At 36.2% G+C, this 144,179-nt stretch overlaps 1 long non-coding RNA gene across 2 annotated transcripts; it reads right to left on the minus strand.

Moving 5' to 3' along the window:
* Nucleotides 1-25,502: 25,502 nt before the first annotated feature.
* Nucleotides 25,503-110,990, minus strand: LOC123572990 (uncharacterized). Of its 2 annotated transcripts, XR_010586091.1 has the most exons (5): nt 110,627-110,990; nt 70,179-70,248; nt 63,006-63,132; nt 47,000-47,136; nt 25,503-27,576 (listed from the first exon to the last, which is right to left on the minus strand). It is a non-coding gene; the product is annotated as an uncharacterized lncRNA (long non-coding RNA). The 2 variants fall into 2 exon arrangements; XR_010586090.1 differs by lacking the exon at nt 25,503-27,576 and having other exon boundaries at nt 46,872-47,136.
* Nucleotides 110,991-144,179: the final 33,189 nt, after the last annotated feature.

Here is a 144,179-nt window from a genome sequence, read left to right on the forward strand (position 1 = left end):
TAATAAAAATAAAAAAGATTAAAAAATTGAAAAAGGAAATAACAAATATTATTTTAAAAAGAGCAGAATTTCATGAACTAGAAAGTCAACAAATGAGAAAACATAATTTACAAGTCCAATTTTTCTTTTTTTAAAAAATTAACATTCACAATCCCATAAAACTGGACTAAAAATAGGTATTAAAAGGGCACAAATATTAACAATGAAAAGGATAAAAACATTACATCAACAAAAATGAAAAGAAAATGAGTATGGTAGATTGACTGCAAAAATGGCTTCTATGCTTTTCCCCTCTATCTTTTCTTTCACAATGTGACTTTGCAGGTACTCCTATAGAAAGGTTGATTCTACTTCCACATCCTTTGAAGTTGGTCTTGTAGTTTTCTTGACTGACAAAATGTGGTGTAAAATGCTGATGTGTGAGTTCTAAGCAAAGGTCTCAAAAGGCCTTCCAGGCTTCTACTCTCTCTCCCTCTTTCTGTTAGGCCCCTACTTTCTCCTTATGAACAAGCTCAAGTTGGTCCACATGGATGAGAAACCATGTGAAGCAGAGCCATTCAAGCAATAAAGGCATAGCAGAGGCTCCAGAAATGTAAGAGGGCACAGCCAAGAAAAGCAGTGCTGCTCAGCTTAACACAATGACTGCTGCTGCATAAATGATCCCTCCAAGTCCAGCTCAGACTACAAGAACTGTGCCATGTTGCCAAGCAGAAAACACAAATTCGAGAAAAATAAATTAAATAAATAAATAAGTAAACGTAATAGTGAAAAGGGAGAAAGAAAATTTTCACTATTTTCACATAAATTGATGTCTTCACAGAGAAAATCCAAACAAATCTACATTTAAACTAAAATTAATGAATTTATGTAGTTCATCAGATCAAAAAACAAAAACGAAAACAAAAAAACACCCATCCACACAAAGCAGTATATATTGTTTTAAGCCGGTAAATCTTAAGGTAGTTTGTTTCACAGGGTGACTGTGGGAATACATAATCAAAAAAATCAGAATATTATAAACAAATTTATGCCAATAAATAGAAAAAATTAAATAAAATTCTAAGAAAAAGCACAGATTTCCAAAACTGATAGAAGAAATAAAAAACCCAATTAGAATGAAATTTCGAAACCTATTAGAATTGAATCTAATTAAAACAATTATCTGAATAAAATTCCATATCCAGAAGAAACTCCATATGAAAACCTTTAAACAAATAATAAATTATACCAGTCCTAAATAGCCACTTTTATAAACTGAGAATATACCACATTATTTTTATGAGTCCAGCATAACCTTGATACCAACATCCTAAAAATATAATATCTTTCATGACTAGGTACAATGATAAACAAAATATTATCAAGAAAAATTTATCAATTAATAAAAATACACTGTGTAATTTTAAAAAAATGAATCGATTCCAGGACTTCAGGGGTGACTTAAAATTTTTAGATCAATTAATACAATTTTCTAAATTAACAAAAAAGGAGAATTATCATAATCATCTCAAAACCCATTTGTAATATTAAATAACAGAAAACTAGAAATAAAATAGAATTTTCTTAGTCTGAAACAAGGCATTTATTTTCAAAATGAAAAGAAATATCAGATTTAATGGTGAAATAAAGGAAGATATATTCTAGTCTGAAACAAGGCATTTATTTTAAAAATGAAAAGAAATATCAGATTTAATGGTGAAATAAGGGAAGATATATGACTTCTGTAATGACATAAGGATATCTCCTATGACCCGTTAATAATTATCTGGCAAAGCCTGGCCTGTACAATAAGCCAAATGATTATATTGCAGAAATAAAAATCAACTTATGTGCAGACATGATTTTTTTTCATAGAAAATTAAAAAAATTACTTCAAATTATTGGGATTAGTTAATTGAGCTGATCACTCTACTGGACATGAAGCTAGTATAAAAATAAATTGTAGTTACATATATACTAGCAACAAATAATTAGAAAGTTTTTTTTTTTTTTTTTTTTTAATGATACCATTTATAATGGCGTGGATCTAATGAAGGCTAAGTCGAAACTTCAAGTGGAAAATAAACCATTGTTAAGAGATACTAGAACAGATAAAATAAATTGGGATGTACTATATTTATAAATTAGAAGACAATTCTCTCATATATATAGATGCAACATAATCCCAATAAAAATGGTAGTGTTTTTTATAGGGGATGGGAAATGACAAGCTGATTCTAAAAGTTATGTAGAAACACAAAGCAGGAAATTATAAAGTCAATCTCGAATAATTACAAATCAGAGATTTTATACTACGAGCTAAAAATCATCTTATAACACTTTACTAAGTAAACAGTGTGGATTGAAACAAGGGTTGATAAATAGACCAGTGGAACAGAATACAGGGTTTACAAACAAACCCACAAAAATGGATAAACCTAATCTATGACAAAGGAGAAACTGTAGAGCCATAGAGGAAGCTTCATCTTCTCAATAAATAATGCCACCTAAACTGGATATATATATATATATAAATAATGTTGGCACCTGTCAGACCATATGCAAGATTTCATTTTAGATGGCTTGAATTTCTAGATATAAATAAAAAGTTAAAATGCTTTTGGAAGACTTTGAAGAAAAATTTTTCCAAGATTGCAGTAAATTCTCAAAAAAAAAAAAAAAAGTCAAATTTTTTTTTGTAGATTCAGGAGGTACCTGTACAGGCTTGTTACATGGGTATGTTGCATGATGTTGAGGTTTGCAGTCCAAATGATCCTGTGTCCCAGACAGTGAGGATACTACTCATCAGTATTTCAATCCTGTTAGCCCTCGTAATCTATTGTTCCATCTTTATGTCCATGAGTACACAATGTTTAGCTCCCACTTTTAAATGAGACCATGTGTTGTTTGGTTTACTGTTCTTCTGTTAATACACTTAGGATAATGGCTTCCAGCTGCATCCATGCTGTTGCCTCAAAGTACATGATTTTGTTCTCTTTCATGGCAGCATAGGATTCCATGGTCTATATCTACCACATTTTTTTTAATCCATTCCCCTTTTGATAATCACCTTGGTTGATTCCATGTCTTCACTATGGTGAACAGTGCTGTCATAAACATACAAGTACATGTGTCCTTTTGATAAGAATTTATTTTCTTTTGTATATATAACCAGTAATGGGATTGCTGGGTAGAATGGTATTTGTCTTTTATGTTCTTTGAGAAATCTCCAAACTGCTTTTAACAGGTGCTAAACTAAACTACATTCCCATTAACAGTGTATAAGCATTCCCTTTCCTCTGTAGCCTCACAAGCCTCTGTTGTTTTTTCTTTTTAATAATAATCATTCTCAGTGGTGTGAGATGTTTTCTCACTTTGGCTTTTATTTGCATTTATCTGATGATCAGTGATGTTGAGCATTTTTTTCATATGTTTAGAAACTTAAACAATTCAACAAGCAAAAAACCAATAACCTCACTAAAAAGTGGGCAAAAGACATGAACAGACACTCCTCAAAAGATCACAGCAAATTTTGATGGTATTCCATTTGTATCCCCCAGCCCTCATCTGAATACACCTACTTGTATTATGGACTGGTCCTGTACGTGCAGATAACTTTTCACATCAAGCATTGAGCTTGTCTTCTCTGTGTCAGGATTTTCTCTGGCAATATTGCTTGAGGTAACGATTCTACTCCTGCTATTTTGGTTCTTCTTGGCTAGGAACAGTAATATTTGGATCAGCACACCGTCTATGTTTTACTGATATTATTTTCCAATTTTTCCAGTCAGTATAAGCTAATTAGCTTCATAAAGGTTTGTATTGTAGCGGAACACACTATACTTCTTAGGAAATATACTATTTATTGAATTCTGCAGAAAACAGTTATTGTTAACTTTCCCCCTGTTGGTGATGATAAATTTGATTACTTCACTAAGGCAGTGACCACCAAATGTTCTCCATTATTTTTTAAAATATTTTTCAAATTGCAAATAATCTGGAAGTGACATTTAGTGATCACGTGAATCCTCTTCTCCAAAATAATTCCTCTTCAATTTTAGGTGAATGATAATTTTTGCCTGAGTCAATCATTTCATTAACAGTTGAAAAATGTCTTTTTAAAAAGAATTTATTAGCTAATGTTGTTCTGTAAAAACATTTTCCTCACCACTTGGGATTCACTGTGTCTTCTCATTACACAAAGTAAATGTCTGGTTTCCATTTAATTATCAATTTTTAGAGTAAGAAATTGGTGTTGTAACCACTTCTGAAGATGAATATTTGTTTTATATTAATTTGCTTTTATTATTATTGTTTTTTTTTTAAGAAAATCATGGCTTTCTTTTTCTTATTCTTTGGGGGACAGGGTCTCACTCTATTGCACAGGCTAGAGTGCCGATCACAGCTCACTGCAGCACTGAACGCCCAAACTTAAGCAGTCCTTCCACCTGAGGGTCCTGAAGAGCTTGTGACTTTTTATTTCTTCAACCTTTCCTTCTCTGTCTCTCCCTCCATTCTGTCCTTCTTTCATTCACTTGATTCTTTTTTTTTTAACTTTTAAGTTCAGGAGTACATGTGCAGGTTTGTTACATAGGTAAACTTGTCATGGGGGTGAGTTGTAGAGATTATTTTATCACCCAGGTATTAAGCCTAGTAACCATTAGTGATTTTTCCTGATCTCCCTCCTCTCACCCTCCACCCTCTTATAGGCCCCAGTGTGTGTTGTTACCTTCTATGTGTCCATGTGTTCTCATCATTTAGCTACCACTTATAAGTGAAGACATGCAGTATTTGGTTTTCTGTTCGTATGTTTGTTGCTAGGGAGAACAGAATCCAGCTTCATCCATGTCCCTGCAAAAGACATTATCTCATTCTTTTTATGGTTGCATAGTGTTTCTTGGTGTATATGTTCCATATTTTCTTTATTCAATCTGTCATTGATGGACATTTAGATTGATTCCATGTATTTGCTTTTGTGAATATTGCTGCCATGAACATACATGTGCATGTATCTTTATAGTATAATAGAATTATTTATATTCCTTTAGGTATATACCCAGTAATAGAATTGTTGAGTCAAATAGTATTTCTGCATTTAGGTCTTTGGGAAATCACCACACTGTCTTCCACAATGGTTGAACTAATTTACACTCCCACTAGCATTGTATAAGTGTTTATTTTTCTCCACAACCTTGCCAGCATCTGTTTATTTTTTCTTTTTGCTTCTTAATAGTAGCCATTCTGACTGTTGTGAAATGGTATCAAATTGTGGCTCTGGTTTGCCTTACTCTAATAAGCAATGATATTGAGCATTTTTTCATATGAGTTAGCTATACGTATATCTTCTTTTGAAAAGTGTCTGTTCATGTCCATTGCTCACATTTTTTTTTTCTTGTAAATTTGAGTTCCTTGTAGATGCTGAATATTAGACCTTTGTCAAATGCATAGTTTGCAAGAATTTTCTCCAATTTTATAGGCTGTTTACTAAGTTGATGTTTTCTTTTGTTTTGCAGAAGCTCTTTAGTTTGATTAGATCACATTTGTCAATTTTTGCTTTTGTTGCAATTGCTTTTGGCATTTTCCTCATGAATTCTTTGCTTGTGCCTATGTCCTTAAAGGTATTGCTTTCCAGAGTTTTCATAGTTTGTGGTTTTACATTTAAGTCTTCAACCCATCTTGAGTTAATTTTTGTATATGGTATAAGGAAGGGATCCAGTTTCAATCTTCTGCATATGACTAGCCGGTTATCTCAGCACCACTTATTGAATAGGGAATTCTTTCCCCATTGTTTGTTCTTATCAGGTTTTTTGAAGATCAGATAGTTGTAGGGGTACGGTCTTATTTCTGGGTTCTCAATTCTGTTTCATCGGTCTATGTGTCTGTTTCTGTACCAGTACTATGTTGTTTTGGTTACTGTAGTCCTCTAGTATAGTTTGAAGTTAAGTATTGTGATGCCTCCAGCATTGTTCTTTTTGCTTAGGATTGCTTTAGCTATTCATGCGCTTTTGTTTTTATCCTGTCTGAATTTTAAAATAGTTTTTTCTAGTTCTGTGAAGAATGTCAATGGTAGCGTAATAGAAATAACATTGAATCTATAAATTGCTTCTGGCAGTATAGCCATTTGAATGATTTTGATTCTGTGTCTAACTAAAATCTTGTATCCTTTGACCAATATCTTTCATCTCAATCTTCCACCTTCCCCCGATCCCTGGTAACCACCATGACACTTTCTGTTTCTATAAGTTCAAAGTTTTTACATTCCATGTATAAGTGACATCATACATTACTATCCTAGCTTATTTCACTTAGCATAATGTTCTTCGTGTTTATCCATTCTGTTGCAAATTGCAGGATTTTCTTTTCTAAGCTAAATAATGTGCCATTTTTGTGTTCATGTGTATACATATACAAATGTATACAATATTTTCTTTTTACATTCATTGATTGATGTTAATTCCATATCTTCGCTGTTGGTAAACAATTTCATAATTAACATGGAAGTGCAGTTATCTCTTTGACATATTTTATAAATATTATGAGTTAATATGAAAGTATCCAAATTAAATTAGTTATTACAGGTTGTTAGTTAATTTTCTTGAACTTATATTTGTATCTCTTTTCAATTACATTTAAACTTTAATTCCTAACAATATTAATATAATTACTTGTTTGCTTTATCCTATAATATTTATAAAATGATTTGAAATTGTATTATCAACATAAATATGAACAGTAACCTAATAAGTAAAGTGTAAGATTATTTTGCAGATTATTAAATGTACTATGTTACTAATATCAGAATTTATTTGATAAAAATCTGCTTCATGCAAGTGAGCACAGAAAAACAATCTGCAGAGAGAACAAATAAAAAGACACTATAGAAAGAGAAGTGAAGGCGTGAGACCATGTATCCCTAGATATCACAGAGAATATCCTTGGTTCATTTTTGATTGATGTCTTTATGAGTCTTTGTTTCTAGATACCATGAAGCCTGTTGCTTGATTCATCTTTGGTTATTATGACATATATTTTAATATATTAAATATTTTAAGAATAAATATTTAATAATAAAAATGTTAATATTCTACCATGACCATACTTTGCTTTTTTTTTTTTCTTCACATGCTGTTTGTTTGTTTTTTTCTTGGAAGTAATAAATTCCTTGATAAATAAACAAATTCATTTAAAAGTTGATAAATCTAATAATTAGGGCTATGATAAAACTAGCACAAAGCTCGCAAGTAGGATAAATGAGTATTAGGTTTATTTAACACTATACCAATATTGTTCTTTAAAATATTAGACATTTCCTATTTTCCCACAAGATCCAAGAACTTATTTTCAAGGCTTACCTTGGCTCTTCGGTTTGAAGTAAGTTAATTACCAGAATTTTCTTCCTGCAAAAGATTTGGCCATTGAGGATATATCTTATGAGCAGAGGAGAATATTTTGGAAACTACACAATTGTGAAAAACTGTAGCTCAAATGCATTTGGCCTCTTATAGTTAATCCAAATAATTAAGAAATAAATATGCAAGAATCACTACAGGCATGAGCATCAAAATAGGTCTGTTTCTAATGATACCAACTTAGCAGCAGGAGTCATTGGAAAATGACCAGAAATTTTTTGCTCTTTACCGTTTTCAGAAGAATAGAACTCTCTCAGCATTAAGTTTTTCATGCCAGCCAAAGTGAAAAGAAGAAGCAAAGGTTTCCTATATTTGCTTTATTCTATACTTATCTCATATGAGAATTTTAGCAAAGTTTTCTCTCTGGATTATAAAAACAGAAATCTGGTTGTGGTAGATAAGTGAGAATCTATATAAGAATATGTATAGTTATAGCAAAAATTAGTTGGTGATTTATAAACTTTACATACAGTTTGTCTAGAACTTTTATAGTAATCAGTACATTAATATTTTAGGAGTCAAAAAACCCACATAAAACAAATCTATTTTCAATAACTTTTAGTACCTCACATGTTAACTTCTAATTGTTAATTTTACCTCAGTGTCCTACTAGGACTATTTCCTCATTTGTATGTAGTTTTATAAAGTTATTGGAATATTTTAGACTTGTATTTGAAGAAGTATTCTTTAGGATATTTTAAAATATGCATTGCTGAAAAGCAATTTAAAAGTACATGATAAGTGATATCTTTAAAATAAGTTTCAAGTTTTGATAGAAGCAAGTAGTTAGTGGCAAAAAAAAAGGACTTTCTTTCCATGACAATTCCAAAATTATATGTAAAGCCATGGACAATAATATTAGCTGTTACCTGCACAAAATATGCCTTATTTCCCAAGTCCATCATTTATCTTTTATGGATCAATTTGTAACTTCATTCATTAAATTTTTTCCTTACTTTCAAACTGCTTACCTTACATTACCTTGTGATAATACTGTTCAATCTTAAGGCAGATAGATTTAGAGTTAGAGTATCCTCATAATGTAATATTTCACTATTAAATTTTATATTAGCACCATATATATCAACTTTTTAAATAATGTAAAAAAGAACATTTTAATATATTATAACTATACAAAGTATATAAAATATAATCATATGATTGATATGAGATTGATTATTTTTAAAGGAAATAACTATTTCATTGATAGAAAGAAGCAAATTATATAGAGTCATTTTAGGATTAAGCACCTGCAATATATTCTGATATCCAAGAACAGAACTAGGCTGAAGCTAAAATGAAGCCTTGTGTGATCATTTTCAGCATTATAATTTTCTGCAAAATTTGAGTGATTTGCAAAACTGTGATAGATTTCCCTGAATAGGATGGTGGCAAAGGCTTTGTAGATTCAAAAATAGTTTTGCTGAGGCAATGAGAAGTAATATACTATCATATGAGAAGTTGGTTTACCAAGCTAAAAAAAAAAAAAAAAAAGCTGAGAAAAATTTTGCCTCTAAACATTGCAAAGTTCTAATTCCCTTATTTTATTATTATTTTTCATTTTGCTTTTAATATCTCTCTACTGAGGAAAAATATAATAAGTGTTGTCATTAAACAATAATAATTTTATGAATGTAGTTATAAAAAATTGTGAGTTTGTATTTCTGGAATGATTTGACAATGTTTCTAAACTGAAATATAAAAATGTAGTCATCATTTAGCTTCCGCTTATACGTGAGAATACGCAGTATTTGGTTTTCTGTTCTTGTGTCACTGTGTTAAGGATAATGGCCTCCGTTATCCTTATTAAGGATATCTGGATGATGAAAAATTATGTACAACAAACCACCATTACACAAGTTCACCTATGTAACAAACCTGTACATATGTCCCTGAACTTAAAATAAAAGTTAAAAAAAAAAAAAACTAAATTAAGAAAAATATTTTTAGATGCTAGGCTTTTGAATATTTAACATAGGACAATATCTCATAAGCATGTTTTCACCTTCTCTGAAGTAATATTACCCTCTGTTTTTGCTAACCTTGAAAAAGTTACTTCATGTAAAATTTTAATATTTGTAGTTGTTTTTTATAGGATGATAAGACTCTTATCATAAGAATATCAGCTACTTCATCATGGCCAGAACCAGAAGTCCCAAGTACAGGTAAATCATAACTTTCTTCAAAAGTTTATAGCTTAAACTATTTCTAACTTTTTTTATAATAATCGTCATATCTCATTTGAAAACTTTGAGTTCTGATATATTTTTTTTTCCTACAATTCTTAGAAATTGTAGAAGGGAGCACAAGCTTCCCAACTGAACTAGAATTTCCATAAATAGCAAAGACTCTGAGCAAAACTTATGCCTTAATGCATTTAACTGTAGACCCAGCTGAAGCTTTCAGTCAATTACGGTTTTAATTTAAAGTAATAAAAATAACATCTTTCTAAAAATTAAATTGAGGCAACTAAATATTTTATGTCAGTTCTAGAATGATCATGAGATGTCATAATACTTGATCACTGACAATAGACACTGAATTTACATGTAAAACTTAGAGGCAAAAGCTTTCATATCCCATGATATGTTCCCTCAGCCATGAAACTGAGACTTTTTAGAAACTGCAGTATAGAGATTTTGTGCTTATTAAGGAAGGCCAAAGTGTGATGATCTAATGAAATGTGACCAGTTTAGAGGGGAAACAGTCACTCTTTACAAATGGTAAAGGATTTAATAATTTATTTAAAATTTAGGAATATAAGGAATGTTAATAAGAATCCTACAATACATATTCATCAGGCTAAACTGCTTATGGTTGGGTGCCAGTAAGCAGATTCTTTTTTATGTGGCAGGAATTTGTTGTTGTAAACTATGTGCTGGAGAAAGAAGAGGTCACAAATGTACAATTAATATTTTTTTCCAGTTTAGGCCATAGGTTTTCTTGCTTGAATCCTTGAATGATTCAAGGATTCAGCAGTTTGGCTGTGGTTTGGGCTCTTAATTTCCTGCCAAACTTCTTGTTGTTCAGAACAGGCAAAAATACATCTATTTTGACTGTAATTATGCCAAGCATCTTTAACAGTCTATACACAAGACATAAAGAAAAAGTGAAAGGAAGATGCTTACTTAATTCAGCTGAAGACTTAATTAGGAACTCAATTCTATCATTTAATATTGTATTTTATTCTCATGTTTTTTTTTCTAATAGAAAATAATGGCATGCCAATTGTATATGATTATGGATAGCTATTTGTGGAACCGGTTCTTGCGTCTACACTTAATTACATTTTGTTTGGAGGTTAACATTATATTACAACTGTAGCTTTTATTTCTATCTATTCTTACAGTTTTTCTTTCTCATTAGGACTTAGATTGCTGGTTTGTAGGATCTCTTGTTTATGATTTTTTCTATTTTTGTTTTCTATTTCTAGGCCTGTTCCCTAGTGCATTATTCTCGATGACTTTAAAGTCATTTAGAGGTAGAAGAAAAGAAATAATTCATTTTTGCCATATGCTGAAGTCTTGATAAACAATGTATTCATATGTTAAATAAAAATATACTGTATATTTTGTGATTCCTAATGAATACATTTGATTTTTGTTTAGCTTGTCTTCTGTCTTTACCCTGGTATCTACCTATCCTGCTACAGGATCATAATTCCTAAAGCCTACCCATCTCAAGTCACACAAATATGCATTGAAATAATCATGGATATTCACCATAAACATGGAATTGTTCACTATGTTTCATGGCTTCATGTTGCTTCCTAATCTGCAACATAATTTAGAATCCTTCCTTTATTTACAAATATCATAGAACTAATGCATTTTATGTAACCAATAATAAGTCTCAAGAAAGATGAGACTAGATTCATGTTTCCATTAACACCCGTACTTGACAGCAGCATGGTTTCTGTAACGTCTAACACTATACCTGACCTAATCATTTTCATTATTTAGTGATCCCTTGCTAAGTATTTTACAAAGTTACTCTAAATTATATTGGATGAGTCTATTTAAATGAATAAATCACATAGTTACATTTTATTGTCATTTTATATTACCTAGGAATGAAGTCAATATTATACTTTATAAATTGAAAGCATGTCTTGCTAACATGTTACGATATGCCAACCAACAAATAGGTTCTTATTTTTATTCATGGGATTCTGTAACCAATAACTGGCTGGTAAAGAATGTGTCGAAATCAATCAAGTCGTAGATACACACTCAATGGATGGATAAGGAGAGGCACTAGGTCTGCTCATAAAATTGCACTTTACACCTAACAATAGAAGCTATTTTTTCATTAGAGTTCCAAATATCTCAGTGTTTGGGGAAGTCTCCAGGTAATATATGCAGTGAAGAACATTACTAGGCAGTGGGAAACAATAGGCTTCCGTCAATCAACATATATTTGAATATGAACAGCTTTTAGGGAAGCTTTGGGTATTTTTTCTTTCACTGACATTGATGTTAATTAAGTATCATAATTTAATGAACCCCCAAGAAGATTGACATTTGTACAATTAATCTTCACCTGGCACACAAACCTGATCCTCTGAATCAGAATTTCAGACAACGGTACTGCCGCTGTGCACATACAATTCTGACACCGACTTGGCTTCTAAGTCTCCCATTATATTCCTAAGCATGGCAGCATAAAATAAATGAAGCTAGACAAGGCTTCAGACACAATTCTTGCTTTAGTCACTTGAGATGAGTATATAGAATGAGTAGGGACACCATCAACTCTGCTAAGGTTTACTAAAGATCCAGGGCAGCCATGGTGGGATAACAAAATAATAATTTTATAAAGTGTCTTCCATTATATTTGCATATGTTTTTACATGCATTCTCATTTATTCTAGATTCCGGTTGAGGTATTTGCTTTTATCTACTCAAATTCACCAAGTAATTATCCACTGGAGGACTCATTACTTCTGAATTTTTATTCCGCCTTTGTTTTGGGGGGCAAAATTCCCAGCTTTCTTAAAATAGTCACTGGCCAGATAATAGAATCACAATGAATGGCTTACTCCAGTGTTTTTCAGCTTCTAGGGTGATGCACTGATGGGTTTTTTATAACAATTTGTTGAAGTGTAACTAGCATTCGTTTACTTATAGGATGGAATGGAGTAGACTAAAGTAGACCAGAATAGAATAGAACAGAATAGAGTGAATTGCACGTAGTAAAGCTAAGTGTTTTTCAGTTATATGCATATGTGTGTGTGTGTGTGTGTGTATCTGCATTAGAGTGTAATGCAACATGTATTTTTGCATGTTTTTATCATCATGGGTTGCCAAGTTAAAAATGTTTGAAAGTCCCTTGCTTTTTCTAATCAGGACTCACTCCAGGAGACAAGGTATTATAGCCAAACTGAATGACGGATATGTAAGTGAGAGAAGTGAAATGGATAATAAGAAGACAACTCCAATGCCTACAATGATGAAATTGTAACATGGTCCCAATTTTTAACCTCTCCCCTTAAATTGCAGATAAGATCTATGGATATTATGAGATTACTCCTGAGATTAGGTCACTTTATAATGCAAAGACGAATGGATTTTGCAGATATAATTAAGGTTTCCATTGAGTTGTATTTGTGTTAATCAAAAGAAAGATTATCCTAGGTGGGTCTGACATAATGACATGAGCCCTCTAAAAAAGAATCTAGAGGTAAAAGAGAAGAAGCAGTAGTAGATTTGCTTTCCTTGGCCTTTGAATATCAAATTGCCATGTTGTGGAGAGGGTCATGTGGCAGGGAATAGTGGATGAGTTCTAGAAATCAAGACCTTCTATCCTACTACTACAAGGAAATGAATTGTGGCAACAACCAAGGAGCTGAAAGGGGACTTTTAACTTCAGATAAGATTGCAGTCTCTCAGCTGACACGTTGATGTCAGCCTCATCAGACACAGACCAGAGGAACCAGTTAAGGTGTGGTCAAACTTCAGGGAAAAACAGAAACAAAAACAAAATAAAACCCTGAGGTAATACATGAGTACTAAGTTATTACATTTATGAAAATTTGCTATACAGCAATAGAAAACAAATATAGTTGTCTATCTAGATTCTAGGAGTATGGCATCCTTTTTCTTTCTCACAAAGCCCTAATTGATCACTACTGGGAGAGACAACGTTTGTTTTTAACTATCCAATTGAGTTTCTGTAGCCAGATCTATCATTAGTACAGTTCTCTTCACACTAGTGCATGTCAAATGAGTGTCTTTCCCCTCCTGGCTTTTCATTATATGCCCTAATCCTTCTGAAAAGCACAGAGAAAAATACACCTGGGTAAGAAGGAGCTTTTGGAATATAATCCTCACATATTTGTAAAGTAGATAATATTAACCTGCTTTGCAGTGAGAAAGCTAGAATTCAGAGGGATTCAGGGTTTTTTTTTTTTTTTTTTTTTGAACACTCAGCTACTATAGCTAAGTCTTATTTTCTCATTCAATTTCTCTCTCTCTCTCTCTCTCTCTCTTTTTTTTTTTTTTTTTTTTTTTTTGACAGTGTCTTACTCTGTCGACAGCCCAAGCTGGATTGCAGTAGATCGATCTCGATTCACTTCAACCTCCGCCTTTCGAATTCAAGCAATTCTCAGCCTCAGCCTCCCGAGTAACTGGGATTACAAGCATGCACCATCATGCCCGGCTAATTTTTGTATTTTTAGTAGAGACGGCATTTCACCATGTTGTTCATGCTGGTCTCAAACTCCTGACCTCGTGATCCGCCTGCCTCAGCCTCTCAAAGTGCTGGGATTAAAGACGTGAGCCACCGCACTCAGTTCAATTTCTCAAAGCAATAAGAAATTTAATTTGTTCACTGTAAAGCAGAGTTCAAAGTAAGATTAGTTGTGTGATTTTAGCAAAGTTACCTAACCTAGCTGAACCTCTGTCTTCACATTTCCATATTTGGCACGCATGTGCATGTGTGTGTGTCTGTGTGTGTGTGTGTGTGTGGCTAAGATGGGGGGGGAGAGAGAGAGAGAGAGAGAAAGAGAGAGAGAGAGAGAGAGACAGAGAGAGAGAGAGGACAGTGGTGGTATTTAGCCACAGTTTAGAATTGGAAATTAATGAGATGACTACTGAATACATATTTTTAAATTACTTTAATCACTGTCCAAATTCTGTAAGCTCTCTTTATTATGTAACAAAACAGTTTATAATTTAATTTCAAAGTTAAAATGGACTAATATCCCCCAGCAATTCAGTAAAACCTTTGCAATGAAATTTTTCTCTAATTGAAAATTTAGGATGATTTAAATAGAATGAGATCTGAAATTAAAGAGGGAAAAAAGAATAAGCTATGCATACTAATAGAGAAAAGAAGATATCTAGAAGAAATTTAATATATTTAAAAACATATTTTATTTTAATAATATATTATTTACTATAAATTATCCTTAGGTAGGTTAAAAGACCTATACATAGTAAATTTTGATTAAATATTGTTATAAATATTTGTGTACGTATTTATTACCTTGCATTAAGAGTAACTCTTTATGTTATTTGAATTTGTCTTATTGAATTTCCTTCCTATAATTTATTTGTCACTTTAACGAGATTTTTTTGTCCAAAGCTTAAAAGTTGTAAATGAAAATTATCCAAATGTGTTAAAACATCAGAATGTCTAAGAAATTTTTGTAAAAATAAAATCTAAGTCTAATTTCTAAATGATTTTTACCACTTCCCCCCAAAAGAATCAGTTCTCATGGCTTAAAATTGTATACAAAAAGCATCATTTGACAAACAGTGTTTAAAACTGGAAACAATCCATGATTATGGATCTCAGTAGAAGTTAATTGTGCACTCACGGCACACATCTGAACTAGATAGAAGCTAACCCTTTCATTAGTAGAATAGAATAAGAAGATGTCTGCTTTTGCAAATCCAAATTAATGACATTCTGGTGTCTCTGTATATGTACATTTATGGTTTGCATGTCTTCACTTATCAGGGATCATGGTGACAATGACTAATATTCCCTTTTACATTTATCAGAGCCTTTTTTGCCAAAATTTATTATAGTACCTGATATATGGGAAAAGATTTCTCTTCAGATTTATAGAACCTGTTTTTAAACACTGAATGGCAGGGATTTTGTTGATTTTTTAATATAATTTGTTATACCTAATTTTGATATTTACATTTAATTATCACAGCATCTACTTCCAAAGGTTCTTCCAAATTCTTCTACCGTATTTTGGATATGAAGAAAGAAAATATTTTTGTACAGCTGTGCAAGGTGTTTTGGTTTTAAACTAAGTGTTATTATCAGAGTCAAAAAGTTAAGTTTATAAAGAAAGGAAGTTACAGTATGCTAAGATTAATATATAATTGAAGAAAGAAATTTCTTTATAAATTTAGTGTAGCCAAAGTTTGCAATATTTCTGAAGTTTGCAAAGTGTACATTAATGTCCTGGGCCTTCGCATTCACTTACCACTCACTCATTCAATGATTCACCGAGAGCAACTTCCAGGCCTGTAAGCTTTAAGTTCCCTACACAAGTGTAATATTTTAAAAGTCTTTAATACTGTTTTCTTACTATAACTTTTTAATATCTGTAGGTAATTGCACATAATTGTACACAATTTCTTACCATTGTGTTAAATTAGCCGTAAAATTCAGTACAGTAACATGCTGTACAGTTTTATAGCCTAGGAACAATAGGCTACACCATATAGCCTGGGTGTGTATTAGGCTGTACCATCTAGTTTGTGTAAGTACATGCTATGATGTTCCGCAATGACTAAATCATATAATGACACAGTTCTCAGAACATATTCCTGTCATTAAATGACATAAACTTATTTTACTTCTTGTCTGGCAATTTTGGCTATTCTTTTCAGAGTGAAATCTCTGAGTTATAATTACTAAATAAACAGGTGATAACACATTGTTTTTCCAGATGAAGAGCAGCTTGGCAGAAGAGTATATTAATTAATACTTGCCATAAAACCTCGATCACTTTTACAGTAATAATCCTCAAATGTTTTGGTCATAGAACCACTTTTTCCCTTAAAAACTAGATCCCAAAGAGCTTTTATTTCTGTAGGAGATATATATATATACACACACACACACACACACATATACACACACACACACACACATACATACACATACACACATACACACACACACATATTCCTTATTAGAAAACATATTGAATTCAGTTTTAAAATATTCTTATAAATAACATAAATTCATTACCTGTTAAAATCAATATAATGTGTTTTATTAAAATAACTGTATTGCTTAGAAAATGATAAGAGTAGCATAATTTTTCAGTTTTGTAAATCTCTGCATTGCCTCACTTATTAGAAAATAGCTAGATTTTCATACCTGCTTCTACATTCGGTCTGTTGCAATATGTTATTTGGTTGAACTATATGAAGAAAATCTGCCCTCACACAGACATGGATTGGGACAAAGGAGGACCTTACAGACCCCCGAAGAGTCTCAGAGACATCTAACTCTATTCCTTTCATTGCTTTCATTTTTACTTTTCTTTTTTAACCACTTTACATTGATTACCCTTGGTCTTTCTTTTCTTTTTTCCTTTGATGCCTCACATATTTTATTTCTTTTCCTTTCCTTTTGTATTATTCTTTACCTTATTATCTTTTTAATTACTCGTTTCCTTACTGACCTCTGGCTCCCTTCTCCACTTTTCCTTCCTCCCCTTGAAACCCTCTCTACCCTGTTCTCTTCAAGTGATATACAAAACTGAAGTGTCTTTCTGAAAATGGAATTATCTTGGGAGATATTGGAAAGATATGGTATTTTTTGTATCTCCTTAATTTTTTTTTTCTGTAAAGAGCATTATCCAGTAATACAGGCCAAACCAAAAACACAACAAAACAAAACAAAAAGGTGGTGAAGGGGGTCATGTTTCATTATCCACTTTCCATTAAACTGGGGCTGGACGCAGAAAAGAAGAGTTGAAAGAAAAGAGATTTAGAATGTATTCTGAAAGGAGACGTAAATCTAAACATCTCATCTCATGACTCTTCTTCCAAAATACATCCTAAATCTTTTTTTTTTTCAATCAACTCCTCTTTTCTACATCTAATGCCAGTTTAATGAATGATTTCCCCTTTTCTGTGGTATTACAACAGTCTACTAATTGGTTGTCCTACTCTCCACTTGCCCAATCACACTACCACCATCACAATTAATTCTCCATTCAATGGCCAATGTGATTGTCATAGACGCTTTTGCTGATCCACTTTGATGTCCTTTTCCACTCATTGCCCAGCTGTTGTGTCAGCTGATAATAACTCACAGCTGACCGTGGTCTTCTCTGGAGTGTTGACTTACAGCAAATGCGAGTTCCAATGAAACTTGTCGATAAATTCCAACCTCTTCATTATTACCTACAAAATACTGCTTTAACAGGTTCCTGCCCACCAGCTCACTTTGTTTCCTATTGGCAAGCTAGGAAAGGTCCTTACCTGGGGTATTTGCTCTTCAGTCCAGAATGCTCTTCCCTGAATATTTGCAGACTTAATTGGCAATGTTCAGATTTCAACTCTAATATTAACTTCTAGTAGTGGGGATTTTTCACCACTCTGTCCAAATGTACCTTCTGTTTTCCCTTTGTCAGTAATTCTGTTAAGTTACTACAGGTGTTTTATATTTTTCAGATAATTAATTACCATAAAAATTATCTTATATATGTATTTGTTTCTTTTTATTACATCTCCTTGCCCATATTAGGCTTTATATTAGTACAAATAAACTTTTATCGGCTTAATCTTTTGAGACTTTATTTTTTACATCTGCAGGCATGTATTATCTAGACTAAAAATAGAACATCAATAGTATGTATCCTTTTCTTCATAAAGTTCATAATCTAGTAAAAGAGAAAGTAAAGATATACAAGTGTATTAGCTGTCTTTTGCTGTCAAAGCCAATTACCCCAAACTCAATAACATAAAACAGTAAACATTTATTATCTCACAGTGTCCGAGGGTCAGGAATCTAGGTGTCTTAGCTGGGTGGTTCTGTCTTGAGATTACTCACAAAGTTTCAGCCACATATTGACTGGAGCGATAGTTATCTCAAGGTTCAATGGGGAGGAGTGAATATGAATATCATTCATTTCCAAGATAACTGATATTGGTGGGTTTCAGTTCCTCACGATGTGGGCCTCTCCAAAGGTTGCCTGAGTAGCCACAATATTGGTTTCCCCAGAATGAGTAATTCAGGAAATAGAGGAAGAAAAAGAGAGTGAGAAGAGCAAGAAAGAAATAAAATTCTGGAAGGAAACCACAGATTTTTATAACATAATCTTGCAAGTGAAATCTTATTACTTCTGCCATATGCTATTCACTAGAAAAGAATAACTAAGTCTAGTCCTCACTCAAAAGGAAATGAATTAAGCTGTGTATTTTGCAATGAGGAGTATCAAAGAATTTAGAGATATGTCTTTTAAATGACTACAATAAGTTGGCAAGGTTATATGTGAAAAATTCCAATAATATAGGTAAAGCATTCTAAGAATTTATAAATATATAAGAACAAGTTAAATTAAAGTGATAAGTAAAGGTTTAAATGAAAAAAAATGGTTACTGATGCCTTTTGATAAATGAACATTTGATAAAAATCATTTTAGAGAGAAGAAAAAAGAAACTGTAGAATTTGATTGAGGAATAGAAAAGAGTTTGACCAGGGCAAAATTTTATGTGAGAGAGGAGTATTTGGATTGGTGATCTGTTGCTGAAGGAAGAAAGCCACCTATTTCTGTTCTTCTATGATTTACAGATGGCCAGAAAATAATAAAAGAAAATTAAAAAAAAGTCTTTGCAAATGCTTATGGCTTAATCAGCATAGCCCTGCTCTTAGAGAAAGTGAAGCAGCAGCTGTGTAAGATGTGATTCAGGATTCCATCCAGTTGCCAGCTTCCCAGCATCCTTACAACTTGCATAGTGCTAGACGTACATGTATCCTTCCCTCCAGCAAGAAAATGTGTCAATTTTTCAATAGGAGCTTGCACTCCATCTGAGATTGCACCCTATTAAATTTCAATGAATAACTCATTTTATTGACTAATACATCTCAGAAGCATTATAAATATTTTTATGGCCCCTTTTATTGTGCAAGTGCTTTATCAATGTGCATATTCGGATTTGCTTTTTCAACTGAGAGTATGCTAATACATAAAACCAGGCAAATACGTTACTCAGATAGACAGCTAAATCCTGGGGTGGGGTAAAAGTAAAGTAAAGGAACTAGCTAATAATTTTCCAACTGATCGATTAAGTCAAAAGCTCAAACTATCCACCAGATTACAGCTTTGTTTAAACCCTATTAATTACAAACTTGGAGGACAAAAGAAGACTGACCACAAAAGCTTAGAATTCTCAAAGTGGGCTTAAATTCTTTCATTTATCTTGGGAGGGAGCAAAGATATTACTTTTATCAAAGTTTATACAGGAGTAACCCTAATGGTGAAGTTAAGCTCCTGAGACGTTTTATAGTACATAAATCTCCAATATGTGACATGTTTTCTGATGCCTCACCAAAGGCAAACATATTATAAGATGCAACTGACACACTACTTCCAAACAGAAGCCAGGGAACTGCCAACACTTGTAATGGCCAAACACAAACACAATGAGGTCATCATATCAGATTGTTTACCTGTTTCTGTAATACAGATGGAAAATATGTTCTGACAGTTTCAAAAACAATACAAGTTTTTGAGAATTGAGGATGGCATAACCTTTTTATTATTTTACAAATGCTATAAAATATAGGATCTATCTAGAGGGTAATTTCACCTTGATTTTCAATTAACTTAACCAAACAAGGTAAATACCATTAGTCACAATCACTTTTACAACCTCAGTCATTATCCATCAAACTATTTTGCGGATCATTTCTGTTTTTATAGTTGGAATAAATAAACATGGCATAAAACACATCAAGTCTTTTCATCCTGCAGTAGCTAAACTTGTCTATCTCCTATGCACATTTCAAGCTATGAAGAGTTTTTTTGTATATTCTACATCCTTTAAAAAAAATGGTGGGCAAATGTTTAACACAGTAAACTATACAGTGTGGAAGTGGAGAAAATGTATACTTTTAATAAAAAATAAGGGAAGTATTCATTTAGAAAATATATGCTTTTAGACTCTGTCTCTCTCTCTATATATATATTTACATATATATATTTACATACTTTTAGTATTAATCAAGAATGTGCTGTGTCACACTATCAATTTCTTTCTTTTTTATTATTATTATTATTTTTAGACAAAGTTTCACTCTTGTCACATAGGCTGGAGTGCAATGGCATGATCTCCACTCACTGCAACCTCTGCCTCCTGGGTTCAAGTGATTCTCCTACCTCAGCCTACCAAGTAGTTGGGATTACAGGTATGTGCCACCACACCCAGCTATTTTTTTTTTTTTTTTTAGTAGAGATGGGGTTTCACCATGTTGGCGAGGCTGGTCTCGAACCCCTGATGTCACGTGATTGCCTGCTTCAGCCTCCCAAAGTGCTAGAATTACAGGCGTGAGCCACCACAACCAGCCCACACTATCAATTTCTTTTTCTTTTTGTTTCTTTAAGACAGAGTTTCACTCTGTCACCCATGCTGGAGTGCAATGGCATGATCTCGGCTCACTGCAACCTCCGTCTCCCAGGTTCCAGCAACTCTCTTGCCTCAGCCTCCCAGGTAGCTGGGATTACAGGAGCCCACCACAACACCCAGCTAATTTTTGTAGTTTTTAGTAGAGACGAGGTTTCACCATGTTGGACAGGCTGATCTCCAGCTCCTAACAGCAGGTAATCCTTCCGCCTCAGCCTACCAAAGTGCTGGGATTACAGGTGTGAGTCACCCCACCTGACCCACATTATCAAATTCTAATGCTAATTGGGCAGTTTCTAAAGGTTACCTATCAATCCTTAATAAGAAATATACACATTACACATTCTAAGGAGACAGTATTTTCTCACACTTGTAAGATAAATTACTGTTAGGTTTATTTGTGTTCCCTGTCCTCACTCACTCACACGTTTGAGCCAGTAGCTCTCATCTTAACTTCCGGGAAGGAGTAATTAACCCAATGCTTTAACGCCATCACAGGGGTCTCAATATTCTGTATTTCTCTTCCAGTCTCACCCTGTGTTTTCTCTCCCGCATGTTTTGTTTTCCTTCTTTAACAAATTACTCATCATTTTTAATAGCACTGCTTCTGAAATCAATCAACTCTACTTAAATGGTTCAAACAATTGGATGCAAAAGTACAGTTTAAAATTTCACAGGTATTATTTTAAAGAGGAAAAGCAAACTTCCTCAGGAAGAACAATATCCAATAAGGAGTGTGGGAAGGTTCATAAGACAGTCAGTGGTGAAAGGCTTAAAATATAGTTCCCTAAACATCTTTCATATAGACTAGCTCTTCTTTCCTCAAAATTGCTCATTTCTCAAATACTCCATCTTTCTCATAACTCCTTTAAAATGTAGTGTGTGTGTTTATATATATGTATTGTATATACATATATACAGTGTCGGTATCTGAAATGAAGAAATTACATTGTGATATCTTACCTTTAATTTTCTATTATTGTTTCGACACATAGAGTATATATCTTACCTCATTTAGAAATACACACAACCCTATGAAAGATCTTCAGTAGCCCTATCTTATTCCTGAGGAAGGTATAGTTACAGACATTTTTTAAGCCATCTCAAGAGTTTTAGGCATTCAGTCCCACAATGGAACTCAGCCCCCTGTCTCTTTATCTTAAGTTCAGCATTCCTAAGATGATACCTGCTGGAATCCAAGTGTTTCTCTATAATCTGAAAAGCAAATTTTTTCTGCTCATCTCAAATATTTTTTTTTGTGACTGGTGCTATGGACTGATTTCAGTCTCCCCAAGACTCAACTCATATGTTGAAGTCCTAAAGCACAATGTGATGGTATTTGGAGATGGAGACAATGGGAGGTAATTAGGGCTACATGTGGTTATGAGGGACCCTCATGATGGAGTTATTGGTGTTATAAGAAGAAGAAAAGCAAAAATTGATCTGTCTCCGTCATGTTATGACACAGGATGAAGATGAAGATGGCTGTCTACAAGCCAGAAAGAAGAATTTTACCAGAAATTGTATTTAGTGGCACCTTGAATTTAGACTTTCCAGTTTCCAAATTTGAGAAACAAATGTCTGCTCTAAAGTCACCACGTCTATGATTTTTTTAATAGCAGCCCAAGCTAATGCAAACAGTTATACAATTCTCATGTTCATAAATTCATTAACTTAGAAATATGATCTTTTGGGCCCTATATTTTTCTGTTGCTTAAATTTTTAAATAATTATATTAGACTAATTAATACTAAAGATATTTATCCATCTCTCACTTTGATTTCCTTTTATTGATGGAATATTCACTTTTTCTTGTCTTAGTGGCTTCTCAGAAGGGCTTCATAATGACTGATTTAATCAGAATGTTTGCAGAAGCAAGTGAATTATGTTGCATCACTAGGTAGTCAGTTTAAATGAAAATCATAGATAACAGAAGAATCACAAAAAATAAAATTAGTTAATATACTAATTTAGTTAGGAAAGTTATTCCAGTTCCAGAAACTTCAGTAGAAGTCACCATCCAGAAAGCTCACTATCCTTTGCAGGAGTTCAAATAAATGGTGTTTTAGTTATAAAGCAAAGGAAGGTTCAGAACTTTAGATAAGTTTCAAATAAAAACTAAATACATCATGTTATATTCTAATTTATCACTATTGTTATTAATATTCAATCATTGTCTTATAATCTGTTTGAAGTATTGTCTCTTTTTAAGGAGAACATGCTCATATTCATAAAACAATGGGCACCTGTCACAGGTTGGGTTCCTGAAGCAAACACTGAGGTGATATTTGGGATTCATGATAGGATTAAATATATCAGATGAAATGTTTAGGATATTTTAATGCTAAAATATTCAAAGGATCACTTAAACTGAATAAAGCCATTGGAAAAATACAAAATATTTGTTTTTCCTTCTTTCCTTTTAATAGACTGAAATCTTTAATCTGAAACTCTTCTTTGAGAGGAGATTAATTAGTAAAACTCTAGTCCCCTCTCTTTGCTCATTCTGTCCATGAAAGGTGGAGTGATTTAAGACATTTATAAATTTGGGAAATAATAACTGGACATACCTGGCTTCACTCCGGCCTTCTTTTTCTCTGGGAAGCTGATCAAAGAGAATATAAGCTCTGCTCTGCTCTTCCCGGGCAGAGCTTATATTCTATATGTTTCTGTTTCAGCCTTCTATATGTTTCTGTTTGTGGACACAGGGTAAACACCAGTGTAATTTTAGTGCTTGCTGCATATAAAAGCATAAAAGCCACATACTAAACTGGCCTCTGTTCAAAATAAAAGAGATATTTGATATTCACCTTTGTTCTTGGTGTAATTTCTCACTATTTCAGTATCTAAACATGAAAGTGCGTGTTCTGAGAGTTTTCCTCAGGAACTCCCAATAGCTATAAAAAATACACAAAACAAAAACCTTAATTTGGCTCATAACAGTGAGTTCAAGTTACTTTTCATATGAGTAAAAGAGAAAGGAAAATTAACAAGTAAATTAGAAGAGAATAATTCTGCTTTCACTTCAAGGTAATCAAAATTCTTATAAACAGTATCACAATCTGATAGTAATACAACACAATAAATAATGTAAAAAACTGAAGTTTTTATCTACTATGCCAAATATGATTCCTCTGTCTTCTTTTTGTTTGTTTAAGAAAGTATTTTAAAAAGTTAAATTGACCAAATGGGCCACTTATCCTGGCATTGTATAATCAGAGTCAGAAATGTTGAATAAACAAATCAATAAAATGGAGCTGTATATTAAAAACAACAAGCAGGGTTTGTCCTAAATATTTGCCCCATAGCCAGGTTTACTTTGAGCCAGCATGTAAAAGATTTTGTGATTAGGCCCCAAAGCACAAAAATACCAATTAATTATGATGATTAGATATGTCTTCATTAGTAGTCTATAAATAAATCATGCAAAGCATTATGCAGTCAGCTATCCTGGAAAAATATTCTTCTAAAGGGCTGTGAAAACAGCTTAATTAATTATAAATGCTTTGAAACTTACCACATTATATTTTGAAATGTTAAAGCATACATACATACACATGTTATATATGTTTGGAGGTATTTGTCAACCTGTTTCAGTGTTTCAGTGTTTCTTAATGCTACCGAGCACTAAAATGCTTCCCAGAATCAAGATAAAAGTGTGTTAAAAATCTGTATTTATTGTTAAAAGTAAAAATGTTATTTAGAACACTTATATTTCCAATTCCTCTCATGTTTTCAGATGACAGAGTGTTTTTCTTTGATATTTAACTTCTATGCTTCCAGAAATGCTTTGTAAATGTTCTCTTCTCTTCCCATCACGTTCCCTCCCTGCCCTCAGAATATTTTCCTCATTTATTCAAAAAGATTTCTTCCTGAAAATGTTCCATTATTAAAAATATTTCATTTATGCTTATAATTAACCCATTTTTTGAAGCTGTGTTCCATTCACCCCTTCAGATCTTCTGCCCTCCACCTCTCCCCAGCAGACCCACAGGACAATGATCTCTATGAACGGCATTAAGTGTTTCCCTTGCCCTGCAGTTTCTAGTTGAGCTTGGCTAATGGATATCCCTGGCAGGAGATCAGAGGTAGGTAGGAAAATTTATTTTCCTTGCTCCTTTTCTGCAGGTTGATTGTATACCTCTGCCAAAGGTCACAGCTCTTGACGGGTGATTCTTGCTGCACAAATCGCTCTATGGGTTTTAGTCCTTTCAGATATAAGGGTGATAACAGGTCTCTCCATTACAACTGGCCCTGGGGTATTGAAATCTCTTTTGATTTCTCTATACCCTGCTCTAGCTTTTGTAGATCATCATTTTATTAATTTCATCTCAAAGTATCTCAAATTATCCAATTTGAGTACATAACCTGTTCTATGCAACACCCTGACATGATTATTTTTGTAAATAAGCAATTCAAAAATAGAGTAAAACATGAACATCCTCATTACATCTTTTCATTTTGAATACTGAAAATACAATTCAAATTGGCCTAAGCACCTGGATTTTTCTAGTTTTCTGAGTCAATATATCACATGCAGAAGGATGCACTTTTCATGGTTACTTATGGTTAAAATGGGCCAGAACAGTTCAGGGTACCATCAAGCATGCTTTTGCATATACTACCCTAGAATGAGTGTGTATCAGTCAGGGTCCATTCATAAGACAAAGTCAAGTCAGTTATTTTAACAGAAATGGTTTTATATAAATAAGTGTTAACTAGGTACTAAAGACTTAAAATGGCAAAAAGAAAAATAATTGCATTGTTATGGAAGGAGTTTCTATAGACTGCAGTTACCCTACTAGGACTGGGTATGCAAATGTACAATCTCGGAGGAGGGTCTGCAGAGCTGAAACTCAGATCTCGGATAAAGCGTGCTGCTTCACCCATGCTTGTGTCTCTTTGCTTGAGGGAAATATCTTATGGGACGAGGACCCAGGCCTCTGAAGAGGAATGCTGATTGACAGCATCAGGGGCTGCTGCTTTTGCAGGAGCACATTGAGACTGATTCTGCAAATGCTGAAGAACTGCAAAGTCAATTAAACATTCTACAGAGACAAACTGCTGCTACCAGCAGGAAGAGGTGAGATGAGGCTGAGGTGATGCTCAATGACAGGAAGCAAACGGGAAGCCAGCACCAAACAAACAAGATGGAGCAAGTCTCTTTCCCTCTTCCATCCTTACAGCTCCCTCTAGTGCTTTCTACTAGCCAAGACTAAGAGGAAGGCAGCTGGCAAAGCAGACATGAAGCTTGCAGATTTCTAGTCCAGCTTCACAGAGCAGAGTGTAGAAGAAAGAGTCTGAGCTGAGAGGCAATAACTTAATACCCATGTAAGGTAACAGCCAGAGGTCAACTATACTGATTGATTAGAAACACAGTTGTAGAATTCCTACTTTACCAAATCTTATATGAGGCCAGATTGTTTTAACCACAGGAAAGTTTTAGTCCTTTCAACTTTCTACTTGGGAAATTAACATGACAAAGAAAACAATTATAACAAAACATGAGAAGTGCCATGACAGAAGCTATAATCTGAAGTTTTTTGAATGGCATTTCAATTACCAATGTAGAGTCCAGGGAGAGCATTTGATTGGAGGTAATGTTGAAGTTGGATTTGAATCCTGAAAAGATTCAATAGACAGGAGCCTACTGAGTAGATACTAGAATTCACTCAAAAGCTTGATAACTGTATTTGGGAAAATAGGAAGGTCAAACATCAGAAAATACAGGTAATTTCCACTAGAGGAATTTCCTGGTTACAACACAGGAATCACTCACTGTTGTTCCTGAATACCACTGAACTAGACCCACTGTCACCGGGCACAGCTGCCATGAACACAGTGATAGTCAATAATTTTTCATAGGCCTTTTTAAAATTTTGTATCACTTCCTGAAAATTCAAAGTGGGCCATCCAGTAGGTTGAACCTAGGTCAGTTGCCCTGCTCTGGGTGCCAGGGGAAACAAAGAAGAATATACGACCTTGTTAGTCTGACCTTAAATTCTGGCTTCCTCCAAGATTTACATAGCAAGGATTTTTTTTTTTTTTTTTTTTTGACAGAGTCTTGCTCTATCACCCAGACTGGAGTGGAATGAAGTTGCTGGGACTACAGACACATGCTACCATGCCCAGCTAACTTTTGTATTTTTAGTAGAGACAGGATTTCATCACGTTGGTCAGGATCTTCTCAATCTCCTGACCTCATGTTCCATCTGCCTCAGCCTCCCAAAGTATTGGAATTACAAGTGTGAGCCACCGCGCCCAGCCCATAGTACGGATTTTCATCCCAAATAAGGTAAACATGTGTATGATAGGTTCACAACATTCCCACTAGCAATAATCTCTTTAGCAACCTGGAATTCATATAAAATCTTTTGCCCATTCTAATCAAAAAAACTTCCTGTCTTATACCATGAAACTTCCTCTCATAGCAAAAGTCCAGTTTACCAATGTCCCAAAAGGAGACAATTTTAACCCTCTTCAGTTACAGCATATAGCTCCAACACTAGCATCCTTGGATAATCTCCATATTGAACCGAGATCTCCTAGATCCAGTCTTGATCTTGCCACAGTAGCAACTGAAAGAAAGGAGAAGTAGATTTATGAAAATCCTTCATTCCTAGGGGTTCTGAACTCTTACTAGTTTTATCTGTATAGTTCAATCTTTTACAAATAAATATGGTCACATAAAAATTACCCATGGAACCAACTGGAGACCCACCCTTCCTGATGTATCATAAATTATCTTTCCTCTTGACTTTCAATATCAATTACCCTATACAACACACTAACCCATTTTATTGTTTGCTGACTCAGGTCATGAGATTCTGAATTTACCAGTTGGCAATGTTTACTCCATGCAACCATCACTGAATACCCTGGTGTAACATTTCTGCCTTGAACATTACTAGTTTCTAAACCAGTAGTTCCCATTATTTCAGAGATAGGAATAAATATATTGTGAATAATTAATTAGGTTTAATTTGGAGAAGTACTAATTTCAATTCTATTGTATACTGACTGTGAAATAAATAGAAATGTGTACGTTTCAAATGTTTCAAATCATAGGTAATATCCTATGACATGATACCTAACTTATTCTTCAAAAAAGTATATAAGACTAAACAAACCTAAGGGCATTATCCCATTTCCTGCTTTGTTCATAGGAAATAGAGTTCCTTGTTTGGAAGAAACTATGAGAAATACAGTGACATTGAATAAAGCATTCAGTTGTGTAAGGTATAATGATGCTGACTTGAGGCATTACATGAATTCTGCATGACAAAAGCAGTAAAACAATCATCAACTGATTCCAAGCAAACAGTTGTCCAAACAATTATCCTATAGTATTATAGGTTTGCATTTACTACTTTTGGTAAAACATCTTGGTACACAGGTAAAGGGAATCCTGTGTTGTTGTGCTTGAGTAGCTGCTATCTTTTCAACTATGGTCACTTTGTTCATTAAATTCTAAAGCTTCTACAGAAGGAAGACAACCTACATTGAGAGATTAGGTTAACTCGTCCATCTAAATATTATGAGCTGTTTGGCTAGAAATGTCCTTTGGATTAACATGTAGCATGAATATTCTTTATGTTCTGAGCCTATTTTAAGAAATTCTTCCATGCTTCTCTTCCCCCCAATCTCCCCCCGCAAAAAAAAAAAATAAAATAAATAAATAAATAAAATAAAAAAAAAAAAATCTGCCACTAGTCCCCCAGTTCAGTTCCTTTGAGATCCCTTATCTAGTTTCTAGGCAAACTGGCAGCTATTTGCCATAAATACTGGTAAGTTGACATTTAAGGCAATTTGAAACTATTATCAAAGCACAAGAGAAAACTGGACTTCTTGGGGCGTTATTTTGCCCATGAGCTCCACAAGTCATCCAGTAGGTTTGAGAGAGAAAATCCTCCCAATGGGCAAAATAGATTAATGTGTTTAATGCTGTGTCTAAGAATCTCGAAAAGATCTTAGCATTTCCATTTTCCCAGTGCATTCTTCCCCTGGTAAGTCGCGATGGGTGCCTTTAAGAAGAGGTACAAGGAATTTTCATAGTGTATTCTTCAGTGTCAATGGGCTAACAATGGGAGCTAGTGTTCAGGGTGCCAAAATACTCTTTCCCTACCAATTCTCTAATTTTTACATAAGAGACGAGGAAAAGCTCTGAATTCAACTGATAGTCTAATTTTACTATCTCTAATACCACATTTTGTTTTTTGCCAGCTCAGTCCCTGCAGCAACAAAAGATAAGAGATCCTTTTATCTTGATCCTAGAAACTCCCTGGATTTCAGTCAGTGCTGTGAGCCTAGAATTCAAGGATTTTAACTTGTCATTCTGTTTCTTTAAGCTGTCCATTGATGTTCAAAACAGCTACCCTTTCTCTAAGTCCATAAATTCTTCATGTACACCCCACTATTCTGTGGTGGGGGCAACTCAATTCTGTGGTGGGGGCACCTCAATTCCCAAAAGCCATCACTGCAATGAGCACCTGATGCCAGGTGACTACAGACAACAATTTGATTAGCTTTTTCACTATTACTGAATTCCTGCATTGGCATTTAAGCAAGATTTTGACTGGTTTCTGCCCCAGCTATGCCAGATGAACAATTTAACAGTTTCCACATTTCCTTGAAAGTATCTGATGCACCCCATCCCCAGGTAACAACTTCTCTCTCAGTTAAAAATCTTGGATGTGAGCAGAAAAAGCAGTTCTAGTTAACAAAAGGAGAATATAAATTTGTTGAAAGAATGTTGGGTAGCTCACAGAATTAGCTGGCATGATGGGGTACCTGCTAAGGAAATGGGCAGAAAACAACAGAAGCTTTGTAGAGGGAACCACAGCCAAGATTGTGATGAAGAAATACTCTTGTTTGGATGCCCCATAGGTACTACCAGTGCTATCAAGAAGATTTGCTGCTGGATACTACCACTGCTACATATAGCAGAAAATAATATATGGTGGATCCAAAAGACACAAATCCAAACACAGATCATTATTATGCACGAGAAAAAATGAAAAACAAACCGGAGAGAAACAGAAGTTCATCTTTTGGTGATATGCAGCAATATAATAGAGGAAATAATTATCTGAGATTTAAATAGGGAGGGGTTTTGAGAGGCATTTGGCTAATGTGCCATCATCACCCGATACCTTCCATTACAGCCAATAATCAGCTGGATGGCTTTGAAAATATTACTTTTTCTTTTTCTTTACTATAACTGGTTCAATGTTTCTACAATAAAGACAATAATGTCTCTACCAAATGATATATACCTCGAGGAAAAATTGGTGTGTGTGTGTGTGTGTGTGTGTGTGTGTGTGTATATATACATATATATATATCTCTCTCTCTCACATGGAATAGTGCCCAGCATGTAGTATGTACTTTATAGGTGTTAGTTAACTATTTATGGTACTATTGAAGTAATAGCAACATTAAAGTCACCTCAATTTTGAAGAAAAAGTAATTTAAAAAGGTATGAGTACAAAGAGAAGGAAGCATTTGCGCAACTGTTACTGTAATCAATTTTTAAACTGTCACTGTAACAACTTGGTCAATTAAGTATCTCCCACTTTTTATCTTATCCTAAACAAATTAAGCAATAATCATTACAAAATTGTTTTTCTCAAAGCTGAAACACTTGTCTTTGGATTAAAGTTTCTTTAATAAAAATACTTAATATCCTAAGAATAGAAACAAATTTACCTAAGCATATCTAATAAGAACCAAAACACAATATGTGTGCTGATAAAATATTAATGGAGAGTCCATTAAAATGAGAAACAAGACAAGGATGCCACTGTGGCTACTGCTTCTGCTTCTAGTTAATTTGATTATACAAACTAATACATATAGGACATGTGAGAATGATAGGAAAATATTACTCTTGCAGAAAACATGATTATCTATCTCAAAAGAAAACAAAGGAGTTAAGAAAACACAAATTTTTTAAAGTAAGCCTAATAAAACACTTCCAAAAAAAATGATTGAGAGCAAGATGGACAGTTAGAAGCCCCCAGCACTCATCTCCCCTACAAAGACAGCAGAAACAATGAGTACATTCTGATGAAAATAACGGAAGGAAAGCACTGGAGTACACGAAAGAAAGAGCAGAAACTTTGTAGATCAAAGAAACCCAGGATAGCCACACAAAGAACAGAAGGAAACATCTCACTTCTGTCACTCCATCACCCAGATGGAATCAGCTTGGAACCAAGGGAAAATTCTTCCTATAGGGAAAAGGTAAGCAAGAGGACCCCATCATCCCCCATCACCACCTTGAGTACCTACAATCCTCACAGTAGGGACTACTGCAATTCTCACAAGCACTAAGCCCAGCTGAGGGAGCTGCCTGGGATGCACACAGCTGCACCCCACCCCCCGACCCAGAGAAGGCATCAACAGTGTGTCCATCCCACTCCTACCACCCAGCATGGCCGAAGCCACTATCATACTACACCATCTTGGAGCCATAAACATTGCTCTGGGACAAATAATCAAGATACCCTTCCATCAGTTAGGCTTTGTCACCTCTGAACCACTCTCACCTTGTGGCTCATCACTCGTGGGCCAAGCTTATACTACATGCTAACATATGGGGACAAGTTGCCATGAAGCCATTCAATCTGCTTTTCTCAGCTACTGCTGTGCGGTGACCCTCATGGACTGAGCTGAAGCAGTGTGCTGCCTCACAGGGAAACAATACTTAGCTGCCCAGAGCATTCACACCCTTCCTGTGCTTGAGCTGAAATGGAACCCTGACTCATGGGGAATTGGTGCTTTGGCCAAGTCAAGCATTCTGTGCATCCCAGAACTTACCTGACATGGTACCCCACATCCCAGGGAAACAGAGTATTGACTGAGCTGAGACACACTCCCATACAGCCAAACTGCTGTAATACCCTGCTGCTCTGGAATTAGAATAACACCCTAGAGTCTGAGCTGCTCACACAACCTCCTACCCAGGGAATGGAATAATCACTGAGCTGTCCCCTGTACCCAAGGGCTCAAGTCAAAGCTTTCTCTGCCATTCTGAGTTTATTGCTGCCACTGAACCTGAAAATACTGCTGTATCCCACCGTCTTAGATCCAGAGTCATCATTATGTGATGCTGCATCTTCTGGTGACTGAGTAGCCATGGCGACCTGTTGGATCTCATTCTCAAATTCCAGCTGTACCCTGCTGCTTGTGCTCAAATCTTCAGAGAATCCTCTTTTCCCTGGAGCCAGGGCAGTGCTATACCCTGCCCTTCAGGGACAGAATTAGAGCTAAAACTTGTCCCCCAGAGCCTGAGCTGCTGGGGGTGCTCAGAGTCACAGACCCTAGCTTTGTAGGCAATCTGCATCCCACACTGACTTAGAAACTGAACCTGTGCCCTGAGACCCAGGTGGCACAATAGGTTCTTTGGACCCTGAGACCAGAAACTCAGCACTACAACTACTCTGAGCACTTTCAGCCTAGAACTCATAACTTCTGCAGCTGATTGTGGGCTGTATCATAATCAACATGAAGAGGGATCTCCTTTGTGGTATTGAAGAGGGACCCCCCTTGGATCCCAAAAAGGAAACAAAACTGTCTCTTGTAAGGAAAAATGAGAAGAGGGGAATCCCAAAAGTCTTTGCCACCAGGGTTCTTAACAACCTACATTTCCATATCCATTTCCATAGACTCCTACAGCCTACGCCACTGAGGCATCCAAAGTCATCTCTGATTTTGAGTGCAACTGAAGGAGCTGCATGGATGCCATACTATCTCATCCACTCAGAAACAGTCAACATACCCTCTCCATCTGGCATCTTTCATCTGAAGGTGAAAATCTTTTTCTGTGAAAGCCACTCTAAAATTTGGAGAGGTGATGTAATTTTTGTACTGGATATGCAGACATCAACATAGGGGCACAAACCACATTAAAAAGCAAAGAAGTATACACCCCTAAAGGAACACAATAATTCTCCAGTAGCTGAACTTTAAAGAAAATTTACAAACTCCCCCCCCAAAAAAACTCAAAATAATACTCTTAAGAAAACCCAACAAGATAAAAGAGAATACAAAAAGGCAATTAAAAAAAAAAAATAAGAAAAACAGTTCATGTTTTAAATGAGAAATTTAACAAAGAGATAAATATCATGGAAAAGAACCAAACAGAAATCTTGAAGCTGACAAATTCAATGACTATAACGTAAAATATCATCAAGAACTTCATCAATAGACTAGATCTAGCAGAAGAAAGTACCTATGAACTTAAAGAAAGGTCTTTTGAAATTACTCAGTGACAGGAGAAAAGAAAGAAGAATAAAAAATAATAAAAATAGCATATGAAACTCCTGGGACACAATTAAGTAAATAAATATTCACATCATGGGAGTTCTAGAAAGAAGAGAGACAAAGATAAGGTCAAAAAGCTTATTTAGTGAAATAATTGCTGAAAAAAACCCAAGTCTTGGAAGAAATATAAACATCCAGATCCATGGAATTCAAATATCTCAAACAGATTCAACCCAAAAAGGTCCTCTCTGAGGCACATTATTATTAAACTATCAAAAGTCAAAGACAAAGAGAATTTGACAAGTGGCAAGATAAAAGTGTCATGTGACATAGCAGAAAACCATTTATACTATCAGAACATTTCTCAGCAGAAACCTTGCAGGCCAGGAGACAATGAGATGTTTTATTCAAAGTGCTGAGAAAACAAAACAGAACAAAAACTGTCAACCAAGAATACTATACCCATTTTATCTGTCCTTCAGAAATGAAGAAAAAATGAAAAAAAAAAAAAATAGTTTCTCAAATGAACGTCCTAATATTATGCCTCAAGGAACTAGGAAAAAAAATAAACTAAATCAAAAGTTAGCAAAATGAATAAAATAGTAAATAACAGAAAATAAATAAATAAGGAATAGAAAACCTATAATACAAAAATAGCAATGAAACTAATGGTTATTTTTAAAAATACACAAAATTAACAAAATCTTAGCTAAATTACATAAGAAACAAAGAGAGAAGATTCAAATATGCAAAATCAGAAGTAAAATTGGATGTATCACAACAGATTTCTTAGAATCAAAAAAGATCTTAAACTATTAGAAAAATTATATGCCAATAAGTTTGATAGCCTCAAAAAATGGATACATTCCTAGAAAATTACAACCTAATAGGATTGAATCAAAAAGAAATATAAAGCCTGAAGAGACCTATAACAAAAGAATCAATTAAAGCTGTAATTAAAAGACTCCCCAGCTTCCCCCAAAAAATGCCCAGGACCAGATGGCTTTACATTTGGATTCTACAAAGCTTTCAAAGAAGAATTAATACCAATACTTTTAAAATTCTTCCAAACAGTAGAATACTTCCTAACACATTTTACAAGGCCCACATGACTATCATATGTGAGCCAAAGATACCACTAGAAAATAAAACTACAGGCAAATATCTCTAATGCACATTAATGCAAAATTCCTCAATAACATATTAGCAAATCAAATTCTACAGCACATAAGATAAATTATGCATTATGATCAAGTGGAATTTATTCCTGGTATGCAAAGCTGGTTTACCAAATGCAAATCAATGAATGTGATACATCATATTAATAGAATAAAAGGCAAAAACCACATAATCATATCAATTGATTCAGCAAAAGCATTCAACAAATTTCAACGTCATTTCTTAATAAAAACTTCTAAGAATTTGGGTATACAAAGAAAGTTCCTTAACATAATAAAAGCCATTTATGAAAAAACCATAGCTAACATCATAGTTGATGGAGAGAAACAGACTTTTTCTTTAAGATCTGGCACAAGGCAAGCATGCTCACTCTAGTTCCTATTGGAGGTACTGTCAAGAACAATTAGACAAATAAAAATAAACGAAAGGTATCCAAATCAGAAAATAAGAAGTAAAATTATCTCTATTTGCAGAATACATAATCCTATATGTAGAAAATGCCAAAGATTCCATTGAAAAACTGTTAGCTTTAATTAATGAGTTCAGTAAAGTTGCAGAATATAAAATCGATATAAAAATCCATGGCATTTTTATACACACAGCGTTGCCTACCCAAAAAAATAAATCAAGTAAAGAATTCCATTTATGATAATATTAAATAATAAAATAAAATACTTAGGAATACATTTAACCAAGAGGTGAAAGATTGTCCACTGAAAACTGTAAAACATTGGTGAAAGGAATTGTATTAGTTCATTCTCATGCTGCTAATAAAGACATACCCGAGACAAATAACTGAGTACAATTTCAACAACAACAACAAAAATATATGTCTTTACTAGTCAGATGCACCAGCTATCATGACTAGAAAATCTAATGGATATACAGAGTGAAAATGTAGTGAAAAACTTTAAAAAATCATTTACAGTGATAGCAAAATCTCTAAATTTCCTTTAGATTATTCTGAGAAGAATGTGTAAAATCTAACTGGAGGGAAAAATACAACTTTGTGTAAATATAAAACAAGAATGCTTTTTTCGTGGATAAGCATCAATCTTAATTCTTAGTTATCTGTAATTGTTTATTCTCCTCAAAATCAGCTAATAAATTTAAAGATTTCTTAATCAAATTCAAATTTTTAAACTGTACTTGATAAACTGATTCTAAACTAGGTTTTATTTGATTTATTTCTTGCTGCTTTTTTCCTTGAAACCAATTTCTCACATAATTATTATTGTTATTATTATTTGAGATGGAGTCTTGCTCTGTCACCCAGACTGGAGTGCGATGGTACAATCTTGGCTCACTGCAATCTCAGCCTCCCGGGTGCAAGAGATTCTTCTGCCTCAGCCCCCTGAGTAGCTGGGATTACAGGCGCCCACCACCACACTTGGCTATTTTTTTTTTTTTTTGGTATTTTTAGTAATTTAGTAGAAATTTTTTTTTTATTTGATATTTCACTATGTTGGCCAGGCTGGTCTCAAACCCCTGACCTCAGGTGATCTGCCTTCCTCCGCCTCCCAAAGTGCTGTGATTACAGCCCTGAACCACCATGCCTGGCCCAGAAGTATTATTGACACTTTGGTAAAGGTAATTATTTGTTGGGTTGCACTTTCTTTTTTCATTTATTGGAATATGTTAACATATCTGGCCCTCACTTATCAAAGCTAATGATATACCCTCAGTCATTGTGATGCTGTAAAACACTTCACACCTTCCAAAAATTCCCTAGTGATATGAACTGACATAAGATTGAGAATTAGTGGTCTGGAAAATATCACATCGTAATAAAAAGCCAGGCAAGTAAAACATTGTAGCACACACACAGTAATGAACAGATAGGTCAGTAAAAGAGAATAAAGAGTGTATTAGTCCATTTTCATACTGGTGATAAAGTCATACCCAAGACTGGGAAATTTACAAAGAAACAGGTTTAATTGACTTACAGTTCCACGTGGCTGGGGAGGCATCAAAATCATGGTGGAAGGTGAAAGGCACATCTCACATGGCAGCAGAAAAGAGAAGAGAGAGAGCTTGTGCAGGGAAGCCCCCATTTTTCAAACCATCAAATCTTGTGAAACTTACTCACTATCATGAAGAAAGACCTGTCCCCATGATTCAATTACCTCCCACTAGGTCTGTCCCACAACACAAGGAAATTTAAGATGAGAGTTGAATGGGGACAAGCCAAGCCATATCATTCCACTCAAGCCCCTCCCACATCTCATATCCCCACATTTCAAAACCATTCATCTCGTTTTAACATTCCCTGAAGTCTTAACTCATTTCAGCATTAAGTCAAAAGTTCTTAGTCCAAAGTATCTTCTGAGACAAGGCAACTCCCTTCTGCCTATGAGCATGTAAAATCAAAAGCAAATTAGTTATTTCCTAGATCCAATGGGGATACAGGCATTGGAGAAATACAGCATTTCCAAATGGAAGAAACTGGCCAAAATGAAAGGGGCTACAGACCCCATGCAAGGGTGCAATCAGCAGGGCAGTCAAATCTTAAAGCTCCAAAATTATCTCATTTGACTCCATGTCTCACATCCAGCTCATGCTGATGCAAGAGGTGGGTTCTCATGGTCAGGGCAGCTGCCTGTGGCTTTTCATGTACAGCCTCCATCCTGGCTGCTTTACCAGACTGGAATTGAGTGTCTGAGGCTTTTTTAGGTGCATGGTGAAGGTTGTCAGTGGATCTACCATTTTAAGGTCTGGAGGACGGTGGCCCTCTTCTCACAGCTCCACTAGGCAGTGCCCCAGTAGGGATTCTGTGTAGGGGTTCTGACCCCACATTTCCCTTCTGCACTGCCCTAACAGAGGTTCTCCATGAGGGCCCCACCTCTGCAGCAAACCTGTGCAGCAAACCTCTGCCTGGACATCCAGGTGTTTCCATACATCCACTGCAATCTAGGCAGAGGTTTTCAAACCTCAATTCTTGACTTCTATGCACTCCCAGGCTCAATATCATGTGGAAACTGCTAAGGTTTGAGGCTTGCACCCTCTGAAGCCATGGCCCAACCTCTACATTGGCCCCTTTCAGTCATAGCTGGAGCAGCTGGGTTGCAAGGTATCAAGTCCCTAGGCTACACACAGCAAAAGACCCTAAGCCTGGCCCATGAAACCACTTTTTCCTCCTAGGCTCCAGGCCTATGACGTGAAGGGCTGCTGTGAAGACCTCTGACATGACCTAGAGACATTTTCCCCTTTCTCTTGGGAATTAATATTCATTTCCTCATTACTTATGTAAATTTCTGCAGCCAGCTTGAATTTCTCCTTATAAAATGAGATTTTCTTTTCTATTACATTGCCAGGCTGCAAATTTTCTGAACTTTTATGCTCTGTTTCCCTTGTAAAACTGAATGCCTTTAACAGCACCCATGTCACATCGTGAATGCTTTCCTGGTTAGAAATTTCTCCTGCTAGATACCCTAAATTGTCTCTCTCAAGTTCAAAGTTCCACAAATCTCTAGTGCAGGGGCAAAATGCTTCCAGTCTCTTTGCTAAAACATAACAAGAGTCACCTTTGCTCCAGTTCCCAACAAGTTCTTTATTTCCATCTGAGACTACCTCATCTGGGACTTTGTTGTCCATAACGCTACCAGCATTTTGGGCAAAGCCATTCAACAAGTCTAGGAAGTTCCAAACTTTCCCACATTTTCCTGTCTTCTTCTGAGCCCTTCAGACTGTTCCATCCTCTGCCTGTTATCCTGTTCCAAAGTCACTTCCACATTTTGGGGTATCTTTTCAGCAGTACCCCACGCTACTTGCATCAACTTACTGTATTAGTCCATTTTCACGCAGCTGATAAAGACATACCCAAGAATGGGTAATTTACAAAGAACGACATTTAGTGGATTTACAGTTCCACGTGACTGGGGAGGCCTCACAATCATGGCAAAGGTGAAAGGCACATCTCACGTGGCAGCAGACAAGAGTAGAGAGTTTGTGCAGGAAACTCCATTTTTAAAACCATCAAATCACGTGCAACTTATCCATTATCACAAGAACAGCACTGAAAAGACTTGCCCCCATGATTCAGTTACCTCCCATCAGGTCTCTCCCACAACACATGGGAATTTAAGATGAGATTTGGGTGGAGACACAGCCAAACCATATCAGAGAGTGTGAAATAATCTATTATATATACAAATTTTGCTACCAGTAAGCATGATTTTTCTAAACATTGAGAAAGATTCATTCTGTATAAAATGGAGTCAAAGACAAAAATCACGTTAGAGATTTATCTCACCCAGTATATACACACACACATGCACATACATACAAGTTATGCAGATTGATTAAAACATTAAATATAAATACACACATAAATATCTGGAATAAACTATAGGAGAGTGCTTACAGAAACTTTACATAAGCAATATCTTCTGGAGGAAGAAAAAAATAAAAAACAATGATAAATTTGTCCACAAAAATATTTAAGATCTTATGCTTGTATACATCATTAAAATGTCAAAAGCAAAGTGGCCTGAAGAGAAGCAAGAAAAACATTAGTGAATGATTAATATCCATAATATAAACTGTTCCTAGAAAAGATAAGAAATAAAAATCAATTAAAAAAATAGTAACAAATAAGCCAAAGAAGAAAACATAAAATCAGTTTGACAATTTATTCTTTACTTTTAACTTTTATTTTAGAATCAGGGAGTTACATGTGCAGATTTATTACAAATGTATACTATGTGATGCTGAGGTTTGGAGTACAAATGGTTTCATCACCTAGGTAGTGAGCATAGTACCCAAAAGTTAGTTTATTTCCACTCTTAATCCCCTCCCAACTCTTGTATTCCTCAGCGTCTATTGTTACCATTCTTATGACCATTTATAAGTGACGACATGTGGTATTTGGTTTTCTGTTTCTGTGTTTGTTCACTTAGGATAATGTTTTCCAGCTGCATCCATGTTGCTGCAAATAACATGATTTCATCATTTTTAATGGCTGCATAGTATTCCATAGTGTATATGTACCACTTTTTTTTTTTTTTTTAATTCTAATCTGCCATTGGTGGGCACCTGGGTTGATTCCATGCCTTTTCTATTGTAAATAGTGACAAACATATGGGTACATGTATCTTTCTGGTAGAATGACTTACTTGCCTTTGGATATACGCCTGGTAACAAGATTGCTGGATCAAATGGTAATTCAACTCTCAATTCTTTGAGAGATCATCAAACTGCCAGTGAAAAAATGCTAATCACCACTAATCATCAGAGAAATGCAAATCAAAACTGCACTGAGATAGCATTTCACACCAGTCAGAATGACTTTTGTTAAAAAGTCAAAAAATAACAAATGTTGGTGAGGCTGCTGAGAAAAGGGAACACTTATACACCGTTGGTGGGAATGTAAATTAGTTTGACAATTTTTGAAACACACACACAGACGGACACACACACATATCCTGTAGGAATATTGCTTGAGAGCAGATGCAAATAAATTAATTTGTTAATTTGTAATGACATCATTACAGTATTGAGACCTCCAACACAGCATATCATTTCACTGAAAAAAAAAAAAAATGTTTTCTGGACATTAAAATCTCTAGCTTTCTTCAATCGAAGACTGATTTTGATTATTCAAAATGTCCCTTCAATAACATAACAGAAAAGCATAAAACAAAAAGACAGAAGGAGAGAGAGTAAAAAGTAGAGAACAGAAGGAAGGGAAGGGAAGGGAAGGCAAAGGCAAAGGCAAAGGTAGAGGGAGGAAGTGGGAGGAAAGGAAAGAGGGAGGGAGGGAAGGAAGAAAGGAAATAAGAAAAAGAAAAAAGAAAGTGAGAAAGAAGGAAGGGGGAAGGAAGGAAGGAAGGAAGGAAGGAAGGAAGGGAGAAGAAAAGAAGGAAGGAGTGAAGGAAGGAAGGAGGAAGGAGGGAGGCAAGGAAGGGAGAAAGGAAGGAAGAAGTAAGTAAGGAAGGAAGGAAGGGAAGGATGGAAAGATGGGAGAGAACAAAAGCAAGTAAACCTAGTTATATTTTGAGGAAATATATGAGTTTCAAGGCCTAGTACAAAACCTAATGTTGGGAGAAGAGGAATAATTGTTCAAGAAAATTATCAGAAAGGAATAAAAATTGAATTTCTATCCTCTAGAGCATTAATTTATAGAAGAAACAATTTACACCTAAATGTTTGTAGAGCATTCTTGGAATTAGAAAGCCTGTAACCACTTTGTTTTTCTAATATGAAAAAAAGAGAGGAAAAATACCTTTTGGAGATGCAAAACTCTGAATGTATACTATCTCCATATTTCTCCCTCTTTACTCTCCCATGTGAATTCAAAAGTATAGCTTAGACGACCAGAAGAAAAATCAAAATGATTTAAGAGTTTAATAGTACTGTTTTGAGCATTAAAAAGCAGGCTAATCAGATAACTAAGTCAAAATAATTGTAAATATATACTAGTTATACATTTTTAATTCTAAATTTAAAACTATAATGTAAACAATAACTAACTATAATAAACTGGGTTTATAAACTAAATATATTGAGTGATGGTTGGGTAGAAAGTTGAAACTTACCAATTAATTCTTTTAAATAGAAGACCTCAATAGATATAATTTGATTTATCAGGTAGAGGCCTGGGAAACATCTAAATGTAGTGCATAGCAGAGAAGAGTAACTCGGTAAAGGAAACTGAGAAGGGGCAGGCAGACAGGAGGAGAGGATGACATCCTGCAATCCAAGAGACGGGTGAGGTTTCCAACAAGGGTTTGGCAGTGCCTAAAAGGTGAAAGACCAAATAAGAAAACGAAGTGAAAATTATACACTTGTTAATTATTATTAGTGACTTTACCAAAATAGAAGCAGATTAATAGATTGCAGTATCTGGGGAGAAAAAGAAAATAGATAGCACTTCCAAAAACTTGAATTTTAAAGAGGAAGAGAAAGAGTGTGCTAAATAAAAGGAACCAGAGTTTGAGAGCTGTTGTTTGCCTCTTTGTTTTCATGAAGCAGAATTTTCTACCCTTGTGTAAAACAATACCAAGACCAGACTGTACCTAAGTAAAACAATATTGATGACAAGGAATAATAAACTCAGCCACTTCCTCCTGTGAGAGATGACTCTGAATCATCTAAAATAATTTATCTATTAAGACTAATACCTTGCCCAAAACTTGCTTTAATATTTGACTTGCATTGCTCACCAATCCAGTCATAAACTTTGCCCAGTTCCAACCAGTTTTCTACTTTTGAAATCCACTGCAAAAACATTCAGCCTAGGCCCTAAAACTCTATGAATACATACCTTACCTATCCTCATTCAGACACCGTGAAGATTCTGTCAAGGTAGTATTCTTTCTTGCTGTGAGCACTTACTGCCTAATAAGCTCAGCTTGACCTAAACAACTTTTTGGAGGTTGTAAGGAAGTAGTAGACAACAATTTGTTAAAGCTAAGAGTTGTTTGAATATGTTTAAATCTTCATAGGAAAATTTGGTAGATTCAAAATCATGGTAGACACAATCAGAAGAGTAACCCACACAGGTGGGAAGGAATAGGAGCGGCATGCAGAGGTAATGTTGTGGATTTAACCACAGTTAGGAGAAGAGGCTTCTATACCACTGTAGCAAGAGAGGAGGGGCAAACAAAGGCAAGTGTAAGCAATCAGATATGCCTGGCTGAGATAGGTAAAGGGAGAGTCAAGGAGCTAGCAGGTGTTCTGGTTTCTAGGTCACATAACTGCCCCTGTGATCCAAAGTCAGGACAATGCAGCCACCACACCCATGAAACTAATGACCCAACAGTGGAAGAGCTCCTGCCAACACTCACTCCTACCAGAGGCTGTTTTTCTATCAACACTGCCCCAATCAGATGGCATTGACTTTCCTTGTTTTTTCCTTCTATATTAGCATAAATCAAATTCACATCCAGAATGTTAATTACAAGGGAATCTTGAGAGTGTGTTGTTTGCTTTCCAAATTGTCCAAATAGAAGGAAAGTGAAATAAAATGGGGGAAAAGGTCCAAACCAAGTATTAAGCACAGTTGATTCCTTAATGCAAACTCATCCTTGCCTCTATGATATGAATCCTCATTAGTAATGCACTAAAATTTATTCAGGCATTTGTATCAGTAACCATACATGAGACTGATCTATAATTATCTTTTATTATTCTCTGTTAGATTTGCGTATCAGTGTTATGATGCTTTCAACATAATATGAAAGTATCCAATTTTCTTCTGTGCTCTGGAATATATTAGATAACATTAGCTTATCCATTTATTAAGGTGTAATAGAATTCATCCACAGATTCAATTGGGCCTAGTGCTATTTTAGAAGGTAGTGTTTTACAATTTCATGAGTTTGTTTTAATGGCAATGGTCAGTAAAACTTTGTAGCACTCTGAGCTCAAACATAGTAAATTATACTTTTAAAATCAATTTTATTCAGTTTTACAATATATTTTACTAGATTTGAACAGCTGTATTATTTCCTCAACGAGGGTTTAAATATTCTATGTTCTATTTTCTACAATAATCACCATATTTGTTTTATTCCCAGTCATTTGTGGTTGGTTTCAATGCTATGCCACCAGCCCCTTTGCCTTAGTTTCTCTATTTGTTTCTTATTTGGATGGACTACATCTACCAATAGTTTCTTCAACAATGGTTTATAGAAACAATATTGTATGAATACTTGCATGTTCAAAACTGTTTGTTTTCCTTATATTGAAGGGCAGTTTAGCTGGGTATAGAGCTCTTTAGGCATATTTTCTTTTCCAAAGTCATCTCAGGCATTGATCCACAGATTTCAGGCATTAATAATGACTAATAAGAGGCTTGGGAGCCAATCTGATATTTTTTTCTGCATAAGCGCCATGAGAACATGGTCTTTTATCTGTTCTGTTCACCATTCTTTCCACAACAACTGGAATAATGTTTAACACAGAGTAAGCAGTCAACAAATATTTGCTGACTGATAGAGTAAGGGAATTGACATTTTTGCTTGAATATCTGAAGGACTTTATTTTTGTAGTCCGGTAAGTTCACTAGACTATATCTCTAGTTGAGTTTTTCCAAAGACATGGTGCTTCTTTTACTGCAGGGAGGGGTATTTACTATTACTGTGGCTCTCCTTTTTCTTCCTTTCCTAGTGATGATATCCTTGACAATCTTTTGAACTCATTCCCTTCCACTTTATTTTACTTTCTATCAAACATGTCCTCCAGGTGCCTTACTTTGCTTTTATCAATGGTCTTTCTCCTTCTTTGCCTTCTTCAAATGAGGCCTTACTTCTTTAACAGTTTTATTTTTCTCCTTTTTTTCCCAAGCTTAACAGATCATATGTCATCTACTTGCATTAACTTGTAAGGTATGTCTGACACCTTATTATGTTTGTATTATAAGAAAAAAAGCAAATGGGTAAGTGGAGGCAGGTGGTTAGTTTGGGGTTATCTGTAGCCATCTGAATTTATTAGTTTGGGACATTAATTCTGAAAACACTACAAAAGCCCAAGTATAAATCTTTAAAATACAAATTCTGTTTAACTAGGCATTCTGTGTTACTAAAATATTCACTACTGTCTTATTGGTTCTGTTTCTACTTTTTTAAAAAAACAATGGGAAATCTTCAGAGAATAATTTGGGACTATGCAGTGTTTGGAAAATGGTTATCTTTAGTAGCATGTTATACTTTTATAAATGTATTAGCATTTCATTTTCATGTGCACTATATATAGTTAATATTTATAGGTGTGATAAAAATACATATCTAAATGAGGCATGTTATATCAGTATATTCTCAAGCCTACACAACTCAAAAAAATAAGGAAAAAAAAATCCTTTGAGTGTACTTACACTTCGGTGTGCATGGCATTGGCTCTAAAATGTTTTTCACTTTTATATAAAGAGACTTCTTTATGTTAATTTTCCCCAACATATTCATATTTTCCTGCTTTCTGTAATGAGTTTTAAACCAAGTGATAAGTATTAACAAGTATTTTTTTTTTTTTTTTACTTTTCTAGGATGACTTTCCTGGATATAATAGGATTTCACATAGCACCAAGTTAATTTTTACTTTATTTTTTATAGGAGGTTCGTCCATGTTAGTCAGTATTCCAGAACTCATTTTAGAGATCTACATCAATGTATGCAACAGCTTAGTCAATATCTTCACTTAAATGTTTCAAAGGCAGGTCCACTGCACTTTAGAGATTCAATCAAACAATGCAAAAGCCAATTCAAATGCAATTTAAAAACCAAACTTATAGTTTCTCTTCCTTAAGCTTTGTCATTTTTCAGATATTTTTTAATATCAATAAATGGTACCACTGCACAGCCAGTTGCACAATCTAGTAACTTAAATGTTGTCCTTAGCAATTTCTCCTTGCCATATAACTCACACTCATTTCAGTTTATCCTTCTTCCCCTCATGACTGATCTCTGTGCTGTGACTGTTTAACCTCTCATATTTCACTATCTTCATTTGCACTAGAAACAACCCTATTTGAGCCACAATCATCTACCATATTACTACTGATGCTCTCTATTGGGACATTGCAATGTCCTAGTTCTGATCTCCCTTCTTACCCATCCCTCCTACATTTCATTCTGCACGTGGCAACAAGAGAGAACCAAAATTTAACATAAATTGGATTACATCAATCTCTGGTTAATGACATGCACTGACTTTCTTTTGCTCTCAATTTAAAGAATAAAGGCTTTTTATTTTCTTTATAAACTATGTATGATCCATCATTACCCACCTCTCTGTTTGCATCCTATCTCATTTGCCCTACTACGTTATAAGCTTTCAAGTTGTCAACATGGGACATATGAAGTTTCTTATTTGTCAGGATATAGTGATTCTTCTGTCTGGCTCCTTCTAGACTGTAGATTCCCTAATGGAATGTCTGTCTTCTGCATATCATTATGTACTTAACACCTAGCACAAGGCCAGGGTGCAGTTCATACCAAATTAAGACAGGTTGAGTGAATAATGAATATGAGTGCATCTTCTCAACCAATAAAGTAGTGATTAATTTGGTCCATCGAAATTTTAATCAAAGCCCATTTTATTTTCATAGGAATTTAATTGAGATATTGGAAAACAATTAAATAATGTAATTGTTCAGCTTTTACCTGCATTTGTGATACAAATCATTTAAACATTTTATTGAGTAAACTGTTTTTCAAAGATTAAAAAACTGTTATTTCTGATCAACACGTATTGAAACCCAAGTATTCTCACTCCTGACTGCTCTGTACTCAATGATATCCCTAAACATAGACTTCATATTTAACACTAAAAGTTTAAAGTATTTCTTTAATTTGCAAAATTATTATTTCTTTAAACAAGCTATTGTTGAGACACAAAGCTATAAAGTTGGGATATTGTTACCACTGGGATTATAATACTGAAGTGTGAGATTTTGACAAAGGTGATATTTCATGCTGAACCACAAACTATGTTACTAGGTCCCACTTGAAGGCAGCATCTTGTATAATATTTGCAGGTCAGCTTTCTGGGTTTGGTTTGCACACTGACTCAGGCTTATGGATAAAAATGACTTCCCAATGTGGGAGAGCATAACAGAAAACATTTTTTATTAATATGCTCTAACAAATTGAATTAACTGAATCTCATGCCTCATCTCTCTTTTTCTAATCAATTTTAGATTTATTTCTTGCAGAATATTAGAATGTGTTTTCTCAAGGTCATGCATAGATCTTGATGAAGAACTTGGACTTCAGGGTCAGAGAGAACTTGATCTAAATCCTGATAATATCATTTAACAGGTTTATGAGTTCAGGAAGGTCACATAACCTTCTAAATCTACATTTCTTCATCTATGTAATAAAGATGATTGATAATAGTACCATTGTAGAAATAAACTGAATAAATATTAGCCATTATATTACTATTTATTTGACAATGCAACTTTCATAAGTAGTTTCCCTATAGATGTTGCAAATAAAATCAAACAACTCACGCTCCTAGAATTCAGTCAATGGATTCTGCTATATGCTCATGTCTACTCATGTCTACACAAAACTACTGAAAACGAATTTGATTCCAAAGTTGCAATTCGAAACAGAAAACCCACTTTGCTATTTACATGACAATGCAAGGTATGTCTTTTCACAAACTCACCTTCCAGATGTGCTTAGCTTTTATAATACAGATCCAAATTACTGTAGATTGTGTTCCAAGATAGACTTCATAGACAACATCACATCACACAATTGCAGTAGGTGGCTCTTAAGAAAATCAAGCCCAAATAAAATGTATTTCTTTATGGGGTTATGCTTGTAACGCAAAATGTGTTTTAGGAAAGACTAAGTAAGTCTTGATGTATTTACTTCTGCATTTGGCCCTTTTCTTTCTCAATTTCAAACCAGATCCAGGTGGGAATATCAAAAGCTAGTGCCCATCCTATGTGTACACCTTGTGTGAGAGCATACAAAGATTTCTTTTTTTTTTCTTGAGTGAATAAACTGGTATTATCCAACATCTCTTCCACAATACATGTATGCATTTTTAAAAAGGGAAGACAAAACTTGACTGCACAGCATAATTATAAGTGGTAATACTTACATTTTCATCCTATTTTGCAGTAAATAAGCCTGTCAAAAATGGGGTTTAGTTTTGTGGTGTGCCTCCCTTCTGTACTGATACAATTTGTTTTGATCCTCTGCTGATGAGGATGGCTTTAGATAGCCATGAGCATCAGTCTGAAACAAAAATTAAAAGTCAGTATATTACATTTCTCCTTCTGTTCTTTCTGCATATTACATTGTTCCATAAGCTCATTGGTGCTGGAATTCTATCTCTCCTTTGGCACAATTTTCCTCTGTGGTATGATGCTATGAATATTTATGGTACAATAAAAATAATATAATAATGGGCATTTTCTAAACTTGTGCTGCATATATCTTCAAACAGAAGCTGGGAGGGCTATATCTGTTACCTCCCACTAGAGCAGATCTTTATGTCCTGTGGAATAGCTGACTGTCTCAAAGACCTTCACTTCCATGTGAGTTAAATGGCTTCCATACTGAAAAATTCTAAGAGAATTTTTCTCCTTCTGTATATAGTTTTGACTATCATCATCTCTGAAACACTGCCAGATTTTTCTTACATTGAGTAGGCTTCAATTGATATCCTTATTCATCCTTCCTATGTCAACTACTACAATTCATTCTTTTATAGCCACCTTAAATCTTTAGGCTCTAAAATTCCTAGGTCCAGAATGCTCTGAGTAGACTATTATCTTGCTCAGTGAAGCGGGACTGCTTCATCCTCACTCCTCCTCCATCACCTTAACTGACTGGATTTCTTTTCATTTATAAATTTAACTCAAATTGTTTTCTTTTTTTCAAATATACTTTAGACTTTCTCATTGCAGCCCATTTCCTTAGCCAGCTATCTGCTTAGCTACACATAATGCTCCTAATTCTTTCTTTTAAAATTGCCACATATCAGTCTCCCATTTATTCTCTACAGTCATAATTCTTATCTATTATATTAATATGATTAGAATTCATTCCATTTACTGTTAATGATCACTGAAAAAGTAGAGTTTTTTTTTCTGTGAACTATTTTTAAAACTCTAAGGTTCCCACCAAATGAACATCTTGATATTTCATTGTAAAATTTGGGGGAATACTTTTAAAGCTGTAAGATACCCACAAAATACTTCAGTTTTTGCTCTCTGTGTGTGTGTGTGTGTGTGCGTGTGTGTGTGTGTGTGTGTGTGTGTCTGTGTGTGTGAGAGAGAGAGAGAGAGAGAGAGAGAGAGAGATGCAGAGATGGGAGAAAGACAGAGAGAGAATGCTTTTAATATAAATATATTTTGACAGGGTAATGTTGTGGAGAGACAATTCTCCGTGAGTCTCCTACATTTCTTCATGTCTTATAAGCAGAGGCACTGTCCAACTTTTCTCAGGATTATTATTTCAAAAATGTTAGTATAGTAAACAGCCTAAGTAGGTAGAGAGAGTGTCTTTATCTGAAGCAAAGGTCAGTTCTCTCTTTTTTTTTCTATTTGCTCTATTTTTCTTACTGTTCAATATAGTAAAAACATGTTTCTCTTTGTATAAAAATCAGAGATGCTTTCTGCCCACTCTGGAAGATTTGATTTCCCTAACTCATGCTTCCTCTCCTGTAGGGTAACTTATTGCATGTAAAGATGTCACCTGAACCTTGCTGTGCTATCCTATGGAAACTGGAGCTTGGAGAACCAGTATAAATACTGATGTACTGGCTATTATAACCTCTGTAAATAATAAAGCCCTTTGTTTCTTATCCAAGGCTTTATTACTTTTTTTTTCTTTTCTCTGAGTATCCATGAAAGATTGACAGCATAACTTGCTAGTTGAGAAAGATCAAAACCCTTCAGTTTTCCTGGGAATTTGGTGGTAAAAATGGGATGCTGACATAGGCATGTTCTCTGTTTGCAAAAAGAAAGATTAGGAAGGATTAGTCTTTGGGCCAACTAATAGGAATAGAGGGAGGTTCATATATGGTCACCTTCATAACAGTGTCCTTCACTTCATCGACTTTTAATTAAAGTGAGTTGAATAGATAGTTTCAGACAAAGCACTGGGAAGTAGGTACAAAGACAACTACCCTGCTAATTTTTGTGTGAGTGGATGAAGAGAATGCCCTATGTGGTGATAATCCTCACCTCTGCAGCTTTGTAATAACTAGTAGTAAGATTGTCCTGGGGTTTGACAGTAGAAAGTTCTGTCACCTTTCAGACAACAGAGATGCACTGGGGAAGAATTGAGGGAAATTTATTACCACTATGTGCAGAAATCAGGCAAACCATTAAAATTGTGTCTGGTTCACTTGGGAGATGAAGGAGTGGGGCATATAATGCTACTAAGGAGGAATAACAACAGATGAGTGTTTTATGGCTTAGTCTCTCCTGTAGTCTAGACTGTCAAACCTAGAACCTTTCAGGGTTTTATCGTTGTTGCTATTGTTGTTGTGTGTCCTGACTTCTATGTGGAAACTCTGGCTCTCTGAGGAAGATTTCCGAAACAAAGGCAGACTCCTTGGGAAAACGACAGGTGAGGCATTAGCTACTATTTACTGCATGCACTGGATGGACTTTATAGTGATAATGAAAGTGATCCACTAAGGAATGGGAAAAACACCCAAATAAATCTAGATAAATTCTTGCGGGAAGCCATGCCATCATGGAAAATTATCCTAGGCCTTATGTTGAAACTACACAATCTTGATCTTAAGAGAGGTTATTTCTTAAGATATTAAGAGATGTTATTTTGGCAATGGTACTGCAAATGTTCTAGAGTAAGGTGGACTCTAAAGAAAAAGACACCACTCTGTACATCAAATCTAAATAATCCAAAGGAAATAAATTCCACAGCCCCAAACAGAAAACAATGTGGTAACTGAAAACAATGTGGCTGTTGAATCAAGGGGTCCACAAAGCTAAAATAGATGGTGTCAGTAAGGATGATGTTGCTGCTAATACAGGGCATTGGGTGGACTAAAAACATTGGAAGTTCATTTGGTTAAGTTATATGTGGTCACCATTCTGCTCACAGTTGAAGATAAATATGTCATGCCCTCTCATTCTTCCTTTTCCACAACCACATTCTCAGCCTCTTTATGAAGAAATATGATTTTGGGGTAAGTTCTATGCATTCCTGTGCAAAAGAAAGACCTGAGGCCATATGTGCCTGTCTCGGTATGCTAGGTAATTTGGGGGAAGGCAGGAACTCAAACTTACACGGCTCTCTTGGGGAAAGGTGCCCAACTCAGCATCTTGTTGGGGTTCTGTGTGTATAGAGATGCTCCAATTCAGTTAACGAGATTTTTGGGCTGGGTATACAGTGGGGAAGAGCAGCTAATACGGCCTTGTGGATACCACCGTTTGGGCAAATTTAATGTATAGTTGTGGTTTTCACTTTCAACTTCATTGTATAATGATGTTAATGGTTTATATATGGATACTATACATTCTTATAAAATCCTTACTGAATTATACCATTCAGAAAGTGCTATACGGAGAGAAGGACTAGTAGGACATGGAACTCATTTCCCAATTAATCTGTCTATCCTCTTCAAGATAGTCTGACAGAAAAAATATATAATCCAAGGAAGGCACATGCAAGTCACAACCTTTATTAAGGTCTTAAAGGAAGCAAAGATAGTAAGACTTGCAAAATTTAACAATCCCACGTGGGCAATGCAAAAGACAGTGGGAGATGGGGGCTCACAGGTTGTTGATAATTGCAAAATTTATATCCAGTCATTGCTGCTACAGCCTCAAAAGCCATTGCATAGACTGAAGACACTTGGTATGTTATGTTGAATATTGCCAACACTTTCTTTTCTATCCCACTGGCACCCAAGGACAAAGACCAATGTGCCTTCATGCAGGAAGGCCTCCGATATACATTTGCAGTACTCTAAAAGAGGCACCTTGCCATTTGCTATCAGGGGGTGGGCCAGAATAACATTAATGTCTCCATAATCTGATGTCTGAAGTTTTCACTAAACAGATGATATCCTGCTGGTTACTAGTCAGAATTCTCAGTGTCCAAGGCCCTGATTGTTGTAATATTACATTTCTACTAACAAGGGTGGCTACTGAGGTTTAATACTTCAATAAAATGTAGGGACCTGCTAGCCAAGGAGTATTAATATTTTGGCCCTATATGAGTGCATACTAAGGCTCTCAATCCTATTGGCTGTCAAGAAAAAAAAATAAAACCTACTGTGTTTTTGCCACATCATCTCCAAAAAGAGATCCAGCAATTTATTGAACTCTTTCGATACTGGAGATAGTACATGCCTCAAGTAGCATTCTGCTTGGAAAATGATACTAACTAGTCCACAGATAAGCATCCATTGAGTGGGGCCCAGACCAAAAGCTTATGTTTAAAATTGCCCAGTGAGCTTTGCATGTTTTCTACACAACTGATCTCTTTGAACTATAATTCTCTGTGGCTAATGATTTTGATGATTGGAGTGTTTGGAAAAGTGAAGCACCCCTATACCCACAGGAGTCCCTTGGGTTTTGGATTCATCACCTTGGTGGCACAGGTGCAAAGTACATATCTTTTGAAAAACAGCACTTAGTTTGGCATGGGACACTAGTCAAAACCAAATACCTGATCCATGAAGGTTTTGTGACTTTCCAGCCTAATGTTACCATTTGGGGTTGGATTAACTTGGATTCAGTGATGAACAATGACTGACAAGGAAGGGTTCGACAAACCTCATTTGTCAGATGAAGGTAATACATTCAAGAATGCTATTGGTTTGGACCCAGTGGCATCTTTGCCTTTCATTTTCAAAAGAGGTTAGTATCTCTTTGAGGAAATCTTTATCCTTCACTCTGCCAGCTGAAGCAAAGTGCTGTCATAATGAGGTCCTTGCTTCACAGAGGTTCCCCTAAATTCCTGGGCCTGATTCACTGAAGGCTCATCTCAGCAGGAACCTGACGGTGTCCTCTGGACTGCTACAGCTGTTTGACTGCAATACCAACTATTCAGACTGAACATGGACATTGTTCCTCAATTCAGGAGGATAATATTCCCTTTGAATAACCTTATTTTATGTTTGCTGTCTCTTGAGCTTTTGCTAATGGTCTAAACTACTTGTTCTCCTACCTGGTAAATTGCAGACTGACAGACTTGAGAAGCCTCTCTTTAAGACCACAAACTGTGGTAACAAATCACCCTGCTGATAGAACCATCTGGGTCACTCGTAGAGATATGTATAATGAGGATTTGTTCCCTGAGGAAACCAGGTGAAGTCAGTCTGCTAATTGAGCCTGCATTGCTCAGATTTCCACCATTGCTGTCTAGATCCATTCTCATAAAAGACATAGCAACACATTTGTCATTATAGATCGAGCACAAAGTAAAATACCCTGAGTTTATGATGCACAGTCTACCACTGTATACCAGGCATATATATCTTGCCAGAAGTTAATATGTTTGTTTCATAGTAGGAGAGACCACATCACACTGGGCATTCCACTCCCCTGCTATGGCACATTAACTAGACCAGAATGTTGTCTTCTCTCAAGGGTATCAGCAAGGCCTCATAGCTGGTGATTTGTTTTGTTTTGTTTTTTCAGATTATAATGCTTGGTCCATGCCTGATCAGCCAAGTTCACACACAATAGTGGCTCTTGTAACTGGTCTATGTCATATTTTCAGATGTCTTGACAACTTAGAGACTGATGCTTGTACTTTTTTTGTCAAAAATGTATACAATAATGGGCTAATATTCAAGTTATACAATGGACCTCCTACATTCCCTAACATTCAGGGGACTCTGGTATTGGAGAACATTGGAATGACCTTCTCAAAAATCAACTCAAAAAGATTTCTGACTATACCTTCCTCAACTTTTCCTTATCCGCACACTTTAATAAAGCAGTTTGGCTACTGAGTGTAGCGCTACTTAGAAACATCATTCCTTTTCAGTTACTTCCTCTGTAATGATCAGTGTGAAAAAGATGAGGTCATGTAATCATATTTTGAAAGTTTGAGATTCTGCTCTGATTGTTACTGGGCATGATACTTGTTACTTTCTCCCAGTAGCAATCCCAAGCTGGACTGATTCGTATGCACTCTGTGTGGCTCCCTGGGCAAAAGGAGGCCTAAGGGATTCAAACTTAATTCTTATTAAACCACCTAGACTCTTTATGAAGATTAAAATAGGACACAGATCTTTTATGCTGGCAGAGAAAGAGTAACAACTTTGGCACCTAGAGAAGGAAAATCTTAGACCCCAGAAGCCATGGATGAGGTAGTGACATTAATAATTATTATTTTTTTCTTTCTGACCACGCCTGGAGCCCTCCTCAAGAAAAATTACCTTGAGTGGCTCTCCTAAACTGTAACACACACTTAAATTTAATTGATTTCTGTGTCTGTAATGCCCCTTGGTAATCTTCCACTAGGCAGCCCTGATGACAAATTAATTTCCATTTATTTTATCCTTACCAAAAAATCTATCAAAAGAGCAAATGATGGCCCTAGTCCCTATATTTTCCAGCAAAATTTCTATCAATAATTCTAGTTATCTGCTTCACCCCGTTCCCATTGTGATAGTTTTGCCATTTTGTGGAGTAGAGAAAGTCATCTGGATGATAGTGAGAAAATACAGAACTGAGTAGACCGACTGTCTATGACCTTACCTTCAGACACATTAAAGAGACTCAGTTACTCAAACCAAATTGAGAAACCAAGCAGTGCCAGGTGGCCAGGAGGCGATATTAGAGCAATGTCAACCTGTGTTCTTACATTATGTAGATCCCACTTTGATGGTCTGGGTGATTGTAAACAGCACTTTATTTTTAGGGGTGCCACATGTACTCTTGGGATTGTATTTCTTTTGTAAAAGCCAAGCATTCCCTTTGTCTCTCCTCCCAAAATGGTGATTGTCACCTTAAAAGTGGCCATAGCATACCTTCAAGTGTTTAAGGAAACACCCGCAGTAGATCACATAGCCCTCAAATGACTGCCCTCTCTCTACAAAATGAGCTATACTTGGTTACTTAGAGGTGCTTCCCAGGAAAGCTGACTTGCTATTTATACCCACCCTACAGGCAGGTTTTCCTGCAATAGGAATCACCTAATTTCAAAAGGTAATACAAATTTTGTCTTTGATATTAGTTAAAGTGACCAAGGCACCACCTTGGTCCTTGGTCCTGGGATATATCTGGTTTAGTCTTTACTGAGTGAGCATGCTTGTTATCGACAATTTTTGCCCTAGATGTTCTCTTTGCAGGCCAAAGCAGAGTCTTCTTATTCTCTAACACATCCTGTTGTACCTGGATTAGTGCCTTGGGCCAAGTGGGAAGGTCAATATGGAAAGTTAAGGAGAGTGACACCTGGATTTCTAAAGTAGATCAAATGGTTTATGAGATTTGGTCAGCTGGTTGAGTCTGGGACCCTGAGGAGCACAGCTGATGTCAATACTACAGATTGCCTCATAATGCTGCTCAAAGTCCTAATGATCGTAACCTTAATTAAATGCTGTATGAGAAAAAATGAACACATTTAGTTCCAACCTCTATCAGTCACATTAATTAGTGTGACTGTCAGACTGGTGTACTCATAGAAAAATTTGCTGAAAGTTAAGATAGCATTGAGTAAAGAAGACAATATTGCCAAAAAACAATTCTGTATATGTCTCACATGTGTCTGCACATTTAGAGAACAGAGGTAATAATAGCCATTGTTCTGGACTATCATTTCAAGGGAGATTGTACAGCAAAAGACTAAGAAGGTAATGATAATCTCCCCCTACAAAGTAAAAGACAAGTTTTGTTTATTGTTCAGTATGACAAAGACAGTATTTTTTGGGGGGAGGCAAAGATCAGGCAGATTACTGCCCATCCTTAAAGATTTGATTTCCCTAAGTTCAGACTTCCTCCTGTATAATGTAAACCACTGTGTGTATGCAGGCACTCAGCTCTCTTAGCTTTAGCCTGTGGAGCGCAAAAATAAATGCTGATATTCTGACTGCTGGTATTGCTATTAGTAATAAAGTCTGCTGTTTCTGGCCCAGAAATCTCCTGTCTTTTGCCACCACACATAAAACTGTGGCAAGCTAAGTTGTCATGTGCATAGGGTAAAATCTCAGACCCTTCTAAGTTGTTGACAAGTATAATATTCCTAAATATTCATAATATTCCTACTAATTATGATTTCAGTTACTTTGTAAAGAGTGAAAAAAAAATTAGTCTAAAGATCTTATAGCTACCATTTCCAATTGATGCTGGACTTTAAAATTATTAAGTGAGTAAATTAATGTGATTATGTAGTAAGTAACTCAGTGCTGTCCTTAAGAAAGATTCTGGTTCCCACTAAGGACATTTATTTTAATATCTTAAAGAAACTGATATAAGGTATAGAAAATTCCTCACAACAAAAATTGTTTCTTGGCATTTGTGGATAGTTTACAAATCTATGAAATATTTAATTGAGAACCCTCACTCTATTTGTTCATATATTTATAGGGTACATGAGGTATTTTGGTATAGAAATGCAAGGAGTAATAATCACATGGTGGCAAATTGGGTATCCATTACCTCAAGCATTTATCCTTTGTATTATAATCTAAGTATACTCTTTTAACTATTTTTAAATGCACAATTAAATTATAATTGCATGGTTGTGCTATCAAAAACTAGGTCTTATTTATTCTTTAACTGTTTTTTGTACCCATTAACCATTCCCATATCCCCACCACCACTCCATCACCCTTTCCAGCTTCTGGTAACCATCTTTAGATTCTGTATATCCATGAGTTCAATTGTTTTCAGTTTTAGATCCCACAAACAGGTGAGAACCTACTATGTTTGTCTTCCTGTGCCTGGCAACACTTAACGAATATAATGCACTTCAATTCCATTAACCACATTTTGTTTATTCATTCATCTGTTGATGAACACTTAACTTGCTTCTAAGTTTTGGCTGTTGTGAACAGTGCTGCAACAAACATAAGAGTGCAGATATCTCTTTGATATAATGATTTCCTCTCTTTTGTGTCTGTACCCAGTAGTGAGATGGCTAGATCGTATGGTAGCTCTATTTTTAGCTTTCTGAGGAAACTCAAAAACCATTCTCTGTAGTGGCTGTTCTAACTTACATTCTTGCCAATAATGTAGGATAGTTCCCTTTTCTCCACATCCTCTCCAGCATTTGTTATTGCCTGTCTTCTGGATATAAGCCATTTAACTGGGGTGAGATGGTATCTGATTGTAGTTTTGATTTGCATTTCACTGATGGTCAATGATGTTAAGCACCTTTTCATATTCCTTCTTGCCATTTGTATATCTTCTTTTGAGAACTGTCTATTAAAATATTTTGCCGGTTTTTTTTTTTCCACTGTGTTATCAGATTTTTTCCTAAACATCTGTCTGAGCTCCTTATACATTCTGGTTATTAATGCCTTGTCAGATGGGTAGTTTGCAAATATTTTCTCCCATTCTGTGAATTGTCTCTTCATTTATTTAACTGTTTCCTTTGCTGTGCAGTAGCTTTTTAACTTGCTGTAATCCTATTTGCCCATTTTTGCTTTGGTTTCCTGTGCTTATGGGGTATTACTGAAGAAATTTTTGCCCAGATCAAGGTCCTGAAGAGTTTCTCCAAGGTTTTCTTGTAGTAATTTCATAGTTTGATATCTTACATTTTAAGTCTTTAATCCATTTTTATTTGATTACTGTATATGATGAGAGATAAGGATCTACTTCATTCTTCTGCATATACATATCCAGTTTTCATCATAGCATTCATTGAAGACACTGTCTTTTGCCCAATATATATTATTGAACCTTTGTCAAAATGAGTGCCCTGTAGGTGTGTGGATTTGTTTCTGAGTTCTCCATTTTGTTTCATTGGTTTCTGTCTGTTTTTATGCCAGAACCATGTTGTTTTCATTACCGTAGCTCTGTAGTATAATTTGAAGTCAGGTAATGTGATTCTTCCAGTTATAATTTTTTTTTTTTTTTTTTTTGCACAGGATAGCTTTCATTATTCTGGGTCTTTTTAGGTTCCATATAAATTTTAGGACTGTTTTTCTATTTCTGAGAATAATGTCATTGATATTTTGATAGGGATTGCATTGAATATGTAGATTGCTTTAGGTAATATGGAATTTATAACAATATTGCTTCTTCCAATTCGTGAACCTGGAAGAGCTTTCCATTTTGGAGATCCTCTTCAATTCCTTCTATCAGTGTTTTATAGTTTTTATTGTAGAAATCTTTCACTTTGGTCAAATTAATTATGAGATATTTAATTTTATTTGTGGTTCTTGTAAATGGGCTTACTTCCTTATTTCTTTTTCAGGCAATTCACTGTTGGCATACAGAAATGTTACTGAATTTTGTATGTTGATTTTGATCCTACAACCTTACTGAGTTTGTTTATCAGTTTGAATAGTTTTTTGCTGCAGTCTTTAAATTTTTTCAAATACAAGATTATATCATCTGCAAACTAGGATAATTCAACTTCTTCCTTTCCAATTTGGATGCCCTTTATTTCCTTCCCTTGTCAGATACCTCTAGCTAGGATCTCTAGTACTATGTCAAATAACAGAGGTGAAAGTGGGAATTTTTGTCATGTTACAAATCTTAAAGGAAAGACTTTCATTTTTTCCCCATTCAGTATGATACTAGCTGTGGGTTTGTCACATACAATTTTTATTATATTGAGGTGAGTTCCTTCTATACCCAGTTTTTGAGGTTTTTATAATGAAGAGATGTTACATTAATCAAATGCTTTTCAGCATCATTGTAAAGATCACGTGGTTGTTTTCTTCTTCATTTTGTTGATATGAAGTATCACATTGATTGATTTGCATATGTTGAACTATTCTCGCATCACTGGGATAAATCCTAGTTGATTGTAATGATTTTTTAAATCTATTGTTTAATTTTGTTTGCTAGTATTTTGTTTGGAATTTTTGCATCAATATTCATCTGATATATTGGCCTGCGGTGTTCTTTTTATGATGTGTCTTTGTCTGCTTTGGTGTCAAGGTAATACTGGTCTCATAGAACGAGTTTAGAAGTGTTCCCTCCTCCTCTATTTATTGGAATAGTTTAAGTAGAGTCAGTATTAGTTCTTGTTTACATGTTTGGTAAAATGCAGCAGTGAAACCATTCCTGGAGACTTTTTATTATGGCTTCAATATCGTTACTTATTATTGGTCTGTTTAGGTTGTCGATTTCTTTATGGTTCAATGTTGGTAGGTTCCGTGTGCCCAGGAGTTTATCAATTTCCTCCAAATTTTCCAATTTTTTTGCATATAGGTGCTCATAGTAGCCACTAATGATCCTTTGGCTATCTGCAGTATCAGTTGTAATGTCTCCTTTTTCATCTCTGATTTTATTTATTTGGGTCTTCTCCTTTTGTCTTCATTAATCTGGCTAAAGGTTTGTCAATTTATCTTTTTAAAAAATCAGTATTATTTTGTTAATCTTTTAAATTGTTATCTTCATTTCAAATTCATTTATTTCTGCTCCAATATTTATAATTTATTTTATTCTACTAATTTTGGGTTTTGTTGTTCTTGATTTTTTAATTCTTTATAATGCATTATTAGGTTATTCATTTGATTTTTTTCTACTTTTTGATGTAGATACTTATGGCTATAAATTTACTTCTTAGTGCTTGTTTCATTTGAATCTCATAGGTTTTGGTATGTTCTGTTTCCATTGTCATTTGTTTCAGAATTTTTTTCAATTTCTTTCCTAATTTTGTCATTGACCCACTGGTCATTTAGGTGCATATTGTTTAATTTTCTTGTCTTTGTATAGTTTCCAAAATCTCTTTTTATTGATTTCTAGTTTTATTTTCCTGTGGCAGAGAAAATGTTTTACATTATTTCACTTTTTTTCAATGTTTTAATACTTGTTTTTTGACATAACATATGGTCTGGTCTATCTTTGAGATTGATTCATGTGCTAAGAATAAATTTTGCAGACTTTGGATAGAATGTTCTATAAATATCTATTAGGTCAATTTTTCCTGTGGTACAAATTAAATTCAATGTTTCTTTGTTGATATTCTGTCTGGGAGATCTGTCCAATGCTGAAAGTGGGGTATTGAAGCCTCCAACTATTATTGTATTGGAGTCTATCTCTCTCTTTAGCTCCAGTAATATTTGTTTTATAAATATATATGGGTGCTCCAGTGTTGGGTGCATATATATTTACAATCATTATCTCTCTTGCTCAACTGACTCCTTTATCATTATATAATGATCTTCTTCATCTTTTCTTAATAGTTTTTGTCTTGAATTCGATTTTGTCTGATATATGTGTAGCTAATCCTGCTTTGTTTTGGTTTCTATTGGCATGGAATATCTCTTTTCATCCCTTTATTTTCAGTCTGTGTGTAGACTTTTCGTGAAGTGTGTTTCTTGTGGGCAACATATCATTAGGTCTTCTTTTTTTATTCATTCAGCCACTCTATGTCTTTTGATTGGAGAGTTTAGTCCACTTACATTCAATGTTATTTTGATGATGAGTAGAGACTTACTCTGGCTATGTTGTTATTTATATTCTATTTGTTTTGTGTTCTTGTTTCCTTCCTTCTTGTCTTCCTTTTAGCGAATGTTATTTTCTCTAGTGTTGTGCTTTAATATCTTCTATTTTATATTTTGTGTATCCGTTGTATGTTTTTCAATTTCAGTTTTGCATGAGGGTTGCAAATGCTATTTTACAATCCCTTATTTTACACTGCTAACAAGTTAACACTGATTGCATAAACAAACAAGCAAGCATGCAAAAGAAAACTATACAAACTCTACACCTTAACTTTGTCCTCTAACTTTTTAAACTTGTTTTTTCTCTTTATGACTTATTGTATTATGTCTTAAAAAGTTGTAGTTATAAAATTTGATTGATTCATCATTTAGTTTTTCCCCTTTAGTTTCTCCACCAGGATTATAGTGTTATGATATTCTGGTTTTTCTGTGTGCTTACTATTGCCAGTAAATTTTATATCTTCAGGTGAGTTCATCTTGCTCATTAACATTATTTTCTTTCAGATTGAAGAATTCCCTGTAGCTTTTCTTGTAGGACAGGTCTTGTGTGGATGAAATTCCTCAGGTTTGGTTTGTATGGGAAGGTCTTTATTTCTCTTTCATGTTTAAAGGATATTTTCCCAGATATGCTATTCTAAGGTAAAAAGTTTTGTTTGTTTGTTTGTTTTAACTCAGTACATTAAATGTCATGCCACTTTCTTCTGGCCTGTAAAGTTTCTACTGAAAAGTCTGATGCCAGATGTATTGGAGCTCCATTGTATGTTATTTGTTTCTTTTTTTGTTGCTGCTTTTAAGACCTTTTCTTTATGCTTGACCTTCAGGAGTTTGATTTTTAAATGCCTTGAGGTAGTCTTCTTTGGGTGAAATCTGCTTCATGTTCTATAACTTTCTTGTACTTGAATGTTGATATCTTTCTCTAGGTTTGGGAAGTTGTCTGATGATATTATTCTTTCTTTTTTTACTTTTGTTGCTCTTGTATTGTCAAATGAGATAAAATATGCAAAGAATATATAATTTTGGAATGTCATTTGAAAATCTGAGAAATACATCTTCTGGCTTTTATGCTTTAGAGTGAAATAGAAAGTTACATTGTACAATTGTTATGAATGTGTGTTTTTAAGAATGCAATATTCAATAATTTCAGACTATAGACATAACAGGTTTTCTTAAAAAAGATTACTCTTTTGAATAAACCTTCTACCTCTATCACTTTCTCTACCTTCTCTATAAAGCCAATAAGTTTTAGATTTGCCCTTTTGATGTTATTTTCTAGATTTTGTAGGCCTTCTTCATTGCTTTTCATTCTTTTTTCTTTTGTCTATTCTGACTGTATCTTAAATAGCCTGTCTTTAATATCATTAATTCTTTCTTCTGCTATTGAGAGGCTCTGACAACTGACATTCTTCAGTGTGTCAACTGGATTTTTCAACTCTAGAATTTCTACTTCTTTTTAATTATTTCAATTTGTATGTTAAATTTATCTGATAGAATTGTGAATTTCTTCTTTGTGTTATCTTGAACTTCTCTGATTTTCCTTAAAACAGTTATTTTGAGTCCTCTGTCTGAATGGTCACATATCTCTGTGACCTCCATGAGGTCAGAAAAATTCTGTTTCTCTAGAATTGACCCTGGTACCTTATTTTGTTCATTTGCTGTGATCATATTGTCCTGGATGGTCTTGTTGCTTGTAGATATTTGTTGGTGTCTGGCCATTAAAGAGTTAGGTATTTATTGTATTTTTTGCAATCTGGGCTTGTTTGTGCTCGTCCTTCTTGGGAAGATTTTTCAAGTATTTGAAAGGATTTAGGCCCCAAGTCCAATAATGCTATGGTTCTTGCAGACTAGAAGAGGTACTTCCTTGGTGATTTTTGGATAAGATCAAGAAGAATTCTCTGGATTACCAGGCAGAGTCTCTTGTTCTCTTAACTTACTTTCTCCCAAACAAAGTCTCTCTGTGTGTGTGGTGAGCCACCTGAAACTGGGCTGTGGAGATGCAAGCACCTCAGTGGTCCCCACCACTGAAACTACACTGGGTCAGACCTGAAGTCAACACAGCACTCAATCTCACCGACGGCCCACTGTAACCTCTACCTAACTACCACCTATGTTCGGTCAAGATTCTAGGGCTTGGCAAGTGGCAAGTGGTGAAGCCAGCCTCATTTCTGTCCTTCCCTTTTGGGTAGTGAGTTTCCTCAGGTCCCAGGTTGGTCCAGAGATTCTGTCTGGAAGCCAGTGTTTGAAGTCAAAAACCTTAGAAATTTACCTAATGTTCTATTCTACTGTAGCTAAGCTGACACTCAAACCACAATACAAAGTCTATCCTGCTCTTCCTTCCCCTTTTCATAGGCAGAGGAGCCTTTCCCTGTGGCCACTGCCATCACTGGCCCACAGGGGATTCTGCCAGGTCACTGCTGATGCTCACTTAAAGCCCCAAGGGCTCTTCAGTCAGCTTGTGGTGAATGCTACCAGACCTGGGACTTAGGCTTCTGGCCCAGGGAAGGTTCACAAACCTGACTGAGAGCCTAAGCCTGGACTTAGGGACCCCAACAGCCTGCTTGTTGCTCTATCCCACTGTGGCTAAGGTGCAGGACAAGACCTCTTACTTTTCCCTCTGCTTTTATCAAACAGAAGGAGTCTTTCACTGTAGCCACAACAGTTGGGAATGTGGTGTGTCTCACCTGAAGCCAACATGTCTCACAGCCCATGGTCCATCATGTACTACCTGGGTATCCCTGCTGGTTGTTCAGGACCTACTGATTAAAGGAGCCCCAGTAGGTGATGAATCCTGCCAGGACTGGGTCCTACCCTTCAAGGCAGCAGATTCCCTTTTGGTTTGGGGTGTGTCTAGAAATGTTGTCTGGGATCTAGAGTTCTGGAATGGGGGCCTCACAACCCTGCCCAGTGCCCTATTCTATTGTGGCTGAGCTGGTATGCATGATGCAAGGCAAAGTCCTCTCTACTCTTTACTGTCTTCTCCTCAAGCAGAAGGAAAGAGTCACCTTCATTGCTATCAGTTGTGCTGCCTAGATTTGGGAAAATGGTGTCACAAGTATTCCTTTGGCTGCCCCAGCTCTTGTTTTACCAGATCATGTGCCACCCTAGTCCTCTGGCTCTGAGCCCAACCCAGAACTAGGCGTTGCTTAAGAATTGCAGTCCTTGTTTCTTACACTGCCTTTCTGGTTTAGCTAGGACACCAGAGAACTTTGGCCTCCATTCGCAAGGTTGCCAATACACTCAAGTTGCAACCACTAGAATGGGCAATTTGCCTCTGTCTAGGGCCAGTCTATGGCTCCCTTCATGCCTGGGAACTGGCTAAGCCCAGCATGTCTTTTCTTTCTGCTGTGACAGGGCAGTATGAAGTTCAGTGTGAGGTCCCTCAGTCACTGCCCTGTTTCTCACTAAAGGAGACAGACTCTTTTTGCCCCACAGGACCATGCTGGGAGATGGGGGAGGCATGGTGTTGGCAATTTAAGACTGTCTCTCCTACCCTCTTTAATGCCTCTCTTTCAGCAATATCAAGCTAAAACAAAGTACTGTGATGGCCTACCTGATTCTTAATTCTTGTGACTGTGCTTTCCTCTGTTTAGGTAGTTGTTAAAATTTTGTGTTCCTACAGGGGGATAAAAGTTGTAGGCTTCTGTTCCACCATCTTCCTCCACTGCCAATGGCTATTACTGAAAAGTCAAAAGATAAGTATAGTGAGAATGTGGAGAAAAGGAAACTCATATATTATTGAGAGGAATATACACTAGTAAAAACATTATGCAAAACAGTATGGAGGTTTCTCAAAAAAATAAAAGTAGAAATACCATATGACCCAGTAATTCCACTTCTGTGAATATACTCAAAGGAAATAAAATCACTATCTCAAAGAGATCTCTGCATTCTCATGTTTCTTGCAGCATTATTTACAATAGCCAAGATATGAGAATGACCTAAGTGTCTGTCAATTAATGAAGACATTTTAGTGTGTGTGTATATATGTATAAAATATATACATACAATGAAATATTACACAGCATTAAAAAAGAAAGAAATTCTGTCATTTGCAACAACATGGATGAACCTAGAAGACGTTATGCTAAGTGAAATAAGTTAGACACAGAAAAACAAATACTGCATGATTTCACTTATCTAAAAAAGTTGAACTCATAAAAACTGATTAGAAGGTTGGGTACCAGGGATTCAGGTTGGGGAAATGGGAATATATTGGGGATATATAATTGCAAATAGGTGATTGAGGTGGGGGAAATGGGGATAAATAATGGGGATACATAATTACAAAAAGTTTACAATTGCAATGATGAGATAAATGATTTCTGGATTCCTAATGTACAGCATGATAACTAAGGTTAATAGTAATGTATACTTGAAATTTACTAAATCATAAGTAGATGGATATGTTAATTAACTTGATTTGGAAATCATTTAATAACATATATGTATATCAAAGCATTACATCATTATATACATAGATAAAATATTTGTCAAGTATGTCTCAATAAAGCTTAATAAAAATGAGTTGTGTGGGCTAAAAATGAACTTGAGAAAATATTTAAAATTTTCTTCTTTGCTAGTATTAAGAAAAAGTACTAAGGGTAGGGAAAGGTTATTAGTTTGCTATCACTCAATCCCTGCTGAGCAGAGTAGAACAGGAATAAAAAAAAAAAAAGGGAAGTCAGCTCTATAATCCCAGCTGCAAGCTGATGAATCAGTCAGTGATTAATTGTTGCTACTAGTAATTGAAATAATCATATTTCAGAGAAGGAAAAAAAAAAAGCATTTGGTCTCTAAAATATATTTGCTTAAAAATGTATTGCTGTGATATTATTGAACTTTTAAAAAGGAGGTATAAAGATCTTCATGCAAAGCTAAAAGGGATGTGATTACCAAAATCACTCCAACATCTGGTATTATGTCTTAAAAACTCTCCTCTGACTGTCAAAATCAGTAGTTCCCCTTACACAAGCCCTCTTATTTTCTTACGGACTTTTCTTTTAAAAGAGAGTTTGCTTTATAGAGAACACAGCATAATGTAGAATGCAAACTAACAACAATAAAAATGACAATATACATTGCCTACATTGCCTAATTTTCAACAAAGCAGTGAGTTTGTTTACTCTCCCCCACAAAATGTTCATGCTTTTTAATTGATGTTAGTGTGATTCATTTGACAGAGTTTATCATGCTCCAAATTCTAAGTATGTAGGACCCTACCCTAAGAATTCTAGAGTCACTGTCTTCAAGGAGTTTACTCTTTTGTTGTAGAGACATAGAATATCTATAAAATGTTAATAATAGCACATGGAGAACATAATCACTAGAAAAAAAACTTTCAAAAGCTGGAAATTTACATTTAGTGAGTGCTTAACATCTTCTTCAGTCTGTCTACAAAGTTTTCTTTTAACTAATCTGCAGAACAACCCTGAGATGAAGATATTCTGTCAATTTTAAATGAAGAATAAATAGGTTGAGAAAGGTTAAGTGATTTACTCAATTTCACATTGTCAGTACATAGTAGAACCAATTTTCAAATATGATTTTGGGTCCATCTGATTGCAAAAACAAAAGACAGAAAGAGAGAAAGGTAACTTCACATTTTAAATCCTTGGTGATAATAAAAGTCTGAAAGAATACCATTTACAGAGCAGAAAAAATTGGAAGAAAAAAATAAAATGGGAGGAAAGATGAATTTGTTGTTATATTATTGTTTCTGAAGCAAGGCTAGGGCATATAAATATAAATGTCCAATAAACAGAGACCATTTTTTAAAAATTCTAGTTTAAAAATATGTTGAGGGCCAACCACAGTGGCTCATGCCTGTAATTCCAGTACTTTGAGTGGCCAAGGTGGGAGAATCACTTGAACCCAGGAATTTGAGACCAGCCTGGGCAACCAAAAAAAAAAAAAAAAAATTGAAATTAGCCAAGCATGGTGACATAAACCTGTAGTCCCTCCCAACTTCCCAACTTCTTGGGAGGTTGTGGTGAAGGATGGCTTGAGCCCAGGAGGCTGAAGTTGCAGTGAGTCAGGATTGGGCCACTGCACTCCAGCCTGAGTGACAGAGCAAGAACCTGTCACAATAAAAAATAAATCAGGACTGGAGATGTGAATATGGTACTTAATTGTGCTTCAATGTGGACATGATGAAAAGTCAATAAATGAGCAACTATATTCTTGATTCCACACAACTAGATTATGTCCCTGAGCAGTTTGAATTCTAGAGAGTATGCAGAATAGTTGGCAAAATGACTGTAACAATCCCTCCCTTGCCTGCAGGTACATGCTACTCCTCATGTTTTTAAAAAAATGGAATTTATTTATCTTCTCCTTCAATCTGGATAGGCTTTGGATTTGATTTAACCATGTGGTGGAAGTGAGATTGTGCTTGTTCAGGGCCTAGACTTTAAGAGACATAGAACCTGATTATTTCATTATTTTGCTATCCTAAGGCTTCTAGAAAAGAAGTCTAGGCTATCCACGTGGAGAAAGTGGCCATGTGAATAAAAGGACCCCAGCAGCAGCCCAGCACCATGGTTCCTGACATGTGAGTAAGGTCACCTTTGATCCTATACCCCAACTACCACCTGAATGAGTAGATGCAGCCAAGATCACAGAGCACTGATGAGCCATCCCTGACAAGTCCTGCTCTCATTCTTGGAAAACAGAATCATGACTAATAAATGGTTGCATTTTAAGCCACTGAGCGTTAAAGTAGTGTGTTGCACAGTACAGCTAAGAATCAGAAGGGGACTAACAACAATTAGTTTATTAAATATTTGCTTTCCTTCTTGACAGACAATGAAGTATTCCCATAAGAAACATAAAGCAGGTTGGGGGCGGTGGCTCGTGCCTGTAATCCCAACACTTTGGGAGGCCTAGACGGTGGATCACGAGGTCAAGAGATCGAGACCATCCTGGCCAACATGGTGAAACCATGTCTCTACTAAAACTACAAAAATTAGCTGGGTGTGGTGGTGTGCACCTGTAGTTCCAGCTACTCAGAAGCCTGAGGCAGGAGAATCGCTTGAACCTGGGAGACCTAGGAGGTTAAAGTGAGCCAAGATTGCACCACTGCCCACCATCCTGACCACAGAGCAAGACTCTGTCTCAAAAAAAAAAAAAAAAAAAAAGAAGAAGAAGAAAGAGAGAAAGAAAAGAAAAGAAAGGAAAAGAGAAACACGAAGCAAGGCTTAAAGATGGAGAGCTACCAAGGAAGTGGTAGAGAAGTATTTACATTGGGTGGTCAGAGAAGGCTTCCTGAAGACATAACATTTGAGCAGAAAAGGAAATTAGAGAACTAAATGGGTAACAGAGATGAGTCACAAACATCAGAAAAAAAAATATATATATACACACACACACACACACAAATGTTTTCGTGATATGTTATAAGCAATATATTCAAATCAGATTCACCATCCTTCCTATATTGGCATCCACACAGATTGCCCATCCTGTCATCTCCTTTTGTCTGCATTACTATTTATCTTCACAAATCAATTTAGCTGTCGTCTTCTCCAGGAGGACCTACCTGACTTTCTAATCTGGATAGTGCTCTCTTCTATGTCATCAGAGCTCCCTCTGTTTTCTTCTATGGCAGTTTGTAATACACAATTAACCTTAGAGCTCTTAAGAAATTCTAACTTCGATATCCCCTGCAGTACGCACATTGCAGGTAAAATGGCAATGTTTTTCTGCCTCTACCTACACTACATTCACTATTCTTTCTTTGTTTTATTTTATTTCCTAATGGTTCCTAGTGTAAACACTTCACCAAAATTTTGATTAAATCAAGAAAAAAAGTTTTTGACCAATGGCTGCTTAATCTGTCACCGAAAAGTAGCAACAAAATCAAGCTTTTATCAACCAGAAAATGTACTGTGCTTCCTTTGGGAAAGTAAACAAGACAGTAGACATAGAAGCCTCACACAAAGGGGGAAAATAAACTGAAGGATTTTAAGAGTAACACCTGTCAAATGGAGCAGTAATGTGTGTGGTTTGACAAAATAGGCTGGTGACTGTCAAAATAAATAATAAACCTTCCAGCTCTGACTAATGACTGAACTATGCTGGAAGACTTGAGGGAAGCATCCAATAAAATGCAAAATTGAAAGAAAAATTGGAACGGCCGGCATAGCCTCCCAGCAGCTAAATTTCAAGTAATTTTGGAAAAACACAAACCATTCACCAGGTTCCATGGCAGAGGGAAAAGTTCCAAAAACTCTTCTGATTGAGCATTCTGCTTTAGTTAGGAAATCACATCTCTTCTGATGGAGTGCCAAGAACTTGGTTTCTGCTTTTTCAATACAGAAAAAATCCTGCCGTGACTGTGACATTCTCTGTGCAGACATTCAGCTGACTGCCAATAATATCATTAGGGAAGAACAGCTAGAGCTGGACCCCTTTATACGTAGAGTGAAGCAAACTGCAGAAAAGGCATAGATCCAGGGAAAGCCCATCTCTGATACCTTTCTATTTTCATTTCTTCCCAATTCAGGTACCTAATTTTCTTTATTCACAGCTCCTTAGAAGACCATCTTATTTTTCCTTACCAGCAAACATAGATTTTCTTACATTATTATAAAGAAAACTGGCCAAGTGTCTGCTGATTATGTTATGATCCTTTCCAGGGGCAGTTTCATTTATATAAATTGTTTCTTGAAGACCCAGAAAGCCTTGATAAATTTCTGTTCTAGAATTTAATAATATATCACAAGTGGAAGAATGCATGATTAGTGGAAGAATTTTAAGCATCTAAAAAACACAGTTCTATAAAAGTCATCTTTTTTCAGAAACTTTTTACTTATCTCTCAAGTTCAAGATAGCAGAGGTGAGTACTGGTTTTCCCTCTGTCTGACTCCTTTAATTTTGTCTTTGTTTCCAGGGTCAGCTATGCTCTAGATTCCCTCTAGCATAATGAAAGAGAGAGGAGGAAAAACAAAGTATCTGCTTTCAAGTGGGGACCATTTCTAGGTATTATTTAGCCTGTAATAACATGGCTTGCTTTCTTATTTAATCATTTGTATTTATGTTCTTCCACTATTTATTTCTCCTTCGTGTCTTTTATGCATTAGATTGTATTGAACCTAGTTCCAAATATGTTTTTTCATAAAATTTGATTACTGTTATAAGTTAGCAAAGTTGATATGTGAAATAAGCTAAATATAAATCTAAAAACATATATTTAATGTTTGTTTTTTCTAACTTAAATATATTTGCTAAAATCTGTAACTAAAAAACCTCCTAACCATTTTATTTATTTTAAGAACTGTCTTGAAGAGTTACAGTGGTCTAAAAACTGCATTTTATTAATATATTATTTTGATAGCTATACTTATGAAAGCAAAACATCAAGACATTTTCTGATTACAGAATGAATATTTGAATTCAAGACCATGCCAGATATATGGCTAGCAAATGGCTGTCAATGTGTCCTAAGTGAAGTGAAAGGTTGGCTCTCTCAAATACCCATGAGTCAGAAATGGCAGGAATCAGGATGCCTTTGCTTCTTTCCCAGTGATTTCAACATTCTAGGATGATTTGATTCAACAACCCATTGATTGATCCATTCTACTCTGTTAGGTGGTTACCCAACCCAGTCACCATCATGTCCAAGGAATCCTGTACTTCCTGAAGCAATCATTCTGCTTGGCAGGACTCTCTTCTCTGAAGCTTTCTCTGCTCGTTTTTCTTGCTGCCTCTGCAGGGTCAGTAATGTGTCTGCCAGTAAAGTGTTGTCTCTTTCCATTTCCTATTCCCATAACTACAAGGAATAGAAGCAGTTCCTTGGTTGAGGAAAGAGTATTTGTCCATTAATAACCACACTAGTCTAGCATTCAAATCCCTCGTTGATACTTAGGTCATTTTTAACTTGGACTACTACAACCACATACTGTGCTGTCTCCAAGGCTTTATTCTTCTCTCCAGTTTAAAATGATATGCACTCTACAGTTCAGATCATTTTCTAGATGCATTTAAGTTATGCCCATGGGAAGAAAGAGACTGAGCTTGGCAATATTGCATATAGGAAGTGTGGTGTGAAATGCAAAGACATGTCTAAAAGAAGCATTTAAATACACTATATGATGACAGAAACCCAGCTTAATAGTTTTTTGCACTCCAGGAATCAAGAAATTCCAATACATTATTACAATTTTAATGGCTACCTTTGACAAATTATGAGAATTTGATCTGCCTGGATCCCACCTTATTACAAAGTTATTAAAAATATTTTGTGCAATTTTGCAAAGTAAAAAGTCACTGAATACTACTGTTATGTTGTTGTTTACTAACTTCTACTTTGATGCAGCCAAATCCGCAAAGAAATTATAGGAAGCTCCTTGAGCAATAGGTACATTGTTTGTCAAATATACTGATAAGAAGAAAAAGCAAAGAAAAATAAAAAAGTAAAAAGAAAACACACACACCCAATTGTCTGCTATCCTGGGAAACTCTGTTTAATTTCCTGGCATCTGAGCCATTTTTGTAACTTATGTTTTGGAATTACTATAGGCCTGTACGAAAGAGTTAATTCATTACCAAAAGGTGAGCCATTTCCTGTCTACTCAATTGTAGCATCAGACTAAGTACTATTTTATCAAAGGAACATTGGCTGTCACCCAGCGTTAATCATTTTCAGAACAATTATGATTTACTTTAGACATAAGGCTGATGAATCTTTATTTCCAGATTCCATTTTGGCAACTTTGAGCCTTACCTCATTTATAAGACTATTACTGAAAATAGTGCCTCTCCAAATTTTCATCCTTCATTATTTTTGTTTCTCTCTAAAAAAAATAAAAAACAAAAATACAATTAATTACATTAAAGTTAGTTAGCCAATGTGATTGCTAATGCTAGCTTAAACATTATTTGTATATAATCTTACACAGATTTGGAGCCTATAGAGATCTGAATGACTGTGTGCTTTTACACATCTTTTAGCTAAATTAAAAATCCAAAAGCTAAATCTTGTGTTCTGGGACAGCATGTGAATTTGACATTTCCTGGCGGCAATTAGAACCAGAAACCATTGAATAGACTATATTCATTCATTTAAGTGGTTTGTGACTGTGAAAGACTAAATATTTACAATGTCTTTTATCCTTGGATACAATATAATGACTTCATCATTTTAATAGCCTTTTACTCAAATGTGGCTGCATCCCGGTTAGATTTTAGACATGCATTTCAAATAGTTTGGGTCTCTGTAATCATTTCAATGACTCCCAAGATTGAAAAACAATATATTGCAAGAGTTCAAGGCTTTGAACTTATTATTTTAGTTTTGATTTATGTCTTCTCTCCTGAATTTTGCACTGTTTACCAAACTTTGCTCTAAATGTTCAAATAAGAGATATTTGTGCAGAGTTGGTCAGTGGAAGGTCATTAACAGACACCAGGCATATATTTATAAATGCAAGTCTATGTACACAAATAGGGATTCGGCAACTTAATGTGAGTGAACCAAGACAAAACCATAGCAGTCACTATAGAGGCGATTAAAACAATATGCCCCCACTGAAAGCTATGGAAATAGCTTTGTGGTACCTATGAAAACACAGTATTATCCCATTAAAGCAAATATCTAGTTTTTTTTTTTTTTTTTTTTTCTACTTTTAGACAGTCCTAACAAATGCCAGAATCTCTTTGTCTCATTTCAGAATGAAATTGATTTGTGTATTCTCTCCTATCCCATGTAGGGTAAAAATTAAATCTGGTTTATTTTCAACATAAAAATGTAGAAACAACATTGCTTCATTTTGCATTTGGTTCTAACAATCACAAATATTTATGTTTATTAATATTCAGTCTTCTGAATAGCAGGAAAGTAAAAATACTGACTAATATAGACATTACCAAAATAAATTTGTGATTACTTCCCCTACGGTGCAGAATGGATATGATCACTTAGAACTTTTGTACCAAGACTTTTTAGATGCTCAGCTCAGAGTAGTTGATCCCAATGATTATTTTATGAACCATTATCCTAAAATATTTAACTAAAATGTACAATAATTTGGTTGGATCATCTGTCAAACCATAGTTTATGAGGTTAGATGCCAAATGAAATAAATAAAGGCTAAGGAATATTTTGGTTTGTAATACACTGATACTTAATGAATGTTCAAAGAAAATCATGTTCAAAGGGGTATCTTTTTTCTACCGCCAAGGAGAAAAATATATGTATTTTGGTTCTTTACCTGTTGATGGTTCTTCACCTGATAGGGTGACTTAACCCTTCATTCCTGAAAGGTCTGGGCCATTTGTAGTTCTGCCAGAATTGGATTGTCACAGTTTTCCATTGACTTTAATTGTAGGGTATGATAATACTAAGAGACACACTAAGAAATCTCCTGGATTTCAGACATACCCTTCCTTAACTTTATTGAGGAGGATTAGTTCAATTTCCCCTTCATGGTCAGGATTAATAATCCCAGCCAACACCACAACTTTCTTCTTGCCTGTTGACTCAAAGGCATGAGGAACCCAAAATGGCGAGGTGGCAGTCTTAACTTCCAATACAATGAAATCATTGTTGTGTCTCCTGGTAGAAGCATTTGTTTCTGTGGAACTAAGACCTTTAGGCTGACAGAACTTAAAGCTGCAGAAACAGGAACCAAAATTTTGCTAGCGGGTCACCAAGGGTAATTGTGAGTGATGCCACTCCCATTTCCACTCCTTGACTCCTAGACCTATATATCCTGGCTATCAGAGAAACAGTACCATATAATGACGCTGAATCAGAGCCTTCTGGAGAATCTTGCTCCAGCCCTGAAAGGTATTATTACCTAGCTGGTGCTGTAATTCAGTCTTCAAAAGGACATTCCATCATTCTATCAAGCCAGCTGCTTCAGACTGGTGGGGTACATAGTAAAATCAGTGAAATCCATGAGCATGAGCCCATTCTTGTACTTTTTTTGCTTTGAAGTGAGTTTCTTCCTCAGAAGCAATATTGTATGAAATACAATAATGGAAAATCAAAAAAATGACTAGGAGGTTATTGTAATTATCGAGAACAAAATGATTCACAACTTATGTTAATTTGATTGTCCTGAAACAAATGAAGAAGGAATGAGTTTGAGAGAGAGATGTGGTAAGATTAATAAGATCTTCCCATGTAGAGATGGGGAATATAGGTAGAGTAAATAATATGTTAGTGCATTGAGTATATGTAATATACAAAATGTGTATAATTCTCTAATCATGTGCTTAAATTTCTATGAGTATGAGACGTTTCCATTACTCTAGTGTGCCTCTCTGTGATGTTTGCCAATAACTAGTTTATTCCTTGTTTAACATTTTTCCCCACAGCATATAAAGGATTTTTAAAATGTATAAAGCAGATGCAAGCTGGAAATCCCTTTCTTTTAGTAATTTCTGAGATTGGATATGGATGATTAAAAAAAAAACCCACTGTGCCTACTCCTTCTTATCATGATCTCATTTGGACAGCACTCTGTCGAGTCATAGGATTTTGGCAGGGATCTTTCTTACCATGTTTGGTGAGAGGCAATTAATCACATGGCATGCATCACCCTTTTCACCCAGTACACTAATATACTGTGCTCAAGGATGCAAATGTTCATGGTAAAAACTTATCTGTTTGCATCCCCATGTTGAACGCATCCCCATGTTGAATGAATGGCCTTAAAATTCCTGCAACGTTGTTGTCTATCTTCTGTTGTAATAGAGATAGAGGCAGGAATTTAGCCTAATTAATTCCCATTTATAACACTCAGCACAGCCCCCTAAAAATATAGACATTTAATAAATGTTTTGGTGATAAAGGAATAATTTATCTTTCCTTGGATGCATCCCTTTCTACTGAACCAAGAAAAGCATACATTGTACTGGTTTAGGGAGGATAAATGTAATTCCATGACAATTAAAAATGATAGGAGGAGTAAAAACCCATCCATCTATCTAATGACTGCACTTCACTGGTGAAGATTTGATAATTCTAGTGAATGTTTTAGTGGAAGAGACTTTTATTTTAATACATTAAAAAATTGAGGAGAGTCTAACTTTGTTAACTCAGTAGTGTCAAGCCATTTGAGGAAACCTCAGTGAACTGAAGAAAAGGGTCTGATCTATATTTTCACTTCAGAACAAAAGAAAACAATGTTTATCCTATTTAAATTAGTTCAAATTTTGTTCTTATTTCCAATATAATATATAAATTATAAAATTTAAGACATATATACATACACATACCACACATGATTTAATATATGATATATATCCATAGCACCGCATGAAAAATTGTTATATTTTATGATTTATTACTTTAAAATATTATATTTAACTTTTGGAACCTAAAAGCTGTTTATCAAGTGAAATAGATATACAGATAATTAAAATAAGTTTGTTAATGCAAAATTAAGAATTAGGTTATTTTTATTGATATGCTAGTTTGTGTATGATCTTGTGTTTTATTTTATTTTAATTTTTTATGCCACTTTATTGAGATACATGACTGACACATAAAAAGATGTATATATTTAATATAAACAACTTGATAAATCTGGCAATAAATATACATCTGTGAAACTATCACAATAATCTATACCATAAACATATTCATTACCTCAAACATTTCTCTCTCATGTCTTTATTATTGTTATTATTATTCTGTGATAAGATTACTTAATATGAGATCTACACTTCTAGCAAAATTTCAAGTATAAAGAAAAGTGTTACTAAACATAGGCACTTCGCAGCAGAGCAGAGCTCTTGGGCTTATTCATCCTGCACAACTGAAGCTTCGTACCCTTTGACTAATACCGCTCAGTTATCCCAGAGGACGGGATGTGGTACAATGACTGTGGAAAACAGCATAGAGGTTCCTAAAAAAAATTAAAGTAGATCTACCATATATTCCAGTAATTCCTCTTTTGAAATGTGAAATCGAAATTGGGATCTTGAAGAGATACTTGTATACCCCTGATCATAATAGGATTATTCACAATAGCTAATACCTGGAAGCCACCTAAATGTCCATCAATGGATGAATGAATACATATGATGAAATATTATTCAAATATTTTTAAAAATTCTACCATTTGCAACAACCTGGATGAAACTGGAGAATATTATGGTAAGTGAAATAGGTCAGGCAAAGAAAGGCAAATACTACATGATACTACTTCCATGTGCTTTATTTTAGTACCAACACAAACCAAACCATGTGATATCTAGAAACTGCTTGTTGGAAACTTGGCTTCTGGGTTAAGCCTTCTCCTGATAGCACACAATCAGTACAATGAGCTCTGAATAAATAAATAAATCTCAAAGTGAAGCAAAAGGTAGTTTTTCTTTCTTACTGGAACACATTTCACAAATCTGTTCTATTTAGGTTAATATGTCAAACAATAAAAGGACAGTAACTCTGTGTCCTAGTCAATTGAATAATGTCTTCTTTTTCAGTTCTAGGAGCAAGGAATTTGCATTCGTTATTTCTACGGCATAGAAAAAGTATTACCTGCATATTCTCAAATCAAGTCTGTCAAAGCACACGATTTCAAGTCAAGCCTATCAAGGCTACTATTGTGATTGTACTGTATTTGTTACTAACATATGCAAATTCAATTAAGCTTTCCCTGCAGCTATTGTTGTGGCAAATAGTGAGCTCTAGAAAATAAATAATATTCCAAATTCACTAGTTTTTAGTATGCATCAGAAATAGGATATTTAGCATTCCACTTATAGAATTTAAAATTATGAACTTGATTTTGTAGATACCACTGAAATACTTATGAAGAAACATGTTCTTATTTTATAAAATGTAGTTCTCATTTTATCATTTATATTTATGTTCCAATAAATTTACTTTCTCCTTTGATTTAATTTTATTCACTGAAAAATTGCTTCCGACGTGTTTTGCATTCCCCTACCCCTCCAGATCTGTTTTTACATGTTTCACACAAGATTTACTGTGATGCTGTTAGCAATTTCTGCCACCAGAGAAAGTTACGTGTTATATTTTTTCCTACAATTCCCTTGCAAAGGTTTAAATGAAACTGAGGTACATTTCAGTTAAAACTGGTATTTCTGTCCAGTTAAGTTACTTAATGCTGTCTTCTATAATTTAAGCTGTGCCTAAAAATATTTCTCAGTTTATATTGACATTTTGTGACAATTTTTACTATTCTTAATAGTATTTCAAATAATTAACATTTTTTACTTATATACTTGATTTTTTAAAGTTTTCTGCATTGATAATTAGATTTATTAGGTCTCCAAGCCAAATAGCTTAAAAATATATGTATCCAGTTTTACAGTGCCAATCAATTAAAATACAACATTGAAAGCATACATTTAACTTTTCCCACTAGGGATTCCTCTTTGGATCTAAGTGTTGCCACTCTGCCGCCTCTGACAGGTAATTTTAATTAAAGATAGGATCAAAGGGCTTGCATTTTCCTGCCTTAAAACTAATTCAAGAGAAGGATATTTATCCTCTACTACGTTTCTACATAGGTAATACGAATGTTACTATAATAAAATCAATAATAATAATAATGTCAGCCACGATGATAATAATTTATCAAGCAGTCTCTGGGGCTCAGGCATTGTGAGAAGGCTTGTATCAGTAAAGACAGGAGAGCTTACACAGTACTAAAACAATCTTCAAATTGTGTGCTGTCCAGTTTGGGTTAACATGAAGGCCAGAACTTCTCAGTAAATGCTTCCAAATAATTTCTACAGGTGAAGAAGATGGGACAAATCTTGAGTTGGTTCTCAAAGCTTCTGCATGCAACTCCCTTCTGTCCAGCTTTCATGGACTGAAAAGGCCATAACCAGATACAAAGAAGATAGAAAGTGCCATCCTACCATGCATTGAGAAGAAGAAACTTTTTTGAATTTTTTGCACAACCCTAATGATTTGGGGGACTTCAATCCTTAAATCAGCTTCTCCAATAAACATCAGGACTTTCTGAAATCTCTGTCAAGCTCTATGCCCTTACCTTGCTTTATTTTCTTCAGACTACTTATAAATATATGAAATCATATTGTTTGCTTTGGAGATGTAGAATTGGGCATAGAAAAATATAAATAAATTCATATTTGTAATGCACAATTCATGAGGACAAGCAATTTGTCCACCTTTTCTTTCTTCCCCATCTCCATACTTTCCTTTTCTTTTTTTCTTTTTCTTTTTCTCTTAAGTCTATTGCCAATAGCTACACCTGTTAGATGTTGGTATATAATAAATCTTTTCTTTGTGTAAAAATAAATTACATATATTTTATTAACAAGGAAATAATCTTAGAAATGTTAAGCAACTTAACTAAGATGAGATAGCTATGTAGCAGTCGAGTTGTGATTCAAAGCCCAAGGTTTAAACATTCAGCAGTATAGCTATTGTGCTTGACCATTACACAGGCTACATATATAATTATGAAGTCACATGAAAATGCTGTAAGAGAATCATATACAAATTATTATGGAATCACAGAGGGAGCAAACACTATGGCAGGTTTGAAGGTGATGAAGAATTGTGATTTTGAGTGAGGTCTTGAATATATTCACTTGTTTGTTTGGATTTATTTCTTCGACTTTCTGCTATGAGCCAGGCATGCTCTAGTTGCTAAGGATACAAAAATGCCCAAGATAAGTTTTGACCCTTCTACTGCTTCTAGTCTCATGAAATATGTGCCAGTCACACACACACACACGCAGACAAAATCACTATGCAGTGAAAGGCTGGCAACTGTTATCTAAAGCTATTGGAGGGATAGTTGGGACTAAATAAGAGGACATTTCATTTGAGTCGAGTGAGCAGATGTTGACAGATTATACCTTCCAGGTAGGTCTTCGGGAGCTATAGACTCCAAAGTTTGGCCCACCACGTGACCATAGATGAAGATGAAGCAGGGACTGGGACTTTGCCATATCCCTTATTTGTTCTCGGCTAAAGCATCTGCCCATGATATTCTTCCGCCTTGCTTCTAAAGTGACATTCTTCCATGTTGCTCGTTTCTGACTTTCCAAGCAGAGTCAGGGGAAAAATAATCGTCTCATAAAATACACTTATGGCAAGAATTCAGAATGAAAATATTTAAACCACTGAAGTCTTCTCTACTTAGAAGGCTGTGAAGTTTGACTCTTCCTAAATAAATGGGGTAAGTACCATTCTTATCAATAGCATATATTGATAACTACTGAGTTCAGGATATGTTTGCTAAATTTTAGATGAAGAACAGTAGATGGTACATGAATGGAAGATAATGGTACAGTTAGAAATTCTAACTCAAAATGAGGGGTAAAGACACTAAATCTATTGACATTCAGAGGATGGAGAGGTGTCCAAGGGACATAATGGGTGCTAGGACGATGCCAATAAAAAAGAAATGCCGAACAGCACTTTCCAAACAATGAAAGGAGGAATTATCAAAGTGAGGTGTTACAGCATTGAGGACAATGTTTGACTGCATATAACAGAAAACCCTAAAGTGACAGTTTCTTTAAAAGAGATAGATTTTATTTATCTCTTACTAAAAAGTCCATATGTGACCTGATACGATCTTCTTTCTGCTCTGTCATTTATTCTAGGGGATGGGGGAACTGTTTGCATACCCAAAGTAGTAATGGTTGAGAATTGAATAAAGGAACTATTTATAGAGGTATAAAGATGGCTAAGAGTAACAAAAGAGAATGCTGAAGATTCCAAGGAATAGAAACGGGGGAAGTCAACAATAGCTTTAAGTCTGAATGGGTGAGAAGGAGATGCTGTTACATGAAATTAGAGTTGCAGCCATATGAAGAACAACTGTGGCCTTCGAAAGAGTACCACCACCACTGCTAAACTTTGGTTTAGCAGAGAGAAAATATCGGGAATTAATAAATAATCTCACACTCTCCTCCATTTCCTTCCCTGCCATTGGTCAAATACAACTAGAAGTTACCGGCAAAGAGAGCCCAGGGGATACTTTTAGCATCTCAAAGAACAGAACGGGATGGAAAAGAGTAAAAAAACTAAATTAGAAGAATAAGCATAAAATAATCAGTTGCCTCCTTTTATCCCTCAGTATCTGTTTTGTCTTTTTTCCATGTTTGGTCAGCTTGGGACACAAAATCACTTAGTCTCCCATATTTAGGCATTTAGAATTTACCAGGACTCAGTTATACACCAGGAGCAGCTTTTCAAATGGCAGAAAGGGGCATGTATTTAATCTGAATTTCAAGAGCAATGTGCTGGTATTCTCCTGTTGGGACTTGCCAGAGATCTGAGGAGGCATGTGTCACAGGTCCATTCAGGACCATTGTGTCTGCTGGGTCCTAAGATCCATATGCCAGAAAAACTTGTAATGCAGTCTAGGCCTACTGTGTAACCTTCACTTGCTCTGGGCCCCACTCAAAACTGCAATATTAAATATAAATAATATATTACTCAAGGTTCTCCTGAGGGAGAGAACCATTAGGATACCTGTATATAAAAAAGGGAGTGTATTAGGGTGAATTGGCTCACAAGATTACAAGACAAAGTCCTGTGATAGACAGAGTCCCCTCCAAGCTGGGGAAGAGAGAAGCCAGTATTACCTCAGTCCAAGTCTGAAAGCCTCAAAACCAGGGAAGATGACAGTGCAACCTTCAGTCTGCAGCCAAGGGACCAAGAGTCTGTGGGAAGCTGCCAGTGCAAGTCCCAGAGTCTAAAGGCTGAAGAACCTGCAGTCTGACGCCCAAGGGCAGGAGGAGCTGAAGCAAGTGTCCAGCATGAAAAGAATAAAAAGAGCCAGAAGATTAAGCAATCAAAGTTTTCCACACCTTCCTCTTGCTTTGTTCTAGCTGCACTGACAGTCAAATGGATGGCACCCACCTACACTGAGGGAGGGTCTCCTCTCCCAGTCCACCAACTTAATGTCAATCATCTCTGACAACATCCTCACAAACACACTCAGAAACAATTTATTACCAGCCATCTAGGCATCCCTCAACCCAGTCAAGCTGATACCTAGTATTAACCATCATAAGTTCACTCCTTGTCAACTTGGCATCCGTACACATCTTCTTAAATTACACTTAATCTCCAAATAAGGACAATAATAAGGTCATAATTATGTCTAACATAATATAACTATCCTTCGCACAACCAATCAAAAGTGCACTAACCCTTTAACCTAAATGCTATTACATAAAATTAACATCACTTAAATACTGATAGATATGAAGTCGATAAATCTTATGTTATATGATAAAGTAATAAAAATGGAAATAAAATGAAGATATTTTCTTAGTACTGGTGTGCATATCCACAAACATATTCTTAACAAAATAAGTAAAAAATGCTCTTGACAATTACACTCCTCGTTTCTGTAACTGGTCACACGGTTGTAGCTGGTATTGGTAACTACCTTTTTTTACTATCCATTTGGTATTCCCCTTGCTTTCAGCAAGCACCTCAGCTGGTTGTGGGTTTTTACCTGGTGGCATGACACAAACCTTCATTTCTGAAGAGCTTTGACCATGTGTAGTCTTGCTTGGATTGGGTTGATGTAGCTTCCCATTGACCTTAACTACAGGGCAGGGTAATACTGAGATGCCCTAAGGAATCTCCTGTATTCCAAACATACTCTTCTTTACCTCCATTGTGGAGCAGTAGTCTGATTTCATATTGACAATCCAGGTCAGTCACCCAAACCAGCACTGTAACTCCTTTCTTAGCCTCTTGACATAGAGGCAGGAGGAGCCCAAAGTGGCCAGGTAGCAGTTGTCTCAACTTCCAGTTCAATGGAATCGTTGTTGTGTCTCCTGGTGCAGCATTCCTCCCTCTGGAACGAAGACCTCTAGGCCAGCAGAACATAATAACATGGGAACAGGAAACATAAATTTTTTGTCAGGTCACTAGGGGTTATGGCGAGTGGTGCCACTGCCACTTCCACCCCTTGATCCTTGGACTTATAAATACTGGCTATAGGAGATACAGTACCATATATTGGACTCGATTCAGAGCATACACAGCTTTCTGGAGAACTTTGCCTCAGCCCTGCAAAGTATTGTCACCTAGCTGGCATTGTAATTGTGACTTCAAAAAGCCATTCCACTGTTCTATCAAGCCAGATGCTTCAGGATAATAGGGAAATGGTAAGACCAGTAAATGCCATAAGCATGAGCCCACTGCCACACTTCTTTGCCTGTGAAGTCAGTTCCCTGGTCAGAAACAATGCTGTGTGAAATATCATGAGAGTAGATAAGGCACTTTGTGATTCCACAGATGATAGTCTTGGCAGAACCACTGCATGCAGGAAAGGGAAGTCCATATCTGAAGTAAGTGTTTATTCCACTAAGGACAAACTACTGCTCCTTCTATCATGGAGGAAGTCCAGTGTAATCAACCTCTCACCCTGTAGCTGGCTAATCACCTCAAGGAATGGTGTCATATCAAGAGCTCAGTGTTGATCTCTGCTGCTGGCAGATTGGACACACAGTGGTGGCCATAGTCAGGTCAGCTTTGGTGAGTGGAAGTCCATGTTGCTGAGTTCATGCACAATCTTCATCCCGGCCACCATATCTACTTTGTTTATGCGCCCATTGTATGATAACAGGGATGGCTGGAGAAAGAGGCTGAGTCATATTCAGAGAACAGGTCATTCTATCCACTTGATCATTGAAATTCTCCTCTGCTAGGCCATCCTTTGGTGAGTATCCACGTAGGATACAAACATCTTCACAGTTTTGACCACTCAGGTCCATCCACATACCTCTTCCCCACATTTCTTTGTCACCAATTTTCCAATCATGCACCTTCCATGAGCCTGGCCATCTAGCCAAACCATTGACTACAGCCCATGAATCAGTATATACTCACACACTTGGCCGTTTCTCCTTTCAAGCAAAGTGCACAACTAGAGGCACTGTTTGATGTTCTGCCCACCAGGAAGATTCTCCTTTGCTACTGTTTTTCAGGAATCTCCAAGAAAGGGACTGTAGTGCTGCAATTGTCCACTTTTAGGTGGTGCATGCATATTATGCAGAACCACTTATCAATTAGATCCTAGTCTTTTCTTCCTCTGTCAGCTGATCATAGGAAACTCTCCGTGAGGTCATAGGTTCAGGCTGAGAGAGACAAGGCAGGGTGATAGAAGTGGGGACCATGGGCATTCGGGCTACTTCCTCATGTAACTTACTTGTGCCATCAGAATCTGAGATTCATTTGTACCACATCCATTTGATGATGAAATGCTGTAGCATATGCCCACCTTTATAGGTAGATGAGCCAGAAAGCAATCAATTCATGATAGTCAGTTTAGGTCATTTGGTGATATGGTTTGAATCTGTGTTCCCATCCAAATCTCATGTTGATTTGTAATCCTCAGTCTTGGAAGTGGGGCCTAGTGGGAGGTGATTGGATCATGGGGGCAGGTTCTATTGAGTGGTTTAGCACTATCTTCTTGGTGCTGTACTTGCAAGTATGAGAGAATTCTTCAGAGATCTGGTCTTTTAAAAGAGGGTGTCTCTCTCTCTCTCTCTCTCTCTCTCTCTCTTCACCATGTGACATACCTGCTACCACTTCACTGAGACCTCCCAGAAGCAGATGCTGCTATGCTTTCAGTACAGCCTGCAGAACTGTAAACCAATTAAATATCCTTTCTTCATAAATTACCCAGTCTCAAGTATTATATTTCTCTACATCAACATGAGAATGAACTAATACACTTGGTGACCCATAGTCAAAGGTTCAGTTTCTACCAAGGCTCAGTAATAGGCCAAAAGCTGTCTCTCAAAAGAATAAATATTTGCAGAAAATAGTAGGGCCTTGCTCCAAAATCCTAGATACTTCCACTGTCATTCATCTATAGGGACTTGCCAAAGGCTCCAATCATCATCCCTCTCTGTCGTGGATACTTCAAGCACCATTGGATCTGCTGGGTCATCTGGCCCAAGCGGCAGACTAGCTTGCATAGCAGGCTGGACCTGTTGCAGAACTTTTTCCTGTTCTTGACCCCACCCAAGACTAGAAGCCTTTTGGATCACTTATAAATGCGTCAGAGTAACATACCTGAATGAGGAATGTGTTGCCTCCAAAATCCAAATAGGCCCACTGGGCATTGTGCAACTTTCTTGATTGTAGGAAGAGCCAAACGAATAACTTATCCTTTACTTTCAAATGAATATCGCAACAGGCCCCACATCAATAAATCCTTCAATATTTCACTGAGATAGAAGGATCCTGAGTTTTAGTCATATTTATTTCCCATCTTCTGACATGGCAAACATCTCACTAATAAGTCTAAAGTGGTTGCTGCTTCTTGCTCCCTGGGTCAAATAAGCATAATGTCATCAATGTAAAGGACCAGTATAATACCTTGTGGAAAGGGAAAGCAATAAAGAGCTCTGCAAACAAGATTATGACACAAAGTCGGAGAATTGGTATACCCCTGAGGTAGGACAGTTAGGGTATATTGCTGAACTTGCCAGCTGAAGACAAGTTATTGCTGGTGGGCATTATGGACAGGAATGGAGAAAAAGGCAATTACATAATCAATAGCTACATACCAGGTACCAGGGGATGTCTTCATTTGCTCAAGCAATAAAACCACATCTGGTACAGCAGCTGCAGCTGGAGTCACCACTTGGTTAAGCTTACAGTAATCCACTATTATTCTCTAAGATCCATCTATCTTCTGCACAGGCCAAATAGGAAGATTGAATGGGGATGTGTTGGGGACTACCACCCCTGCATCTTTCAAGTCCTTGATCATGACAATAATCTCTGAAACCCCTCCAGGGATGTAATATTGGTTTTACTTACTATTTTATTAAGTAGAGGCAGCTCTAATGGCTTCTATTTGAGCTTTCCCACCATAGTAGCCCTCACCCCACAGGTAAGGGAACCAATGTAGGAGTTCTGCCAGCTGTGAAGTATGTCTATCCCAGTTATGCATTCTGGCACTGGGGAAATGACCACAAATGCATCCGGGGATCCACTGAACCCACTGTAAGTCAGACTTGAGCTAAAACTCTACTAATTACCTTACATTCAAAAGCCCCTAATCTAATTGGAGGGCCACAATTACATTTTGAGTCCCTGGAAATCAATGTCATATCAGAGTAAGTGTCCAGTAGCCCACCAAAAGGTCTGATCATTCCCCTTTCCCTAATGCACAGTTACCCTGGTAAAAAGCCAGAGATCTCCTTGGGGAAGGATGGGAGGAAGATTAACAGTATAGATTTTCAGGAGTGTAATGGGGTTCTCCCTCAAGAGAACTTGACCTCCCCTTCATTCAAGGGGTACCAGGCCCATAAACTGGTTCAAGTTTGGAAATTGATTGAGGGACCTTGATTCTCTATTTTTATAATTCAAATTTTACTTTGTCCACTCCACCTGGAAGTTTTCTGCTTATGCAAATCAAGTAAGAATGCAGCAGGCTTCCTATTAATTTCACTTCTAGGAACACCAGGATGGAGTAGCCAGTGCCAGAACTCTACACAAGTCAGACTATTCTGATTGCCACTTTGCCTCTGCTGTTAATTATGGTAACTATGCCCACCTCACCTTTGATGATTGAGTGCTGCCATTTGGTTGTTCCACCTTGGAGTCAATTATTCCCATTGCATTTAAGTTTTCTAATTGAGTGGCTGCAGTTTTCACTGTAAGAACTGGAATGCGAAAAAGAACTGTCACAGAGCTCACAGAGCTCTTCAAGATGCTGGTACTTCCCTCACAAATCTATGTCACAAGGTATCAGTGAAGGGTATGTCTTCTGGACTCTCCCAGTTGAGATGAGTAGGTATTCAGTGACAAGCCTACTCTAGCACTCCAATCTCCCTAAGTCTTTGGATCTCTTCATCTACATTAAACCAAGGGAGATCAGGTATCTCTAGCTTGCTTACAGTGGACCATCTTTTGCCTATGTTTTAGCTAACCAAATAAATAAACTAGTAGAATCTTTGTAAATTCCTGAGCCGCAACATTAAATTCAGAATCTCTGTTTAGTGAGTCCATATCAATAAATTCAGCCTGATCCAACTTTATGATCCTATCACCACTTTCCCAAACCCTTAACATCCATTGCCATATCTGTTCTCCAGATTTATCCTTATATAAATTAGAAAACTCAAACAGTTCTATTGGAGTGCAGCACATGTCCTCATGGATAACACCGTGAACCTCACCTCTGGGAGCCTGCTGGGTCTGGAGTCTAGTTATAGGTCTAGAAACAAAGAGGCATGGTGGGGGTGGGTCCTGAATATAATCTGCATTGTCTTGACTGGAAACTGCCTCAGGGGAGGCCATCACTGTGGCCTCAGGCAGTGCAGGGTTAATCTCCTCAGACAAAGGTGGAAAGGCTGATGGCAGTGTGGGTGGGGGAGGGGATGTTGCCACCACTGAGGGTGGAGAGGCTGTTTCCTCTAGCAAGAAAGTCTCATCACTATTTAGAAGTTTAGTGTCTTCAGCTTCATTAGGGTCCTCTCACACATCCTCATGCCAAGTTACAGGGTCCAGTTATTACCCTATCAATGACTTCACTTTAACAATAGTCACCTGGTAAGGTCGAGCATACACTTTTTTGTGTATGCTCGATCAAGATAAGATCTTGCATCTTATTTTCAGCAATTTCAGCCCTTTGTCTATAGAAGAGAAGAATCTCACCCCGGGCACCCTTAGAAGCTTTGAGGCAAAGAATGTGCTTCTAGAGCCAGGAGATATAATCCTTGAGCTCATCCTTTTCTTTCATCACTCTGTCCAGCGAATTTAGGAGCAAATAACCGACTTCCTTATATTCTTTGGTTCTCTGCACATGTTCAAAGGTATTATGTATAGAGTCACTAAAGTTACCTCTCAGGAGCACTGAATCAGTAGTATCAAATATATTTATTTTGCACAACTACCTAAACAATGCATGCCAAAGACTCAATGCTCTCTGTGCTATTAGAGAAGAGTCTTTAGCATGTTTAGGTCTAATCAGATTAGAAAGCCAATTCCAGAAACCCCAAAATCAACTAAGAAAATTTATTCTTAAATTTCTTCCCTAATAACCACTCCTGGTACCAAAATCTGTATCAGTTAGGGTTCTCCAGAGGGACAAAACCAGTAGGACACATGTATATACAAATAAGAGTTTATTACGGTGAACTGGCTCACAAGATTACAAGACAAAGTCCTATGATAGGCTGTCTGCAAGCTGGGAAAGAGAGAAGTCAGTAGTGGCTCAGTCCAAGTCTGAAAGCCTCAAAACCAGGGAAGCTGACAGTGCAGGCTTCAGTTTGCAGCCGAAGGACCAAGAGCCTTTGGAAGCTGCTGGTGCAAGTCCCAGAGTCCAAAGGCTAAAGAACCTGGAGTCTGATGTCCAAGAGCAGAAGGAGCAGAAGCAAGTGTCCAGCATGAGAAGGAGAAAGAGAGCCAGAATATTCAACAAGTAAAGTTATCCTGCCTTCTTCCTCCTGCTTTGTTCTAGCCAGGCTGGCAGCCAATTGAATAACTCCCACCCACATTATGGGAGAATCTTCCTCTCACAGCCCACCAACTCAATGTCAGTCTCCTCTGGCAGCACCCTCATAAACTCACTCAGAAACAATACTTTACCAGCCATCTAGGCATCCCTCAATCCAGTTTAGTTGTCATCTAACATTAATCATCGCAAATGGTAAATATAAGTATTTAAATCCTCAAATATTTTACAGGTTAGCTCTAAAATCTAAAGAGGTCAGCCATTATGCCTATTTCTTTTTGAAGAGTACTTAGAAACTCCATGGAATTTTCTGACCCGTATTTATCTTAACAAGTCAACTATGGTGCTTTCTACTTCCTTCTTACCTGTTGCAATTAGTATACTGTAATGGATCATCATACAGTCTATAGAATTCCAAAAACAAATAAAGAAGGTTTCCCCATACTAGGTTGGAACAGAGAGCAAAATAGTTGACAAAGACCTAATATAAGATGGTAAGTAGTGCAGATGTTGCTGATACATGAAGGCACACTATTTCTGATTGTGTTAACTGGTTGGAAGTTAAAGACAGTAATTTCTAGGGTAATAGCATACGTGAAGCTAACACATCTTATTTGCTCATCATATCCAGAACAATAAATACAATTGTTGTATTATTTGAGTAATATTGTTATAATCCAGAGTCATTTTCTAAGATTAATCTAATTTTTTTCAGAATTCAAGCAGAAAAGTTAAATACGGATAAAATAGACGATATTGGTTTTACAAATAGATAAAAATATAAAAAAATCCACTGCATTATCTCTTAAATCCTTGATGGTGGCACTTATCTCTGCAATTCCCACCAGTTATGTAGTGTTGCTTTTGATTTAGTATCTTGGGGAAGGATGCCATAAGAGAAAAAATATATAGGACATTTCTGAAATAATAGCCCTCATTCCATAGGACATAGAACTAATGAGAGGACTCTGCATTTACCAAGTATACATATTTACTCAAAATATTCCAAAACTAGGGAAATAGGAAAAAATAATTCTAATCAATTTAGTACAAGATTGACTTTGCCAAGATTCCATCTCGCACCTGATATCCATTAGTCCTTAATTGAACCACTGGATCACATTGTTTCATTCAGATCTTGCGTCTAATAACCACATAAGGTCTGGTTTTTTGCTTTTTCTCAGTCACGTTATTAAGGGGTTATAGGCTCTGGAGAGAACATGAAGAAAGATTCACAGTACAGAATTTAGGCTCTTTTCTAGGGTCTTTCTCAAAGAGGACTGGTTTCCTTGTCAATCAAATCATTCTGGGTCTGTGAGACAGTTTAAGTTTTAGAATTGAATAAGAGTCCATGAACCCAACTGCAGTACTTCAAGTCTTATTTTGGCTCAATAGACCTGAAAATTTTCTGCTTTTATAAGTTAAATAACACATTAGGAGGCTGCCCATCTATTTCACTTCCAGGAGCCTTGGGAATAATCAGCCACAGCTATAGACCTCTAAGGCTAATTATGGTAATTGCACCCAAAGGTTATGGGCCACCACCTGACCCCTGCTACTGGGGGATACCATAATCCACTGGGAAACCTAATTCCATTGTGGCAGAGTTCACTGTCCTGTCTAGATTATAGACAACAACCACTGTAGCCTTTTTTTTTTTTTTTTCTAATGAATTATGATGTTCCCCTCAGCGATGTAGCTCTTAATGCTTTGGGAAAATCTATTTTCTACACGCTGAAAATTGTCCTGGTGTAGAAATGATGTCCACCTGGAAGAGGCCCTGATTTGTCTGTCTATGCTATGCTTAGATCTAATTCTCATTTTAGGGATGGAGTCTGTGAAGAATGTTGAGAGTAGGTACTCAAGAGAATCCACGTATTTTTATGAAGTATCTGTACTAGGTAACATTATGAAGGGTTGTTTTGTTTTGCTTTGTTTAGTTTTCTTTAATATAAGAGATTAGTTCTCTTAGGCAGAAATGGAGAGGTAGGATGGTAGGAGGGAATACTTCCACCAAAAAAGTATGTTCAAGAAGACTTGATAGTTCTAATTCTGTGCACCATAGCTGTCTGCCTAATTGGCCCCAAACCACATCTTAGGGTCCTGGTTCTTCCCAATCGCCATTCCTGCCTTAGCATGAGACCTAGTTAGATTGTGCATTTTAGATCTGTGAATCTAAAGCTTTCACAATCAGGCTTTATTCCTGTTTACCTTATGACTACATGAGATGAGTGACTTCTCTGCCCACTTCCTGAACTGTGAATACGTATCCATTCAAATTCCAACATCATATTTAGAAAGCCTATTTCTGATAGTCATTACTGTATTGACTAGAGTCCTTGGAAGAAACAAACGACAAACTTAAAAGGGTAATTGATGAGCTTTTATAGAAGCATGTGTTTACATATTTATTCTCTGTGCCCTTCCTTCTTTACTGTTCATGGCTCTTCATAGGTGCTCAGACACATACTCTACACCAATGGCTCCTGATGCCCTCTAGTTTCTGGTCAGTCCAACCATCAGAAACCACTAACAATAGATAACACAATGGAAGAGAGTAAAGCTGAGGATCTACTCCCCTGGTTCTCTGCCTTCCCAGTCACCATGGGTCCTATATGTTCTTCTACAAAACACTAAAGTATATCTCAGACAACCCTCTCTACCAGCTCTCTCTTTTTTCAGGTTAAATAAAAACTCTATTCCCTCAGTTCTTCAGGTCTACAATCTGGCAAGAAAGAGGAGAAATAAATACTGTGACCTTGCTCTCCTCTCACCTCCAATATCTTGCTGGAATCTCTCATTGGCCAAATCCATCTAGTCCTAAGAAAACAAAGGAACCTGAGTGATGCTATAAATAGAGGTCAGCTTTCTACAGCAGGGAACAGGGTTTTTCAAATGGGCAAAGAATGGATCTAGAGAAGCAAATATAAAACAATCTGTGACTAATTTCAGCAGCAACTTCCACTTTTGAGTTTACCTTGTGGTTCAAGAAAGCTAGATCAGTTATATCTGTAATATTAACATATTAGGTAGTGGGAAAGAAAAAGGAGAGAAATAGTGGAACCATTTCTTCTTTTAAAAAATATTTTACAAAACTCTCAAATAACCCTTTAGTATAGTTTGGATGTTTGTCCCCTTGAAGCTCCATGTTAAAATTTGATCCCCTAACTGGCTAACCATATGCAGAAGACTAAAACTGGACCCCATTCCTTTCATCTTATATAAAAATTAATTCAAGATGGATTAAAGACTTAAATTTAAGACTTAAAATTTTAAAAATCTTAGGAGAAAACTAGGAAATTCCATTCTATATGTAAGCCTTGGCAAATATTTCATGTAAAAATCTCCAAAAACAATTGTAACAAAAACAAACATTGATAAGTGGGACCTACTTAAACTAAAGAGCTTCCAAAAAGCAAAGGAAACTATCAACAGAGTAAACAAGTCACAAAATGGGAAAAATATTTGCAAGCTATGTATCTTACAAAGGTCTAATATCCAGAATATATAAGGAACATAAATCAACAAGCAAAACACAAACAACCCACTTAAAAAATAGGCAAAATACATGAACAGACACTTCTCAAAGAAGACATACACGCAGCCAATGGGCATGTGAAAAAAAAATGAACAAAACTAATCATTAGAGAAATGCAAATCAAAACCACAATGAGTTAACATCTCATAGCAGTCAGAAGAGCTATTATTTAAAAGTCAAAATATAGCAAATGTTGGCAACATTGCAGAGAAAAGGAATCAATTATACACTATTTTTATGAAAGTAAATTTGTTCAGCCACCATGGAAAGCAGTTTGAAGATTTCTCAAAGAACTTAAAATACAGCTACCATTTGACCCAGCAATCCCATTACTGCAATATACCCAAAAGAATTAAAATCATTCTACAAAAAGTCACATGCATGCATGTGTTCATCTCAGCACTATTCACAATACCAAAGAAATGGAATCAGTCTAGATGCCCATCAGTGTTGGACTGGATAAAGAAAATGTGGCATGTATACAACATGGAATATTTTGCAGTCATAAAAAGAGAAAAATTATGTCCTTTGAAGCAGCATGGCTGCAGCTGGGGAGCATTATACTAAGCAAATTAATGCAGGAATAGAAAACAAAATACAGCATCTTCTCCCTCATAAGTGGAATTTAAATATTAAGTATGCATGGACACAAAGAAGGGAACAAAAGACACTGGGGCCTACTTGAGGGCAGGGGGTGGGAGAAGGATGAGGGTCAAAAAAATACTTATTGGGTACTGTACTCACTACCTGGGTGAAGAAGTCATTTGTACACTAAACTCCACTGACATGGAAATCACCCATGTAAGAAACCTACACGTGTAGTCCCTGGACCTAAAATAAAGCCTCATGAGTGGCTTGGTGCCATTCTCCTTGTAGTGAGTGAGTCATCACTATATTGGCTTCTATTAAAATTGGTAGTTAAAAAGAGTTTGGTGTCTCCCCACTCTCTCTCTTTCTTGCTTTATTTCTCAACAGGTGATCTCTGCAAACTCCAGCTCCCATTTGCTTTCTGCCATGAGTGGAAGCAGTGTGAAGACCTCATCAGACACCCAATCTTGAACTTTTTCAGACCTCAGAATTATCACCCAAATAAATGCCCCTTTTTAAAAACACATTAGTCACTTTGAGGTATTTCTTTTGTAACAACACAAAATGGACTAAGACACTCTTATACTTAGTACAATCATATGGTCACAACCGGCTACAAAAGAAGCTGAAAATGTGGTCTTTCAGTGAAGTGCATGTCCATCCCAAATAAAATCAGGGTTTTGTTACTAAAAAGGAAGAGAAGAACAAATGTTGATACTGTTAGTCAAGTATCAGTCTTTGACATAGAAATTCATTACTGTACCTATGGAATATATTAATAGCCATATCAGGTTGGTAAATTGGAAGATTTATGTTGAGAAGTTGTAAACAGAAATGCATGGAGTTCACCTGGTAGCAGCCATTAGATGCCAAGCTAAGGAGGCATAAACCTAGTCTTCTTTTTCATAGATATGGTAGTAGGAGCTGAAGGTATGTTTCTTTGCCTGAAGGAAAAGAGTAACAGCATTGGTCCCACCAGTAGTCTTCTGAGCTTTCTATGACTTCTCAAAGGTAAAAGACATAGAAGGACACAAAATGGCTTGATATGAATTGTAAGGTGTTCAGGACTATGACCAGGGAGGCTTTCAACAAGACTGTATGCTATGAGGTTTCCATGATGGGGTAGAAACACATTCCACCTCACTCCATTATGTTATACACAATAAACATCTCCAACTAATACCAGCAATCTGCCAATAAACCGAAGTTGGGCTTAAACATCCCTCATAATACAGTGTCTAGGGGGATGCTAAATATTGATTAGCATTTTGAGATATACTAGCCATCCAGGACGTAGTGAAAACCTATGTGCTGCAGCTTAAGTGAGTCTTGAGTTTAGGTCCTCCTTCCTCTGTTAGAATTGCCCGTTGTCTTGCGGCTACTCAAGTTGTCTGTGTCTCATTTTTTTTGTTGTTAAAATTGCAGCACTGATTTTTATCATTGCTAGGTGTAAGGAGTAAAGGAGTGAACACACGTGATGTTCCTAGTAAACAGAAGTACTTATTAGTAATTCCTGACCTTCTCCTTTTCCAGCTTTCTTTTTCTTTTCTTTCTTTCCCACCCCCTTTCTTTAACTTGCCTCACTGTAATCTCACAAAACATTATTGCTATAGTCTATACTTCACCTCACAGATTCAAAGCCTTTAAGCTTCCTGACTTTAAGAAAATATAAAAGTGCTGGAAACACCATTGTACATCCTCATGCTATCCAAAACAAGGGAAAACATTACTAGAGAAGATATTAAAAGGATCTTTGAACACCTTGGGAAAATACTGACTCAAATATTTATGCAAAATCTTGTAACATTAGTTATATAAACAAATTTAAAACAACTTTCATTAGAGATAATAAATATTGCAATTTCAATTCTGTTAATTTTAGGGATATTGTTTTCCACATATAAAAGATTTCGAAGTCTCTAAAATAATTTCAGTAATCGAGTTTGTGTTTTGTGCCCTTTGGGGGTCTATTCTAAATCTGATAGGTAGGTTATTTTTTGACTTCATTAATATTTCCTCATTAATCATTTGAAAAGATTTAACGGTTCCAGAGGGGAAATGATCTTTTATTTTTTTCTTAGTCTTATTTACTATTCAAACAACCATTTGTTTGATTTTAGTTTTATTCGGTGATTCCAAATTGGTCAATAAAATGCTAATGATTACCAACATACTATATTTCTCACTTGGGGATCATCATTTAATTCTAGCAAATGCCAGTTGGATACTTGTTAAAACAGCAGGAACTAATTCATATATTCGAGCTAATAACGTTTGATTGCATATTTGTTCCACTCAGCTCTGATAACTGGTACTGTTAGAGAGGTGCTGCATACACACTACCTTGAAAATGCCTGATAATCAGGTTACACTGATAAAACTAATATGTCAAAGTGGTCTTCGGTGCCTAACTAGCCCATGTTTATGTCCACTGTTAATGGACTTCAGACCTTAAAATTCACATTCTGAAATTCTAGGGCAGCTCTATAAGGCCCAGTAAGGCCTCCATAATAGGGACCTTCAGGAACTTATCAGCAACTCAGTCTTCCCCAAAGGGTCTCCTGTGTGCATAAACTCACTCCCATCCACTCTCAATTCAAAAATACTTCTAGGATGAAAGATAAGCTTAAAACTTTACAACGTGATTTCAATTGCTTTAACATAAAGGTGAATTGAAGGAAATAGTGTTCAGTTTGAAATAGAATTCCAAAGAGCCTGTACTTTGAAACATTTTTGGATTTCACGGGGAAATCTACACTTTCATAAATTCAACTTTGAATCGGTTGGTGGTAAAACATTCCTCAGTGTTTACTTTTGGGAAAGACAACCACTGTATCATTTGCGAAAAACTCATACAACTAGCATCCCAATGTAGTCTTCCTGTCTTCTGTTTTCATAAGATCAACAAATGTGCATGCGTTTATCCTACTAGGGTCTTATTTTGTAGCTTCACTTTACAATAGTTAAGAAAGTATATAAAACCAAAAGTTCAGTTGCTTATCTTGATGTTTTATCAAATTTCACACACCAAAAAAACTATATAAGTGTGTTTTTTATTTGTAAAAGTTGGCATAATTCTACGAAAAGTAATCTGGATTGTAACAGAATAGATAATTTAAATAAATGCAAAAGTGAGATGTCATAAACCTCTTATCCAGATTTGAAGAGAATACATTTTTTAAAAGGTGAGGATTTCCTATAAATCATTTTAACATGTCCAATAAGGACATCCAGTGATTCTCTAGTTGGTGATTACTTTTTATTCTTTATACTTGCCAAGTGACACTTTTTACAGGAGTGACTCCCTCCTTTTGCAGTGTCACTAATATTCACATAGAACATTTTTAAAATAGGTTCTTTAATATAATTCACATTTAACAACTCTTCTCCCAAAAGAGTCTGCATATTAGCAATCAGTTTCTAATGTCGAAGTGAAAAAAGCTGTAGAAGAGTAACCATACAAATCTTTACATAGGACTCCTCTTGATATAGTAGGAAGTAGACATGAAGATTTTAAAATTGGAATATATACACTAAAAATGGTTCTCATATTCCCTTCTTATAAATCTGAATTTTCTACTGGTATAGCATTTGATTAATGTTCCGACTGTAGTTTTAAATTCCAAAGCACCAATGTCGGCAATGTTATCACATTCATATACTTACATGCAGAATGATTACCCTCATCTGGGGTGACTGGCCAGGCCATATTGATGACACTATGCAAATTCCCAGTTGGTGGCCAATTAATATTCAGTTACTACTAATTAGTCAATGATCTGTTAAGTTATTCAAATATGAAATGGTTTGCTTAATATCTATTTGTGTACAGAATAATTATGACTTTTTTCTTTCGGATAATTTGAGTGAGAAAACATTGAACTAGCTTTACTTTACACTTAAAAAAACAGGGATGGCCGGGCGCGGTGGCTCAAGCCTGTAATCCCAGCACTTTGGGAGGCCGAGACGGGCGGATCACGAGGTCAGGAGATCGAGACCATCCTGGCTAACCCAGTGAAACCCCGTCTCTACTAAAAAATACAAAAAACTAGCCGGGCGAGGCGGCGGGCGCCTGTAGTCCCAGCTACTCGGGAGGCTGAGGCAGGAGAATGGCATGAACCCGGGAGGCGGAGCTTGCAGTGAGCTGAGATCCGGCCACTGCACTCCAGCCTGGGCGACAGACCGAGACTCCGTCTCAAAAAAAAAAAAAAAAAAAAAAAAGAAAAAAAAAAAAAACAGGGATGATCCTAAAACAGTTGCATCAGAAGCTATTAAAGTTTTCAAATGGAAAAAAAATTGAGTACAAACAATATTGAAGCATATAAGAGGGATGGGGAGCAGATAAGAGGGATTGAGGACAAACAATAGTAAAGCATATAAGAGGGGAAAGGAGTAAACTGAAAAGGCTAAAATGTGAGAAGTGAGTGTTAAAAAGATGACAGATAACAGGCTAACAATGCATATTGAACATATATCATTTGCTGAACACCATTTTTGACCCATGTTCAATAATAAGTGCTTTACCATTTCAAATAGACATGCCAAAAGATAGTCATTTATACCTCTGCATTTTATTTGTTATTCTGTGGGTTTGAGAAGAAATAAAAACAACACTTCTGGCTGGGCAAGGTGGCTCACGCCAGTAATCCCAGCACTTTGGGAGGCCAAGGTGGACAGATAACCTTTGCCCGGGAGTTCAAGACTGGCATGGACAACATGGAAAAACCCCATCTCTACTAAAAATACAAAAAAAATTATCCCAGTGTGGTCATGCATACCTGTAGTTCCAACTACTTTGGGGGCTGCGGTGGGAGGATCACCTGAGCCAGGCAGGCAGAGGCTGCGGTGAGCCTAGGTTCTGCCATTGCACTCCAGCCTAGGTAACAGAGTAAGACCCTGTTCGCCCAGTGCTCCCTCCTCCCCCCCAAAAAGAAAGTAACATTCCTTATCACTGGAATCTTCAGAAAACAAAGAGTTAAAAAAAATGTTGTCCTAGTGCTTTGTATTTGTGCAGCCCAAATAAGGACTCCAAGGCTGCAGTATAAACCATACATTATCTATTTGTGTACTCACTGTGAGCTGAAAAATCATAGGATTCTAAATAGCTGCCATTAGTTTAGTGCCTTCTTTTTGAAGAGTCAGTCTGTAGTGCATTACAAATATTAACAATTCTAGAACCTAATTATAAGTAACTGTTTTATATAACCAATGACTCTCAGATTCAGAGAATTACGTAAGTTTTCTAAGCTCCCGTGGATCACTTAGTTGTAGTTCATAACTTTTTATCTTTTTATCTCCCATTCCATAAAATACTTTATGCAAATTTTAAAATCAAGTTCACATAAGACAATATATAAGAGGTTAAAGTCACCTGGGCAAAGACAAAACCAGATAGTGCTAATTTAGATCCTAAAGAAAATTAAAAAAAAAAAAATTACAAAATATTACATTATAATTACAGAGACACAATAGAGCAGGCATCAAAGCTGCTTTGCAAATAGTTTTCAGTTTTTAAAATTTTTTCTTTAATTCTTTAAAAATATGAAATGTTTACTATGTGCCAGGCATTGACCAGGCCCTGAGTAGTTAGTGGTGAATAAGTGAAATGGGTAGAGTTCCCACATATATGGAGCTTACGAACATGAAACAGATATATATGTAAATAACTACATAATGACAGAACAGTGTATGTTAGGAAGATAAGGAGAGTGCAAAAATGATAATAATGATGTAAGAGCAATTATAGAATGAAAACTTTGATAAAAATAATTGAAAATAGGATTTTTAGATGACCACTCTATTATAGTCTATTCTCATAATGTTAATAATCACATACTGGAGATTAAGTAATTATAAAGGAAAGAGGTTTAATTGACTTACAGTTTGGCATGGCTGAGGAGGCTGCAGTAAACTAACTTACACTCATGGTGGAAGGGGAAGCAAACGCATCCTTCTTCACATGATGGCAGGAAGGAGAAGTACAGAGCAAAGTGTGTATGGGGGGATCCCTTTATAAAACTGTGAGATCTTGTGAGAACTCACTCACTATCACGAGAACAGCATGGAAGTAACTGCCCCCTTAATTAAATTACCTCCCACTGGGTCTCTCCTAGGATACATGGGAATTATGGGAACTAGAGTTCAAGAGCGCATTTGTGTGGGTACACAGCCAAACCATGTCATCTACCCTGGGCCACTACCACATCTCATATTCTCACATTCCACAACACAATCATGCCTTCCCAAGAGTCCCCCTAAATCTGGATGTGCAGACTTCTCTTCTTTCTCTGTCTCTCTTCCTTTCCTCCTCCTTATACTTTATTACCTATTCCCCAAATCAGAAAGAGGCAGATCTTTCAGGTTACTCTCCCACCACCAGTAAGTAGCACCTGTTGCCACAACAGAAAGAGAACTTTTTTTTTTTTTTTTTTGAGATGGAGTCTCGGAGTCTCGCTCTGTCGACCAGGCTGGAGTGCAGGGGCCGGATCTCAGCTCACTGCAAGCTCCGCCTCCCGGGTTTACGTCATTCTCTAGCCTCAGGCTCCCGAGTAGCTGGGGCTACAGGCACCCGCCACCTCGTCCTGCTAGTTTTTTGTATTTTTTAGTAGAGACGGGGTTTCACCGTGTTAGCCAGGATAGTCTCGATCTCCTGACCTCGTGATCCGCCCGTCTCGGCCTCCCAAAGTGCTGGGATTACAGGCTTGAGTCGCCGCACCCCCGGCCAAGAGAACTTTTTTCAACAAGAAACTGTAAAATAAACCTTTACCCTTTGTAAATATAAAGGTGAAAATAAAGTAATAGGGATTATTTTATCTCAGTAAAATTCACTACCACACAATTGCTTGCTGCAAAATCTCACCTATGAAGACTGGAAGTGAAATATATTTTCTATATTTCTCACTGTCTTCCTTCAGCAACAAATTCTAATCTACACAGCAAGTGTGCTTAGATCCTGAAGCATGGTCCTTCCAGATGATAGATCAACGGTCACATAATCAGAAAGACAAAAAAGAAATGTTCTGTAACAATTTTTAAATTATTACATTAAGTTTGCATAATTTGTAAAGCTTGTCTTACGTAAAGATGAAAGTAGTTTGCCCTATAATGTGAGCAGTAGAAATAGTGAGAAATACAAGAGCAAAATGGACAGAAATATAGTAATAGATACTATTTAATGTAACCCTAATTCTTTGAAAGTTACATATGTTTTAGCTATTTATAAATTATTTGAATTGAAATTTGCCATATCGGGAAAAACAAGCTTCCTTCTATCACTAAAACACTTAAGGAATATTTCTTATATTTTTTAGGAGCTTTGGAAAGACTGTGTTCAATGTTATTCTTCTGATTTTATTTTTTTTAATGTATAATATTTAGATAATAGACTCTTCTGCGGCTGCCAAAAATAAAAGAAATCGTCAACTTTCCTGTCTCAATTATAATTAAGTACCAATGTTTTTGTTTACACTATTCTATTTGTGATCATGTTTCCCCATTGCTGTTTTTGTGGATCACAGTATCAAAAATACTTTTTGATTTGCATGTAAATTTTATCTGATCATCATCAGATAAAGACATACTGTTTTCTATCACTTAATGACCCACTTAATGACACTCACCAGGAAACTAATAGAATGCTAATGTTAAACTAACTAACATAAAGCTAGGTGGAACAAGTGGAAGCCTTACCCATGTAATGACCCAAATTTTAAGACAGAAATTATACTTGTATATATATGTATATGTGTGTATATATATATATATATATATATTCAGATGGATTCTATAGGATACCAAACACATAAATTGAAAGGGTAACATTTCATATTAAGTTACACTCAACAAGTGTTTATTGAGCACTTATATGTGGGGTATTTTTCTAAACATTTGAACTAACAGCAATGAGCAAATCCAACTAAAGCCCTACTTTCATGGGGCTTCTCATCCAGTTGAGGAGACATAGAATAAGCAAAATAAGTTAGCAAATTATTTTTGTATTATAAAATAATAAATGGTTTGCATGGGGAAAAAAAAAAAAGTAAAGGGAAGGTGGATCAGGAACTCTAGGCAAGAATGTTACCTTAATTAGGAAGTGCCACCGGAACAAAAAAATTAAAGGTGGTTATAGAGCAAGTCTGTGAGTATCTAAAGGAAAAGCCTTCCAGGAAGATAGAGAAGCAAGTGCAAAAGCCCTGAGGGAGTGTGCGTGAAAGAAGCACACTCCGGATTAAATAGAGCCCTGTGCCTTGGAGCAGGGAGTCTCACTGCAAAGCTGGTCTGCTCTGCTACTGTCTGACATATGCAGAGATGAGTGTACTTTAATAAAAATATTTTTTTTTCCAGAAATGGGTAAAGCTTCCACTTGTTCCACCTAGCTTTCTGTTCAAAGATTATTGGACGTTATCTATGCAGCAGGCATTCTATTAGTCTCCTGGTGAGTGAATAATACATAATTTTGGCCTTAAAGTGTAGTTACTCTCAAATTTCAATTGATGAGAAACACCTGGGAAGTTTGCTAAGCATATATACTACTGAGTCCCATCCTAGAGTCACTAATTCAGAAGTTATCGAGTGGAACAGGAGTCTTCATTTTAATAGACACTTTAGTTCATTTTGATTAGTCTATGGGCTACAGTTTAAAAATCACTTATCCAGATGGTATGTTGTATCTTCAAAATAGTATCAGGTTATACATCCTCAGAATTTTATATTAAGAATATATAATTATAATTAAAGACCCATTTGCATCTTTATTAGTTTAATGAGTCTTTCCAACTAGATCAAGTAAAACTGATAAAATTTACACCTGATAGATACTTCTTCGTGGGCAGGAAGCAAGGTGATTTGCTAAGAGTGAGAAGACAGAAGTGGAAGGCTGGGAGATTAAGATTTAGGAAATGGATGTGGCATAGAAGTCAATGATTCAAGGAGAAAAATCATAGTAAAATAACCTTCTTGAACTAACCATATGTGCTAAGTGGCTTTCGCATAAGTTTCACAGAAAATCCTTTCACATCTCACAAGGAAATGTGAGCAGCCAATTAATGAGTAACCAAAATTTTAGACAAGATAGTAACTCGTCCTTGGTTATCAAGGTAGAAAATATAAAAGACCGTAGAGGTGAACCTCAAACCCAAATCCATCTGCTTCCAAATCCATGTTATATCAATTGTACCTTAAAAATTTTCAAATAAAAAGAGTGACCACAGCTATAGAACAAAGATTTTTACATTACATGTAAAAAACATTGTTTCTCAATTTTTTCACATGTCGATCTTTGTCCCACTCTTTTCCAATTCTATTTTTACATGAAAAATAATCAGTTCCTTAAAGACATATTTCATATGTGCTTACATACACTAATATGCAAGACCAATTCTGAAGCAGTTTGGGCTACTCCAGCTGTCTCTAATTCTCCATATAGATAAACTTCTAGATCTTTAACACAATTGGTACTCATTAATGGTGTGCCCTTGGGCAAGGTACTGAAACATTGTTTGCCTTATTTTCCCCACCTGTAAAATTATGATAAAAATGGCACTAACCAATTGTGAATAGTGCTGCAATAAACATAGGTGAGCCTGTGTCTTTATAATAGAAGGATTTGTAACACTTGGAGTATATACCCAGTAATGGAATTGCTGGGTCAAATGATATTTCTAGTTCTATAATGATATTTCTAGTTTCAACCAACCCAAATGCCCATCAATGATAGACTGGATAAAGAAAATGTGACACATATACACCATGGAACACTATGCAGCCATAAAAACGGATGAGTTCATGTCCTTTGAAGGGACATGGATGAAGCTGGAAACCATCATCCTCAGCAAACTAACACAAGAACAGAAAACCAAACACCGCATGTTCTCACTCATAAGTGGTCATTGAACAAAGAGAGCACATGGACACAGGGAGGGAAATGTCACACACCAGGGCCTGTTGGACTTGTGTGTGTGGGCGGAGTGGGGGTTGCAGCAAGGGGAGGGAGAGCTTTAGAAGAAATACCTAATGTAGGTGATGGGTTGATGGGTGCAGCAAACCACCATGGCATGTGTATATACCTAAGTAGCAAAACTGGACGTTCTGCACATGTACCCCAGAATTTAAAGTATAATTTTAAAAAAAGAAAGAAAAAAATGGCAAAATGGCACTAACCTGAAAAAGTAGTTCTGCATCTATGTATACACACACATATATGTAACCTAATTAAAGTTGTTCATGGTACATGGTAAATCTTACGTAAGGTATTAATTTTAGCTATCATTATCATCATCATTATCACCATCATCATCATCATTTATAGTTTATTGTTACATTGTATTGACTCCTCAGCATCTGTGTTCCATCTTTTTTTCCAAGTTATATTGCTTTAAGTAAAAATTTACCTGTTTCCTAATTTAAAAAATGAATTAAAAATAAAACATGTATATCATGTTCATGCTCTTACAGAAAAAAAACAAGTTCTCAATACTTTTCACACTGAAATGAAAATCTACATGTCTAATTCAATATGTAAATATTATTGTTTTTATAATAATTTTTTATGGAATGTAAAGTATAACCCAAGGAATTGAGTGGGTTTCCTATCTTATTTTCTTTTTTGATAATTTGCAATAAAGCCTTTTTTTAATTGGCCTTGGAAATTTTTATAAAGATGTCATTTTACATTTAAACCTGAATGCAACAAAAAGCCTCCTCTTGCAGGAAGCACAGAAAAAAACAATTTCTTAGAGGCAGCTTCTAAGGCCATCCAATTTCTTTTAATTCAAGGTATTCATCATGCCAGAGCATCATACTTTGATGTCTTCCTCTATTGGGTCTAACACTCCCCTGTCTGAAACTTCCCTAAAAGTTTTACATACTAAACGTTGAGTTGAAGGCTATGGAGAGAGAAGAAATCAAGTTTGTAACTGAGTGGCAAAGGATCTCATAAACCAGTCTCTCATTCCTGAGAAAAGCTCAGTCCAGTTAAGCAGTTGTGTCTCATTTTAGGAGATCTTATCAGAATCCAGCCTCTGTATGGTACAGGCAAAGAAGTCTTTAATAAGAGACATTTCAATGGAAATAGAATAAAACAAAGGTTAATGCTTGGAGCAGCCTATAAGGTAGATTCTCTAGAGTTTAGAGGGCAGTCAACCAAGAAGATTCCAAGATTTGTGTTTGAAGTATCTTCAGTTGGAACAGAAAGATGTAAAGGCAATCTAACAGATTTTCCTGGGTTGCAGTTTAAATGTAAGGTGATTTCTCTGAGACCTATTTATCAAAGCAGCCATTTTTAGCTTGTAGAGCTTTACGAAAGCACAGTTTTAACTTTTAGTGATTCCAGGTCAGAGGACGGAAGAAAGATTTAAAATGTTAGTTTGGAGACTCACTGTCAGATATTGGGAGAAACTAAACATTCAGGATTCTGTCCAGATTGTAGGTAAATAATAAAAATGTGAAAACAATGGGCAGGGCTAGACTCTAATAATAGGTACACCATAGCTTTCCTCTGAAACATAATTTTTCCCTCTCCTGTCCCCCCATTTTTATCAGAAATAATCACAATAAGTCCAATTAATTGCAAAGTAAGTTTAGTCTCATTAACTTGGCCTGGTTTTCTGCATAAATTGCAGCAAGAATAGAGATTGTTCATATAGGCTTATTACCAGTAAAAGATGTTTAAGTTATTGGTGGCAAATCTGTATGGGTCTGCAGCAACCTCAGTTCTTGCCTTCTCAGAAGAAAGAATCTGACTGAGGAGCGTAAGGCAGTGAAAGAGACCAAGGCAAGTTTTAGCGCAGGACTGCAGTTTATTTTAAAGACTTTAGGCCAGCCCAGTGGCTCACGCCTGTAATCCAAGCATTTTGGGAGGCCGAGGCAGGCAGATCTTCTGTGGACAGGAGTTCAAGACCAGCCTGGCCAACGTGGTGAAACACAGTCTCTACTAAAAATACAAAAATTAGCTGGGAGTAATGGTGGACACCTGTAATCCCACTTACTCGGGATGCTGAGGCAGGAGAATTGCTTGAACCTGGGAGGCAGAGGTTGCAGTGAGCTGAGATTATGCCATTGCACTCCAGCCTGGACACTAAAGCCAAATTCCGCCTCAAAAAAAAAAAAAAAAAAAAAAAAAAAAAAAAATTTAAAACAGGGAGGAAAGTACACTTGGAAGAGAGCCAAGTGGGAACTGAAGTCAAGTGCAATGTTTAACTTTGATTCTAGCACTTCATCAGGCTGGCTGGCCACTTTCCCATGATGTTTCCTTTAGGGTGGGCTGCCTGTATGTGCAGTGTCCTCCTTACCCTTGGAAAGTGAGCATGTGCAGTGTGTTTAGGAAGTTGTATACATGCCCATCTGAGGCTTTCTTCCCTTTTCCATCAGAGTGTCCTCCAGAAGGTCGTACTCAGCCATTTTGCCTTTTAATGCACATGCCTGGGAAGTTGTTTCTCCCTGGTGCTTGCATTCAATTAATACTTAGTGCAATAGGTGTGGACCATCAGAAAATGCCCTTGCCCTAGCACCAACTGCCAGTTTATCACTTTTAGAGAGGCAATGCGATAATTGCTGGACCATCATCTGACATTCCTAGTGGGTCGGAGGAGAGCCCTCTCCTGCCCCGCTCGTGACTATCTAACTACCTGTAATAGGCTCTTTTTAAGTTGCCGATGTTGGAACTTTAAGTAAGGGACCTCAGAATACACATTTTAAATAATCTCTTTAGGCTAGGAAACCAAGCTAACGTCTTACCATCAAACTTTACTTGTAGAAACTAGGTGAATCCTTCTCTCTTTTAGGCTCACAAAGTATTTTGAGGTCCCAAGGCAGGTCAGGAAGTCACATTCTTGAATCCCCATAAGGTCAGGAACCTTGTATTGAAGGTACCAGCTCACTTCTTCAAGGGGCTTTTATTGTTTTCATAAATCCAACCTCAGTTTTTTAAAGTCATCTGCTCATATCTGAAGAATTGACATTCTAGTGAAAGCTTTGGTAATATAAACTGTTTCCAGCTATCTCCTGTTAGAACATATTTTTGTTGAACTTATGTGGGCAAGTATATTGTCAGAAAGTTAACGATACGAATATTTTCTGAATTACAGAAGGATCAAGAAGGGAGAAAAGGTAAATGCTTCAATGCTGCTCAAAAAAAGTATAATTTACCGAATTGCTGTAAGCTATAGATAGCTTAAAAACAAACGTAAAAAATATCTTTAATCTAGCAAACAAAAAGAAACAACAATGTTTCAAACAAAAAGCATAATAATGATAGTATCTCATCAATTTAGTTCCAAATAGTTAATTTCTGTTCTCCTTGATGTTGGATTAGCAAGTTTATGAATCCAGTATTTTTTTTTTCTTTTAAGAGTTCTGGAAATTCTTGAAGTTATCAGAAACCTATACTTGTCACAGTTATTCTCATTCTTTTCATATACGTCATTGAGTTACAGTATTATAGGATTATAATTGCTTGCAAAGAACTGTCATAAAAAGCATTCAAAAAAGTAATGTGCTGTATACAGCAAGAGTTAAAATGGCCATGATTAAAAATCTGATGGGAGTTTATTGTTATTTCTATGGCATAAAACAATTTAATATATAGTTGCCCCTTGAACAGGAGAAGTTTGAACTGAAAGGATTCACTTATATACAGATTTTTTCCATAAATATATTGAAAAAATTTTGGAAATCTGCAACCACTTCAAAAAAAACTTGGCGACAAACTGTGTAGCGTAGAAATAAAAAAAAAAAAAAGAATGTAAGTAATGAAAGTAGATAATACATCTAGATACTATAAAATATATATAAATTAATTATAAAATGGTAAAATTTAACAACGCTTATATACACAGGCACAGACTGTACATGGCACTATTTGCAGTAGAGAAAAATGTAAACAAACATAAAGATGAAGTAGTAAATCATAACTGCATAAAATTAATTGTAGCACGTACTGTACTACTGTAAGCATTTCATAACCACCACCTATTGCTATTGTAGTGAGCTCATGTTGTCAGTATCTGCTTAAAATGCTATGTAATGCTAATCATCTTTGGATGAGTAGTACATCGTGACAGTAAATTGTGTATCAAAGTAAAAAGTTATGTCTACTGGGCATTGTATATTTTTCCTCCTGCTTAGTGCAATAACATAAACCTAAGTAACACCATGGGACTGAAACACAGTGCTAGTAGTAATGCTGGAAGTGTTCCCAAGAAGCACAGTCATGACATAATAAGAAAAAGTTTAAATTGTTTAATGTATATAATAGCTGGAAGTCTGTAGCTATGGTGTCCTGCCAATTCCAGATAAATAAATTCAGCATAGAGATCACTGTAAAAAAAAAGAAATTCATGAAATTGTAGGGGCAGCTATGCCAGCAGATGCAAAAACTTTGACTATTTTGTGAAATACCATTTTATGTCATATTGAAAACATAGCTTTTATGTTGATGCAGGATTCCTCTAAGTAAGTCATACTTATAAAACAAATACTTATAAAACTAAAACAAGTCATTATATGACAACCTAACCAAAAAGAAGGTAAATAATCTAAAGTTACATAATTTAATGCCAGCAAAGGATGGTTTGATAATTTCAAGTGTTAACTTGATATTACAAGTTAACACTAGAAGCAGCTTCTGCTGACCAGAAGACAGCAGATATGTTCCAGAAATTATTAAGAAAGTCATTGAGGAGAAAGAATATCTGCCTTAACAGATGTTTTATGCAGATGAAAGTGCCATATTCTGAATAGGAAAAAAAGCCAAAAAGGACATTTATTATTAAGAAAGAGAACAAGCACCAGGATTTAATGCAAGAAGGGATAGGCTAATTCTACTGTTTTGTGTATAAGCAGTTAGGTATATGATCAGGACTGTCCTTATCTATAAAGCTGCTAACTACTGAATCTTGAAGAAAATCACCAGCTGTCAATCTTTTCACTGTACAACATGAAGGCCTGGACAGCAAGAACATTTCTTTCTTTCCTTTTTTTTTTTTTTTTTTCTAGATTGGTTCTGTTAATGTTTGGCCCTGAAGTCAGGAAATACTCAGCCAATAAGGGACTTCCTTTTAAAGTTTATTTAATATTGGACAATGACCCTGGGCTACTGGGAACCCCAGAAGTTTAATACTGAAGGTGTCAAAGTGGTGTATTTGCACCCAACATAACATTTCTAATTCAGCCTCTAGATCATAGGTCATTAGGACTATTAAGGCTCATTATGCAGGGTACTGCATGAAAAGGATTGTCAATACTATGGAAGAGAGATCTGATAGAGAGACCATCATGAAGTCCAGAAGGATTACACCTTTGAAGATGCCATCATTGATACAGAAAATGTCAAGAAATCCATTATGCCTGAAACAGTAAATTTCTTCTGGAGAAAACTGTGTGCAGATGTTGTGTATGACTTAATATAACTTCTGACAGTACCAATTAAGGAAATAAAAAAGTTGTTAAAAAAAAAGTTAAAAAATAAAATTGTGGCCAAAAAAAAAAAAAAAAGGTGAAGGGTGATGGCTGTTAAGATATAAATCTTGGAGAAATTCAAGAGCTAATAGGCACCATGCCAGAGGAATTAATAGAAGATTTAACGAAAATGAGTGCTGTCAAACCAATGCTAGATGATAAGAAATAAGACATAGAAGAAGCAGTGCCAGAAAAGAAATGTACATTAGACAGTCTGGCAGTGTGTTATGATTGAAGACTACATTTGACTTCTGTTATTACATGGACCCTTCTATGATATGGGAATGGAAACTAAAGCAAATGGTAGAAGAAAGGTTCGTACCATATAGAAACATTTTTAGATAAATTATAAATTTTAAAAAACAGAATTTATGATGTATTTCCATAATGTTATGCTAAGTGTTCCTGCCTCTCTTGCCTTTGCTTCTACCACTTCTGCATTTTCTGTCTTGGCCCCATCCCTGAGACAGCAAAATCAACCTCTCTTCTTCCTCCTTTTCCTTAGCCTACTCAATATAAACACAGTGAGGATGAAAACCTTTATGATGATCCACTTCACTTAATGAATAGTAAATCTATTTTCTCTTTTTTATGATATTCTTAACATTTCCTTTTTTCTAGCTAATTTTATTTTCAAAATGCAATATACAGAATATGAATTCACTGATTATGTTATACAGTAAGCTATTAGTAGTTATTTTTTTTGAGGAGTCAAAAGGTTTATGTGAAATTTTGACTGGGCAAAGGGTTGGCACACCTAATTTCTGTGTTGTTCAAGGGTCAACTGTAATAACCAAAGATTATAAATGATAGTATTATGTCAAGACATACCATATTTCTAGGAATCTCATATAATTTTGGAACACATTAATAATGTATTCATACAACTATAACTCAGTTAAATATAATTTGTTATTTGACAATGTTATATAATTTTAAGATAATAAATAAGCCGAGTAGTTTAATATGTCTCTTTTGTATTTCCTGGGACCCTTCTGGAATGTCTAAAAGTTAGCTTAAGGTAACCTAATTCTGATTTTGGAAAATTTGTAAAAAAATAAAGGTTCAAAATCCTTTATCAAAAATAGGGTCACAGGTTATTACAAAATAGTATTTATTTAATCAGTATCACTAATAACAGCATGAGGCACACAGAATCTTTTTCTTCTTTTTAAAAATATTTACACGAAACATAACTTTTTTATATCCTTTATTAATACTACATTAAAATCTGTGTAAAGGAGAACAGAAAATCCTAGTTTTATATCAGTGTATTTTATCTATTAAGGCTAACTTTTAAAAACTTATAATAAATTCATTTAGCTTTAATCAGTTTAACCAGATAAGATTCACTTTTGCATTGTTTCCTCTTTGTAACTTTTTATATCAGTTTATTTTTATCTATAACATTCCTTTCTCCATTTATTTATTCTGAAACAATCTTTAGACTAGACAAAGATATTTTGTCTCAATAAAAACACATATCTTCCATTCCTTTTTTATGTTTCCTCACCAAAAACACATCTTGCTTTTCTTGTATAGTTGGTATACAGAATTGTTTCCCTTATTTTTAGTAATTATAATTATGTATATTCACTAGAATTTTAACTCTTAGTAGACTCAAATTTTAGTGAAATCCTAGGAAGTAAGCAGTTTTTAACTGTGTCATATACTAACATTTTATGCATACACATTTTATAATTTAAAAAAATTCCTCATTTTTTTAAACGTAGAACAGGAAATATTTACTAACAAACTCAAATATATTATGTTTGTTTGCAGTATGAAACTGAAAGTAGAAAAACACAAACCTCATGTTGTGTAACTGATGTTTCAATATTTTATTTTATTTAGAAATTGTCTAGAAATTTTATAAATATCTATCAGTTAACTTAGCAAATCTGTAAAGGTATAGTTGTCAAAGAAATTTGAGAAACTTTTAAATTAAATATATTATAAATAATCATCGTTATTTAAAAATTATGTGTAAGTACTTCCACTTAATATATTTAATTCATTTCTTCTTAGGTTAAATTCATGCTTTTATAAGTTTGATCTAAAACATCTTCTAGAGATAAAAGCTCTGTATCTGCATTAGATTTAATGTTGATAGACATGACTGTTTTAATTAAATCAATATTATTCTTATTTACCAAACATTACCAAAGTCACATGACCTTGAAAAGTATTTGTACTGATTTAATTTATGAATGTTCATTTATTTTTAAGTACTATTTGGACAATATACAAACACATGAAAAAAGCAAGCATCCATGTAGACATAACATGCCAAATGCACATGTATACATGCACGTATAAAAATACAAACAGAAACAGAGATCTTTCAGCTTTTCAAAAACATTAGCCACGAGACAGGTACAAAAACTAACTAGTTCAAATAGTTGGATCTAAACTGTGCCGCTGTAAATGAAACAAGTTTAAGTTTATCTCTCATATGGCTAAAGCCATCTACTGAGTTCTAGAAAAGACAGGGTAGGAAATTTATCTTTATATCTTGAAGGCACAGAGAAAGATTGCAAATTCTTCCAAGAGAAGTTTGGAGTGTGTAAGCTGGGTAAGACACAGAGTGAGATCTACAGCAGATGCTAAGGCAAAATAAAATCAAGAGAATTTATTACAGGATTTTACAAGGAAGTATACAAATGAGCCTAAAAGAATATTCAGAAGCCTGCACAAAATAACTGTCTGACAGAATGTCAGACACTTGAAGTTTCGTTTTGTTTTGTTTTGTGTGTGTGCTCACCTAAGCATGCAAAGAGGATAAAAGTTGGAGTTTGCCCCCTACAAATAACCATTTACTGTAATTATTTCCAGTTACCTTTAAAGTTGCAACTGTTGCTAGTCTTTCATCAGTAACCATATACGCAAAGGTCGGGTGTTACCTCACAGTATAAAATAACCCTTGGCATCCCCAAAAGTCAAAGTGACCAGGGAGCTCAGTGCAAAAGAAAGCAGTTTCAAACTTTTGGGGATTCCAACCACAACTCTTGTGACTTTGTGAGGAAGACAAGAACAACATAAAGGAAACAGTGGTGCACCTTCTTTGTTTCTCTAAGAATTTCAGGGGTGCTAGACGTCTCCTTTAGGTGTTTTTATAATGTCGCCAGAACTCTGATTTTTTCTCTTAGTCCATCAAAAGGAGAAGGTAGTAGCTTGAGGGGGAGCATTTCGAGAGAACTAGTTGCAAGATCAAAGGTGGCAAAAGGAGGGAAGGGCAGAAGTATATGGATGAGCAGGTCTTAGAGGAGTGATATAGGGGAGATCTTAAGCTCCCCCAAAAGGCCAGTGAAGTTCAGTAAGCAGGGATTTGAGAAAAGGGGTTCAGTAGACCAAGAAGTTCCTATGAGAACAATAGGATAAAAGAAAGAACAAGGAAGTTTGTAAATATGTAGTCTGAATCTTAGCTTTTATTAAGCTAACTTTTGATAACATAGCTCTCTTCAAAATTCTTTTTCTTCTTTTTCTTCAAAGCAGAGCAGTTCGGTTTTCAATGTCTAAACTTTTAACAATATCTGCACAATTACAGAGGCAAAATAGGGCAGGTCCTGTGGTTGATGAGAAGGTTGGGTGGTCTTTGAGTAACTTTTTAGAGGTACATCTAAAAGTTTCCATAGAGACACAATTTGCAATACAAAGACAGTTGCTGTTTATTCAGTTGTGAATTGGATTATGGCTTGAATAATATAAAGGACTGACACATTCACTCAACTGCATTATCTTCAACTTGCTCTTTAGTATTAGGAAGTGGATTATGTCAAAAATATAAAGAGGGTTCTAATGGCTAAATCTTGATCAATGTAAGCATCAAAATGAATATGATAATTAATTTCATATTAAAAGTAAAATAGCCTACCTGCCTATGCGGACACTAAATGAATATATGACAAGGATAATACAATGTAAAAGAAATTATAGTTACAATATCTGTTTTTACAATCATAGAAATAACTGATTCCAGAAAAAAATTAATGGATACTAAAACTAAACATATTTAATGGGAAATATAATATTTATAATCTCAATGTGTGTCAATTTATCAATTACATGAAAAATAGAAAATTTTCAGTGGAGAAGTCTGGCAAACAAAATTTTACCAAATTACTTTGAGTTAACATTACCGAATCATAGGATAAACTGACATCATGTGTCTCCTGATGCGATGTACTGAAAATGACATAAAAATGACAATATTCCTAACAGAATGAATCACCTGTATTTAATCATGAGGCAACAATAATTTAAAAAAAGATAAATTCAATGTAATCACTGGTTAGTATTCTTAGGAAATACCAGTGTCATGAACGTCAAAAGGTGAAGAAATGAGAGTAAAGAGACATGAAGCCTATATTAGAAAAAAAAAAAAACTTGTAGATGACTTTATTGGGGGCAACTGGCAAAACTTGAATATGAATGGTATAATAAATAACAGTATTTTAAACAATATTAAAGTTCTTACATTTTGTAATTACACTGTAAATAAAATAATGTCATATTTTAGGAAATACACATACTGTAATTTTAGCAATAAGCATTCATAATGTCTTCAATTCGCTCTGAAATTGTTCAGTACAAAACATGTGTACACACACGCACACAGTTAATATGGCAAGGCTAAGAATTGGCGAATATGGGTGAAGAAAATAAGAAAGTTCATAGAATTTCTTCCAGCTTCTCTATTTTTATGCTTTTTAAAATTAAAAGTACAAAGAAGGATTGAAAGAGCAGGGGAGCGGGGAGTTCTTCATTCTTCCTGAACCTTACTCTGATGCATTTCACAAGAATGGGAATGGAAGCTATCAAACAAAAGGAAAATTCGACATTTTTCATCATGGCACCGTAATTGCCACACCTTCATCTCCCTTAAGGATTTATTTTAAATAAAATGTCATTCGTGTGTGTGTGTGTGTGTGTGTGTGTGTGTGTGTATACCTTATATTATATAACATCTGCAAACACTTTGTTATTTTATGAGCTCCGTTTTACTATTAATGTGGTAACAATTGCTTTAAAAATAAGAATGCATTAGAATTGCCCAGAGAGCTTACAAAAATGAAAATTCCTGGCCACAATCCCCCAAAATTCTGACTTAGGGAATACACTGTGGTCACAAGCATCTGTATCATTAACAAGCACTCCGGGTGATTCTGAAACAGATCATCAGCAACTTACCTGGTGAGATACACCGAAGCGCTTTTGAGCTTCCTCTCTAGGGAAGCCAGCTGAGTCTGGCTTCCGACTACGAGTAAGTGCACACCGTTAGAAGAAAGAAAGTTTCTCCTAAAAATCAGAAAGAAATAATTTAAGAGCAGAAAGGGAAAATCCATTCAATCTTGTTCTTAGTCTCTAGAACTGAACAGTTAATTTCTTCCACCCTCAATGAAACGTTTTGAATGTTTTCCTTCCTGACTCCTCAGCATCACCTTTCATGACCAGATAGAAATTAGGGTTTCAGTACGTGCCAGGTATTAGAATTTATAGTCATTCTTTTTTAAGCAATTAAAAATCTAGAGAATCACAAATAATACACATTGTGAATCTGACATTTTAAACTTACAGTTGTTGACGTTTTGTACTCCTTTTTCTTAAAGAAAAATAAATTCCAGTTCAAGTTTAAATCCCTACTGTTCTATACTGCAGGTTCGATTCCCATACCCCATTCAAATCACCAAGAAACAACCATTATTTGGAATGCAGTGTAATCCTTCTAGTTCATTTTTTAAGCGTTTATATATGCATATATGCTTATTGCCAGTATATAGCATTTTGAGACTTTTCTTTGTATTTTCATAAAAAACATTACATGTTTCATTTTGGTATTTGATTTCATTCATCACCATGTTTTTAATCTGTTCATTTGGATAAAGATAAATCTAGTTCAATAAACACACATTTAAGATATGTAGCTTAAAACAACATGCTAAGATAAATCTAGCATAAAACAATACATATTTATTATCTCACCATGTCTGTGGGTTAACAGTACAGACATAGCTAACCTGACTGTTCAATTTGGGGTGTGACAGGTTGCAACCAAGGTGTCTGTTAGGGTTGTGGTCTCATTTGGAGCTTAGGTTTGATTCCATGCTAACTTAGTTGTTGGCAGAATTCAGTTCCTTGAAGTAGGGTTGAGGTTCACATTTCCCTTTCATGTGACCTTCTCCACTGGCAGTCCATAACATAGCAGCTTGATTCTTCAAAACCAGCATGAGTGTCCTAAGGTGTGCATGCAAGTAAGACTAAGTTTTATATACACATGCAGTCCTCTATTTGAAGGGTATAGTGGGAATACAAAAATTATGGTGCAAACTGAAACTAGGTGAAGCATCTTAACAATTGATGTAAAATTATAATTTTCCTTATGATTGTTCTGTGACCGTTAAAATTTTTTTTGTCAAAACTTTAAAAACTCTTACTCTACCTTGAAAAATATAGAAAAATTAAAAATGAAAACCTAAAATATATTTAAAATTGTAATTTCAAACTCTGGAAACATTAGGAATTAAAGCGCTTTTTTGTTGTTCAAAAATTAACTTACTAAGAGTAGATTGAATAGTGCATGTCTTCCTCTTTTCATCACATTTAAATGAAATAAGCATATTGTCTATACCTTGGGGTAGTCTTGGTATACCAATTCAAGGACTTTCTATAGTCCTTTTAAAGTTGAAGTCAACTTCTAATGTTTTATGCTTTCCAAGTTAAATACTAGATGTATCCAAGAGTTCCTTTAATGTGAAGTGTTTTCCCACTATTACTTCCTCTGAACCTCTCTTTTTTTTATTTTTATTTTTTAATTACAATACTTTTCTGATTTATATCAATACATTTGCCTTCACTAAGTTCTTCAGGGTGCATGTCTATATTTTCTCGTTCATGGCCACTTAGAAACTCTATGTCTTTTTTCGTGGAAATTCTTAATGGGGTTTCCTTCCAAAACCGACTCCTCTCATCAGCATTTAGTGTTTCACAATCATTACATCAACCTTAACTAACCCTTGTGATATGGGTGCAAGTTTCACAGCTGCATCCTTATTGGCTCCAGCTGCTTCACCAGATAGACTAAAATTCATCAATTTATGCAATTTCTGAAACAAATAAACCAGCCTTTATTGGCAGTAGATTTACTTCTTCAGCCTCAGTAATTAGCTTTAATTTTTTTTTCAATGAGGCAATAAACTTCAAAATTTTGTCAGACAAACTGATTGGGATTGTTTTTATTGTAATATTCAACCTAAAGGTGAAGGAAATGTTCAACTCCTTATACAATTTTAATAGATGATGTTGAAATAACTTTGCCTTTTTAAAATATTCATTATATTTTTTCATATCATTTAAAAAAAAAGTAGCTTCATGCAAATATTGGTCTTGTCCTATGTTTGCCTTGTCATCTCGATATTCAAATCTAATCTAATCCAATTTCACTCCCAATATTTTCACTTGTCATTTATTTGCTGTACTTTCATCTTTGTTAGTCAAATCCCTCTATCAATTGTCTATTCCTGTAAAATGCTATGTTGCTTATCACCAGACAACAAGGAGACAACACAACCGTAGGCTTTTCTGTGTGTACATGAAATGACTGGATTATGTAATGTAATGAACACTTACCAATAGACTTTGACAGAAGTGACATGATTTGTCACTGATCGTATATGCATCTGTTATTTACATAGTGATATATAGTCTGAAAAGCTAGCAAAGTTTGTTTTTTGCAATTATAGTTAAGATACTGTGGTAACTGAATTTGGATCATGTAGTTTGGGACTGGTATTATTTACCTAAACTATGGCAACTGAAATTTTTGCATAAGAATACTTTGCAAATCAAGGAATGACTGTATATCACAACCTAATCATACCAATGACATTCTATCATCTTGACCATATCCCATTGGTTTTACAAAAGTCACAGGTACCACTCACACTCAAAGGGAGGGGATTATAAAGAACACAGCATCAGAGAGTGAAGATCACAGGGGCCATCTTAGAATTTTGCCTACCGGAAGCATTCATAATTTTATTAGATTCTGTCTAAATCTATAGCATTTGTACTCCTACCTGGAGTATATAAGGAATCTGTCTTTCCACATTTTTACTTGCGCTTGCTTATTATCCGGTATTTATTTTTTGCCAATTTAATAGTTGAAAAGCACTGTCTTAGTTTAAACTTGCATTTTTAAAACTTTCATTGAAATCTAGCATTTTATACGCACTTAAAAATTAACTTCCTTCTAAAAAAGTTACATATACCCATGACTTGTTTTCTAATTGTTGATATTTTTCATTTTTATACCTAGGAGAATATAGTTTCTATATTCTATATTCTGGACAGCCAATCTTATCATACTGTATACACTGAAAATGTATTCTCTTAGCCTGATGCTTATCTTTTATTTGATCATGTCTTTTATTTTATAGAGTATTTTTACTAGACTGTATCAGTGCTTCCCTTAATGCTTTTTAAAAAGTGCTCCTTGCAATCAACTAAACGTTTATTTCCCCCAGAAAAATCATATGTTGAAATACTAACAGCCAATGTGATGCCATTCAGAGGTTTAGCCTTTGGGAGATAATTAGGTCATGAGGATGGAGCCTTCATTTATGAGATTAGTGCCCTTATCAAAGGGATGCTGAGGTCTTTCTCACCCTCTTTACACCATGTGAGGATACAGGAGATACAACAGTACAGCAGTACTGCATATGAGGATACAAGACACAGCAGTCTGTGACCTGGAAAAGGATCCTCCCCAAAACCTGACCATGTTGGCTCCCTGACTTCAGGCTTCCAGCCTCCAGAGCTGTGAGAAATAAATTTCTATCGCTTATAAGCCACGCAGTGTATGGTACTTTGTTAGAGCAGCTTGAACAAATTAAAATATTCCCCAAGCTCTAAACCAAATCTGTTAATATTTTTTATTCATATAAAAGAACCAAAATATAGACTTAACAATTCATTGCTAAATCATAACAATTATAAATGTATTGCTACAACTAGTTTAGATTCTAAATATCCAAAGTTAAATTTTAACATTAAAAGCAGCTGTGAAATTAGGAAGCATTAAAATGTATCATTCTTTGTTATATCAACTGAATTCTCCAAAAAAAAAAAAAAAAAAAAAAAAAAAAAGTATATTTTGACAACAACCCATTACAATAGGACATAGGTAGAAAATACCAAACACAATTTCAGATTTGGCTCAAAAAGAGCATGCTTGAGATAGGCCCACTTTAGCAATAGCTTGGAAAATTTACACCCAAGATTAAATGAGAAGTGCTACTGTTCATTTAAAAATTTCAAATACATCAGAATAGCAACATTGTTATAAAATTGCCTACCCTACAAGCCCCCAGTGTCACTCTGAAGTTTGTCCTAAACAGCTTTTCTGGAATATGAAGTCTGTGTTCTTTTCTTCTTTTTTTTTCCAAGTAGGTTAATACAAAAGCACTTCAGTTAATGGGAAAGTCAATGATTGAGTCTTTTCATCAAAATGTGAAATAGAAATGCTACAAAATTAAACAAAGAGATCTGCTTATTTGCACAGAGATAAATTAAAAATGCATCTTAAAAAACAGTCAGCTTTTGCTTATAGCTGGCTTTCATCTGAACTAATCTAACACACATGCACACACACACTATATATACACATATATGCACCCATTAAAATATAATTAGAAATGACTTTTAAAAAATGGTTTCCCAAGTGCCCATTATATAATTTTCAACAACCCCTTAATCTTATTAAGTTTGTGTTAAAACTGTCATGCTAACTGCGTTGTGATTCTTTTTCATTTTTACTAAATTTTTCTGAAAAAAATCTCCTGTTTTTAAAATAAGCTTAACTTGTTTTCATGCGAAAGATACGCATACACTGGAGAATCTATTTCTGTTATCTATGTACTCCATATCAATATGCAAAGACAACCGTGTAATTCAGCAAGAACCTCCACAAATTTCTTTTTGACAAATCCAAAGTCTAGATATCTGATGATATAACTCAAAGCTGCAGAGTTCTGTAGTCCAGCCTTCTGCCTTGTGAATTGCAGTTTATTCCCTGTAGGCAATACATCAACCTCTGAAAACCTCAATGAAAATTCAAAAAGAAAAAAAATCTTCACACATATAGGCTTCTAAATCAATCTTCAAAGGTTTCAATGTATTTTAAAGTTTCAGCCTCTGAAATTATCTGCAGAATTTACTTTTTAATTCTTTGTTACAAAAATGTTCAGTATAGAGTTCTCTATTTTCTTTTCTTGAACTATCCTTACGTTTTAATAACTAAACTTTAATAACTAGCACTTATTTTTGAAATCTCATTAGATGGTAAAAAGTGTAGGTATAAGGTTTCTCTTCTAAGGTGTAGTCTTGCTGAAACTCTGAGAGCCGTAAATGTCTGTGGCATGAAGAATTACCGCAGAATTATAGATATAGACAAGCTTATTGTGCTCTCCCTTCCAAATCCATTCCCCATTCTTCTCTATGCTGCTTTCTACCCCGGGGGTACCAATCTAAAGGGACTGAATAAAAGGGCTTCAGTGCCTTAAGACTTCCAATTGGGTTGAGCCAATGCAAACCCTAGCAGGAAGTCTAAAGGAAAGTAAATTGGATTCAGAGTATTTGTTTCCATGGCTTCCTTTTGACACTTGCCCAGAAGTCACTGCACCTGGCAAGGTGCCAGCTTGTACTCATTTTCCAGTTTCCTAAAACTGTTCTCCCGGTTTGAGGCTGAGGTATAGTAATAGCTTGACAGTTACTATCTCCGTCTTGCTCCACAGTATTTTGTTGTTCCCATACCCTCACACTTTTGAAGTAAATTGCCTTTTTGTCAATGAACTTGTTTCAAATTATCCTTCTTTGAGTATGCCATACTTTTTTGGATTCCAATACACTTGCCATCACTTGAATCACTAATTCTGTAGACCAATGTTAAATATTTGACATGGATACACCCACATTTTTTTCTAATTCATTTAGTGGACACAAACAGCATACAACTGTCTCATAGCATTTGTGACATTTTCTACTGTCTAAAAGAGACCTTGACAGATTCAGTTCGTGTATACCCTAACCAGTCACATGATCTGAAGGTGGTCATAATTCTTTCATGTGTATTGTAGAGTGTGAAAATATGGAGCATGCATTGGTGCTGAAGTACTAGGGACCAGAGGAAATATTTGAGTTGTGTCCAAAAGGAGCCACATGGATGGTCTACCCTATAAAAGAGCAATAGATATTCTATGAGGAGAGAAAAGATGGCTCTGAGACAAGAGAGATTTTCAGGATATTACAGGGCCCCTACTGGTGTAAAGTGTTCATGAGAGCTCTTTGAAGAAACAGGTGGCCTGAGAGGTGTAAATCACTGGATGAGAGATCTCTGTGGAGTATGGATACACTGCTGGAGAAACATCACCAAAGACTGCCTGGGATCTCATTGCTCTGAGAAAAGAGGTAAAGGAAAATTGGTATCAAGTGCCTTCTACAAGGAATGAGATCTACCAGAGTGGATATGGTGGTGCAGACTTGGGAAGCAAGAAGGGATTCTATGTTAGGCCATACTCGTGTTGCCCTAAAGAAATACCTGAGACTGGCTAATTTATAAAGAAAAGAGGATTAATAATCTCACAATTCTGCAGACAGTACAAGAAGTGTGGTGCCAGCATCTGCTTCTGGTGCAGGCCTTAGGGAGCTTACAATCATGGCAGAAAGCAAAACCAGAGCAGACACATCGTGTGGTGAGAGTGGGAGGAAGAGAGAGGCAGAGGAGGTGCCACATACTTCTAAACAACCAGATCTCACATGAATTCAGAGAAAAAAAAAAACACTCATCACGAAGGGGATAGTGCTAAACCATTCATGTGGGATCAGCCTCCACGATCTAATCATCTCCCATCAAGGCCTCTCCAACACTGGGGATTACATTTCAACAGATTTGGATTAGACAAGCATCCAAACTGCATCAGATGCCCACTCTTGAAGTTCAGTCCTCCACAGGCAAGGGTCCAGGGTAGGCCAGGATAAGCAGATGGTCTTCCAACATTTTCCTATAAGCTTCATAATAGACTCCAATCTTGTCCTAAAATACCCGTTTGGTGTAGTGCGTTTCCTTGTAAGGGATCAGTGTTATGTACTGGTACCACTCTCAGATGTCCAAAAGTAAAGAACAGATTTAGGATTAAACAAAAATGAACTAAAACTTTATGAGATGAAAAAAAAAAAAAAAAAATGCCGGTTTTTCACACCTGTGTTAAAGAAGTAGCCCTTGTGGCAAATTGCCTTTGAGAAAAGCATCTCAATAAATCCTCTTGCTTTCTGAAGTTACTGAAGACAGAGACTCTGGAGTGAGGAGAAGCAAACACATATCCCTCATACAGTTTGTCAAACATATGGAGAAGACTCAGCTAGAAACAAAGCCCATTTCCCAGTCTCCATCCTTTGTGAATTCTATTTCTATTATATGAATCGCTACTGAGCTGAGTGACACAGACGGGATCAGATATAGCTTCCAGAGCAAAGTGCCTGCAAGGAACAGGGAACATGAACATCCTCCAGGTAGAGATCAGGAGGAAAACTCTCCCAAACAGGACCTCACAGATAAGTTTGAGTACCCTTCAAGGAAATGCGGGTTGGACTAGGAGAAAAGCCTTTGAGTCTTTAGTTGGTGGAGGGCTAGATACTGCTAGTAAATATCATGTGAATGTTCTTACCGACTTTTTAAAGAAGGAACATGGCCAGGCATGCTGGCTCATGCCTGTAATCCCAGCATTTTGGGAGGCTGAGGTGGGAGAGTCACTTGAGTCAAGGAGTTCAAGACTAGCTTGGAAAACACAGGAAGACTCTGTCTCTTCACAAAAATAATATTAAAAAAAAAAAACCCAGAAACATATTATTATGCATCCCTTCATTGAATAGATATTAATATATTACATAAGTGAGCCAAGCACTGGTCTAGGCACTAAGGGTTTGGCACTATGCAATACAGACAAAGAAGAAAAAATTAAAATAAAAATCCTTGTCTTTATGGAACCTACATTCTAATCAGGAGAGAGAGACAACAAACAAGATCAATGAGTTAGGAACATGGTAGATTTGAGTGGTGGTAAGTGCTAACGAGCAAATCAAACTGAGACTGGGTCTAAGAACATGTGAAGGCAAAAACTGTGTCAACAACTGCAAGAATAGGGTGCTAAGCATAGGGAAGACCAAGTGTGAAGATCCGGAAGAGCAGCTTTATGTTCCAGAAACAGCACAGAGGTCGGCACAGCTGCAGGGGAATGAACCAGATTGACCATAGCAGGAGAAGAGGTCAGAAGGCAAAGAGGACCTAGATCTTGGGAGACTTCTGGGAGACTTTGGCTTCTATGTAGAGTGAGACAGAAAAGTTGGAGGCTGATGGCAAGGAAGTGACATGACTTGACATTAGTTTGACCACCATTCTGACTGCGGTGTTAAAAAAAATGACTGAAGAAGAACAAGCTCTGAGCAGGAGACCAGTTAGGACCCACTGAAATAGCCCAGCCAGAGATAACTGGGGCTTGGACAAGGTGCCAGCAAGGGAGGTGGGGAAGGCCAGTCAAATTCTGGCTGAGTTTTAGCTGTAGAGACTGCAGGTTGTGATGGCCAAACTGCTGGTATATTTCCTCCTGTGCCAGAAGGGGTCTCCTTCACAATGTTCCACCCACATCAAAGTAGCTAATGTAGATTGGCTGAGGGCTGCAAATGTTCGCTGGTTAGGGATTAGGAACTTAACATGGAAAGAAACAGTATTTCAAAAGGGTAGAACTCTCTCAAGTGAAGGATTTGGTTTTATCAGATTTATATTTCCATAACATGTTAAGGCATGCACAAGAACAACAGCAATAACAACTACATCTTTCAAGAGAGATGGGGGCTGCTAATTGCAAGACTTTAGGTTTTCTGAGTGTGTCATGTTAGTTGAGAGTTAAGGCTAAAAAATAAGAATATCGGGGGCCGGGCGCGGTGGCTCAAGCCTGTAATCCCAGCACTTTGGGAGGCCGAGACGGGCGGATCATGAGGTCAGGAGATCGAGACCATCCTGGCTAACACGGTGAAACCCCGTCTCTACTAAAAATACAAGAAAATTAGCCGGGCGAGGTGGCGGGCGCCTGTAGTCCCAGCTACTCGGGAGGCTGAGGCAGGAGAATGGCGTGAACCCGGGGGAGCGGAGCTTGCAGTGAGCTGAGATCGCGCCACTGCACTCCAGCCTGGGGCACAGAGCAAGACTCCGCGTCAAAAAAAAAAAAAAAAAAAAAGAATATTGGGCAAATTTTTCCAGTGGTGTGGCTACTTTATCCATAGCACTCAAAGGCAGAATGCCAAGGATCTGCAGATCTACAGGGCCTTCTAAAAATATGTCAGGCCTGAGAAAATCATCAGCTCCAAAACACAAAAAGAAAACTGCAAAGTGAAAATTAATAAATATTTAATTAAATTTTAATTAAATGCCTACAAATGCATAACCTATGTCAACTTCATTAATTGTTAAAATTTGAATTCATAAAAAATGTCATGATGCATGAGAACAATTTTAGGTTATATTTTCTCACTTTGCAAGAATCCATAAGTTATGATTAATGCAGTACAATCAGAGCCAAGTGTAATTTTATTATAAGTCACTTCAGCAAAATAATTTCAAAGGCAATATTATAACAATCCTTTAAAACTGTTTACTGCAAAAGTCATTTGGTGTGTTATTTGGGTGTTATATCTGAGAAAGGGGAGGCAAAGTGTCTGACTGAAGTCAGAGTGAATCTTCAGGGCAAATGGAGACATGACCCAGAGAGACTTTGTTTAATGTCTTCATTCCCCATGAAGTCTTCAGTGAGAAGTCTAATATCTTGTGGAGTTAAAACCCACCAAAATGCTGATCCTGTTTCAAGGTAGGATTGGAACAAGATCAGAGTCTGTCTAGGTAGGGAAAATTAAGTCTGGGTAGCTTTGAATTATATTAAATGTTGACTCTGACCATGCTTTAATTTAAACAAGCTAAAAACAATAAATGTAGAGATGACTGTTTTGGAAAAATATAAACTGAAGTTTTGGGTTACGTTTGCAAAATGTTTGGATTCGTTATGTTCAAGAATGTTTGTGCTATGTTTATAATTTGTAGATTGTCTGACAGAAAAAAATAAAGCTTACTGCTTTAAAAATGAACACAAGTTACCCAGAATTTTTTTTCTGACCCTAACAAAGGAAAAGCTACAAACCACAGCAGCATGTACCACTTCCATAACAAGGCCAGGATGGAATATACTGACAGGAGTATTTCCACAGTTAACAAGAAGGAAAAAAAAGAACTAAAAATAGCTTTTAAAAAAACTTTCAGCAATAAATTGTCATCTTATTAAAATGTAAGTTGCTGGGATGCTGTATGTATTAAATCATTGCAATAATAGGAAGATTTGCACCAAGATTTGCAGCCATTATGAGGCCATGACTAGAAAAGTTTCCATTATTCAAGTTTGATCACTTGAAATGCCAAACTTTTAACACCTCCCTTTGCTATTTTCCACTGAAAATGAACCTCCCTCAAAATCCAAAGGAAGTACAGGAAATGTAGTGAGGATATATCTTTTTCTATTATTATTATTCTTGTACTTTAAGTTCTAGGATACATGTGTAGAATGTGCAGGTTTATTACATAGTATACATGTGCCATTGTTTCTTGCTGCACCCATCAACCTGTCATCTACATTAGATATTTCTCCTAATGCTATCCCTCCCCTAGCCCACCAGTTCCTGACAGGTCCCAGTGAAATATGTTCCTCTCCCTGTGTCCATGTGTTCTCATTGTTCAACTCCCAGTTATGAGTGAGAACGTGCAGTGTTTGGTCTTCTGTTCCTGGATTAGTTTGTGGAAAATGATGGTCCCCAGCTTAATCCATGTCCCTGCAAAGGACACAAATTCATTTTTTGTGGCTGCATAGTATTCCTTGGTGTATATGTGCCACATTTTCTTTATGCAGTCTATCACTGATGGGCATTTGGGTTGGTTCCAAGTCTTTGATATTGTGAACAGTGCCACAATAAACATATGTGTGTATGTGTCTTTATAGTAGAATGATTTATAATCATTTGGGTGTATACCCAGTAATGGGATTGCTGGGTAAAATGGTATTTCTAGTTCTAGATCCTTGAGGAATCACCACACTGTCTTCTACAATGGTTGAACTAATTTACACCCCCACCAACAGTGTAAAACCGTTCCTAATTCTCCACATCCTCTCCAGCATCTGTTGTTTCCTGACTTTTTAGTGATAACCATTCTAACTGGCATGAGGTGGTATCTCATTGTGGTTTTGATTTGCATTTCTCTAATGATCCAGTGATGATAAGCTTTTCTTCATATGTTTTTTGCCTGTGTAAATGTCTTCTTTTGAGTCATGCCTGTTCCTATCCTTCGCCCACTTTTTCATGGGGTTGTTTTTTTCTTGTAAATTTGTTTAAGTTCCTTGTAGATTCTGGACATTAGCCCTTTGTCAGATGGATAGATTGCAAAAATGTTCTCCCATTCTGTAGGTTGCCTGTTCACTCTGATGATAGATTCTTTTGTTGTGCAGAAGCTCTTTAGTTTACTTAGATCCCATTTGTCAATTTTGGCTTTTGTTGCCTTTGCTTTTGGTGTTTTATTCATGAAGTCTTTGCCCATGCCTGTGTCCTGAATAGTATTGCCTAGGTTTATTTCTAGAGTTTTTTTTTTTTTTTATTATACTTTAAGTTCTAGGGTACATGTGGATAACGTGCAGGTTTGTTACATATGTATACCTGTGCCATGTTGACGTGCTGCACCCATCAACTCATCAGCACCCATCAACTCATCATTTACATCAGGTATAACTCCCAGAGCAATCCCTCCCTCCTTGCCCCTCCCCGTGATAGGCCCCAGTGTGTGATGTTCCCCTTCCCAAGTCCAAGTGATCTCATTGTTCAGTTCCCACCTATGAGTGAGAACATGTGGTGTTTGGTTTTCTGTTCTTGCAATAGTTTGCCGAGAATGATGGTTTCCAGCTGCATCCATGTCCCTACAAAGGACACAAACTCATCCTTTTTGATGGCTGCATAGTATTCCATGGTGTATATGTGCCACATTTTCTTAATCCAGTCTGTCACTGATGGACATTTGGGTTGATTCCAATTCTTTGCTATTGTGAATAGTGCCGCAATAAACATATGTGTGCATGTGTCTTTATAGCAGCATGATTTATAATCCTTTAGGTATATACCCAGTAATGGGATGGCTGGGTCGTATGGTATTTCTTGTTCTAGATCCTTCAGGAATCGCCATACTGTTTTCCATAATGGTTGAACTAGTTTACAATCCCACCAACAGTGTAAAAGTGTTCCTATTTCTCCACATCCTCTCCAGCACCTGTTGTTTCCTGACTTTTTAATGATCGCCATTCTAACTGGTGTGAGATGGTATCTCATTGTGGTTTTGATTTGCATTTCTCTGATGGCCAGTGATGATGAGCATTTTTTCATGTGTCTGTTGGCTGTATGAATGTCTTCTTTTGAGAACTGTCTGTTCATATCCTTTGCCCACTTTTTGATGGGGTTGTTTGTTTTTTTCTTGTAAATTTGTTTGAGTTCTTTGTAGGTTCTGGATATTAGCCCTTTGTCAGATGAGTAGATTGCAAAAATTTTCTCCCATTCTGTAGGTTGCCTGTTCACTCTGATGGTAGTTTCTTTTGCTGTGCAGAAGCTCTTTAGTTTAATGAGATCTCATTTGTCAATTTTGGCTTTTGCTGCCGTTGCTTTTGGTGTTTTAGACATGAAGTCTTTGCCCATGCCTATGTCCTGAATGGTACTACCTAGGTTTTCCTCTAGGATTTTTATGGTATTAGGTCTAACATTTAAGTCTCTAATCCATCTTGAATTAATTTTCGTATAAGGAGTAAGGAAAGGATCCAGTTTCAGCTTTCTACTTACGGCTAGCCAATTTTCCCAGCACCATTTATTAAATAGGGAATCCTTTCCCCATTTCTTGTTTCTCTCAGGTTTGTCAAAGATCAGATGGCTGTAGATGTGTGGTATTATTTCTGAGGACTCTGTTCTGTTCCATTGGTCTATTTCTCTGTTTTGGTACCAGTACCATGCTGTTTTGGTTACTGTAGCCTTGTAGTATAGTTTGAAGTCAGGTAGCGTGATGCCTCCAGCTTTGTTCTTTTGACTTAGGATTGTCTTGGCAATGTGGGCTCTTTTTTGGTTCCATATGAACTTTAAAGCAGTTTTTTCCAATTCTGTGAAGAAACTCATTGGTAGCTTGATGGGGATGGCATTGAATCTATAAATTACCTTGGGCAGTATGGCCATTTTCACGATATTGATTCTTCCTATCCATGAGCATGGTATGTTCTTCCATTTGTTTGTGTCCTCTTTTATTTCACTGAGCAGTGGTTTGTAGTTCTCCATGAAGAGGTCCTTTACATCCCTAGTAAGTTAGATTCCTAGGTATTTCATTCTCTTTGAAGCAATTGTGAATGGAAGTTCATTCATGATTTGGCTCTCTGTTTGTCTGTTACTGGTGTATAAGAATGCTTGTGATTTTTGGACATTGATTTTGTATCCTGAGACTTTGCTGAAGTTTCTTATCAGCTTAAGGAGATTTGGGGCTGAGACAATGGGGTTGTCTAAATAAACAATCATGTCATCTGTAAAGAGGGACAATTTGACTTCTTCTTTTCCTAACTGAATACCCTTTATTTCTTTCTCTTGCCTGATTGCCCTAGCCAGAACTTCCAACACTATGTTGAACAGGAGTGATGAGAGAGGGCATCCCTGTCTTGTGCCAGTTTTCAAAGGGAATTTTTCCAGTTTTTGCCCATTCAGTATGATATTGGCTGTGGGTTTCTCATAAATAGCTCTTATTATTTTGAGATACATTCCATCAATACCGAATTTATTGAGCGTTTTTAGCATGAAGGGCTGTTGAATTTTGTCAAAGGCCTTTTCTGCATCTATTGAGATAATCATGTGGTTCTTGTCTTTGGTTCTGTTTATATGCTGGAATACGTTTATTGACTTGCATATGTTGAACCAGCCTTGCATCCCAGGGATGAAGCCCACTTGATCATGGTGGATAAGTTTTTTGATGTGCTGCTGAATCCGGTTTGCCAGTATTTTATTGAGGATTTTTGCATCGATGTTCATCAGGGATATTGGTCTAAAATTCTCTTTTTTTTATTGTGTCTCTGCCAGGCTTTGGTATCAGGATGATGTTGGCCTCATAAAATGAGTTAGGGAGGATTCCCTCTTTTTCTATTGATTGGAATAGTTTCAGAAGGAATGGTACCAGCTCCTCCTTGTACCTCTGGTAGAATTCAGCTGTGAATCCATCTGGTCCTGGACTTTTTTTGGTTGGTAGGCTATTAATTATTGCCTCAATTTCAGAGTCTGCTATTGGTCTATTCAGGAATTCAGCTTCTTCCTGGTTTAGTCTTGGGAGAGTGTAAGTGTCCAGGAAATTATCCATTTCTTCCTGATTTTCTAGTTTATTTGCGTAGAGGTGTTTATAGTATTCTCTGATGGTAGTTTGTATTTCTGTGGGATCAGTGGTGATATTCCCTTTATCATTTTTTATTGCATCTATTTGATTCTTCTCTCTTTTCTTCTTTATTAGTCTTGCTAGCGGTCTGTCAGTTTTGTTGATTTTTTCAAAAAACCAACGCCTGGATACATTGATTTTTTGGAGGGTTTTTTGTGTCTCTATCTCTTTCAGTTCTGCTCTGATCTTAGTTATTTCTTGCCTTCTGCTAGCTTTTGAATGTGTTTGCTCTTACTTCTCTAGTTCTTTTAATTGTGATGTTAGGGTGTCAATTTTAGATCTTTCCAGCTTTCTCTTGTGGGCATTTGTGCTATAAATTTCCCTCTATACACTGCTTTAAATGTGTCCCAGAGATTCTGGTATGTTGTATCTTTGTTCTCATTGGTTTCAAAGAACATCTTTATTTCTGCCTTCATTTCGTTATGTACCCAGTAGTCATTCAGGAGCAGGTTGTTCAGTTTCCATGTAGTTGAGCGGTTTTGATTGAGTTTCTTAGTCCTGAGTTCTAGTTTGATTGCACTGTGGTCTGAGAGACAGTTTGTTATAATTTCTGTTCTTGTACCTTTGCTGAGGGGTGCCTTACTTCCAATTACGTGGTCGATTTTGGAGTAAGTATGATGTGGTGCTGAGAAGAATGTATATTCTGTTGATTTGGGGTGGAGAGTTCTATAGATGTCTATTAGGTCTGCTTGCTGCAGAGATGAGTTCAATTCCTGGATATCCTTGTTAACTTTCTGTCTCGTTGATCTGTCTAATGTTGACAGTGGGGTGTTGAAGTCTCCCATTATTATTGTATGGGAGTCTAAGTCTCTTTGTAAGTCTCTAAGGACTTGCTTTATGAATCTGGGTGCTCCTGTATTGGGTGCATATATATTTAGGATAGTTAGCTCTTCCTGTCGAATTGATCCCTTTACCATTCTGTAATGGCCTTCTTTGTCTCTTTTGATCTTTGATGGTTTAAAGTCTGTTTTATCAGGGACTAGTATTGCAACCCCTGCTTTTTTTGTCTCCATTTGGTTGGGAGACCTTCCTCCATCCCTTTATTTTGAGTCTATGCGTGTCTCTGCATGTGAGATGGGTCTCCTGAATACAGCAGACTGATGGGTCTTGACTCTTTATCCAGTTTGCCAGTCTATGTCTTTTAATTGGAGCATTTAGTCCATTTACATTTAAGGTTAATATTGTTATGTGTGAACTTGATCCTGTCATTATGATATTAACTGGTTATTTTGCTTGTTAGTTGATGCAGTTTCTTCCTAGCCTCGATGGTCTTTACATTTTGGCATGTTTTTGCAATGGCTGGTACCGGTTGTTCCTTTCCATGTTTAGTGCTTCCTTCAGGGTCTCTTGTAAGTCAGGCCTGGTGGTGACAAAATCTCTAAGCATTTGCTTATCTGTAAAGGATTTTATTTCTCCTTCACTTATGAAACTTAGTTTGGTTGGATATGAAATTCTGGGTTTAAAATTCTTTTCTTTAAGAATGTTGAATATTGGCCCCCACTCTCTTCTGGCTTGGAGAGTTTCTGCCGAGAGATCTGCTATTAGTCTGATGAGCTTCCCTTTGTGGGTAACCCGACCTTTCTCTCTGGCTGCCCTTAAGATTTTTTCCTTCATTTCAACTTTGGTGAATCTGGCAATTATGTGTCTTGGAGTTGCTCTTCTCGAGAATTATCTTTGTGGCGTTCTCTGTATTTTCTGAATTTCAATGTTGGCCTGCCCTACTAGGTTGGGGAAGTTCTCCTGGATGATATCCGGAAGAGTGTTTTCCAACACTACGCTGGCTACGTAATTCCTCCTTTAGCTCTGAGAAGTTTGATGGACTGAAGCCTTCTTCTCTCATCTCGTCAAAGTCATTCTCCGTCCAACTTTGATCCATTGCTGGCGATGAGCTGCGTTCCTTTGCAGGGGGCAATGTGCTCTTATTTTTGGAATTTCCAGCTTTTCTGCCCTGCTTTTTCCCCATCTTTGTGGTTTTATCTGCCTCTGGTCTTTGATGATGGTGACGTACTGATGGGGTTTTGGTGTGGATGTCCTTCCTGTTTGATAGTTTTCCTTCTAACAGTCAGGACCCTCAGCTGTAGGTCTGTTGGAGATTGCTTGAGGTCCACTCCAGACCCTGTTTGCCTGGGTATCAGCAGCAGAGGCTGCAGAAGATAGAATATTTCTGAACAGCGAGTGTACCTGTCTGATTCTTGCTTTGGAAGCTTCCTCTCAGGGGTGTACTCCACCCTGTGAGGTGTGGGGTGTCAGACTGCCCCTAGTGGGGGATGTCTCCCAGTTAGGCTACTCAGGGGTCAGGGACCCACTTGAGCAGGTGGTCTGTCCGTTCTCAGATCTCAACCTCCGTGTTGGGAGATCCACTGCACTCTTCAAAGCTGTCAGACAGAGTCGTTTGCGTCTGCAGAGGTTTCAGCTGCTTTTTGTTGTTGTTGTTGTTGTTGTTGTTGTTGTTGTTGTTGTTTAGCTGTGCCCTGTCCCTAGAGGTGGAGTCTACAGAGACAGGCAGGACTCCTTGAGCTGTTGTGAGCTCCACCCAGTTGGAGCTTCCCAGCCGCTTTGTTTATCTACTTAAGCCTCATTAATGGTGGGCGCCCCTCCCTCAGCCTCGCTGCTGCCTTGCCGGGAGATCGCAGACTGTTGTGCTAGCAATGAGGGAGACTCCGTGGGCATGGGACCCTCCCGGCCAGGTGTGAGATATAGTCTCCTAGTGTGCCCGTTTGCTAAGATCCTTGGTAGAGTGCAGTATTGAGGTGGGAGTTACCCAATTTTCCAGGTGTTGTGTGTCTCAGTTCCCCTGGCTAGGAAAAGGGATTCCCTTCCCCCTTGCGCTTCCCAGGTGAGGCAATGCCTCGCCCTGCTTCAGCTCTCACTGGTCGGGCTGCAGCAGCTGACCAGCACTGATTGTCAGGCACTCCCTAGTGAGATAAACCCAGTACCTCAGTTGAAAATGCGGAAATCACCTGTAGTCTGTGTCGCTCACACCGGGAGTTGGAGACTGGAGCTATTCCTATTTGGCCATCTTGCTCCGCCCCCTCTCTAGAGTTTTTATGGTTTTAGGTCTTACGTTTAAGTGTTTAATCCATCTTGAGTTATTTAAGGGCAGTATCCCTGATTAACATCGATACAAAAATCCTCAGTAAGATACTGGCAAAATTAGGATGTATCTTTATATTTTTTATTTGTTGTCCTATTTTTAGTTCCTATTCACTACAAAATCTTTTTTTTTTTTTTTTCACTTTCTAAGGGAGGGGAGGAATAGGTTTTTACAGAGTTTTCAAACATGTTTTTCTTTCTTTCTTTTTTTTTTTTTAAATAGTTTCAGGGTATAGTGGTCTAAAAGATATCTTATTCATAGAAAAAATACAAGGCTCTAAAAGCTCATTAAAATCACTAGGCAGTGAGAATAGGGGAGCATTCAAGGGCTTTAGCCTTGCCTGGGATTCCAACAGGTTTGTGTTTGAATACCTTTGCTCCTTACTAGTTAGCCTTCTCACTAACTTCTGTAAGGCATAATTCTTTATTTGGTAACTCATACGGTTTTTGTAATAATTATATTATAGGATATATATAAAACTTTATCAAATGTGTGAGGTCAGAAAGCTACACTGAACCACATTATGTTCAGTTCACTAATGTATATGTTCAAGATAAAATTGAGGTAAAGTTTAAAATATTTTATATTCATATTTAAAATATTTATCATAAAACTTTTCATTATGAAGTTATTTAATCTATCCAGAATAAACTTTCTAACCAATAAACACAGCACACTCTGACGCTTTAAAGTAAGTGTTAAAGGCCTCAGAGTACCTTAACCTTTAGACAGGATGCATGTGATGGCCCATTAGTTATCTCCTCATTATCAACACCTACCCTCTCCCGAGGCCTACTGCATATCCATCCTATGCTGGGCCTCATCAGCGGTGCCTGCTATTCCCCGACTGTGATCTGTTGCTCTGGGTTATTCCATTTCACTCTTTACTAGGATTGGTTGTATTCAAACAAACTAATGTGTTGATCCTAGATCTTATTACTGAACAAACGTCAGCTCTACCACCTCACCCATCTAGTTATAGCATATTTTAGTTATGCAAATTAGATATTCCTTATTCACTAATGCTGGTAACCTGTGAGCCCCCACTGGGAGTTAGCGTCACAATCCACAGATTAAATGAGTTAGTAATCTTGAGTACTTTCACCTGTGCGCAGCACAGTGTTACCATCATATCAATACTGGCTTTTAAGAGCCACAGAAATAAAAAATCATCAATTGGTTTACCACATGGGTAGAGGTGCAGAATTCATTTTGGCTTGAAAAGTAAGGATTTGACCCAAGTCTTAGGCAGATGGAGCACAAAATTATTTTCATCTTTAATGCATGTTACAGGCCATTAATAAGGCTTAGAATTCCTATTTGCACACAGATATGAGTAACCTCAGCAAATTGAGAAAGTAGCCCCAGAATTGTGTGGGATGATTAACTCTTTCTGTTCCCTTGTATCTTCCAACCTAGACTTAGAATTAAGCACACAAGAACATTTGAGATAATTTACCCCATCACTTTTATGTATTTGGTTAAGGAATTAATGCATGTTGGGTATTTTATGTTCCTTAAAGTTTTAAAGGAATTTAACCCATAAGAATAAATTAAAATGTCTAACTCAGTACTGGATTTAGGTTTATATTAAAGTTTAAATGTTATCATTTATCTATAGCACTGGAACATTAATAGCCTTTAGGATTCAACATATCTATAAGTTTAATCTATTGAAAGTTATTTAAGGGGGTGGAGCAAGATGGCCGAATAGGAACAGCTCCAGTCTCCAACTCCCAGCGCGAGCGACACAGAAGACCAGTGATGTCTGCATTTTCAACTGAGGTACTGGGGTCATCTCACTGGGGAGTGCCGGACAATCGGTGCTGGTCAGCTGCTGCAGCCCGACCAGTGAGAGCTGAAGCAGGGGGAGGCATTGCCTCACCTGGGAAGCGCAAGGGGGAAGGGAATCCCTTTTCCTAGCCAGGGGAACTGAGACACACAACACCTGGAAAATTGGGTAACTCCCACCCCAATACTGCGCTTTAAGCAAACAGGCACACCAGGAGATCATATCCCACACCTGGCCGGGAGGGTCCCACACCCACGGAGCCTCCCTCATTGCTAGCACAGCAGTCTGTGATCTACCGGCAAGGCAGCAGCGAGGCTGGGGGAGGGGTGCCCGCCATTGCTGAGGCTTAAGTAGGTAAACAAAGCTGCTGGGAAGCTCGAACTGGGTGGAGCTCACAGCAGCTCAAGGAAACCTGCCTGTCTCTGTAGATTCCACCTCTGGGGACAGGGCAATAACAAACGCAGCCGAAACCTCTGCAGACGCAAACGACTCTGTCTGACAGCTTTGAAGAGAGCAGTGGATCTCCCAACGGGAGGTTGAGATCTGAGAAGGGCCAGACTCCCTGCTCAAGTGGGTCCCTGACCCCTGAGTAGCCTAACTGGGAGACATCCCCCACTAGGGGCAGTCTGACACCCCACACCTCACAGGGTGGAGTACACCCCTGAGAGGAAGCTTCCAAAGCAAGAATCAGACAGGTACACTCGCTGTTCAGAAATATTCTATCTTCTGCAGCCTCTGCTGCTGATACCCAGGCAAACAGGGTCTGGAGTGGACCTCAAGCAATCTCCAACAGACCTACAGCTGAGGGTCCTGACTGTTAGAAGGAAAACTATCAAACAGGAAGGACACATACACCAAAACCCCATCAGTACATCACCATCATCAAAGACCAGAGGCAGATAAAACCACAAAGATGGAGAAAAAGCAGGGCAGAAAAGCTGAAAATTCAAAAAATAAGAGCGCATCTCCCCCGGCAAAGGAGCGCAGCTCATCGCCAGCAACGGATCAAAGCTGGATGGAGAATGACTTTGACGAGATGAAAGAAGAAGGCTTCAGTCCATCAAATTTCTCAGAGCTAAAGGAGGAATTACGTACCCAGCACAAAGAAACTAAAAATCTTGAAAAAAAAGTGGAAGAATTGATAGCTAGAGTAATTAATGCAGAGAAGGTCATAAACGAAATGAAAGAGATGAAAACCATGACACGAGAAATATGTGACAAATGCACAAGCTTCACTAACCAACTTGATCAACTGGAAGAAAGAGTATCTGCGATTGATGATCAAATGAATGAAATGAAGCGAGAAGAGAAACCAAAAGAAAAAAGAAGAAAAAGAAATGAACAAAGCCTGCAAGAAGTATGGGATTATGTAAAAAGACCAAATCTACGTCTGATTGGGGTGCCTGAAAGTGAGGGGGAAAATGGAACCAAGTTGGAAAACACCTTCAGGATATCATCGAGGAGAACTTCCCCAACCTAGTAGGGCAGGCCAACATTCAAATCCAGGAAATACAGAGAACGCCACAAAGATACTCCTCAAGAAGAGCAACTCCAAGACACATAATTGCCAGATTCACCAAAGTTGAAATGAAGGAAAAAATCTTAAGGGCAGCCAGAGAGAAAGGTCGGGTTACCCACAAAGGGAAGCTCATCAGACTAACAGCAGATCTCTCAGCAGAAACTCTCCAAGCCAGAAGAGAGTGGGGGCCAATATTCAACATTCTTAAAGAAAAGAATTTTCAACCCAGAATTTCATATCCAGCCAAACTAAGTTTCATAAGTGAAGGAGAAATAAAATCCTTTACAGATAAGCAAATGCTTAGAGATTTTGTCACCACCAGGCCTGACTTACAAGAGACCCTGAAGGAAACACTAAACATGGAAAGGAACAACCGGTACCAGCCATTGCAAAAACATGCCAAAATGTAAAGACCATCAAGGCTAGGAAGAAACTGCATCAACTAACGAGCAAAATAACCAGTTAATATCATAATGGCAGGATCAAGTTCACACATAACAATATTAACCTTAAATGTAAATGGACTAAATGCTCCAACTAAAAGACATGGACTGGCAAACTGGATAAAGAGTCAAGACCCATCAGTCTGCTGTATTCAGGAGACCCATCTCACATGCAGAGACATACATAGGCTCAAAATAAAGGGATGGAGGAAGGTCTACCAAGCAAATGGAGAACAAAAAGAAGCAGGGGTTGCAATACTAATCTCTGATAAAACAGACTTTAAACCATCAAAGATCAAAAGAGACAAAGAAGGCCATTACAGAATGGTAAAGGGATCAATTCGACAGGAAGAGCTAACTATCCTAAATATATATGCACCCAATACAGGAGCACCCAGATTCATAAAGCAAGTCCTTAGAGACTTACAAAGAGACTTAGACTCCCATACAATAATAATGGGAGACTTCAACACCCCACTGTCAACATTAGACAGATCAACGAGACAGAAAGTTAACAAGGATATCCAGGAATTGAACTCATCTCTGCAGCAAGCAGACCTAATAGACATCTATAGAACTCTCCACCCCAAATCAACAGAATATACATTCTTCTCAGCACCACATCATACTTACTCCAAAATCGACCACGTAATTGGAAGTAAAGCACTCCTCAGCAAATGTACAAGAACAGAAATTATAACAAACTGTCTTTCAGACCACAGTGCAATCAAACTAGAACTCAGGACTAAGAAACTCAATCAAAACCGCTCAACTACATGGAAACTGAACAACCTGCTCCTGAATGACTACTGGGTACATAACGAAATGAAGGCAGAAATAAAGATGTTCTTTGAAACCAATGAGAACAAAGATACAACATACCAGAATCTCTGGGACACATTTAAAGCAGTGTATAGAGGGAAATTTATAGCACTAAATGCCCACAAGAGAAAGCAGGAAAGATCTAAAATTGACACTCTAACATCGCAATTAAAAGAACTAGAGAAGCAAGAGCAAACACATTCGAAAGCTAGCAGAAGGCAAGAAATAACTAAGATCAGAGCAGAACTGAAGGAGATAGAGACACAAAAAACTCTCCAAAAAATCAATGAATCCAGGAGTTGGTTTTTTGAAAAGATCAACAAAATTGACAGACCACTAGCAAGACTAATAAAGAAGAAAAGAGAGAAGAATCAAATCGATGCAATTAAAAATAATAAAGGGGATATCACCACCGACCCCACAGAAATACAAACTACCATCAGAGAATAGTATAAAAACCTCTATGCAAATAAACTGGAAATCTAGAAGAAATGGATAATTTCCTGGACACTTACACTCTTCCAAGACTAAACCAGGAAGAAGTTGAATCCCTGAATAGACCAATAGCAGGCTCTGAAATTGAGGCAATAATTAATAGCCTACCAACCAAAAAAAGTCCAGGACCAGATGGATTCACAGCTGAATTCTACCAGAGGTACAAGGAGGAGTTGGTACCATTCCTTCTGAAACTATTCCAATCAATAGAAAAAGAGGGAATCCTCCCTAACTCATTTTATGAGGCCAACATCATCCTGATACCAAAGTCTGGCAGAGACACAACAAAAAAAGAGAATTTTAGACCAATATCCCTGATGAACGTCGATGCAAAAATCCTCAATAAAATACTGGCAAACCGGATTCAGCAGCACATCAAAAAGCTTACCCATCATGATCAAGTGGGCTTCATCCCTGGGATGCAAGGCTGGTTCAACATTCGCAAATCAATAAACATAATCCAGCATATAAACAGAACCAAAGACAAGAACCACATGATTATCTCAATAGATGCAGAAAAGGCTTTTGACAAAATTCAACAGCCCTTCATGCTAAAAACTCTCAATAAATTCGGTATTGATAGAACGTACCTCAAAATAATAAGAGCTATTTATGAGAAACCCACAGCCAATATCATACTGAATGGGCAAAAACTGGAAAAATTCCCTTTGAAAACTGGCACAAGACAGGGATGCCCTCTCTCACCACTCCTATTCAACATAGTGTTGGAAGTTCTGGCTAGGGCAATCAGGCAAGAGAAAGAAATCAAGGGTATTCAGTTAGGAAAAGAAGAAGTCAAATTGTCCCTGTTTGCAGATAACATGATTGTATATTTAGAAAACCCCATTGTCTCAGCCCCAAATCTCCTTAAGCTGATAAGAAACTTCAGCAAAGTCTCAGGATACAAAATTAATGGGCAAAAATCACAAGCATTCTTATACACCAGTAACAGACAAACAGAGAGCCAAATCATGAATGAACTGCCATTCACAATTGCTTCAAAGAGAATAAAATACCTAGGAATCTAACTTACAAGGGATGTAAAGGATCTCTTCATGGAGAACTACAAACCACTGCTCAGTGAAATAAAAGAGGACACAAACAAATGGAAGAACATACCATGCTCATGGATAGGAAGAATCAATATCGTGAAAATGGCCATACTGCCCAAGGTAATTTATAGATTCAATGCCATCCCCATCAAGCTACCAATGAGTTTCTTCACAGAATTGGAAAAAACTGCTTTAAAGTTCATATGGAACCAAAAAAGAGCCCACATTGCCAAGACAATCCTAAGTCAAAAGAACAAAGCTGGAGGCATCACGCTACCTGACTTCTATCTATACTACAAGGCTACAATAACCAAAACAGCATGGTACTGGTACCAAAACAGAGAAATAGACCAATGGAACAGAACAGAGTCCTCAGAAATAATACCACACATCTACAGCCATCTGATCTTTGACAAACCTGAGAGAAACAAGAAATGGGGAAAGGATTCCCTATTTAATAAATGGTGCTGGGAAAATTGGCTAGCCATAAGTAGAAAGCTGAAACTGGATCCTTTCCTTACTCCTTATACGAAAATTAATTCAAGATGGATTAGAGACTTAAATGTTAGACCTAATACCATAAAAATCCTAGAGGAAAACCTAGGTAGTACCATTCAGGACATAGGCATGGGTAAAGACTTCATGTCTAAAACACCAAAAGCAACGGCAGCAAAAGCCAAAATTGACAAATGGGATCTCATTAAACTAAAGAGCTTCTGCACAGCAAAAGAAACTATCATCAGAGTGAACAGGCAACCTACAGAATGGGAGAAAATTTTTGCAATCTACTCATCTGACAAAGGGCTAATATCCAGAACCTACAAAGAACTCAAACAAATTTACAAGAAAAAAACAAACAACCCTATCAAAAAGTGGGCAAAGGATATAAACAGACATTTCACAAAAGAAGACATTCATACAGCCAACAGACACATGAAAAAATGCTCATCATCACTGGCCATCAGAGAAATGCAAATCAAAACCACAATGAGATACCATCTCACACCAGTTAGAATGGCGATCATTAAAAAGTCAGGAAACAACAGGTGCTGGAGAGGATGTGGAGAAATAGGAACACTTTTACACTGTTGGTGGGACTGTAAACTAGTTCAACCATTATGGAAAACAACATGGCGATTCCTCAAGGATCTAGAACTAGATGTACCTTATGACCCAGCCATCCCATTACTGGGTATATATCCAAAGGATTATAAATTATGCTGCTATAAAGACACATGCACACGTATGTTTATTGCAGCACTATTCACAATAGCAAAGACTTGGAATCAACCCAAATGTCCATCAGTGACAGATTGGATTAAGAAAATGTGGCACATATACACCATGGAATACTATGCAGCCATCAAAAGGATGAGTTTGTGTCCTTTGTAGGGACATGGATGCAGCTGGAAACCATCATTCTTAGCAAACTATCACAAGAACAGAAAACCAAACACCGCATGTTCTCACTCATAGGTGGGAACTGAGCAATGAGATCACTTGGACTCAGGAAGGGGAACATCACACGCCGGGGCCTATCATGGGGAGGGGGGAGGGGGGAGGGGTTGCATTGGGAGTTATACCTGATGTAAATGACGAGTTGATGGGTGCAGCACACCAGCATGGCACAGGTGTGCATATGTAACAAACCTGCACGTTATGCACATGTACCCTACAACTTAAAGTATAATAATAATAAATAAATTTAAAAAAAAAGAAAGTTATTTAAATACTCAAGATTCTATTTAAATGAAACAAGAAAAATGTTTTAGAAGGAAATCAAATATGTTATCTATATAAATGCCATGTTTAATGTTTGTAGATCTTTAATTAAATTGAAAAATGAGATTAAATTTATTTAAAGTTCTCTTTAAGGTGATTATTACAATGTGCTAGACTAATAAACAGAATAAAAAATTTTTTAGGAACTACATTTTCTATTTTACAACTACAATGAGTGGAATACTAATTTTTAAAAACAACCACAATGTCTTTTGTTATTATTATCATAAGTATCACTATCATTGCCTTTATTGCTGTGCTAGAACTGCTATAATGAAGTACCATATACTGGGCGGTTTAATCCACAGAAATTTACCACCTCACAGTTTTGGAAGCTAGATATCCAAGCTGAAGGTATCCTCACATGTAGTTCTGTAAGGTCTGTGGGGGAGAATCTGTTTCTTACCTCTATTATAGTTTCTGGTGGTTTGCTGGAAATCTTTAGCATTCTTTGGCTTGTACAATAATGACCCTCATCTCTGCCTTCATCTTTACATAGCATTCACCCTGTATGAAAGTCTATCTCTCTCTACAATTTCTCCTTTTATAAGGACACCAATCACATTGATTTAGAGCCCATCTAATGTCCTCATTTGTCCTCAGGGAGCTCAACATAACTTTCTTGAAAAACACAGTTCAACCCATAACACTGCCTATCACAGGTTTTCAACATTTCTTTCAAACGTGTTTAAATTATTCTTAGTTAATTTGTGCCTTTTCTTTTTTTTTTTTTTTTTTTCCCCTGAGACAGAGTCTCGCTCTCTCGCCCAGGCTGGAGTGTGGTGGCATGATATAGACCCACTGCAACGTCCTGCCTCAGTCTCCTGAGTAGCTGGGACTACAGGTGTGTGCCACCACACCCAGCTAATTTTTATATTTTTAGTAGATATGGGGTTTCACCATGTTGGCCAGGATGGTCTTAATCTCTCTTGACCTTGTGGTCCACCCACTTCAGACTCCCAAAGTGCTGGGATTATAAGAATGAGTCACCACACCCGGCCATAATGTACCAGTTTTTAAACTGATGACACACAGTACTGTGTTCAAATCCTGGCTCTGTCACTTATCCTGTGATGAAATTACTTTCTATGTTTTTGTATCTATAAAACAAGAATGGTAATATACTCCTTGAAGTGCTATTATGATAATTAAATAAAATAAAGCCATCCAGAATAATGTCTTATAAACAATGGAATCTCAGTTAGTGGAAGCTTCTACCACTACTATTACAATATCTCTTTTTACTGATTCTAATTCTTGGAGGCAAAGAAATATCTGTTCTTATGAGTATTTAAGTTGCCAATTGTTTTAGTGTCCGTTGGCTGGTCTAACAAATTATCACAAATTTAGTAGCTTAAAGCAACACCAATTTATTATCTTACTGTTCAGGAGATAGGACAGAAGTCTGAAATGAAGCTCAGAGGACTACAATCAAGGTGTCAGTAGGCTGACTCCTTCTGGAGGCTCCAGGGGAGACTCTGCTCTTTGCTTCTCCTAGCATCTGCAGACCGTCATCACTCTGGCTTGTGGCCACATCACTCCAACCTCTGCTTGATCATCATCACATTGCCTTCTCCTCCCTGACTGTAATTCTACTGCCTCCCACTCCTAGAGCCCCTTATGATTATATGTGGCCAACCAGAACAATCAGGATACTCTCTCTATCCCCAGATTCTTAATTTAATCATGGCTTCAAAGCCACTTTTACCATGTAGGGTAATATATACACACATATCATCCCCACTTTATGATGATTCTACTTATGACGATTTTTTTGACTCTACAATAGTGTGGAAGTGATATCATTGAGTAGAAACTGTACTTTGAATTTTGAATTTTGGTCTTTTCTAGGGCCAGGGATATGCAGTACAATACTCTCACACAATGCTGGGCAGTAGCATTGGACTGTAGCTGTTCATCAGTCATGGATCACAAAGGCAAAGAACCAGTACTCTACAGTGTACTGTGTGGCCAGATGGTCTTGCCCAATTGTAGACTAATGTAAGTGTTTTCAGCACTTTTAAGGTAGACTGAGTTAAGCCATGATGTTCCTTAGGTCAAGTGTATTAAATACATTTTTGACAGATGATATTTTCAACTTATGACAGGTTTATTCATTGTAAGTTGAGGAACCTCTGTGTTCACAGGTTCTAGAGATTAGCACATGGACATATTTGCGGGGACATTCTTATTCAGCCTACCATGCCAATTTGGATTGAAATATTTCTGCCATCTTAACACAGGAGTTCTTGTTAAGTTATAAAAAATTTCAGAAAAATGTCAACAATGTGTGCTTATGTAAGTGTGTGCATAAGACATAAATGCACACGCATTTACACATTTAGGGGAAGTAAATTTTTAAGTTATGATGATATGACTTCAATAAATATTAAACTAAAAACAAATACATTTTAGCATTAATATTTTCAGTCTAACAAAAACTAACATGGGATTTATAACATTTTATTTAAAAAGCTCATTGTTGTGTTAGTAGAACCCAAATAATGTATGATTGTGTCACTGGTTAAATTCACTTTTATGTACTATGAAAAAAGGGAATATTTTACAGATAAGGAAACTGAGACAGAGTGCAGGATTGGAAATAGGGGCATATGTGGTGTTATACAAAATATGTTATGGTACTGCCAAAATAGAATCCTGGTTTCAGTTCAGAGTTGAAGAAGAAAATATTATTTCCTTGAAAAGGGATTTCACCCTACCTCACCAAGTAAGGTAGAGCATTACTATCTCAGAAGGAGGCCTATAAAGTGTCTGATAAGATTGGGGTCCAAGACCAGGAAGAACTGAAGATACAGAGGTCCCACATGGTCCAAATAGAAATGGAACTGGGCATCCCACAGATGTCTCACACAGCTGCAAAGCACAGTGTAAGGAAATTGAGCCCATCACGAAAAGCAACAGAGGTAAACATTAGTCTTCAGATTCGAAAGTTCACCTAGCACCTCCTCCTTCCCCTTCCACAATTTCTCACTGGCATGTCTACATGTTAAAATTAAAATTTAGCAACAGTTTGGAGTTAGGCCAATGCTCAGAATACAAGTAAAGAAAAAAAACAATCCTAGAATGAGAAGGAGAAGACCAAGATTTTTAATTTTAATAATATGAAAGATAAGATATCATTAATATCATCCTACTTCAAAACACTAAGACATTCTGGGTAATATATAACAAACATCATTTTAAATGTACAGCTTAGGTCCTGAGAAATCAAGGGGATTTCCCCAAAGCCAAAAATAAAGAGAAAGTTGAAAGCCAGAGAGTTAAGCTGATGCTTTCACTGCCTTGGAAGCAGTCAGTTTTAAAGTCCTTCCTTAACTTTAAGCATGTTAATTCAACTACGCATGTAAAAGTTTTGAGAATGAAATCACCATCAAAACGTGGAACAACCCAACCAAAAGTGCAGAAATTACGTATGTGAAAAAAGCAGAGAATCAGAGAACTACTTGAGGGGCACAGCTGAAATACTTTTTATCTTGGACCCAGCTTATCCTTTTCAAGCATTTGACAATAAATATCATGCAAATTATCATTTTGGGGTGGAATGACAAAGCTCTGTTTATGCTTAAGTCATGCTCTACAGAGCTGTTTGATACTTATCATCTCTAAGCATCTGTCTAAAATCTAGCAAATCTTTGGTTATAGTGTTTATCTTCCTTTTCTCTCTTCTTCCAATGTCTTCCCTTTTTTTTCTTTTCTCCTTTTCATCTTTAGCTAATGCCAGTATCTATTTAATAAATATTATTGCCCAGCTGATTTTATCCTAAAATTTATCAATGGGTCTCTTACTTCATCTTGCATATCACCTGCAACCCTCCCCTAGGGGTAAAAAGTCCTTCTTTCCACCACCACCCCCACTTTGGTGTATGACCAAACTCATAATTTTACTGCTTTGGATTCTGGAACTTACTCAGGAATCATTACCTTGCATATTTCTCTTTCTCATGTCTCTTCTCTCTCTCTCCCTCTCTGAATTTAACTTTGCTTAAGTGTTTCTCATAATAATAAATCAAAATAAAACCTTTTCCTCAACGATTATGTAGTCCTCTTTTCCATCTATTTTTTTTCTTTTACTAATCAACACTGCTGAAAGCATAACCTACACACATTTTCTATTTCCAAACCCTTCATTTCCAAACCTCCAAATTGCATATAGGCCGTTATACCCTTAATCTTACCTACTTGACTAAAACTTCTGATACATAGTCAGTAGTGACTTGTTTGAAGTTAAATCCGATGACAAGTTTGATTGTCGATCTTTACTGTCTTCTCTGCAGCTTGGAACATTAATAATCTACTCCTCCATCTTAATCACTTTCCCTGTCTTGAAACTATTTTTTCTTTTGTGTGTGATGCTATTGTTTTTTAAAAATTCTGCCCCTACTATGACAAGATTTTCTCAAATTCCCAATCCTCATTTCATCTGAAGTACTACATAAAGGAATTCTCCCCTCAGTCAGAAAATAGAGGAAGGATATTAGAAAATTAATGACCTCCATAGAACAGTGGCAAGTTAATAATCATTAGTAGACTCAGATTTAAAATCTTACTCATAGCAATAAAAGAAAACCTCATGTTTTCTCTGTTTATCTGTTTTATTCTTTTCTTTCACTGTCATTTTCTTTTGTCCTGAAGTTCTTTTTGGTCATTGATTTACTTGAGATTGTATTTCATGTCTAATATTGCTCTATGCATGAAGCAGTGATTTGTAAGCCTTGAGTACTAGTCAGGTATTTCAATTTTGAAGCAATTCTTTGATATAGTAGATTTAAAACCATAGTTTATTAGGTATAAAACTGTGTAGAAACCTGAAATTCTGGTAATGCAGAAATAGCCACAATGTTTAGGATCTTCTAAGTCAAAAAATTCAGCAAGAAATTTAAATTTCAATTCAATTCAACAAAGAATCCTAACTCAAATTGTGTAAGGAAAACATTATTAGGACTGGGCCCATGAACTTTGATGCTCCAACACAAAAAGACTGTGTTCATGTGAAACTTACCCTGAACCTTTTCAATACTGTGTCTTCTACTAACACAATATTTCCATAGAACCCTAAATTTGATTGCAAACTATGTTCCAAAAGGACATTATGCTAAGTACACTAGGCTATATATTGGTGGTTATGAAATTTTTTAAGAGACAGATATCATAATGCCCAGTGTATTTCCAAATTGCATTTCAAAATGTAGAAATTATTTGTGTAAATAACCATCCTGCTACATCAGATAATTTCAATTTATTTCTTTTTGCTTGGTACAGGTTATTGATTAGACCCAGTACAGAAGGCAGGACTGAATTTGGTGGCATATCTCACCACAATGGGATGAGCTACAGTGTTCTCAAATAACTCAACTAAGGCACATGAAGAAAGCTATCTTTTTCACTGGTACTCTATAAAACTAATGAAATTACCCGCAATAAGCACGGAAAATGTTCTGACTCTTATAGAATCCCTTTAAAACTTGAAGAGATCGATTGCTCTTAGAAATAGTCTTTGCTTCTCCTAAAGTTTCACGGAATTACATATAAAGTCTCCTATCCCCAAAAGAACCAACTTTAAAAAGTTCTTACAAGCTGACTCTCCTCAAACTGCCAGCTAGAAAAGCAAGAATGTCAACTAAACACTACCAAGATGTACTGCTTCATAAAAACAAGCAAACAACAGTCATTAGTGAGAAGGTGATGTGAGAGTGTTCAGAAAGAAGTGAATGAGCCACTTATTGGAAACATACTTCAGTTACAAATACCAGATGTTATCCCATTTTCTACATATAAATATGAGGCTGAGATAGTCAGTGTAAGAACTGAAATTAGGAAAAAGAACTCTATATTGAAGTATGCATTATAAAATATCTCTTAAAATAGTATAAAATAAAATAAATTATTTCTTAAAAATTTGTTGCATGACAATTAGACTGCAGTAATGGAGCTAAGTATTGATGGGAATCAGAGACATATTTTGCAAAATAACCAACCTCAAAAGCCTTACAATTTAGCACAGAAAAAGTAATATACATTCATAACACTACTATGACACAAGGGGACTAAAATATTGCCATAATAGAAGTACAAACAAAAATGCTCTGGTAACAAAGAAGAGGAAAACTTTTTTTTTTTTCAATAAAGTGATTTTTGGGTGAAGCATAGAAATTTTACTAGTATTTCACAGGAGTATGGAATTCCAAGATAAAGGAACCTCATCAGTAAAGACATAAAATTATTAAGGTGCATCTGACGTAGAGAGGTCAGCACATTATATACTTGGACCTGACTACTGCAAATGTATAAATGTATAAAGGGAAAAGTCACAAACAGGGCAAGGTATGCCAGAGCAGATAAAAGTAGTCTTTATAGACAATTAGGAGTCACTGAAGATTTTTGAGGATACACATAATATAAACTTACCAAACTTAAAATTTTAGAAACAAAAAATGTTGATAGTAATATTAAAATGTCACACAGACTCTAGTTAACAGTATTCAATAAAACCGTTGAAGAGTCAGGCACGGTGACTCACGCCTGTAATCCCAGCACTTTGCGAGGCCAAGGCGAGTGGATCATGAGGTCAGGAGTTCCAGACCAGCCTGGTCAATATGGTAAAACCCCATCTCTACTAAAAATACAAAAATTATCCGGGCATGGTGGTGCATGCCTGTAGTCCCAGCTACTCAAGAGGGTGTGGCAGAAGAATTGCTTGAACCCGGGAGGCAGAGGTTTCAGTGAGCCAAGGTCACCACTGCACTCCAGCCTGGGCGACAGAGCGAGAGAGACTCCGTCTCAAAACAAAAACAAAAACAAACAAACAAACAAAAACGTTAAAGAAGAAGAGAAAGCTGAAGATAGAGAAGCTATCCTGATAATCTAGGTAAGAAACAGGACAAGTGCTACATCAGAGTCCAGGAATACAAAGTAAAAAACAGTAAGTAACCAGCAGTGTTCATAAGTAACCTATAATCTGTAAACTACAATCAGTGCTCCATTTAGTATACACTGCCTTTATGGAAACTGTAGTATAAAATAGTATCCAGTGTAATAAATGGAAATCATAATCCTGAACAAAAGCTTTCAATAAATCATAATAATCATGAATATAAATACAATGTATAAGGTTGAACAATTTAAATTTATAAAAAAGTCCTGCTTTCACACCTGCAACCCAGTTAAGGAGATAGGATTTTCACGTGAAAACCATAAATTTAAGCAGAGAGCTACATTTGCTAAGTTCCCAGCAAGTAACATGGACACTGAGAAGGGATGGGATAGGATGGGTATCACAGTATTGTGTAGTAAGTGGAGCTTAAGTTAAACCATCAGGACAAGATGATGCCCAAGGAAAGACAAGAAAGGGGAGAGCATTTTGGGCAACAAAAGATAATGTTCAGAACTATAAATAAAATTAGGCAGAAATGAAAGGAAATTGTTAGGAGAACATAGTGAGGATATTTTTAGAGAAATAGGAAGTAATCAAAGTATACAGAATGCTAAATTGTAAGCTGAAAATGGGATATCATTTCAGCAGCGATAGTCCTTTAAAATGTTTGAGGAAGAGATGTGTCAAAGCAGTTTATTAGGAAGGTTAATACACACTTCCAATGTTACTTTCTGTTACTGTGGTAGGATCTGGACCAAGGTAGAGCAAGTGAAAAAGAAGAGGAAGACATACAAGTAAATAGAAAAAAGGCATGGTGATTTAATGTCTATATAGTCATTGGGAATGAAGTCAGGTATGGCTCCAAGTTCTTAAGCTAGGATCTCAGGGGAATTACTATGCCAATGATTGAAATAAAATAATGTGAGATATGAAGTATATTTCGGAAAAGAGAGAGAATATGTTGTCAGATTATTGAAAATTAGGTAATTGTTAAAGATCCAACTGGCAGTTAGAGACCCAGGGTGAATGATCCGGGACCAAGTTCAGGGCTGAAGGTATATGTAATGAATGTATAAAATATGCAATGACAATTAAATAATAAAATGACTAATGTTGATAACATTTGAAATAGTTAAGCTATAAGGCAGACAAGAGCAATAAATGAATTACATACACTGGTTACAGAGATATGGGAAAAATAAGTTAATTGCCCTTCTCTCAGGAAGTTTAAAACTTAGTTGACAGGAAATATATTATTTAAATATTATATATATAC

The sequence above is a fragment of the Macaca fascicularis genome, chromosome 4, assembly GCF_037993035.2.
Source record: "Macaca fascicularis isolate 582-1 chromosome 4, T2T-MFA8v1.1".
Classification (NCBI taxonomy): Eukaryota; Metazoa; Chordata; class Mammalia; order Primates; family Cercopithecidae; genus Macaca; species Macaca fascicularis.